At 54.1% G+C, this 141294-nt stretch overlaps 2 protein-coding genes across 15 annotated transcripts; one reads left to right on the top strand and one right to left on the bottom strand.

Annotated features, from left to right (window-relative positions):
- Nucleotides 1–16139: 16139 nt before the first annotated feature.
- Nucleotides 16140–32529, top strand: RNF34 (ring finger protein 34). Of its 6 annotated transcripts, none has more exons than XM_036013635.1 (8): nt 16177–16316; nt 16916–16953; nt 18567–18636; nt 26149–26367; nt 27139–27546; nt 29032–29127; nt 29381–29582; nt 31578–32529. In XM_036013635.1, the coding sequence occupies exons 3-8, from the start codon at nt 18628–18630 to the stop codon at nt 31766–31768; spliced, it is 1125 nt and encodes a 374-aa protein (XP_035869528.1). In that variant the 5' UTR covers nt 16177–16316; nt 16916–16953; nt 18567–18627; the 3' UTR covers nt 31769–32529. The 6 variants fall into 6 exon arrangements, with proteins under 6 accessions (XP_028383634.1, XP_028383638.1, XP_035869528.1 ...); XM_028527834.2 differs by having other exon boundaries at nt 16853–16953; XM_028527833.2 differs by lacking the exon at nt 16916–16953 and having other exon boundaries at nt 16140–16316.
- Nucleotides 32530–36998: 4469 nt separating this feature from the next.
- Nucleotides 36999–139475, bottom strand: KDM2B (lysine demethylase 2B). 9 transcript variants are annotated; one of them, XM_036014584.1, is made up of 23 exons: nt 139169–139475; nt 137977–138121; nt 135123–135201; nt 133642–133688; nt 116357–116535; nt 116051–116157; nt 105527–105620; nt 104308–104461; nt 97752–97867; nt 91978–92104; nt 89115–89593; nt 80385–80471; nt 51716–51940; nt 45652–45795; nt 44646–44732; nt 44187–44456; nt 43850–43963; nt 43157–43195; nt 42301–42980; nt 41466–41629; nt 41216–41377; nt 40189–40407; nt 36999–38315 (listed from the first exon to the last, which is right to left on the bottom strand). In XM_036014584.1, the coding sequence occupies exons 1-23, from the start codon at nt 139199–139201 to the stop codon at nt 38134–38136; spliced, it is 3933 nt and encodes a 1310-aa protein (XP_035870477.1). In that variant the 5' UTR covers nt 139202–139475; the 3' UTR covers nt 36999–38133. The 9 variants fall into 9 exon arrangements, with proteins under 9 accessions (XP_035870477.1, XP_035870478.1, XP_035870479.1 ...); XM_036014585.1 differs by having other exon boundaries at nt 44187–44447; nt 139169–139473; XM_036014586.1 differs by lacking the exon at nt 139169–139475 and adding an exon at nt 138774–138835.
- Between the last annotated feature and the right edge of the window lie 1819 nt (nt 139476–141294).

The raw sequence follows: 141294 nt of genomic DNA, 5'->3' as shown, positions 1-141294 counted from the left end.
TGTTATTAAAAGCAACCAGTCCTACTGGAAACGGCCATTAAGTCAAGTTTTGAGAATGAGTCAGGGTATCGGCAAAGTGATGAAAATGGTGACTGCAAAATGCGCTCATATACTTGGGAAAATTACATAATGCATATTATCTTTTCCTTATCGGCACTGAGAGACATGTAAAGTGGGTTCCAGCAAACAATTCGTTCATTGATTCTCCCAGCGGCAGACGGTGACACCTGCTTTGGGTGAGATAGGAGGTCCACAGACAGCAACGAGAGTTTCTCTCCCAGCGAGAGGGGTCAATTCAGTTCACGACTTTTGAGAAGCTGGAATGTTACCTCGGGTCTGGAAATACTTAGCGCTGCATGTCAGGCTGGAGATCAAGTTTCCCCGGGAGCTCAGTGAATTACCCAGCCCTCTCTGTATTGATTGAGCCCTGAGACTCTGCATGACTCTCTCAAAGTTGGGGCGCATTTTACTCCACAGGAGATGTTCTCTCCCCTCTCGGCTGGATTTTCTTGGATTATCAAAAGAAAGTCAGTCTGTGTACGCGCACACAGGAGACCTGGCTCACACATCCTATTTTCCTCGTTCAGAGCAATTAGAGCAATTATCTGTTTCCTCTAACACAATGTCCTGAAATTGCACAACAAACACAGTCAGGGGTTGTCGTTTTCAGAAGTTTTGCGTCTGATCAGCAGGTAAAGCCTTCATCCTGTGACACTGCTGGCTCTGCCATCTGTCATGGAGCTGCAGATGATCGGCCAGCACTCAGTGGCTGGTGAGCCACTGTCTAATGGACAACAAAGAAAACCAGTTCTCCTGGGGGGCGCACAGTGTTCAGAGACACATAAAATCTTGACTACAGCCGTTAAGTTACTCAGAATAACAAACACCTTTGACAATTACTCAGTTCCTTCATAATCAGGAGATTGCTAACCATGACTCCTGATCAAATAGCAAGCTGGGTTCCCGATCCTCATTAAAATCTAGAGGCCACATCCATTCATTGCTGGTAGTGACATGAAATGGAACAGCCACAGACCCTTTTTGGGGAAAAGAGTCTGCCAGTCCCTCAAAAAGTGATACACAGAGTTACCGTATGACCCAGGAATTCCACTCATAACATACGCATAGCCATCTGCCCAAGAGAACTGAACACAGTTGTCTAGCCCTGGCCGGTATGGCTCCGCTGGTTGGAGCATTGTCCTGTAACTGAAGGGTTGTGGGTTTGATTCCCCGTCAGAGCACATACCGGGGTTGCAGGTTCCATCCCCAGTCCGTGCGTGTATGGGAGGCAACCAACCGATGCTTCTCTTTCACAATGCTGTTTCACTGTCCTCCTTCCTCTCTCTAGAAAAGCAATGGAAAAATGCCCTCAGGTGAGGATTTTTTTAAAAAGATAAGAAAACATGTGTCTACCAAAAAATATGTACATGAATGTTCACAGCAGCATTATTCACAGTAGCCAAAAGGTAGAAACAACCCAAATTCCACTGAGAGATGAATGAACAAGCCAGAAGTTTGTCTGCCCACACAGTGGAATAGTATTCCGCTATGAAAAGGAATGGCGTACTGGCACAAGCCCTTGGAACACCATTCGAGAAAACTGTTGTTCAACCGAATCGTTATCTCACGACAAAAGCATTATCAACAAATCTTCAATCAGCAAATGGAATTTTAGAAGTCTTCTAAAACTAATATTGCTATCACTGGAGGAGGAATTTGCAAAATAAAAAAAAAAATAGATTTGGGGACGTTAACACCAAACTTCATTCCTTTTAGCAAATTCTTTATGCTTAAAGATGTTTGTGCCCTGGCTGGCATAGCTCAGTGGACTGAGCACGGGCTGCGAACCAAAGCATTGCAGGTTCGATTCCCAGTCAGGGCACATGCCTGGGTTGCAGGCCACGGCCCCCAGCAACCGCACATTGATGTTTCTCTCTCTTTCTCTTTCTCCCTCTCTTCCCTCTCTAAAAATAAATAAATAAAATTTTTTAAAAAAGATGTTTGTGACCAGCCTTTGCAAAATATATGGATGCCATGGGGACTATCTAGGAGGATTACACCAAAATAACAGTGGCTGGCAATCATTTTATTCACCGAATACTTCTGTTACCATACAGTGTGTGCTGGGAACTTAGCCGGACAGTGACCGGTGAAATAGTGGTGAATGAGACAAATTCAGCTCAGGCTGTCACTGATGTCACAATCTAGTTCAGACACTGATAAGCCATAAACAGGGGCAAGCACAGTGTGACTCCACACCACTAGGGTGGCATTAATCAAAAAGATAGACAGTAACAAATTTTGGCAAGGATGTGGAGAAAGCGAAACACTCAGACATTCCTGGTGGCACTGGAAATGTTTGGCAGCTCCCTAAAAAGCTAAACATAGAGCTACCGTATGGCACAGCACTTTCTCTTCCTATTCTAGATGTTCCACATCCAGACGAAAATGTTCTGGAACCAGATAATGGTGACAATTGCCCAACATTGTGAGTGTACTAAATGCCACTGAACCGTACACCTTAAAGTGGTTAAAATGGTGAATTCTGTGTTATGTAAATTTTAGCACAAGAAAAAATATGGACATCTGCACTTTCTTTTTTTTTAATATTTTATTTTTATTTATTTTTAGAGAGGGAAGGGAGGGAGGGAGGGAGGGAGAGAGAGAGAGACATCAATGTGCGGTTGCTGGGGGTCATGGCCTGCAACCCAGGCATGTACCCTGGCTGGGAATCGAACCTGGGACACTGACATCTGCACTTTCTAATAAGTGCTACTTGCTGCTGTTCTTCTCAAAATTAATTTGAGGCCTCCAAGAAGAGGAAACTGAGGCCTCATGGTCACTCAGCGATTTGGTGGCGGAATAGGGCCCAGCTTCCTTATTTCTTACCTACCTTTCCTGCTCTCAGCCATATGGGGTAAAAACGAATTTTAAACACAGCATAATATCGGATGCCTTTCAATCTACTTTAGGAAACAAGATCATCACATGAGTACAAGCGAGCGATCAGCCAATGTAGAATCCTATGCACCAATGTAGAACAGTTGAATGTCAATCACTGAGCAGGAGTCTATAAATACTGCATTTATTTGGATAGTCAGCTTCGAGGAGTCTCTCACTGCACGGGGAGCAATTCTAAGTAAGTGAGCCAGGCACACCAGGCGGTAGGAGGCACCTCCCAACCTATGAAACAGAATACCTCTGTCCTTCCAAAGTGTCTGTAGTGAGCCTACTGCTTTTTTGAAAAGGAGTTTATTTATTTATTTTTAGAGAGCAGGGAAAGGAAGGAGAAAGAGAGGGAGAGAAACATCCATCAGTTGCCTTTTGCGCACCCCCAGCTGGGGACCTGGCCCACAACACAGGCATGTACCCTGACTGGGAATCGAACTGGTGACCTTTTGCTTTGCAGGACAACGCCCAGCCCACTGAATCACGCCAGTCAGGGTGAGCCTACTACTGTTAAGGTCACGGTGAGAGGCGTGAGTCCTGTAATCAGACTGCCTGGGTATGAACCTGGCCTCACAACTTATTATCATGGGATTTGGGGCAAGTTACTTAATCCTCTGTGCCTCAATTTTCTTGTCTGTAAAATGGGAATAAAAATAGTACAAACCCCAGGGGTTATTATAAGGATTAAATAAGAAGACAGAGGTAAAATCCTTACAAAAGGAGCTAGGACTTAGTAAACCATAGAAAGTGTTAGCTGTTACTTGCATTTTTAAAAAATTGATAAGCTGAGTGATTTTTTTACCTATTCCCAGTCAGTCACTAGCTTTCTCTCTACCTCTGAAATGGCAAGCGACCACCTCCTTGATTTCTGAGGCTGAGGACCAAAATAAATCATAAAGACAAAGTGTTTTGAAAATGATGAAGCACTCTACAAACATAAACTGGTTATTGAATGCAGGGGAAATCATATTTACCTGTTCATACGATCAGATTTTCAAGAATTTCAATTTCCCTAAATTTTGTTTGGCCTATTCCAAGTTATTGCACATACTCGAATGTGCTAAAATCACATTTCTTCCAGAATTATCATAATTCAGACTTTTCACTAATCCAGAGAGATATTTTCTCAATTGTTGCAGAGTTGTGATTTTATTTTATACCAAAAAATACTGTTGTGGATTTATGCTCTTGCAGGGATTTGAACAAGAATATTTCTAACAGCTCTTCCAACCTCATGCTGATGGAATCCAGAAAGAATTTCCTCAAGTGCAGGCAGAGTTAGGTGAGTCTGATCAGGGAACATATTTTTTATAATATAAAGATTTTATTTATTTATTTTTTTAGAGAGGGAAGGGAGGGAGAGAGAGAGAGAGAGAGAGAGAGAGAGAGAGAGAGAGAGAGAGACATCACTGTGTGGTTGCTGGGGGTTCTAGCCTGCAACCCAGGCATGTGCCCTGGCTGGGAATCAAACGTGGGACACTTTGGTTCACAGCCCGCGCTCAATCCACTGAGCTACGCCAGCCAGGGCTTGATCAGGGAACATATTTCAAGTCCAGTAAAAAGCTGTAATTTAGGAAGAAGGGGGAAGTATGAGGTGCCACATACACAGGACTACAAAGACAGTTGTTGAGTGAAAAAGAAAAAGACAATCTGGAAGGAAATGGTGTTAACAGCAGTTATTTCCTGGGTTAGAAGATTCGGGAATAATATCAATCTTTTCCGTAACAAAATATCATAGACTTGTTGGCTTAAACACCAGCATTTTTTTTTTCTCCCAGTTCTGGCCACTGGCAAGTCCAAGGGCAGGTGCCAGCTGATTCAGGACCTGGTGACAGCTCTGTTCCTGGCTTGCAGATGGCTGCTTCTCGCTGTGTCCTAAGACAAGGGTAAGGGGACCTATGAGGCCACCAGTCATATAGAGCTCAGGCCTGACCCTTATGACCTCATTTAACCTTAATTATCTCCTAAAAACCTTACCCCAAATACAGTCACATTAGAGGTTAGGACTTCATTACATAAATTTGGGACACATTCAGTCCATGGCACATGTGTGTTTGCATCTTCTGCATTTTGACAAACAGCATGCATTATTTATATCATTGGTCTTTAAAAGACAGAAATGGAAGGAAATATGTTGAAGGAAGATGTTACAAAGGAGTTAGTAGTGATCAACAAGAAGGTTAAAGCCCTGGCTGGTGTGGCTCAGTGGAAGGAGTGCCAGCCTGAGAACCAAAGGGTCACCAGTTCGATTCCTGGTCAGGACACATGCCTGGGTTGCTGGCTAAGTCTCCAGTAGGGGGGCGCATGAGAAGCAACCACACATTGATGTTTCTCTGCCTCTCTTTCTCCCTCCCTTCCCCTCTGTCTAAAAATAAATAAAATCTTTTAAAAAATTAAAATAATATATAAATAAGGACCCTGGTTTAGGGAGAAAAAAATAAAAGCCAGACCAGGTAAGATCTTAATCATAATTAATTAGAAATACACTAGATCATAATTTAAAATCAAACATGATTGTTTTATGCATAGGTCATGCTCATATTTTTTAATGGTGGCTCAAGGAACAAGATGCTATATCTCAAATAATATAACATTCTTCTCTTAAATTTACCTTTCCTCCCTGTGAATTAGGATTTGTCCTACTTCACAAGAAAAGTATTTTTTCAAGCATCAATGATGAAATAATTAACTACTCCAATAAAAGAGATCCTTCTAAGTCAAAAATCACCTTGAATTACAAGAGGTAAGACTCAAATAGAACTGAGCCAGCTGAAACAAAAAGTCTTCCATGCAATGCCAGAAGAGCTCAAGATCTTCCCAACAATGCCCGAAGGAAAAGGCTATTTTATTTTAGCAAAGACAGTCAGATGTGTGTTTGGGAATATCATTTGAAATCATGACCTATACAAAATTACCACAAACATCGTGACCCTAGAAGGTTTTAAGGCTTTTAAAGTAAGGGTGGACAGAAGATTGACATGTTAGGGAATAACTATGATGCGCATACATATTTTATATGACTGTAAGTGAATGTGGTGGTAGAGAAGAGGGAAAAGTACTAAGTGTTTAATCTCGCATAGCTTGAAACTGGGATTTTTCAAGACAAGTCTCCTTATCTCAATCATGTGAATATCGCCATCTCTGAATGTTCACCTTGTTCATTTATGAGTGGGCTTGTTTGTATCCCATCGTGTCTGTACAGTTTGTCCGTAAACGGGAACCAGCGCCAGCCTGTCTGTCTTGGGTTATAACTGTTGGACGACACAAGGTTTAGCTAATTCTCTCTGTGAATCATTTAGCATGCCACAGCTCCACAGTGCAATTAGAGATTTAATAAGCGTGTTTATTGGGACCTTTGGTAGGAGCCCTAGTCGTGTTGACTGCTGTCGTGATCCTGCCAGCAGCTGTCAAGAGGCTGGGGAAGGTGGACTCGATCTACTTTTCCCAACTTGTTAGCCCGGAAGCGAAAGCTGAGTGTGATCACTGAGGCTTATCGCTGATGTCTACTGGTGAGTGTCTGGGTGGTATAGTAAAAATATATTTGGAATTTGTCCCCAGGTTCCTGGCATAGAGTCCCTCAAACTCTTGGAATTTCCCAAATGATGGGAGTGTATTTTATCGCTCATGAGGAGTCCCTTTTTTTAAAATATTTTATTTATTTATTTTTAGAGAGGGAAGAGAGGGAGAAAGAGAGAGAGAGAGAGAGAGAAATATCAATGTGCAGTTGCTGGGGGTCATGGCCTGCAACCCAGGCATGTACCCTGGCTGGGAATCGAACCTGCAACACTTTGGTTCACAACCTGCACTCAATCCACTGAGCTACGCCAGCCAGGGAGGAGTCCCTTTTAAGCCTACCTGAGTTTGTGCTAGAGGTGACATAGGATGACTTAGAAGGGGCGGGTCACCAGAAAGACAAAGTAATTAGAGGGTGGGAATTTTCAGCCCCATCCACTCATCTCTGGGAGGTGGGGGGAGCTGGAGACCAAGCTCTATGAAATTACTTGGACAAGATTGGCTGGGATTCTGCATGGGGGGGGGGGGGGCACATGCACGTGCTGGGAGGGCGGCACAGCCCCGTTCCACGGGGACGGGTGCTCCCTTGCTCAAGACTCCTCTGGACCTCACCCTGTGTACCGCTCCATGTGCATCCTTTACTGCATCCTGTATAATAAACTAGTGGACGTAAATAAATGCTTTCCTGGCCCTGGCTGGCATAGCTCAGTGGATTGAGCGCGGGTTGCAAACCAAAATGTCGCAGGTTCAATTCCCAGTCAGGGTACATGCCTGGGTTGCAGGCCATGACCCCCAGCAACCGCACATTGATGTTTCTCTCTCTCTCTCTTTCTCCCTCCCTTCCCTCTCTAAAAATAAATAAATACAATCTAAAAAAATAAATAAATGTTTTCCTGAGCTTTGTGAGCCATTCTAGCAAAGTATCAGTCAAGAAGAAGGGGTTGTGGGAACCTCAATTTACAGCCAGTCAATAACAAGCACAGCTGACAACCTGGTCTTGCAGTTGGCATCTGAGGCGGGGCCAGGCTTGTGGGACTGAGCCCTAAACCTACGGGGTCTGACACTGTCCCCGGACACAGTGTGTCGGCACTGAGTTGTATCTGCAGGACACCCAGTCCGGGGCCGCTGGGCACTGGAGAGCTGTGCCTGCTGCTGCTGAAAAACACTCCAGTCTGAAATGTCATATTTTCACATTTCTGGAGCTGTTTGATGTGATATCATTATACATACTTAGCAACTTGACTGGAAATAAATATGTTCTAAAATTTGATTCACTTTACTTATTTTTATTTTTTTTAAGATTTTATTTATTCATTGTCAGAGAGGGGAAGGGAGGAAGGGAGGGAGGGAAACATCAGTGTGTGGTTGCCTCTTGTGCGCCCCCACTGGGGGCGCCCATCCCCCATCTGGCCCAGATGGGCCCCACCTGGCCCATCCCAGGCACGTGCCCTGACTGGGAAGTGAACCGGGGACCCCTGGTTCCCAGGCCTGCACTCAGCCCACTGAGCCACACCAGCCAGGGCTAAAATTTGATTCACTTTAGCATGACATTCAAAGTTTGTGGGAAATAAAGGTTTTCTTTTTTTTTAAAATATGGATCAATTATTTCACACCTGAACCTTTGGTAGAACTCAGTTTATATATATATATAGATATAGATATAGATTTTATTTATTTATTTTTAGAGAGGGAAGGGAGGGAGATAGAGAGAGAGAGAGAAACATCAATGTGCGGTTGCAGGGGGTCATGGCCTGCAACCCAGGAATGTACCCTGGCTGGGAATCCAACCTGCGACACTTTGGTTTGCAGCCTGCGCTCAATCCACTGAGCTACACTAGCCAGGGCAAAATAATGGTTTTCAAATAATGGAGAATTACAAAGCTTTACTTTGTCCTTAACAACTGTTATTGGGGATGGGAATGCTTAATCTTCGAATTTGAATGCAGACAAGAGAAGCTTCTCACTACCAGCACAGGTAAGAACCTGGACAAGGGCCCAGGGAGAGCGAGTGCTTCTACTTGCTGCCGTGTTCATTAGTCACTGGGTACAATAACATTTAGTTTTCTTTTATTTCACCTGATCCCATAGGCTAATCACTTCTGCATGACAGTTAACAGGCATCCACAAAAGCATTTGATAATAAGTTTTTTTTTTAATCTAGGAAAGCAGAGACCCTTGATTTGGGGTCCCTGAAAATTGTAAACTGGAAGTATGGTTCTTACCAAGTGTGTAGGTTTAGCAGGAGTGAAAAGCAGGTGTTCAGATCAAGAGAACTGCTGGAGCTAACTGTGGAACAGAAGGGAAATGTTATTCCATGAAAATCTGTCAACATTGTCTCGGGAACTATTGTTATCAAAATTAGCAATGTTAACCTTCAAGACCGCCAAGTAAATTAATGTAATCACTCCAGTTTTCTTTTTTTATTTTTTAAAATATTTTATTTATTTATTTTTAGAGAGGGAAGGGAGGAAGAAAGAGAGAGAGAGAGAAACATCAATGTGCGGTTGCTGGAGGCTGTCACCTGCAACCCAGGATTGTACCCTGACTGGGAATCGAACCTGCAATGCTTTGGTTTGCAGCCTACGCTCAATCCACTGAGCTACACTAGCCAGGGCTTCACTCCAGTTTTCTATCCATTCTACCCATGTGCCGTGTGCTCATTCACGCACCCCTGTTTACTGAGTGCCTATTACGTGCTGGGTTGTGAAGTATGTAAAGAAGGTTAGACGTGGCGCTTCCAGTCTATCCAGACAAGTAAGCAATTACCCAGTGGGGCCTTTGCTGGTGGGAGGGGCTGCTGACTAGATAGAAACATCAGGGAATCTTCTGGGATGATGGAAATGTTTTATGTCTTGTTTTAGGTGGTGATTACATGGGTGTATATATAGTCACTAAACCACCCGTCTTAAGATCCATGCATTTTATTACATCCTAATTGCACCTCAGTTTTAAAGAAGCAGCAGCCAACCACCCCCAGGAAAAGCAGTTATAACACAATGTTAACAAATGCTATGACAGAGTGTAGGGTGTGGTATACATACATTGGCATACCTGGCCCAGTACTGGAGGTTCAGAGAAAGATTCCCTGAAAAACCATTCAGAGGGGGTACCTAGAAGCTGAGTGATACTAGCCAGGTAAAGGAGCCAAGGGAAGAGCTCCTTCGGCAGAGAAATTGCACGTGCAAAAGCCCAGAGGCAGGAGAGACTAGGAGCCACTTAGGGCACTGCACGCAGTTCAGTCTGATTAGAATGGAGGCTGTCAGGTGAGGCCGCTGGGAGATGGGGCGGGAAGGATGACAGGGAATAGGCAAGTCCCTGTAAAGCTATTTTAATGAGTTCGGGTGTTATCACGAAGCCACTGAGAAGCCCCAAAGGATTTTAAACAGGAAGAGCCCTCGCTGGTGTGGCTCAGTGGATTGCGTGCCAGCCTGCGACCCAGAGCCAGTCCAGTTCCCGGTCAGGGCACAGGCCTGGGTTGGGGGCCGGGTCTCCAGTGGGGGGTGTGCAAGAGGGAACCGCACACTGATGTTTCTCTCCCTCCCTCTCTTCCTTCCTCCCTTTCCCTCTCTCTAGAAATGAATAAGTAAAATCTTTAGAAACAAAAACAGGAAGAGAGACAAGGTCAGGCGTATGGTATAGAGAGGCGATTCGTCTTCAGGGTAGAGAATGGATTGGAAGCGGGCAAGGCTAAGAACTCAAGGGCAGTCAGGAGAAGACGTGGCCTGAGCATGGGTCATGGCCAAGGGGTTGAAGTCATGGAGATGAGCAGAAAGCAGAGGACAGAAATGCCTGGGTACGGGATTTTAGAGAGAAGTCAAAATCAGGGATGACTCCCAGGTCTCTGGTGTGGCGCCACATACCAAGACAGGGACCCAGGAAAAGGCGCAGAAGTGGAAGGGAAACGGGTCACGAGTGGGCAGATCTGTTCAGCCAGCAGGTGAAGGTGTGTGTGGTCTGCAGCCGAGGGGAATGATGTGCAGGTCTGGCCTGGGAATTCCTTAGATGGCTGCGGTGTCTGGAGTCACACTGCGGGTCCAAACGTCAACAGTGCCGAAGCTGAAAACCCTGCTTTAAATGTTCGCGATTTTTTCCTACACAGTACAGCACGATTCAATATTGGTATATATTGCACCCTGGCTGGCGTAGCTCAGTGGATTGAGCGCGGGCTGCGAACCAAAGTGTCGCAGGTTCGATTCCCAGCCAGGGTACATGCCTGGGTTGCAGGCCATAACCCCCAGCAACTGCACATTGATATTTCTCTCTCTCTCTCTCTCTCTCCCTCTCCCTCCTTTCCCTCTCTAAAAATAAAAATGAATAAAATCTTAAAAATATTGGTATATGTTGCAAAACTAACACCACAATAAGTCTAGTTAATGTCCATCACCAGGCATCATCACGCCAATTCTTTTTCTTGTGATGGGAACTTTTAACATTTGCTCTTAGCCTCTTTCAAATGTGCAATACAACATTACTAACTGTAGCTGCCATGCTGTACATGACACCCCACGACTTCCTAAATCTGTCACTGGGCTTGTACCTTTCACTCCCTTCACCCATTTCTCCCGCCCACCACCCCGATGACTGTGAGTACAGATCTAATGTGCAAGACATAACTTGTTTGGCAAGGTCTGTCTCTTTATTAGAAGAACAGTAATACAGGTGAGCAAAACACTGGGCTGGGGAGAGGAGACTTGGCAGCTGTTCTGACTTTCATCGCTGCCTCATAAGTCTCACAAGCCTCAGGCTAGAGGGCTCACTCCTGTGGCTCAGTTTCCCAAGCCATGAAAGGGAAATCTTGTCCCCTTTTGTCTACTAAGGAGAATCATGGGGGCAGGGAACAGCCTGTAAAGTGCTCCAGCTTATTTCAGAGAAATATAAAATGGCCCTACGTTGTTTGCTTTACTCTCTGGAGACCAGTTTCAAGTTGTGTTTCCATTTTACTTTAGGCATCAGGGTTCTTCAGCCATTCAGGAAAGTGTAAGACCAAAGCCAGTTAATAATCATTATGTCCATTTCCTTTTTTTTAAATTTATATATTTTAAAGATGTTATTTATTTATTTTTAGAGAGGGAAGGGAGGGAGAAAGAGAGGGAGAGAAACATCCATGTGTGGTTGCCTCTCACACGCACCCTACTGGGGACCTGGCCTGCAACCCAGGCCCGTGCCTTGACTGGGAACGGAACTGGTGACCCTTTGGTTTGTATGCCTGCGCTCAGTCCACTGAGCCACACCAGCCAGGGCTCATTATGTCCATTTTATAGATGGAGGAACTTAAGGCAGAAAAGAGTTATATATTCAGTCAGCAAAGTAATTAACCAGGAGAATTCCAAAAAGATTCTAGGTCCAAAACAAATGAAACTGTGGAACCATGTGGTGTGCTACCCCAGAGACGGCGCCCTAAAGTGCCATTGGGTATTGTCGAAACCGTTTTTGCTGCAGCAGAAGTCAACCAGACAGCTGGGATTCGGCAAGACCTGGCTTAAGCATTCCGGTGAAGAGATACTTTCTCATTTCATGAGTGGGTAGATGTTATGACCTGACTACAACTTTGGCATTTGCAAACTCAGGTTAAATGAGGACAGGTGGAGAATCCCTTCAGTCTTTTAAATCATGAAATTTAAGCAATGGCCACAAAGAAGATGGATTACTCTGGTAAATAGCTACATTTGTGAAGGCGACCAAGGATAAACACAACATAGCAAACCAGGTCTAATTCTCAGATGCTTTCGTTTGGCTCATAGCTAGGTAACCATCATGCACTGGTTTAATAATGCAACTTAACTCAGATGTGGGGGTGTGTGGGGAGTGGTGGAGACACACAAGTGCTGGAGAGGAGACCAGAATGATAGAAAACGCAGAATTGTTAAAATTGGGTGATGAATACGTGGGACTTCATTACACCCTTCTATTTGCTTCATACACGTTTGAAATTTTCCAAGACAAGAAGTGGCTTATTGTAGCAAGCTGCTATGATTTATTATTGTGAGTCTGCTGCTGGAATAAAATTAACTATCTTTCTACCCTCTTGCCTTATGAGTACACATGATGTTGAAAGGAAGACTATTCACTAACTTAAAAAATGTTTAGATAATGAAACTTTTGCCACTTCTTGAATTTGAGATTTTGAAATTATTTAATTGACCTAAGCACACTGTGAATTCAATAAAAGAATTTTTTGAAGTATTAAAAAAATGAGCTCAGAGAAGAGCCTCAATACATCCTAAGCAAGTAATTTAACTGCAATGATTTATCCCATCTGTCTTGGTAATACTTTTTGACTCCAAAATACAAAGCATTAGGCCGTTATGGCTATGTTAGGAAAAATACCACATTTTCCTGAATCGCAATTACACAACTGAAAAAGGGTGTTATTATATAAAGTATAAAAGAAAGAAAAAATAGATAACATAATGAACCTCTATATTGAAAAAGTGTGTGTTTAAACTAAGAAATACCTGTCTTTAGGAGGTCCCAATTTCAAGCATTAAGAGATTGTGAACTCCTGTATGCTATTTATTCCCTTATTTTTTTAAAATAATATATACCTTCTTAGAAGAGATAATTTACTCAAACACGTACTGGGAGTTTGCTTTATTCTAGGCACAGAATAAGACAAGTCTTCTGCAAGAATTACATTTTTCAAATGCAAAGTCTCCAGGACTTAGATCCCCACTCTTTGTTTTGTTTCACTCTTGCCACCCTCCAGCTGCATTCACTAGTTTTTTTGTTGTTTGTCAATATTTATTATAATCATTATTGTGGCTTTATTAAAATATACTTCACATCCCATACAATTCACTCACTGAAATTGCACAATTTAATAACTTTTTGTGCACTTAGAGTTGTGCAACCATCACCATAACTTTAGAACATTTTCGTCACCCCCGCAAAAAGAAACCCTGTGCCCACCAGCAGTCTCGCCATTTCCCCCTAACTCCCCACACCCTAGACAACTGCTACTTTACTTTCCGTCTCTATGGATTTGTCTGTTCTGGACACTTCACATATACAAAACTGTGGCAGGCAGTTAGGCATGAGCAGAGCATGGACAATGGGCCAGTTACAGAAGGTGACCAGGGCCCCGGGTGCTTAGCAATGGGCAAAATTGGGATAACAAGGACCTTGCCCCCGGGGTAACCTTTCCTCCCCTGGCATGTTGCCAGGCTCCCTTAGAGGGGGAACAAACAAGGGGGGCAAAGAATAGCCCTTAAGCATTACACCCCCAGGACAATGAGGTTCTGACTTGCATCAAATACACCTAAGCTTCTGTTGTGTTTTAGCTCTAGGCCCAGAAAAGCAGCAAATCCAGATGAGCAACATCACGGCTGACATCAGAACCAGCTGCATCAAATAATGACCCCCAACCCCCACATGGTGCCTGCCAATCATTCGAGACCAGAACCCTGAAAGGACACACCTGGAAAGCTGATGCATATCCTGTGGGACCCTCCCAAGACCTCCAGATAAATGCCCTTGGACAGGTGACCCAGCGCAGCCCCAAGGAGCACTCCAGAGCCTTTCACCACCCCTTTCCCCCAGGTGGGGTTTCCTGGCCTCTCTCTTTCCTAAGCTCCAACGGCCCTTCTTGTGCCTGGGTACCTTACTTCCTGAGCCCATTTCTTCTCAGACTCACTTCTTCTGCCTCTGTGACTTTCCAAATAAACTTTTCCTTGCGTTTGAGTCTTGGCTCTGAATTCTGTCTCAGCCAGAACTCAAGTGTTGAGGTTGCTGCACTGAGGTCCGGCCTGACTCCGCTGGTCTAACACCTGGTGCCCTCTTGCCGCCAACTGAATCACAGAACACGAGACCCTTTTATGACTGGCTTCTTTCCCTTCGCATAATGTTTTCCAGGCTCATCCACACTGTAGCATGTATCAGTACTTCAGTTTTATTTTGACTAAATAAGATTCCATTGTCTGGCTAAACCACATTTTTTGCATCCATTTATTAAGAAATGGACATTTGCATTGTTTTCACTTTGGAGCTATTATATTGCTATGAATATTCATGTACAAGGATTTTAAAAAAAGATTTATTTATTTTTAGAGAGGGAAGGGAGAGAGAGAGAAACCTCAATGTGAGGTTGCTGGGGGCCGTGGCCTGCAACCCAGGCATGTGCTGTGACTGGGAGTCGAACCTGCGATGCTTTGGTTCGCAGCCCGAGCTCAACCCACTGAGCTACGCCAGCCAGGGCGGATTTTTTTTTTCTTTGGTGGATATTCGTTTTCATTTCTCTTGAGTTATGTCTACAAATGGAACCGCGGGTCCTATGGTAACTCTGTGTTTAACACTTGCAGGAACACTCAGACCGTTTTCCAAAGCAGCAGCACCCTTTAAGTCTCATCAGCAATGTGTTAAGGTGCCAATGTCTCCATGTTCACAGCAAAACTTATTATCTCTGTTCCTGGTTTAGCTACCCTAATGGGTATGAAGTGGTATCTCACTGTGGTTTTGACTTGCAGTTCTCTGATGGCTCATAAAGTTGAGCTTCTCTCTTCATGTGCTTATTCATGAATTCTTCTTTAAAAATTTTATGGTTGGTACTATTTCGTTAACTCTTGAGATAGACCTGCCAACCTCCTTTCTCATGAGGAACAGGGCTCTGTACCACCAGCAAATTTTTACATTTCTTTGTGTACCTAGACCATTGGAAGAAGGAATACTTTCTCTTCCACAGAAGCTCAGCGACCACTCATACATGGTGAATAAAAGTCTGTCTTTGCATTTTTCCAAAACCAGAAAATCCAGGACTATCCTGGATAAGAAGTTCAATTATCCGAGCAATGCTTGAAGCAAGAAAAATAAACTAAAAAAAAAAAAAAGTATCATTCTAGCCTAAAAAAGGTGGCGTGGCTCTGTGTTTTAATCCGAGACAGCCCTTACAAGCAAATCTGTTACCCAGGAGCACAGCAGTCTCAGGTGCGAATTATGAGACGCGAATTGCCGCGTCTCTTTCTCATTGAACCACTCAAGTCCTGGCTGAGCGGGAGGGGCGAGGGCGGGGAGCAGGAAAACCAGCTGGGTGCCATCCAGGTCGGCTGCACCCACCGACCCTGCACGACCCCCGTTTTTCCGTTCAAATAAAGTCAGCTCCAGGGGGGGCTCCCCAGAATTCTGGCATTGCGCTGGAATTTGGTTGTTTTGAACGCCGCTCTCCAAGAGCAGCTGGGGCTGGAGAACCGTTCGGTGAAGTGTCTGCAAGACGAGCCTTTTCAAACCCGCGTCCTCGCGTGCGCAGCGGCCGCCGCCGCTCACAGCACCCTCGAGCGAGGCGACTCGAGTCCCCACCGAGTGTGAGAAGCCTGAAAGTCTCTGGAGACAAATCCGAGGCCCTGCTCTGACGGTTGTTCACAAAAGCCCCGCATCCGGGCGTTTTCAAATCTACGCCGCTCTTTCCCCTGCTCAGCGCCCGGGGAACGTGACCTAAAGCCAGACCTCGGCTGCACCCGCTCCTCAGGGAACGCCGATTCCCCGCTCGGCAACTCCACCGAGAAACAGCCGGCAGAGACGCTCCCGCCACGCCCAGGTCCGCCCTTAGCAGCCGGAGCCCGGATGGAGTCGTCCTCCGCCCACCCCTCAGTGCCGGAGGCCCCGCCCCATTACCGCTACCTGATTGGGTCTGGTGACCGGCCCCCCGAGTGCCAGCTCTGGATTGGTCAACTTGGCCGCCGCTCGGCGCTTCTCCGGGCGGTGCGCGGCAGGCGTGGCCACGCCCCTTACGTCCGGACGCTCTGTCGCCTCTGGAGGCCCCGCAATCGCAGCCCAGAAGGAAGGGGAACCTCGGTGCGAGGGACTGTTATGGTGTTGAGTTTGCGGCCAGAGCCGACCGAGACGCGGCTGTCGCGGCCATGAAGGTGAGGGATCGGTGGAGAAGGGCAGTCCCTCCTAGCCGCTCCCGTCCGGCCGGGGCTCCCGAATTGCCTTTTTCCCTCGGCAGCGCCTCTCCGGAGACCTCCGCGGAGGGGCTTCCCGGCCGGCGTCTGGGTCCCTGACCGGCCCAGGGCGGCTAGCCTGGGCTCCCCGATGTCTCCCAAGTCCCACACCGCCTCCGGTCGGCGAGCCGGAGGAGCGGGGAGAGGCCGGGCGCCCCCCGCGCTCACGCCTCGGGGTTCCTCTCCGCGCCGGGCCCTGTCCGCGTCCTCGGGGGGCCTGCGGCAGACCCAGCGGTGCTCGCCTCAGCCCTCGTGGCTTTGCCCACAGCGTGCTCACGCCCCCCCCCAAGTCCTTGAACCAGCCCAACTGTCGGGAACACCACGGGACTGTCGCAGGACGGACACTGCAGGATGAAGGGAAAAAGAGGGGTGCGGGGAGCCGTGAGGCCGGGGCCCGGCTAATGGGTTAGGGATGCCTCGGGGCGGGGATCCCACCCTGAAGGGCTCTCTTTTCATAGACTTAAGCCTTGGGGCCGCGACCTAGAGCGGCAGCAAACTCGGCGCGTCTCCATCGCCGCTAGGTACGCAGCAAGTAATTGGACAGCTTGAGTTCTTCCAGGTGGGTGTGAGAGCGTGGGAGCATCGCTGAGCGAGAAGTTTAAGGGAAGGGGGCGGACGCTGGCCTACTTTGGGGAGCCGAGAATTCTAAAGAGCTCCGTGCGCAACAATCATTCAGGTATTGATTCCTGTGCCTAACTCCCACCAAGTGGGAAGGAGCCGTCCGGGGAGGAGACTCCTTCAGACAGCAGCCGGTTTCTCGAGTCTCGGCGAAGAGGTGTGCTGGACGGTGCGGGCGAGGCAAGGAACAACAGTTTTGTGCCGCCGGCATAAAACTCGACCCGCACAAAGGCCCAGACAGAGGTTTGCTGGGGGAGATTGATCAGGGAGTGTCACGTGGCTCGCGAAGTCGAGCAGATGTTTTGTGGAACATTTCCTGGGTGTCGGCTCAGAAGGAGATAACTGTGCGTAGAAGTAATTCAGAAGAGGATCCCACCCTTGAGGGGTTTGCCAGTCAGAAGAGACATTCTCAAGGAGCCCCAGTGTGAGAGTGAAAAAAAATGTGAAGCTCGCGGGAGCAGAAAAGGTTATTTCAGGCCGCAGGAAGCAAGGAGGAATTTTGCAGTAGGTAGTAACTTGTGAACGTTCAAGTATGAGGCTGTCTTAGAGCTTATTTTTTAATTCCCGGTTTAGTTGTAAAATATTTCAACTTAGAATACCTAGTAAAATGCCTAAAACTGGCTTTCCTTCCTGAAAAAAAAACGAAAAAACCATCGTCTTCCAAACACAGGGATCTTTATATAATGCCTCAAAGAACGTCATTATCTTTATCAGCATTAAATTTGTGGCCCATCAAGGAACTAGATGTAGAAGGGCAGAATTAGGGACGGGTCCAGTGTTGAGTTTTTCAGCCAAGTTCTTTTAAAAACAAGTGTTTTTGAATTTAGGTGGAAGATAACAACTCCTTTCTGAGTTGAAATTTTAGAAACAAGGTTTGGTGGCAGTTGAAAATGTAGAAAAGAAAGATACTTATTTTTTGAAGCATAATGCAGACCTAAATAGATAAATCTGGGCAAGATGACAGTTATGAAGATATTGCTTTTCATTTATGTTTTTGTGAAATTGGATTCACAAAAATTAGGATTTCAGATGTTCGTTATTTGTTTTATCCCACAATTAAACCATTTCAGTATATTTTTATCTGTAGATTTCTAGGCAGGGTCAGTGATTCCTGATGTCATGGAATTCTAACATTTGAATGTTCATTTAAGCAAGTGCTTTCAGTGAGATTAAAATTTATTTAAAAGAAATCAGAAAAAGTACATCTTCACTCAAACCCAGGAGCAGCTGATTTTAGTATATGTGTGGAATAGGTATTTATGTTCTTCCCTCGTTTGTAAAGAAACTGATATTTTGAAATAGGTTTTACTTCTTCAGACTCAAGTAACTGTTTAACCTTAGAGTAGTATTTAACTCCCTAGAAGGAATTAAAATTAGAATTGATATCCTATGTTAATTTGATTTAATACTCTTTCTTGTTTTTCCATATTTATTTTGTCCTCACCCTTCCTTAATTGTACTAATCACGTTAATTCTTCCAAGCTCAAAATTAGATATCAAGGAGAAAGTATCTGTTGACTTTATAATTTTCTTTCTTTTTTTTTTCCCTGAAAGGTGGGGGAATGGTGCTAAGGATCAAGTACACTGTTTTAGAAAAAGAAAACAAAACCCAAACATGAGGAAGGTATGATCTCCAGCACACGTTGTTGTAAAACTGTATCAATTTGACCAGATATCTTGCCTAGAAATAATAACATTTTTAAGATCAGCATGTTTTTTCAACCTGCTTACCATCCAAATGGTATGAAGAAAATATTTAGGATGTAAGTAGTATATCTTCCTCTATGGTATATGGTCTGATATTGGTCATAAATAGAGCAGAGTTCTTTTCATACCGTGTTTCAGTTAAAGCAGCAGTTTCAATAAGAAATCCTTTCACATTTTAAGGGGCATATTGTTTTCTACAGTGGCTGTAAATAGGATAAAGGTTGTTGCCTATTATCTTAACTGTTTCTTCTGTTTTACCTTAAGTGCTATGGGAAAGCTTAACCTCATTGAAATTCAGGCTGCAAAATTTATTTATATTACTGGTTTTAAGATTTGAAACATTTTTTCATGTTGTTCACAGCAAGGACATTGACTTTTAGCAAACTGAAGGTTGTTTGGAGTTGAAAACAAAGGGTAGGACTGTTGATTTCTCTGAGGAAGCTTTCACTGGTGGAAGAACTGAGTCCCTGCCTGGTCTTTGTAGCTTCTTACAACATCCAGGAAAATTAATGTTCTTGAGTTTGAAACTGTGAGGTTTATCCTTAGAAATTACTGTAAAATATTATCATTTTTAACTTAGAGTTGTGGCAAGCAGGTCTTAGGAGTTGGCGTTATCATTACTACTTATCTATTGGGTTGCCCAAAAAGTCTTTGTTTTTTCTGTAAAATAGAAGACACATTTTTCATTTCACCAGTAAGTTTATTGATTTGGATATTTTGAGTATGTTGGCAATCTCCTGCTACTGGCTTCTAGTGGGTAGAGGCCAGGGGTGCTGCTAAACACCTTCCAGTGCATAAGACAGCCCCACAGCAGAGAATTATTTGGCCAAAATGTCAACAGTACCAAGAAATTTCACAAACCACTTTTGATACACTAGATCAGTCATAGCAAGTTCTCCATACACTGCACAAATCTTGTTTTGCATTTCAGTTGTGTTTTTACCTTCCTTGAAATAATAAAGCATGATATGCTGAAAATGGTGCATATCTTCTTCCATCTTCAGTATTTAAATGGCTGCACAAAAATTCACCAGTTTTCATGTTTGTTTTCTAAATGCATGCTGATATGATTGTATGTCACAATCTAACAAAATTGTTTGAAATGAAGTTCAAGACAACTAAGCACTGCTAGAGTCATAGTATGAAAAAAACTAAACAGACTTTTTGGGCAGCCCAACAGTTTAATCAGAAGCAAATGATTTAGACTATAATTGCTGGCAGCAAAATGGCACCAGGTATCAAACCGGACATTGTTTCAGCAACCTCAGTACTTGAGTTCTGGCCAAGAAATAATTCGGAGCAAGTCACAGAGGTAGAGGTGGTGAGCTATAGAAGAAATGGACTCGGGAGACAAGTTGCAAAGGCAAAAGAAGGGCCCTTGGAGCCAGAGGGAGAGGAGGAGACCATGCCTGAGTGAGTGGGGTGGGCAGAGGTGCTAGATCCCCCGTCCTGAGAGTTTTCACCCCTCTCTAGAGGCGGGGATCTTCGTGGAGGTCCCAGTAGCATAGTCATCGGCTTTCCAGGTGTGTCCTCTCACTGACTGGTAGGCACCAGGTAGGGGGTTGTGCGTCAGAGCGGCTGGTCTTGATGTTAGCGTGGCACTGCTTATCTGGTTTTGCTGTTTTTCTGGGCCTGGAGCTGAACACAGTAAGGCCGAGATGTTATCCCTGGGAGCGAATGCTTACAGGAGTGGTTGTGCAGGGGCTCGCACGGGAGTCGCACGTGGCCACTCTCGGGCCTCCTATTCCTCCTCCGAGGGGATGCACTGCGTGAAGCAACATGCCTGAGGAGGAACGGTCGGGGAGGGGCCGAGTGGCATAAACAGTGATGGGAAAGGTCAGGGATCTAATCTGCATGACCAGTGATATGAGGGCAGGGTTACCCTGGGGACGAGGTCCTTGTTTTCCCAGTTTTGCCTGCTGCTAGGCACCCAGCGCCTTCCTCCCTGGTGACCTTCTGTACCCGGCCCCTCATCTTTGCTCTGCTCACGTCTATCTGACCAGCAGATGGTCCTTTAGTTTTCTCTGGCTTTCAAACCCATCAGCTCTCTCTCTCTCTCTTTGGCTCTCATCTGATCTTCATAGAAACCGCCATAGCTTTTCTTAGTCTTCCTTCTAGTTTGCCCGGTTCCTGTGACATGTGGTAGAATCATCAAAAGGGATCCTAATGTATTTTAGAATAGGATTCAAAATTTGTAGTAAACTTTCTGTTAATTCTTTAAATTTTGGAAGTACGTTTTCCCCACAGGGATTCTAAAAGCATATTAGATCATACACACACGCACACGCACGCCCACAATCAAAGGCAGCGGAACCTCAAGGCCGCTGGAAAACCGGCACTCTGCCAGGAAGGAGAATGCGCTGCCGCTCTTGCAGGGAAACAACGCATCTCCTCCTGCTCGGTTGCCTGAAGGATGGTTCGGAATGGGCTTATGTTGTGTGAATCTGACTGAGGAACCTGAGAGTGCTTATAAAGTCCTTGGTCTGTTACTGTTGTGGAAGTAAGTGTCACAGCCCTGGAAACTGTCGGTCCCCCTCTCATGCAAATCACTAAGGTTTGTGGGTGACATTCCCTACCCCTCCCCTCCTTTATACTCCTACCCGGGGGAGGAAATCTCTAATTCACCCTCTAGGAACTAGATAGGAGGAACACTTTCAGCCTTTCTGCTACCAGAGAAAAAAACAGCAACTTTTATGTTGGTGGCTTTCAGCAAATGAGCTAAAGGTGCTTTGGCACAGTACTGTCTGGGCCCTGTCCAGTCTGTCTTCCTGTGGCCAGGGGCTGGGTGGGAGGGCAGTCTGGCCAACCGGGTGGTAAGCTGCTGGGGTCAGCTGGGGCGTCATTATCAAGGCCGGTCGGCTGTGGAGCTAACATCATGTTCTCCAATTGGTGGTGTTGGTAAACAGGCAAACATTTAAGTTTATATTTGTTTTATTTCTTAATTCCAAACTGGGTCGAGTTATTGGCCCTCAAAAATCTTGGTGCAGTGGCTCTGAAGATAACACAAAAACAGGCACTGGGGGACAGAATGACATGAAGAGATCCAGGTGTCTATGGCTTTGGAATTTAATCTCTTACTATGGCCCCTGTAAGTTTTTAATGATACCTGGTTCTTAACTGACACAAACGGCCGGGTCCCAGGGCTAATCTAGTCAGGGACAGTGTTGGCCTAAGGGGATGTGCAGGGAAGGGATTACCAAGGAAAAGCCGGCTGTCTTCAGTCGACAGGGGTGACTGGGAAATCAGCCGCACAGACCGCCTGAGCGGCAGGTTGTGTGCCAGGCAGAAGTGGGTTGTCTTTGGGCTTTCTCCACACTCATGGTCCGTGCAGGAGACGCTGCCATCTTGACAGATTACTGTTCTTTCTAACCCCTTCCGTTCATGGCGTTTGACCTGTGGAGTCTTGCTCTCAACCAGGCTCTGAGTAGGGCTTAGAATTGTTAGTCTCCTAAGGCCAGATCATAGTGTTAGTGTTCAGTGACCCACACTTTGGCTTTGTTTGTGGAAGGGGGGCAGTGGGTTGGTTTTGTTTTCTTTTTTAGTAAGCAAATAGAATCTGGGCGGCGACCCCAACATAAGGCAGAGCAACAACCCAGTGAACTTACTGCCAATTCAAAAAGCCGAAGGTCTGTGCCTTGTGTCCTGTCTGTGCATCAGTTGGGTGTGCTCGGACACATCTGGGAGGAAGGTGAAGTGGCTTGGAGAGAGCTTCAAGCTTCCTACCCAAAGATAAACGGAGCAAATTTAAAAGGGAATGCGGAGGGAAGATCTTGGGGGATAGGGAAGACAGAAATGGAACTTGAGTCTCCAGGGCTTTTAAAGGAAGGGTGCAAAGAGGGAGGCTTTTTGGTTATTGCTCTACGAGACACAGTAACCGGGCTCCAAGGAAATACGGCAGGCAGAGAGTCAAGAGCTGAGAGACTGGCATGCCCCCCGCCTCTCAAGAGCCCCACTTAGTAACTGCTGGAAAATGCTCCCATAAACAGTTCCCACTGCTTCTGGGAAGAAAGCGCAGGCGGGTCAGAAGGCACACGTGGCTGACGTGTTGGTCTCAGAACTCCGGAGGCGCAGGCTTCAGAGGGAATCATGGTCCCCTTTGGTTCAGGAACCTGCAGTGATTCTCCAGCCCAAACCACGTGGGCAAGAAGGAGAAACCGCCTGGACTGAGCAGTGAACCTTTGCACTTCAGCTGTACATGCGACTCACATGGGGGATTTTGAAACACTTCTAATGTCTGGCCACACCCCAGACCGTCCAGTCCGAATCTCTGGGGCTGGGACCCAGGCGTCGGCATGTTTTAAGGCTCCACTGGTGAGGCCGTGAGGGTGGCGTCCTGGGCTTAGGCGGTTGCTCAGCAGGAGAGGGACAGCAGCCGCTGTGGTACAGGACTGAAAGTACCTGCTCTGAAGTTGCTGGGGAGATAGAATCACTGAAGAGATGACCTTCATTTTCAGCACTGGGGGTGGGGGCCAGAAAACACAGGGCTTAAAGGGGAAACGGCACGAGTTTCTAAAGTACACTGGATGGGAGAGAAAGGTGCCACGGAGAAAACCAGTGAGGTCCAGGGTTTCAGATTCCTGACCTTTGAAGAAGGCAGGAGTGTTGCGGCTGCTGCCGTCAGAGGTAGCAGTGCCTGGGGGTAGATGTGTTCTTCAGGATGACGCTAGGGGCGTTATTGGGAGATTACTCTCTTATTGGGAGATTTTTGTCTAAATTTAAGTTCACACGTCTAATGAGGCCGAAGCCTAGACTCTTCAGTGTTTCCTCTTGCCCTCTGCTGTGGTTTTTGGTTTAGTTTGACCAAAGAATAGGTTATTTTATTTGCCTGGAACAACACTTCAGGGGTTGGCTTGGGCTATGCTTTTTAATTTTTATTTTATGATGAGTTGGCTGAAAGAAGAAAGGAGTGTTGTTTTCATTATTTTCCCTTTCGGGGAATAAAGAGGAAATTCCCTCCCTTTTATAGAGACATGAGGAATGGGGCAAAATTATTACCTGTCGATAATGGTGTCTACACAGGGATTCCACCTATTTTCCCAAAATAAGTCTTCCTCTCTCCTCACCAGAGTTGTAACTATTTCAGCCTAGAATTTTCATGATTGTGCCATCAGTTTGGTCTGACAACTCACATCCTTCCGTAGCTCGTCGGAAAACCGATTTCCGCCAGGACAAAGTGTGTGGGGGTGCTGCTGTTAAAAGGGAGTGTCACCTGAGGTTCTGAGCCTGCTAGGCCAGAATCGTTTTCTACCCTTTCTCAGTAAGACAGTTCGAACTTTCTGGGTAGCATGAAAATTTTAAGTAGTACATTGCTTTTCAAGAAGTAATGTAAAGAAACCCTGCTTATCAGTCACAGACGCAGTGGATCCAAGGAGCTCCCATGGGAGGGGGCAGACGGCATCCCCCAGGAGTCAGAAGGGGGCAAGAGCTGACACAGCCGTGTAAGAGTTCGGTAGCGAGGGCAGAGGAAGCTGACGCTCAGGTTTTCCTTCTTCAGACTCCTGGAGCGAAGAGAAGCTACCCTGCTGGCACATTCTGCAGTTCAGGTGTAACTCCCCAACAGTGTTACGTGCAAATTAAAATTTGTAAACGGCCTTTCCCTTGTTCTAAGAGCGCAGTGTATAAAGCACTGCAGGTGGGGTCCTCTGGTGCAAGACTCGCTTTAAACGAACTCGTCGTCAATCGGATTTTCATCCTCTCGTGTTGCAACAAACCACGACTCCAGAGTCTGAGGTTTATATTTAAAGATAGGAACTACTAACTATACTGTAACCCGACTTTTAAAGGCAGCACTGTTCCTTGAGAATTACAGGGTGTGGAGCTATATAATACTTCAGTCAGGGACCCTGATACTTACGACTGTTTGAACCTTGTATTGTGGCTTCATACTGCTTTACCGTCTACTTTCCCTGTATTTAATACAGCGTATTGCTTCCGGGTAGTAGCAAGAATAGCACGATCCTCTTACAGCATCCCAAATAGCCTTTTGAAGTCCTTCAAATTTTTTTCGAAGAGCTCGTTGGACAGTGAATATTTGACAGAGTCAGATAATTAGATGAACTGCAGCACTGTCGTGGGCTGCCGTCTCCATTGCCTTCCACGTTCCGGAGTCGGCAGTGTGCTTCAGAGTGAGGACGGGGCACACGTTCGTCCCAAACATCGTAGCTTTTCCACTCGAAGCACGGGCCAGTATCTTAAGCCCTTACTGAAGAACACTTGTATGTGTACACGCTTCTGAGAAGCCTGGTCACCGGGATTCTGAGTCGGCAGTGAAAAGAAGGCAGGCTGCTAGGCAGGCACGGTGAGGGCGGTGGCGGTCTGCAGAAAGGGCACAGGTCAAAGAAAAAAAAACAAACAGCCACTAGTTCCAGGCCATTGAGTGGAGTGGCAGATAGCCCGCACACTTCGGGGTCGTTGTGATTGCTGAGTCATCCAAAATTGTGTTCAATACTTGAAAAGGAAGGATACGTGCTTTTTAAAAATATTTTCCTTAATGTCAAACTAATATATTCTTTTAAAAGAATTTTGAAAATACAGAAAAACAACAAAAAATTTTCATGAGGTACATTAAAACCTTCTCTTTCTTGCGTTAAAATACCAAACTTCAGTTGGTACTTCAGAAGGTAAAAATACCTTCAGTTGGTATTTTTACCAAAACATCATTTTGATGTTTTTCCACTCATTTAAAAAAAAATCATATACCACAGTTTATTGTGCCCAGCTACAAATAACAATAGAAGTTTAATGAAATTAATTTGAATTTATATTCTTTCTGCTATGTGGTAGCTGGGAAAATCTGTCTCACCCGATGGTGTGTGGTAGTCACCATCCAAGGCTGTCAGATAGAACACGGGATGCTCAGTTAAATTTAAATTTCGAGTAAACAACAATATTTTTGTGTGCAAGCCAGCAATTTTCAACCTTTTTCATCTCATGGCATGCATACACGAATCACTTTTTTTTTTCCCAATCTGACAAAAAAAAACAAAAACCAAACCACGCAGCATTTTGACTTGCTCATACCAGATAGCTATTGTTGTGTTGTTACCAGGCTAAGGGAAGAGAGGTCAGTGCCCCTAACTAAATCGTCTATCAACAGTCAGGTATTGCCTGTTTTAAAAAATTCTTGCAGCACACCCGTTGAAAGCCACTGGTATAAGCACATCTCAGATATTGCACAGCATGTATTTCTGTCCCAATAAAGAGAGTTGTTTTTATTTAACAATGTATGAGTACCCCCAATGCCAAATATTCTTTGCAAATACCAGAGAGTTATCTCTTTCCAAATAGCTTAAAAATGTTTGACGCTGAAAAGAAAGAATCTCAGAGTTGTTTAGGGCAAACGTGCCTCTCCAGAGTGGCGTTGCCCGGGGATCTCGGAGAGGCCAGGTTCCACCTGCTTTACACCGGTGCTTCTTGCGGTCTTTTCCAGGCGGGCGCCACGTCTATGTGGGCCTCATGCTGCGGGCTGCTGAACGAAGTCATGGGAACCGGAGCCGTCAGGGGCCAGCAGGCGGGGTTTGCAGGAGGCACCGGTCCGTTCAGATTCACACCCAGCTCCGATTTTCCCACCTACCCACCAGCACCTACGGAAGGGCCTAATATAGTCTGCAAAGCTTGTGGACTTTCATTTTCAGTCTTTAGAAAGAAGGTGAGTTGTCTCCCTCTCGTTCTCCCTTCCTTCCCCCTCCCTAAAAATAAAATCTTAAAAAAAAAAAAAAAGAAAAAGAAATGTAGTGACAATGCACCAAGCAGAAGTGACCACAGTCTTTAAGCTTTGCTAGTGGATGGCTTTGCTTGTGGATTAAGGTTGTGTAGGTACAGATTACTGCATTAGTCAGGCCCTCTCTTGACTTGCACTGACCTTGAGAGGTCAGTTGCCTTTCTCTTGTTATGCTTTTCCCCCTTCTCTAATTTTTATCTTCTAGTCCCCTTATACCCCACCCCCAGCAATGTCTACACTATTGTCCCTGTCCTTGAGTCCCTCGGCCTTTTTGCTTAATCCCTCCGCCCCCAGCCCTCCCTTCCTTTTGAAATGGGGAAGCTGTTCACACCGGGAAAGAGCAGGAAGAGTTTGTGGTTGTGCTTTCCGCTCCACGTGTTTCGAGTCGGCTCTGTTCTGCTAATTACATGTTTGCACCGAGGGGTGGGAAGGTTTTAATTCACTAACACAAGAGTGTATGCTTTTCTTAAAGGGCTGTATTTGAACTTCAGTGAATCCAAACTGCCTCGGCAGTAACTGTTTTGATTTTCATGGCTTTTGAAACATAGAAAAACGCCTGTGAGAATAGTCTGGTGCCACAGAGGACTTCATAAGAACCAGAAGTGAATTTTAACAGAAGGCAGAAAGAAAGGAAACTGGTGCTTCCACAGTGGCTTTTGTATCTGGCTACCATTAAATGCTTCTTTCCTTCTTCTCCAGCATGTGTGCTGTGACTGCAAGAAGGATTTCTGCTCCGTTTGTTCGGTCTCACAAGAAAATCTCCGTCGATGTTCCACCTGTCACCTACTGCAAGAGACGGCCTTCCAGCGCCCTCAGCTCATGCGCCTGAAGGTGAAGGACCTGCGGCAGTATCTCGTCCTTAGGAACATACCGACTGACACCTGTCGGGAGAAGGAGGACCTGGTGGAGCTAGTGCTGTGCCACCACGGGCTGGGCTCTGAGGACGACCTGGACGCCAGCAGTCTGAACTCCTCGAGGTCCCAGAGTTCCAGTTTTTTCACCCATTCATTTTTTTCAAGCTATACAGCCCCCTCTGCGACTGTGTCTTCATTTCAGGGAGAGCTCATGGGTAGAGATCGGACCTTGGGATCTGGAGCGCTGGCGCAGGTACGAGGGGCTACTCACCCAGCGGGCCTGGCACGGCTGCTGTGGCCACATCCATGTGTTTCCTGTACCTACACAACCATCCGTAAAGTGGGGCCTTGGGGGGCTGCTGTCTCCTTGTGGGAGCCGGAGGTCCTGCACGCTGAGCTCTGTGCTTACAGGCTCTCCTGGTGTGATTCTCCGAACTCAGGCGCCAGGTAGCCCCCAGTCAGCTACCTGAAGGGCCTAAATAACTATAACCAGTTCGTTGAACTTGTCTCAGTTTCTCTATCTTACATAGTTACACACAATAACAACTGTGAAAAGCACTAGGATATAAACATCGGCAGGGCTGTTTGTGTCAGTGACACGGGAACAGCCGTGCAAGGTAACCTGCGGCCCAGTTGCCGTGCCGTAGAACTGTCCTGGTCAGATCACGGGAAACCACCGTCTGAACTAGGGAACGTGGTCACTGCCAAGTTCAAAGCAGCGCCAGTGCGGAGCACTCGCCCAGTGGGGTCCTGGGCGTCCTGACTGAGTAGCATCCCAGGGCTCGTAACTAATAGCAGTTTGTATATATGAACGATTCCACGGTGCTGAAGGAATTATTTTGAACAATTCTCTCCACATTTTCTTCCCTGAGTAAAGGAGTTAGAGGCAGAGGGAAGTGTGGGCTAGTTGTCTTTTAAATAGTCATGAAGTAGACGAGTTGGAACGAGGAGTTTTATCATTTCCCGAATGAGGGCTGGCGGTTACCAGCCAAACCTAAGAGGCGTCTGACCTCCGTGCCACGTTTGGGCTTACAGCATCACTCGGGACGTGGGGGTCTCGGGACACTACCTCACGGTGCTTGTGAACCAGGGGGTGGAGTATTTGTAATTGGGGACCGACCTAGACTGTTACAGAGCTACGGTCAAAATAAAGTCAAAGTGAAAAGACATGAAATGAGGTACATAAATCACATCAAAGGGATTTGTGTCCTTCCTAAAGAGAAGCACACCCCCGACTACTGAGGAACTTGTACGAACTGGACCTAGCATCAGCCTCCAGTGAGGAAGGCCAGCAGCTGTTGTGGGGGTGGAGTCTTTCACAGCAGAGACCTCTGACCTTGGGCCAATCGCAGAGCTTCAGGTCCCGTCGGTGTCTTAGCGGCTCCAGTGCAGCCGGCCACAGGCGGGTCCTCTGATGGCGACTTCAGTGCAATCGCACACGACGGCGGCCTCGGCATTCCGTGGTGGGACCTTCCTCGGGGGCTTCTGGTTAGGTTTTGTAAGCTCACATACAAGTGGGGTTTGGCTTTGTGATAATTTCATGGAGGCTGTGTGGTCTGGCTCACGTAGGGCCCCGCGCTTGGGGAGGGGCAGCCGCATCCAGGATCTAAAGGAGTCTCGGAGTACACCCGGTGCTGGGGGCGGTCTGCGGGAAGGTTTACTCCGGTGATAAAGGTGGGTTGATGGATGCTGTTAGGAAGATGAGATCCCTGACATGACTCTACCCATTGTGCGGCAGGTGCAGAGTGAAGTAGCTTCTACAAACACCGAAGATGACGACGACGATGATGAAGATGACGATGACGACGATGATGAAGAAAACTTGGAGGAACAGGTGAGATCTCCTTGTAAAATTTGGTTTCCCTGACACTGCAACCTGGCAGACAGGAAGGTGCCCGTGTGCGCTTCGCTGGAGGGGCACAGCACGCTGCTTCTGGTTTGAATGTGGCACAGCGTGTGAAACACCCTGAGGACGGACAGACCTGGGAAGGCCGCCGGGGCCGGTGACGACTGTAGGGGACTGTAGGGGACTGCAGGGTGCGGGGCCGGGCTCGCGGAACAGAGGTGACAGAGCGCTGTGGTTGCAGGCGCCCGGCCTCTCCAAGAAGAGACTGAGGGCTTCGCTGTCGGACCTGTCGAGCGCCGAAGACGTGGAGGGGATGAGCGTGCGCCAGCTGAAGGAAATCCTGGCCCGGAACTTCGTCAACTACTCTGGCTGCTGTGAGAAATGGGAGCTGGTCGAGAAAGTGAACCGGTTATACAAAGAGAATGAAGAAAACCAAAAGTCATGTGAGTTTTTCTCTTCTCGTGTGGTATCCTTCTGTATGCTTTAGAAACTGGGTTTTTTGTTACAAGTCAAATTCGTTCTGAGAAAACGTTATCCTTTCTTGAGTGGGAATTCATTATATGAACTTATTTATAGATCTGTTAAGAAGTTAGTTCATTATGTGATGTTGTCATTCTGTGATCACTGTTGCCAAGTGAGTTAGGTGATCATTTGTTCAGTCTGGTTTTTCTTGGCATAATTTGTTAGAACTAATGAAATTCCTTGTATCTATAAAATGTTTGTTTTCTCACTAATTACTCAAATAGGCCAATACTGTGGTTATCTTGATTGTACCTTTTAAATCCCATCATTAGAAAGAAACGCTCTAGATCCACGGTGTTAAGTATTACATTTTTAGCATCGAGTAGCGCTAGGCTGTTGTGTAAGCCACAGGAAGCCGAGGCTAAGAACTTCTGAATGACCTAACGATGAGGCACGGGGCAGAAACCCCCTGCTGCTCAGAAGGCCAAGCCGCAGGGCATTTATAGACAAGAAAACATAGTGCAGTGGTGTTCAGACTGACCAGTATTATCTTCGTATCCGGACTTCAACAGCCCTACCCTTATTAACTGTTATCATCTCAAGTTTTTATCTTTGAAGGCTGGTTATAATACAGCATTTGTTGATAAACAGGTTTATGCCTAGAATACGCACAAATTATTTGGGCACGCCTATTTCCATGATGCTACAATGGTAGATACAGGAATCTTAGTTCTCAGAGCCTTCCGAGGTCCCGGGCTCGTGCCTGGGAAATGGTGTGCTGGCCGTGAGGGGAGAAGCCGGTTTTAAACGCCAGCTGCAAGGGCGTGGCCAGGCCTGCCCTCAAGGAGAGACAGCCAGGACGTGCACTGGGGCCCGAGAGCCTTTCCCAGGCCGTCATGGGCCCGATATCTAAGCTCATGGAACGCACACTTTGTTTTGAGCACAGCTTGACCCTTTCCTAATCTGACTGGCTTCAGCCATTTGCACCAGGGTTTACCCTGGCAGCCTTGCCCAATAGCCTCGACAGACCCTGGACCCTAAGTTGTAAGAGTCGGGAGGAGCCTTCTGCGCCCGAGAGACCAAAGCCCAGAGACTCACTCCCGGGGGAGCCTTCCAGCGCCGTCCCCCCCAGCAGATCACCTTCCTGTGTGGGTCCGCTCTCCCCGCTCCCCAGCAGCGGCGTGGGCCGCGAACCAAATTACAAGAAGCTCTTGACATAACAGTGTTTATTTTTCTTAAATCCAGGGATTACTGGCTTCTCAAGCCTGACTTCTTGTTCTTTTCTAACCACATTCATGATCCCCATTGATCCGTTCTGTGACCTGTAGAAAGGGGAGCCACGTCCGTAGCTCTGTGGCTGGACCTCAGGGTGTCAACTTTTCACACTCATTCGGCATCTTTCTTATTCGGAGTCTGGGTTTTCTCAAAACCTAATCTGGGCCACAGGGCCAGGGTGGCCAGGAGCACAGACGGCTTTTGAGCTGCTTCCCCGGCCGAGGTGGGGTGGGGGCTGCAGGCTGCTGCCCTGTCGGTGTGGAAACGCAGCTCCTTTTCCCTGCGGGACGAGACCCTGAGACTGCGACTGTCCCAGGGCCACACGGTTGGGCTGGAGATTCCCCTCGTGTTCTGACTCCAAGGCCCGTACTCAGGACAACCCAGGGACGCTTCACGTTTACTTGCAGAAGCAGTCTGTCCTCGCAAGACCCCTGAGTTACATAGGCTGAAAGAGAGTTAAATGGCTGCCGGTCGCTGGGCACTTCGGACCTGGCCCCAAGCTAAGCCTTTCCCATTCATTCATCACGAAACTCGACCAGGCGCAGGCAGGACTATCCCCGCCCTTTCCTGTGGGGGGGGGGGGTGCAGAGCAGTCGGGATTGTTTCTCTCACGGGAGGGTCCTGCTGCGCCGGTGGTGGCCACTCGGCCTGTTGGCGGGGGGGGGCCTCGCCAGCAGCCCCGGCTCTCTGTTGCCTTCCAGATGGCGAGCGCACGCAGCTGCAGGACGAGGAGGACGACAGCCTGTGCCGCATCTGCATGGACGCCGTCATCGACTGCGTCCTGCTCGAGTGCGGGCACATGGTCACCTGCACCAAGTGCGGCAAGCGCATGAGCGAGTGCCCCATCTGCCGGCAGTACGTGGTGCGCGCCGTGCACGTGTTCAAGTCCTGAAGCGGAGCCCCGCCCCCGCCGGGACGCTCGCCCCCGAGCTCGATCCCAGACATTTCCGAGCACAGAAGGGACTAGAAACCTGCTGTTCAAAGTGAAGTTATTTTTAAAAATTATTTTCACTACTGACTGGGAATAAAGGTTCACCCTGAGTTACAGCAACACTGGTTCATACCGTGCGCCCATCAGCCCGTGGGCGGGCCCGGCCTCCCAGGCCCGCCGGGCCTCACCGCGTGTCTGTGACCACTGCTCACGGAGGCCAGACTGCTGTGGCATCAGCTCCTCCCCCTCGGGGGGATGTGCACCCTTACTCCTCCTCCCCGTTTTTCACTGAAACTACTCAGACGTTTGCAACTTCGCTCTTCGGGTGAGATCGTTGCCCACAAGTGACCGACATGGTACGCGCTGACCGGTGGCACCTCCGAATGTTCACTTTATCAGTCATGTATATTTTCAATGCTACTCTTTAATGAATGTAAGTTTCCACACTGTTGCTATTTCTGCATTTAAACCTAATTGGGAACAACCGACATCCTATAGTCAACTGCCAGGGCCTTAGACGAACTGTGTCCATTTCTGTTCAGGTACAGCTTTTTATAGCAAGGGCTGCATCTAGCTGCTTTCACTAGAGAAACGTGTGTGTTCAATTCTTTATTAACATGTAACTGGTTTACACTGTTTTGTAGAGTGAAAGTGTATTTTCAGTGCTACTGCTAGCTGATTTGAACTTTAGGAATAAAATTAGATTTTCAAAAATGCTTTTATTTATATTGTCCTAGTCAGTTCCTAACTCACACGGGTACAGCTGAGTGGGTGTCCGTGCAGATTCGAGCCCCTTCTAACGCGCTGCGGCAACCTCCCTTCGCAGCTGGCTGGCTCCGCGAGGCGACCTTCGGGCCTGCTGTTTACCGTGACCAGGAGTCGTTCTCGGGCTCTCCCCAGCGTTCTGCAGTAGGTAACACCTCCCCCGGCAGGTGAGGCCCCTGACCTCGGAGAAGTTAAAAAAAAAAACTTTGTCTAAAATTTCAGTGAAATGGCGACTGTCAGACTCTGAACTTAGCTCTGATGCCAGTTTTATATCTTCATTCTGCCAATCCTGCACATCAAACGAGAAACCTGAGATGTCAGCGTATGCAAAGCTGTCTCAGGGCACGAGTGATCTGACACCTCCTTTAGGGTGAAACTTGAATGGGGGCGGGCTGGTTGAGATGAGGCCGAATGGGGGCTCATTCCCATGGTAGTGGGCAGGTATGTTTTTAAGAAATGCTTTTTGTTCTTGTTGCAATAAAACTATGTTATAAATACTGAGTTTTTTTAAAATTGTGGGGTAATAGTGTACAAATACACACTTTAAAACATTTTTTTATTCCCATCCCCCTTCGCTTTGGCAGCCACCGGCTAGCTTGTTCTCTGTGTGTGTGTGTGTGTCTGCTTCTGTTTTCTCAGGTTGCACATGCCACTGCAGTCATACAGGATCTGTCCTTCTCCGATGCGCCTCACTTAGTGGAATATGCTCTAGGCCCATCCACGCTGGGCTCTCTACTCCATTGAACTCTATGTGTTTGCATGCCAGTATCATACTATTTTGATTATTGTAGCTTCACAGTCTAGTTTGATATCAGGGAGCATGAGACTTCCTACTTCGTTCATTCTCAAAATTTCTTTGGCTCTTTGGGGTCTTCTGTGGTTCCATGTAAATTTTAGGATTAGTTCTGGGAAGAATGCCATTGGTATTTTAATAAGGATTGGATTGCATCTGTATGTCGCATTAGGTAGTGAGCACATTTTTAATACTAATCCTTTGATTTATTTGTATCTTCCATTTCTTTCTTCAATATTCTATAGTTTCCAGAGTACAAGTCTTTAACCTCTTGGGTTAAATTTATTTTATTCCTAGATATTTTGCTTTTTGATGCAATTGTAAATGATATTGTTTTCTTAATTTTTCCTCCTAATTGTTTATTGTATAGCAACAGATTTCTGTATGTGGGTGGATTGTGTATCCTGCAACTTGACTGACTTATTTTAATATTTTCTGGTAGAGGTTTTAGGGTTTTCTCCATATAACATCACATCATCTGCAAACAACAAGTTTTACTTCCTCCTATCTGATCTCGACACCTTTAGTTTCGTTTTGTTTTCTGATCGCCAGGGCTAGGACTTCCAGTGCTACGTGGAATGGAAGTGGGTGTCCTCACCTTGTTCCAGATACTAGAGGGAAAGCCTTGTCAGCTTTCCATTGCCGAGCGTGCTAGCTGTGAGTCTGTCGTGCATGACCTTCATCACGTTGATCTGTTCCTTCTGCACTCACTTCGTTGAGTTTTTATCATAAAAGGATGCTGAATTTCATCACATGCTTTTTCTGTATCTGTTGGTGTATCTTTATTTTGTTAACGTGATACATCACATTAGCTGCTTTTGCATGTACCATCCTTACAATCTGTGGTGTAAATCCCATTTGGTTGTGGTATATAATCTTTTTAACGTGCTGCTGAACCTGGTTTGCTAATACTTTTTCAGGATTTTTGCATCCGTGTCCATCAAGGATACTAGCCTATAATTTTCTTCTTTTGTAATGTTGGTCTGGTTTTGGTTTCAGAGTAAATACTGGCTTCGTAGAATGAGTTTGGAAGAAATGTTAACTTCTCAACTGAGTCTTAGTGGGTTTTTAATCTTTTTTTTTAAGATTTTATTTATTTTTAGAGAGAGGGGAAGGGAGAGAGAAAGAGAGGGACAGAGATACCCATGTGTGGTTGCCTCTCACACACCCCTACTGGGGACCTGGCTTGCAACTCAGACCTGTGCCCTGACTGGGAATTGAACCAGTGACCCTTTGGTTCCCAGGTGCACGCTCAATCCACTCGAGCCACACCAGCCAGGGTGGTTTTGAATCTCTTGACTCTGCAGTTTGGTAACACACAGACCTGAAAATTACAGCAAAGGAGGCGGACAGTCTGCTCCGGTGCTTAGAGGAGGAAGTTTAACAAGCTGTGAAGGAAAACATGCCTTTCTACTCTTTTGAGTTTTGAGGGTCAAAGCATGGAAATCAAGGCCTTGTGGATGTTTTCAAATACCTTCTCGTATTTCCCTGCAGAGCCCAGGGTGGGTGTGGGCCACAGTGCACACTAACCTGCGTGAGCAGATCATCGCCACCCTACAGGAGCAGTAAAACTCAGCCCCTGCTGAAGCTTCGGGGGCACTTACCTTGTCCGTACTTCCCGGGAGACAGTGACCTCCAGAGACTCAGCCTCCCCCACACACTGGGAAATCTTCAAATCCAGGCCAGCACACAACGGGAAGCGCACTTAGAAGCCGAGGGAGCAGCAGGTGCTGGCTTGTCTAAAGTTAAATTAGAAAATTGAGATTGATTTGCACACAGTCTCAGCTTAAAACAGCGTATTTGATGTCTTCCTCTTGGATTTATAGAAGTTTCAAGTGCTAATTTTTAGCAAAGAATAAAAACTCCTAATAGTGGATCTCTTTAGGTAGTGTTTTGAAGAACCCTTGGTTTAATGAAGGGCAACAGATTTTTAGCCTAAGAAGCTTGACACTTGCAATAACTGGATTATAAGGTGCTCACTTGTTTGGGCAGAGGGCAAACATTTCCACCTGGAATCTGCATTTTGTAGCTGGCATGCCAGGCCTCGAAGTTAATTTTCTAAATACGTGTCATAGGGATACAATTCTGAAGGTTCAGAGAGTGGACTACAATGACATCTCCTCGGGCCTGTCTTCACAATGTAGAAGCATGTCATTGAATCCTTTAGAGGGGCCCTGCTATCTCCCTTTGTAATTCATCGGGTTCCCCAGAGGAAGGAGGGACGGGCCTCTTCTCTTTCCTTGGTGAAAGCTTCCTTAGCTAGGATCTAACACAACATAAGTATTACCTCTGGTTTATGGCACTTTCATGACACCATCAGGTACGGTGTGCGGGCTCAGAGCAGCTGTTTGCAAGCCTCTAGCATAGCCTGGCCCCATCTAAAGCTCATTTTTAAACAACAGGTCTGCAGACTGCGCTGGGGCAAAATCTTAACCGGGTTTCCAGTACACTGAGGCGGGGGTGGGGCTCACCTCCGACCGCCGCGCTACATCAACCTGCCTCAAGCCTGGACAGATGCTGTGTCTTGGCTCTGCGGCACATCCCTGTGGGGCTGCGGCTTCCCGTCCTGGCAGCCCCCCCCCCCACTTTGCCTCCTTCCCGGTGGACTTGCGCGCTCCCAGAGACATTAAATAGCACAATCAGGGGCCTCGGACACAGCACTCTTCACCTGGAAACCACTACGACCCTTAAAACAATCCCCAAGGTGAGGACATCTCTCCCGGATGTCAGGGTAACTCTCATTCGGAGGTTCAGAGAACTCCGGCTGTTCTCCGAAACCAGACTGCTGCATGGTGACCCATCAGGCTCGCAAAGGCAAGCCGTGTTTATAAACAAAGCACAGAGTGTCCAACTAATCTTACCTCTCTTGTGTGCATCTCCTGAGTTAGACTCCGGGGGGCAACAAGCTTCAGATGTCTTCAGTCTGAGCCGGAAAGGATCTTGGGATTTAAATTATCAGGAGGCGGGGACCTGGATGGGATCTAAAACCATTTTGCCGTGGCCAACCACGTAAGGGGAGGGGCAACAGGAAAACTACATTAACGGACAAGGCAAAGGCTCGTCCCCCGACACCCAAGTCTTCTGTTGCTACTGACTACTGAGGCGGCAAGCTAGGTCACCATCACCATTTCCAAATTTCGTGGGAGCAGTTGTTTCTGTGTCTGTGTACGAGACGGCAGGGCCCTGTCTGAAAACTGCCGTGGTTTAAAATTCTCACTCGTTTCTGTGTCTGCCACCCAGGGAAGTGACCGCATAACCAAGTGCCTCCAGCCTCCTGGCCCGTGGCTACTCCACTGGCCCAGGATGGGGCCTCCGACTGGCCTCCCATGGGAAGCTGAGGAACCGGACCCCCCCACACCCCCATCCTTGGGCAGTGGAAATGCCAAGAGGCAGTTGGTGTAGCACAGCTCCTTCCCATCACCGTTATTAGCCACAGACAGTGAGATCGCTTTCTGAAGACGGAAAAAAACATGTATCAAGGGGCCACTGCATTTCTCAGATGAGTAAGAAATCAGAGCTTGCTGGGCTTTAATAAACAGTGGACGTAGGCTAGTGCCGAGATCCGTGCCCCTGGGCTTCCCGATCAAACGTCCTGGCCACCCCTAGAACAGAAACCCTCCAAGTCCAAGAGCATTTTTTTTTTGTACAATTGTTTATACAAATTCAACAAAGGTAAAACCGCGTCAGGGGAGGTCTAGGAAAACAACACCTTACAACAATGGCACTTATGAATGCGGTAACTTTACAACCGGGAAATAGCCGTGTGATAAACCTGAAGCGAGAACTCAACTCACACCCCAAAGGAGAGAGAACAGGAAGAGGAAGGCTATGGTGGGTCGTTTATTCTACGTCTTGACTCACTGTGTAAATTAGGTCTATGTCGAGTACAAGAGCTCATGCTGGAGCAAACCCCTCCTGAGTGCAAAGGTTGAAGTCTGAGTTTTAAAACGTTTGAGAAAAAGGTGAATCCTATACAGAGGAAACTTGGCAAAGTGTCTCACTTTGACTATAATTTACATATATGCACAACATGCTTATGGAACTTCTTGACGTACAAAGCAGGCTCTCAGCTTCCAGGTAAACATGCTTTTAACTGGAAGGTCTCGGCCCGCTCTGCCAGACCTGGGCACATGTGTAACTGGATTATTCGTGTCGATGGAGTACAGGTTCAGTTCTCTCCTACCTTAAGGAAACCAGGAAAGTTGGCAATCAGAAAACAATAAAAACACTGGTATGCATTCAGACCTTGCATAAATAACTTTTTAAACAATTTGTACAAAAATAATTCTGCATCATGTAAGATGTCATAAAACCAAACAAAAGTGTGTCGAGACGGCAGACGTGGCGTGTGGTCCACTTCAGGCTGACACCAGAAACCCCCGAGTCGCAAGGAACGAGGTGCCCAGAACAAAACACCACCACCAAAGAAAAAAGAAGAAAAAAAAAAAAACCTCCTAAGCTCATGCTTCAGTGAGAGAATTTCTCTGAAAGTTCATCGTGCTCCCAGCAGGAATGTCTTCGTGGTCAAGGCCGCCTTCGGACCGGTCCCGGCAGCGGTGCGGGCACGAGTCAGGCCAGAGGACAGCGTCCGGCCCGCTCACCCCCCCGAACGGCTTCGCCCTCGGCAAGACTTGCAAAACCGCACCGTCCCGCGGTTGCTCCGAGTCCCGGATGGAGAAGAAAAGCCCTCGTTTCTGTAAGGTCTCTCACCCTCCCCTGCCCTCCCCTCGCCCCGCCGGCCCCGCGTATGTACACGCCAGTCCTCGGACTAACTCAGTTTCTGCAGGAGTTTTTCTTCCACTTGCCCGAACTGGACACTCACAGACATCTCCGCGATGAACTGCTCACAGCCTTCCTTGGTGACTTGCTTGCAGTACCTCAGGTCAATATGACAGATATTTCCACAGCGTTTGAAGAAGGACAGGCACTGGTCAGTAACCTTATTGCAGTCTGCGGGGAAGAGGACACGGTGTGAGGCCGGGGGAGCGTGGAGCCCGCCCCGGGGCCCTGAGACCCCCGGCGCCCCAGGCAGGACCCCTGGCTTAAAGAGCTCCCTTCGGAGGGGGCAGGGTTCCGTCTAGCGATGACAAAGGTTAGCTTCTGCTGGAAGAATGTTCTGAGTGAAACCTCTCAAAACCTTCACACAGCTGCCTCCATGCATGCACACACACACACACACACACACACACGCATTCTCACGTGAACAGGCCTCCTGTCTCTGTGTTTATACACACAGGGCCCTGGCACGTTAAACTGCACACCTTCCCCTGTTACAGTGCCGAATGCCTGTGCGCACGCCGGGGCACGCTTATCTGCGGACTGCCCTCACACACAAATCCCGGGGGAGCAAGAAGGAAGCTCTGGGCGGGAGTGTGGGTGTCTGCAAGGCCCCCTGGGACCCGTGGCCCCTGGAGGCACCAGGACTCCAGGGCGGGCACAGCGTGCCCACCAGCCCCTCCACTGAATGACTGCCTGCGGCCCGTGCACAGGGGCCAGGTGCCGGAGAGATCCTGTCAGGCACTGAGAGGAAAAGGTGAGCTGAACGGATCGTGGTAGGAGATAAGACCCCGAAGATTCAATTTACACAAACGTGCGTGTGAACTGCATGACAGGGGAGGGCGGTTCGCACTGGGATCTCTGCTCCACTGGCATAACCGAGCTGGAGTAAACAGAAAGTGCTCACGTGCTAGACCGAGCGCTTAGGACAAGGTGCCGCCCGGGCCCTTCTCGAGCACCAGTTCAGGACCACGGGCCGACCCGCGAGCCAGCCGCCCGGTGAATGGAGCTCACGGCGGTGCGGCCCTCTGTGCCCCGGCTCCACGGGGTGGGACAACCCCGCCACCCCACCCACACTCTGAGGAGGAGGAGGAGCTTCCTAGGCCGCCAGGGACGGAACGATCGGGTACCACCCAAGCCTCCCCGCCTCCGCGAGGACGTGGCACTGGGGATGGGAAGTGTTTATCCAGCATGAACATGGGGTGCAAAGAGGCAACTGAACAGCACGTGGGTCCTTTTGAAGCAAAACCTTAGAATGGACTGTGTCAAAAATGTAACTTAAATGAGGCAATTAAGTTACTGCTTGGTAATTTCTGGAGAGAGAATTGGCAGGGGGCGGGGGAAGCAGGGTTAGGGGTTCTTGCTCAGATCTCACAGACCCAATCTGACCCCCCCAAAGCTGCCCGACCGAAGCCGGGTTAGCTGGGCTCCGAACCGACCACACTGCCTGTCCTCCTCGTGGCCGCTCCGTGGCCCAAGCCCTTGGACACGGAGTCCCGCCCCACCAGCAAACGGGGGGCAGAGATGAGGGCAGACCCCACAGCATTCACGACGAGGCATGGAAGTGTAAGGGCACCAGCTGTGGAGTTTCCCTTCCTCCGGCTCAGGCCACTCGACGGCGGGCTCAGGAGGGACTCCTGGGACGGACCACAGCAACGGTGGACACCAGGCTGCTTGCTGCCATTCATGGCCGACTCCACCCGGCCCAGCCTCACCGCCCGCTGCTCCCCGCCCCCCACCCCACCAAGCTGCAGCCCGTGCCCGTGCGCACGGAGGGAAGCTTCCCAGGTGCTCACAGTGGCTCAGGAACCACTCACTGGTCTGCGTGCTCATGCGGCTACCAGCACTCCTGGGGTAGCGACTATTACAAACCCGGCCACACCTTCTTTAACGTGTTTCCCCCCTGACCTAGGCTGCGTGTGTCATGATCACGGGTATGTCCCAGCACCTGACACCATGACCCTATGACAGCAGGCCCACACAGGTGAAATCCCCAGTTCGTCCCTGAGGGGGGCCGGGCGGTCCCCGAGGGGGGTCCCCGACTGACCTGACAGGTTGATCTCGGTTAAGGAGTCTCGGGTGGTGGTGCCCACGGCGGTGAGCAGGTTGATGGACTGGTCAGTCACGTGGTTACAGTAGCTGAGGTGGAGCTTGGAGAGCAGGGGCATGTGGCGGATGATGAGCCGCAAGGAGGCGTCCGTGATGTCCAGGCCCGCCAGGCGCAGCTCCACGATGTTCCGGAGCTTGCTCCGGTTGTCCATCTGACCTGGGGGCGCAGCGGGGAGGGGCGGCCATGCGTTAGCCAGACTGACACGTGGGCTCCAGTTTGTCCTCAAGGGCCTCCCCCCAGAAAACCCATCTGTTCCGACACTTAAAAATTGGATGCCCCCACGTCAGATTTTAGACATCTAGATTCTTTCTTTTTTTTTTTTTTTTTTAGAGAGACAGAAGGGAGGGAAAAAGAGAGAGAAACATCCATGTGATGTTGCTGGGTGTCATGGCCTGCAACCCAGGCATGAACCCTAACTGGGGATCAAACCTGCGACACTTTGGTTCGCAGCCCGCGCTCAATCCACTGAGCTACACCAGCCAGGGCTGACATCTAGATTCTTGAAAAACCAGAAGATCTAGGAACTCAGCCACGTCCCGCCCAGCAGCACCGGGCCGATCGGCGCAGCACGTCCAGATCACCCGGTCTCCTCGTTCAAGCTGCCAGTGGGAGCGAGGACCCCCAGAACCCGACCTTGTAGGACGGCCCCCGCCTGTGAGCCGCTGTCCGACCAACCACACGGACCCCGATGCTTGAGGGGGCCTGCAGCCGAGGCAGGACACGGTAACAGAGAAGCAGTCAGATGTGTGCAGAGCTGACTGGGGGCCTCTGCCCTTAGCCCCTCCGTGTCCAAAGCTGAGAACATAGCATCCAGGATTCATCTCTGCAGCCTCCGGAGAAGGGTGGAGGCCCGAGGAGGCGCACGCCAGACAGGGTCCCCAGTGATAACCAGACCCGACAGCACGCCTCAGGCACACCACCTCCACGTGACCTCAACTGACAGGCCCCGGGCCTGGCCACTCACCTGGCCTGTTATCCGTGGGCGGGGACAGGAGATCCCGCATCTGGGCGTCCTTTAGCCCTTCTACCCACTGGACGTCCAGAGTCCGGAGCAACGGGCAACTGGAGCTACAGAGGGCTGAGACCGCGATCCACGAGCAGCCCGACAGCACCAAGTCTCGGAGCCCTGGCGGGGACAGAGAAGGGGCGACGGGTCAGGTGACGCACCCACTCCCCACTCCTGCACACCCGGGGTCACCGGGCCAGCAGCTCACCAGGCAACCGGTTGATGAGCCAACTCAGCTGTTTCTTGGAGATATTGGTCCAGCTGAGGTCCAGGGAGACAGGCTGCCGCCGGATGATGCCGCTCAGCATCAGCGGCGTGATGGACTTGCAGTGGTTCAGGTCTATGCGGGTCCACAACCGCTTATCGCAGCACCTGGAGGCCGGCCCGGCAGAGGGGGTGCCGTCAGCGCTGGGGGCTCACGTGTAGAGCGAGACCGTGCTTAGTGTGGCCGTGGTAACGCCCCGCCTTCCCAGCCCAGGGGGAGGAGGCTCCTTACTCCGCCCTCTGGACCCTTCTAGCCAGGTCCCGTCTGCCTTCAGGGGCAACCCGGCACCTCCGCTCTGACCGCCGCAGGGCCTCCGGGCAAGGGGCTGGCACCTGCTCTCCAGTAAGGACTTAAAGGGGGCTTCAAACACCCTCCACACGAGCCTGAGCAGCAGGCAACCCGCCTGTTCACGGAGGGAGGTAAGCAACTGGGCCAGAAAGCCAGTGCTGGGATCCGTGTCTGTAACCGGCACCCCGGCTGTGAATAACCCCCCGCTACCACTTTAAGGATGGGACTCTCCTTGGCCCTCAGTTCTCTTCCCAAGCAGCTAAATCAGGAGATGAAACAGGGGTCACCTCTTCTGACAAGTCCAGACCGACTGGGCTGCTGGAGCTGCCTGGACTTCTTTGGGGAGGAGAACCAAGCTGGACCGGGCTTAGACACGGGGGAAGTGGGGCCCCCACAGGCCACCCTCGCGGCATCCCTGGTCTAGCCTGAGCCTCGGCCCAGAGCCGGGCCCCAGCACCTCCCCGTCCCGGCTCGGCCGGTGCCCCCTCACCAGCGGTTCCAGGTCCTGCAGACCCGCATGCAGACACACAGGTCCCGGTGACTGAGGTAGCTGAAGACGGCCATCCACACCTCCCGGTGCATGACGTGAGCTGCCCCGTCGTCCAGGGGCAGCGAGTCGGGCGGGGGGCTGATGGGCGGCGGCCGGATCACGTGTCTCTCCATCTGGATGCACTTGGGCGGGGACACGGAGGGCGGGGGCCGGGAGATGATGCGGGGCGGGCTGCGCAGGCCGGGCCCCAGCTGGTGCCGCAGCTCCCGGGGCGTGCCGTTGAGCCCCTTGCTGATGCGGTGCGGGCGCTCGCAGAGGCCCAGGGGCCGCTTGGGCTCCTCGTTCTCGCTCTCGGGCTCCGACTTGATGGGCTGGTGGTTCTCGTTGGCCAGGCTGCTCTCCGTCTTCTGGATCTCCTGGTTGAGCTCCTTGCTCAGCTCCTTGCTCAGCTCCCTGTTGGGCAGCCGCCGTTTCCGGCGCATCTTGACCTTCTTCTTCTCCTCGGGGCCCTCCGCACCCTCAGTGCTGGGCCCAGCCGTCGGGGAGCTGGAGCGGGAGTGGTCGCTCTCCCTGGTCTTGGGGGGCGCCTCAGGCAGGTCGTCCTCGGGCTCCTGCTTGAAGCGCCGGAGGGGCTTGTTGGCGAGAGCGATCCGGTCCTCAGCGTTCTTCCAGGACCTCCGCTGAGGAAGGGGCGGGGGGCCAGGGCAGGTAAGGCCCCAGCCAGGGCTGTGCCCACCTAGGCCTCTCCTCCACCCTCCTCCAGGGGCCCACTGTCCCAGGCTGGAGGGGAGGGGAGGAGAGGGGAAGGGAAGGGAGGGGAGGGGAGGGGAGAGTGGAGGAGAGGTGCTGGTAGTACCTTTTTCCTGAAAAGCTTATCTTCTTTGCCTGGTTTTAGCTGTCACAGGGAAGAAAGGACAGAGAGGTTGCTCCCAGGGTTCGTGGATTCGGTCCCCTCCACACCCAACCCCAGCACCAGCCATGGTGTCTACAGTAGGGGCTGGAGGGGCATCCTTCCCACAAATCCACCACAGATGGGTGGGCCCTGCCTGCTGGTTTCAAGGGCGAGGCTGGAAGTAGGGGAGCTCGGTGGAACTGTTCCCACCCCGCTGACCTCCCACCTTTGGACAGACCCAGAGATAGGCAGGGGCCAGGCAGGTCAGACTTGGCCCTGGGAGCCAGTCCTGGAGGCAGGGCCTGCGAGATTCCCAGCAGAGCCTGAAGGGCCAGAGAAGACCACTGGGCGCCACCTGGTGGCTCCTGCTGGAAGGGCCGGTGGGCGGAGCCGGGCCGCCGGGATCCTCCGAGGTTCCCCAGATCCCCAGGGCCTCCCGGCCGCAGCTTCAGCTTCCCAGGCCCCGCGCCAGAACCGCGAGCCAGCGATCTGGGGCCTCAGATCTGGGGCTGAGGCCGGGGGAGCTGGGGTGCACAGGCGCCTGGGAGCAATGGGCTGGAGGTCCAGTGGGGCACGGCGGGGCGGGGGGGTGGGGGGGGGGCGGGGTTGCTTGCAAATCCCCAGGGCCTCAGGAGGGCGGGGGTGGGGAGCGAGCACCTGCTGCTGGAAGTAAGTGAGACTGGATCTCCACCAGGGGCTGAGGCTGCTGCCTAGAGGGGGCCTCGGCGAGAGGTGAGAGGAGGAACCGGGGGACGTCTGCAGCGTCGAGGCCTAAAGGGCAGGAAGAGGGACTGGCTGGGTTTCCCCTCCTTTCGCTTGGGCAGGGCTCTCAGCACCCAAGGGACCTGCTCAGGCAGCCGCGGCAAGGGTCTCAGGCAGCCGGAGCGAGGCCTCCGACCGCCCATGCGCGCCCCCGCCCGGGGGCCGGTCACGCCACGCTGCGCCACGCCACCCCGCGCCACGCCACCCCTCCCCCACCCCTCCCAGGCCGTACCCTCTTCCGTCCACTCGGCTCCTGGGGCTTCTCGTATTTCCTCTTCCTCCGAAGGTGCACGTCGTCCGACTTTCGGCGCAGGATGCCGTCTGGGGCCACTTTCTTGGGGTGCTCGTCCGACCTGCGCCGCGGCGCCTCCTCACACTCGCTCCTGCGCTTCGCGGGCTCCGGGCCTTCCTTGTTGTCGCGGTTCATCTTCTGCTCCTTGAGCAGGGAGCCGGGCAGGTTGGACGCGTACTTAAAACCGGGGCCACGCTTTTGCTTGTAGGCCAAGAAGAGACAAGGTACAAGCGGACTGTATATCTTTGGACCAGCCCGCCGCCCCGAGCCCACCGCGCCCGCCAGCCGGCAACGTGGGCGCGGGGCGTGTCTGGCAGGGCCAAGCTCCGGGTCCGTGTCAACGCCCCCCCACCCCGCCCCCCGCCCCGTGACCCCGGGGACAGGGAGCCCGGCACTCACTTTCCCGGTCTTGCCGGCGTGATTACACTTCGGACACTCCCAGCAGTTGGGAAGCTCATCGTTCACCACGCCCTCTGACTCCTTAATCTGCGAGGGACAGGCCAGTCAGCGCGCAGGGAGGGGGCGGGAGGGGCCGCCTCCCCCAGAAACATTAACTCGCCCCCGCCCCAAAGGCCTCGTCCAGCCCATCGTCGGCCCAAAGAAAAGAACACAAGAGTGGTTTAAGGCAGGTGACTCTGAATGCGGTCACTGTGTGCCCCGGTGCTGGGTGTGACCGAGTCGGGCGCCCCGTCCCTGCCCTGGTCCGGGAGAGAGACAGAGGAGCAAGCAGACAAGGCAGGCACGGTGCTCTGACCCCCAAAGCGTCCCCTTCAGAGTGAGGAGTGAGCAGGAAAACAAACCCCTTTCCCTGGTGTGTTCCCCCACCCAGGGACAGGGGACACTTCAGGGCCAAGGCATCCTTCGGGGCAGGCCCCCTCTGCCCTCTAAAACACACCGATGCCCACGGGCCGACTCCCGAGCGCTGACAGGGAGGTGCCGGCATGCTGACATCCTCCCGGGACAGCAGCTCTGTGCCAGCTCAGAGCGGGCCCTTCCTTTCCAGCGAAGAACCTGCTGCCCAAGCCGGGCAGGTCCAGCGCGGCAGGCCCACGGGAAGGCAGCCCTGCCCTGGACACGCCGAGGGCAGGCTCCCGCACCCAGGGACACAGCCCCCTGCTGGGATGGCGCCCTGGCCAGGGACCCAGCTGTCTCAGAAGCCTGGAGCCTGGGCCCCAGCGAGCAGCCCGAGCACCCAGTGTGTCTCCTGCGGAGTGTGTGCGCGTGTGCATGTGTGGTCTGAGCTACTCGGCTCGCCATCTGCCACACCGAGTCTCCACGCTTGGGAGGCCCTCCATAGCAGGAACCAAAGTTCCCCTGCCCCCGAGAGCTTCAGAACCCCCAGGTCCCCCCCCCCACCCCCCCATGGTGGGCCGGGCAGCGCAGCCAGGTCCCAGGGGCCGCTCACCTTAAGGCATCCGGGGTGGATGATCTCGTTGCAGATGGAGCACTCCATGAGCATGAGGTTGAACTTGCCTTCCTCCTCCTCCACCGTGTCCTCCTTCCCTGCCTCACCGCACACCAGGCACACGGCCGTGTGGGGCAGCACTGGCTGGAGAGCCGGGGAGGGCAGAGGTCAGCAGGGGCCGGCGCCCCGCAAGCACTGGAACCGAGGCGTGAGCTGCTCCCCTCCCTCCACCTGCCACTGTCACTCACTCACTCACTCACACTATTCAGGCTCCTGTGCGCCAGGTACCACTCTTAGGCACACACCTCTGCCATCCCGAGCCTGCATCTCAGCGGAGGGGGGAGGGCAAAATGGAGAAGGACACAGCATGTTGCACAGTGACGAGGGGTGTGGAGAAAAACGCAGCAAGCAGGGCTGGGGCCAGGGTGGGGGGGGGGGGGGGGCCGGCAGGCCAATGTGAAACATGGAGGTCAGGAATGGCCTCCCATTTGAGGGGGGGAGATCTGCAGGAGGTGGGGGCTGAGGCTGCACCTCCCCAGCGGGCATCACAGCCTAGGCTGCGGCCTGCGGGACCCCGGAGACCTTCACCAGGAGGCCTGGGTGGGGGGGTAGGTCAAAACTACTTTCAGGACACGACCAGGCTGCACTGGCGGTCCCCTGGGCTCCTCCTGGCCACACACCGGCTTCACGCAACAGCATCTCAGATGAAGCAGGAAAAAGGACTAATTTTGTTAAAACTCTGACCCTTGATCCTGCTAACACTCTGGGTGGCGACACAGAAAGTGTGCGCAAAGTGCGTCTGGGGGGGGGGGGCGGGGCGACGGCCGTCTGAGGCTCGCGCGCACGTGACCCAGCTGCCCCGCCGCTTCCTCCGCGGGGCGCCTCTCCGCTGGGAAGAACGACGCGGAAAACCCGAGGATATCGGCTTACTTCATCCTCAGAGATGAAACCAGCGAGCCCGCCGCTTCCAGAGAAGCGACTTAACAGCACGTGCTGGAAATTACAGCGTTCTAATTTTCCAACAAAAATCAGAACTTTAGAAAACTTAATCAGCTACCATGAACCAACCGGACAGCTGCCCAATACTCAAAAAAACTTTTCTGATCACACTGGCAGCGGTGTTAACACACGTGGTTGGGTTTGTGTAACACTGTAGAATGCTACGCACCAGCATTCAGGAAATTCTGAGTAACTCAGCGAGCCAGTACCTTCCCAATGGCTGATGCGCGGTGTCGCAACACCAAGCATGAGCCAATGAGCTATTCCAGGGGCCAGAAAGGCTGAGGCGTTTTAATGTAACAGAATGAGTAGTAGTTCATTGATACAGTTTCAGATTCCACGTTGCAACTAACCTTTAAGAAAGTGCCACCCAAACAAATGAACAAAAAGACAAAGAAAAACAAAAAACAAAAAACCCTGCCACCTGAGGGCTCTGGTGGAGTACCGGAAATGACAGCGCACAATGGCCTGAAATGACCGTTACCATACTCCTGCCTTTCCCAACTACGTATCTGAGTGAGACCAGATATTCCTCTTACAGTTCTTCCAAAGAAACTGCAGCAGAAGAAATATAGAAGCAGGCAATGAAAACCCAGGCCTTTTCTAATGAACCAGGCATGACAGAGGGTTACAAAACATACAACAATGCCGTTTTCCACTAATCATTTTTGTTGGGAAGATAATAGTTATTTCTTATAAAAATGCTATTTTTGTTTACACGCAGTGGGTTTCTTGTTATTTTTATTTTTTTAAATATTGTATTTATTTTTAGACAAAGGGGAAGGGTGGGAGAAAGAGAGGGAGAGAAACATCAATGTGTGGTTGCCTCTTGTGCGCCCCCTACTGGGGAGCTGGCCTGCAACCCAGGCACATGCCCTGACTGGGAATCGAACCAGCGACCCTTCAGTTTGTAGGCCGGCTGCTCAATCCACTGAGCCACACCAGCCAGGGCTCTTGTTATTTTTAAATGAAGTCAGTGTGAATTTTGAATACAATAATAGTAATAAATACCCCACATAAGCAAAAAGCTCTTTGGGTCCTCTTGATTTGGGAGGGGGAAGGGGGTCCTGAAAACACCGAGTTCGAGAAGTGACTTACTCGGCTGGCCCGGCTCCCAGCACCGGGTTCAGGGATCCAGACGGAACACATGGGCCATTTTTATTAAACTGAGTTAGAGGAGCTTCCAATACCGCTCCACTGCATATATCCCAGCGACAAAGTCTACACAATGGCGCAAACACTACAAGTCTAACAAATAAAACACTGAAGGTGAGAGAGCCATCATTCCTTCAAAATACTTCAACGAACACGCGCTAAAGCCGGAAGCGAGTGGCCCAGACGGGAACGGTGACGAGAGAGGACGGAGGCAGATCGCGCTGCAACCCTAGGAGAAGCCGGACGGGCCGCGTGCGCGAGCGTTTGCAGCAGCAGCGAGGCTGCTTGCTGGAGGGTGTGCGGGCCGGGGAACTCGGGCTCACAGCGGAAAGGGGGGAGCGTGGCGAGGGAGATGGGGCACTGGAGGAGGGTGGGGCAGGCGGCGGATGACTCCCACGAGAGGTAGAAACAGTAGTTCCTGGAGGGGAAGCCCAGGGGCTGGAGGTGGTGCAGCAGCGGGAAGGCATGAGCCTTCGGAGGAGCCTCAGGGAGAGGGGCAAAGGGGAGCGGGGGAGGGGGGAAGGGGGAGGCAGGTGCTCTGACGTGTCGAAAGAGAAAGGCCTGGAAAAGGAAGAGATGGGGGTAAACCTCCCAAGAAAGTGGAAAGGCAGGAAGAAGATGATGACGAAGAAACAGCGCCCCCGCCCGGGTGAGGCCGATACAGCATCTGCGATCAATCGCAGAAGCCACGTGGGAGAGGGAGAGACACACAGAGGTGAGCGTCCTCTCCTTCAGCCAGCACCGACCGACCGCGCCAGGTGCCGGGCCAGCACCAGGACCGCAGAGAGCAGGTGGCGGCAGGCACCGGTTTCCTCTAACCCGGCCTGGGACACCGGGCGGGCCGGCGGGGGTCAGGAGAGAAAACAGTCCTGGGTCACGGCCAGCAGGCTGAGTTTTAGGGGACACTGTTTTCAAAACCAACAGCCCCTACGAACAGCCTCTCAAACCCGGACAGAAGGCAGTGCGTCACACGGAACCACCCCCCTCAGAAAAATACACGCGCACACACACGCACTCAGATAAAAATCTGTATTGAATTTCAAGGGGCATCTCAAATTCCCTGAAATCCATTCAAATGACCTGGGTACAGATAACAGAAACACCAGCGGTGAAACTTAAAAATTCTGCACAGCAAAGGCAACAGTGAAAACACCACCTACGTACGGAGTGGGAGGAGTTACCCGCACACCATGTGTGTGATAAGGGGCTAACACCCGTATTATATGAAGAACTCCTATTCTAACAACAAAATGACAAACAATCCCATTTAAAAACCGGGCAAAGGCCTTCAAAGACACTTCTCTGCTGAAGCTACAGACAGCCGACACCGTACGCCCAGCCCAGGAAGAGAGGCTCCACGCCACTCGTCCTCGGGAAAATGCAAATCGAAACCATAAAGGGACACCACACCACAGACCCACTCAGATGGCCATTATTTTAAAAAAAAGAAGAAAATAAGAAATTGTGGTGACAAACAGGGTTAAATGGGGAAACTGGGACCCTCAGGGACTGCTGGTGGGTGTAAATTGCTGCAGCCATTATGGAAAAACAGTATGGAAGTTCCTCAAAAAAATTAAGCATAGAATTACATACGGCCCTGGCTGATGTGGCTCAGTGGTTGAGTGCTGGCCTGAGAATCAAAGGGTCACTGGTTCGATTCCCAGTCAGGGCACATGCTTGAGTTTCAGGCCAGGTCCCCCATAAGGGGCATGCGAGAGGCAACCACACATCGAAGTTTCTCTCCCTTTCTCCTACCCTTCCCCTCTCTAAAAAAATAAATAAATAAAATATTAAAAAAAAAAAAGGAATTACATAGGATCCAGCAATTCCACTTCTGGGAATATATCCAAAAGAATTCAAAACAAGACCTCAAAGAAGAGGTACCCACACACCCATGTTCATCACAGCATCACTCACAATAGCCAAGGGTGGAAGCAACCTAAAAGTCCATGGACAGATGAACGGATGAAGAAAATGCAGGATATACCCACAGTGGAATATTACTCGCCCTTTACAAAGAAGGGAACCCCACCACAGGCTATAGCAAGGATGAACCTCAAGACCATGCCGAGTGAAACGAGCCAGGCACAGGAGGGGAAATCCCACCTGATTCCGCTTACGTGACGTGTCCAAAGCAGTCTGAGAAACAGAAAGTAGAGGGGTGGTTGCCAGGGGCCGCAGGGTGGGGAGCGGGAAAGAGGAGCTGTGGTTTAACAGATACAGAGTTTCCACTTGGCCAGATGGAAAAGTCCCAGAGCACACAGGTGTACGATGGTTCTGTGCCCTTAAAACGCGTGAAGCGATGGGGATGCGATGTATACGGCCCGGGAGAACGTCAGTAACGCTGTAGTACTAAAACTATCTGGGGGGAGTCTTTGTAAAGCGTGTGACTAGCTAACCACTAAGCTGCACACCTGAAACGAGTACAAATGCTGAATGTAAACTGTAAAAACGAAAAATTCAGCCCTGGCTGGCGTAGCTTAGTGGATTGAGCTCGGGCTGCGAACCAATGTATCACAGGTTCAATTCCCAGCCAGGGCACATGCCTGGGTTGCAGGCCACCGCCCCCAGCAACCGCACATTGATGTTTCTCTCTCTCCTTCTCCCTCCCTTCCCTCTCTAAAAAATAAATAAAATCTTTTAAGAAATAAAATAAAAATAAATAAAAAATAAAAACGAAAAAGCCCCCCCAAAACATTTTCATAAAAAAAGAGGTAAAATATTAATTAATGAACAACAAAAAACTATCTGCCCCATCAGAAAAAATATGTCTTATCTGTGCACTGAAATGAATGTATTTATTTGGATGTGTGGACTAAGGAGTGGCTTTCTGCTTGTTCATTTAGAAAGTAAGCACAACTAACAATAAAGAAAGTGAAAATATACCGTGACGATTTACTGGAGCTTACCAACTGTTAGTATGAGCAAAATGTTTCTTATGCAAAAAAAAAAAACCTTGTATACATCTGTATCAAATATAGCACAAAAATATATTTTGCAAAAAAAAAAGGTTAAAATAAAATGATGGGTTTTATGTTATGTATCTTTTCACCACAATAAAAATAAAAGTCTCCCCCAAAACAGCGTGTGGATGGATGGAGGAGGGGAAAATGCCCCTCGGGGGCTTGCAGGGACCCAGCAGCTAGCGAGAAAAGCTCGCGGTGCCCCGGGCGGGCCTGCAGAGGCGCTCGACCCGGGCCCTGCCTCTCCGGGCTGAGCCTGCCCCTTTCCCACCAAGCAGGGAGATCGCTCCCCCGACAGGGGGCGCCCCAGGGCCCTGAGAGCAGCACCCCCCCAGGGAAATCAGGGTGTGTGGGTGTGTGCAGGGGGGACTCGGTCAGAGTGCAGGCCAGGCCAGGTTGTCAGAGTCTGTGTCCCCTGCCCTAGAGGCAAGGCGGGGGGGGGCACGGGGACGCAGGCAGTCAGCGAGGGCGGGCCAGGCTCCGCAGCGCCCAGCTCCCGAGCCCCATAAATCAGTCCTCTTTGCCCCGCGCAGCCCCTCAGAAGGGACACCGACCTGCCCCGCAGACCCCTGACTCTGAAGGGGGGACAGAAAGGAAGGGAGGGCCTACACGACCTGGATCAGACACGCCGGCAACGGGGTCGCCCCCGGGACAGGCTGCCCCGGCGTGTTTAATGGCAGACACTTCAAAGCACCCGGTCATCCAGGGGAGGAAGGAGTTGTAAGACCGTCGGACTCCGGCGAACAGGAGCCTGAGCGCACGGCAGGAAGTGCTGCCACGTGGAGTTGGAAACAGCACTTATCTGAGCCCCTGCGGGAACACTCCCTGTGAGGGACACGGGGCGGGCCAGCAAGCAGGGGAGCCAGGTGGCCTGATGCGGGGGGCGGGGTGGAGGTGAGGGGTCAGTGGGGGGGGGGGGGTGCCGGGGCCGGAAAGGGCCCACTCACCGCAATGCACTGCCGCATGATGCAGCTCTGCTTCATCCGCCCGGGGCCCCCGAACTTCTTCATGTCCTTGCAGAAATGACACTCCCCGCACTCGGTCCGCAGGCAGGCCTCGCACTTGCGGCATCGCGTCCGGCGCCGGCGCGCTCCGGCCGTGGTCCGGTTGGCGGCCAACTTCACCGCGGAGGTGGGGCCCAGCTTCACCTTGGGCCGCCCTATGGCCCGGTTCTGCGGGAGAACACACAGGGCTGTGAAACGCGAGGCTGCTGGGGTGGGCCAGACCCTGGCAGGCAGCGTTACGGGCTGCTGTGTCCGTTAAGACAGACGGACCCCAGGACCCCAGAGTGTGACCGGATTTACCAGCAGGGTTTTTTACAGGGGTGACCCAATAACAGCCAAGTCATTAGGGTGCACCATAACCCAAGAGCCCGGCACCCTGCATGACCCGGAGAAATTTGGACACAGGCGCAAAGGGATCCTGGGTGAAGACACAGGGAAGAGACGGCCACGTGACCAGAGCGCCATGCCTCGGAAAGCCAAGAAATGCTGGTTTTTGCCAGAAGCTGGAGGCAGTGCGGAAGGAGCCCCCCCTTTAAGTCCCCCAGTTTGTGGGGCTTCCTGATGGCACCCCAAGAGCCAACCCCGGAGGGCACTCCAGCTTCCCACAGCCGCATGCCTGGGCTCAACACCCTCCCGTGGCCCCATGCCGCAGGCCATGCTCTGTGACTCGTGCTTCTCCCAGAGGTCACAGGGTCAGTCCCTATTTCCTGGGCCAGAAACACCACCCCCCACCTAACCTGGCTAACCCCCACCTAACTTGCAAGCCCCAGTTCACATGCTACTTTCTCCCAGCAGCACCTCCCCCCCCCATCACCACCCTGCACCAGGCTTGGTGCCTCCTGCTGACCCCTCAGGGCACCAATCAGAACTGTCCTTGCATAGGCCCTCCCCTGGGACAAGGGGCTCGGGAGGCAGTTATCAAGGGTGTCATGTCTCCACTGTCCCCCAACAAGATGATGGGCACAGAGGACATGCTCAATAAACCACACAAACCCCAGGAGAAGAAGGCAGGAACCCTGAGGAACCCCGATTTCTGAGACCTTCTCAAAATGGACGGCAAATCCTTCCCACCCTGTGACTTAGGAGGAAAGACACAGGTGGATTAACCGCTACTCGGCGAACAAGCCAGCCACGTGTCCCTGCATCCCAGTGGTCACAGGCCCCCCCCCCCCCCCCCCCCCCCCGGCCCTCCTGAAAACAAGAACCAATGGTGGTGGAGCTTCTGCTGGCCCCTCCCCCCCACCCCACCCTGTCGCTGGCACTCAGCCCTGCCCCGGGCCACCTAGGATCTGATCAGACCAGGAAGAACCCGGAAGGTTGGGTGGGTCTTGTGGGAAGCCCCTTTCCCCAGGAGCACGAGTTTACAAGGGAACGGTTCGTCCCTCGGTCAGGGGGACCATCCCTCAACCCCAAACTATCTGATCTCAGTGGCAGGTAATGCTCACAGCCACTTCTCAGCCACCTCCATAAGCTTCAGTCTGGTCCCGGCCTTTCCGTTTTAACTGCTTGCCACACTTGGATCCCTAAACACAATCCCATCCTCCCGTTCGCCCGGGGCCCAGAGGCACGGTTGTAGTGCACCACGAGGGTGGCCAGGGTCCCCCTGAACCTCCCACAGCACACACGGCCCCCCTCCCGAGAGAGGCTGCCCAGAAACGTAGCCGCATCAGAAAGAGAGACAGTCCACCCTGCTCCGTGAATAAACCCTCACCATCACCAATTTCCTTCTGCTGTGGCCCCTGCGAGGGGGGGGGGGGGGCTGAAAATCTCACTTATCTCGACCCACATGCACCTCTGGGCGTTGATACAGGCGAAGATCCTGCTCTGTCATTTCTTTTCCCAGCAGCCTGCGGGATTCAGGAAGACAGCGCGGGGCCTCTGCGCGCTGCGGTGTCCACCCAACGGAGCGCGCTCCGGCTCCCTGTCCCGCTCGACTTGGTCTGAACTCGGCGGGTGAAAGGCAGGCGCTACACCAGGTTCCACTGGCGCGTCTCTTCCGACCTCCCCCAAGTCACGCCAGGGTCAGTCCCGCCCACCCACCTTCGGGGCAGACACTGGCCAGCCCACACACCCAGCAGCTGCCCCCGGGCAAGGGGCCGCCTCAACATCTGTCACTCTTCCGCGCAGGGTCCCGCAGGCCTCCTGGCGCAGCAGGCCTTACACAATACCCAAGGAGAGCCCGCGCCACCCCGAGTCCCTAGCAGTAACGCCGATAATGCCGATAACGCCGGTGCCACCCACACGCTGCGCGCATTAATTCACGTTTGGTTTTGGTGCCCGAGGAGCAGTTAAAAAAATAAATAAATATGTTTTCAACACCTTTGGATTTGAGAACTGTAGGCAAGGGGCGGCGGACCTGAAAACGAAGCAATGACAAGGACGGCGAACACAGAGAACGTATTCTCAGCTATTTGCTGAACGCGAGCAATTGTGCTCGTATTTCACATGTGGTATTACCTAATTTTCCCGTTTGGGTTATTACCCAATGGGCCCTGGCTGGTGTGGCTCAGTGGACTGAGGAGGATGCTAACCAAAAGGTTCCAGGTTCTATCCCAGTCGGGGCACGTGCCTGGGCTGCGCGCCAGGTCCCCAGTAGGGGGCGCAGGACACAACCACACATCGATGTTTCTCTCCCTCTCTCCCTCCCTTCCTGCCCCCTCTAAGAAGTAAATAAATAAAATCTTTTAAAAAATACCCCAAAGAGATGCTGTTTTACAGATAAACTGGAGGTGGAGGTTAAGCGACTTGCCCAGGGTCACGGAGCCAGCAGCGGACGTGCACACCTATGCCCGAAACACTAATGACCACAGCGCATGTGCAGGCAGAGCGGTTCGAGACCCCGGAGCCCACACACCCCAGGGGGCGGGGCTTACAGCTAGTGCGGGACGCCTAACTTAGTACAACGGGCGCCAACAGGGGGTACGGAGAAGCCTGGCTACTTCCAGAGAAATGGAAATCACGAAGGCTTCTCCCTCTCTTCACGGCCCGGAAGACGTGTCTCCCGTTAACAACTGCTCTTCAAATCATCACACGAGCAACCAAGTGGGATCCAGGGTCGCCGGTCGGATACAGAGAGAGCAATGCGGGGCCGCCCTCCAAGGACAAACCAGAGGCGATGGGCTCTCGCCTAAGGTCTAGCTTCTTTAGTGGAGAACTGAAAAGGGGGCGGGGGGAGAACCAGGCCTCCAAACAGGCCTCCCGCCTCCCACTCAGGAATGGCAGGTATAAACAGCCGCTGAGCTGGGCCTCTGGCCTCATTGGCCACGAAGACAGTGCCTCTCGGAAGTTTAAAAAAAAAAAAAAAAAAAAGTTGGGCCCGTCCAGCCAGTCACAAAGCTTGTACGTGCTTTCCAAAGTGCATTCCTATCAGAAGAAGCACTTTTCTAATCTGTGGAAAAAACAAGCCCGTCTGGATTTCCATGGCAATTGAGACATCCTGGAAAATGACGGCGCAAAGGACAAAAAGAAGAGGTGTAAGGAATCCCTGTTCCTGAGGTCTTTGATTCTGGCCCCCTCTAGCCAGCCGGCTGCCCATCAGGCTGGAAAAGGCGCAGCTGCCCGCAGCTTCTCATAGTTAACTGAGCCACACCTGAGTCCTGACCGGCACGGCTCAGTGGGTTAGGTGACATCCCCCAAACCTAAAAGGTCACCAGTTGGATTCCTAATCAGGGCACATGCCTGGGTTGCAAGCCAGGACCCTGCTTAGGGGTGGGCAAGAGGCAACCAATGAATGCATCCATGTTTCTCTGCCTTCCCCTAACCCTAAAAATAAATAAATAAATCAGCTTATAAGATTTGCTTATGCAGATGGGAGCAGCTTTACCATTTAAAATAATAATAATAATAACAATAATAATAATACATGAAATCTTAAAAAACAAACAACTGAGCGACACCTGAAATGCAGGATCCTGATAAAGACCGCCGAGAAAACGGGCACAGAAGCAAAGGCATCATCAGACGGTTTCTATTCAGGAGGTGAGCGGGCCTCTCTCGTTTTGGGGTGAAGCTTCAGGCCTGCTCCCCGCTGGGTGACATCGACAGGGTCACACACCGCAACTGAACTCCAGGGTCTCCGGCCCCTGCCTCTGAAGGGCCTCTGTCTGTTCCAGAACGGAACCAACCGCAGGGGGGGCGCTCTGTTAATTTCAGCACCACGAGCTCTTCTCAGCAAAAGGCAACTAACTAGCCGAGAAGAACTAGTTGCCTCCCATTAGCATGGGAGGCACCCGACTGATTTTCTCACAACCACGTTTCTCTCGCTCCCTCTCCCCACCTCCCTCCCTCCTTCTAACATCAATACACACATCCTTGGGTAAGGATTAAAATAATTAAAAATAATAATAGTAATAATGGCAACAATGGGATGTACTGACTTCCACTTCCAAACCAGCCTCCCTGACACTGAGGCCGCTCGTTGAGCTCATCAACCCAGGATCCACAGTCTCAGCTTCATCTGGTTAGAAAAATCTAAAGTCTACAGCCCCACGCCCATAAATCTTAGTATTCCAACACCTTTTTCCTACCAGCAACCTGTCCGCATTGTCCTTAAAAGGAATACCAGTAAGGCAATGCTTCCAGTCATTTACTCCACAGATATTAACGGAGTGCCTCCTCTGTCAGCTCCTGTTCTCCAGGATATCCACGGGCAGCACCTCTTCAACCCCTCCTCTATCCAAGCCGGGGGTTAAAATTACCTGGATTAACCCAAATTAACGAAAAGACATCCCATGTTCATGGAACGAGAGGCAACATGGTTAAGATGGCAACATGCCCCGAAGTGCTCTACAGATTCAACGCCATCAAAATCCCAGTGACCTTTTTTTGCAGAAATTAACAGACCCTGACATTTACGTGGAAATTCAAAGAACCTGGAACAGCCGAAACAATCTTGAAAACGAAGGACAAAAGGACAGCACCCATATTTCGTGACTTCAAGACGTACTGCAAAGCTTCAGAAACAAAAGTTGGACCTCTAGCTCACACGGTATACAAAAATTAATTCAAACATGGACCAAAGACCTACAGGGAAGAGCTAAAACTACAAAACGCTTTGAAGAAAGTCTACGGGTGAATCTGCACAGCCTTGGATGAGGCCAGGGGTTTTTGCAGGACGCAGGCAACAATCCACAGTGAAAGACACCACGGAATGAGAGAAAATATTTGCAAATCACGTATCCAGTGAGAGAAGCCAGTGCCAAGAATCTACAGAGAACTCTTAACAACTCAACTACAATAACAAATGTCCCGACTTTTAAATGGGCAAAGGACTTCGATATTTCTCCAAAACAAGTGGGTGGGCAAAAAAAAAAATATATGTGAAAAGGTGTTCAACATCACCGGTCAGCAGAGGCTGGGAGGTCATTAACCCCCACGCCCACCCACCCAAGTGTTTCTGGCCGTGAATTAAACACCAGAGTCAAGGCCACTGCCGGCACTAAAGAGGCGAGCAAGAGCTGCTCCCTACTCTCAAAGGCGCTGCAGCAACGGAGGGGGAGGCGGACTGTAACCACACGCACAATGCAACATGATGATGAGAATACCGAAAGCTAACATTTATTACGTAATTACTCTTTTCAACATTTGTATCGATTACCAATGAGGTGGGAATCATTGTTGCCATTTAGAAATGGGGAAACCGAGGCACGGCACAGTTAAAGTCGTCTCTGCCCGATGTCACGGGACCGATCAATGAGAAGCCGGGACTCGAACCCAGGCAGTGGCTCAAAAGCCCGGACCCTGGTGTGCGGACCCAGGAGAAATGCCCCTTCTCCCGGGGAAGGGGGGTTGGGAGGAGTGTCACAGACACAGGAGGTGGGGACTACAGAGAGCCTTAGGGGGCGGCCAGGGCTCTGCAGGCCAGGGGCAGGGGTGGGGTTAAGGCCCGGAGAGCCCAGGCAGAAGGAAGAGTCAGATAGAGACGTGCAACAGCTCGGCACGATCACGGAGCAGGCTGATAGGACTGCTGGGAGCCAGCCCCGAGGTCGCAGAGGCCCGACCCTGCAGGGCCCCGTGTCCCACAGCAGAGACACGGTGGCCCCTGGAGGAGCTGCGGAAGGACTTTACACGCAGGAGCAATGCGGCTGTATTCTGGCAACGACGTGGGGGTTACTTTTTGGGGGGTGGGCAAGGCGCAAGGCAGAGAGACGGGTGGGGGATGCTGCAGCCGTCCGGCTGAAGACTACGGAGGCACGAGGAAGAGCCCTGGAAGGCATGAGAGCAGGGGACGGCTCAGGAGACATTTCAGAGGCTGACCCAGTGTTAGGAGACCTGCAGGCTGCGTGTGAGCAGGAAGGGGCCTGCAAAACATGGTTGTTTCCAGCTGGGGCATCAGGAGAACCATGGGGCTCGAGAACACAGACAACAAAGGCTCCGCCGTGGAACGTGAGGAGCCCACGGGGCATCCAAGGAAGGTGGCCGGCCAGCAGGCGGGAGGGGCGGGAGCCGAGGTCCACCACCAGGAATCGGCACCACTCAGTGCGAAACTAGTGAAGTCCATGAGGCTGCCCAGGCAGAACGGGCAGAGTGAGAGGAGGGTCCTGGACAGCAGCTTCAAGGCTAGTCCCACCCGGGGGCCAGGTGACAAAGAGCCACCTGCGGAGGACTGGTCAGAAAGGAAGGAGCTAGGGCAGGAGGTGAGGCATCACAGAGCCAGGACACATTTCAAGAAGAGAGCTGGCTCAAGTTTCAACTGTCAAGGGGAGAAAGCGAGAAAATGAGTAAAACCTGGGTGGAGGTGTTCACAATTAAGACGGTTCCCCACCAAACCACCTGCCACAGCAGCGCACGGACACTTAGCCCCCCGAGGGGCGGACACAGGCCCCCTGAACAGTGGACTTCCTTTGTCATGCTGACGCTGCGTTCCACGGCGGAACAGATTCCTGTCAACCTTGTATCTGCGCCCAAATCTTCGGGCATCGTGGGCGTCCTGGGAAAAGCTGGATTGCGGCAGCACCACGGGCCCCTTAAGACACACCTGGGGACCGCAAGAAGGCTTCAGTTTGTTTACACGCTGAGGGTAAGAGCAAGAGGAAAAAAAAAAACCAAAACAAGGGGTAGGAGAACCCAGGGGACGGTTTCTGGAGAGTCTGGGGAAAGCGAAGGACCTTTCCCCCGGGAAAACGCACACACACAGGCCCAGAGTCCCCAAACTTCTGCACAGAATGTCAGGAAGATCCAAGGATCTCCGGTCTTGAAACGCCACGATTTAAGAAGCCACCGTGAGCAACGTGGCGATTAGGGCCACACGCCTTTCTGAAGTACCACCTTCTGCCCCGTTTCCTAGTTTTTGTTATTTTAAACAGGGAATCATCATTTTCAGTTAGAGAAAAAGAAAGGAATAAAACTATTTTCACTTCAGGGGGCTAAAAAAAATAAATAACCCAGGATGGAACAGGAATTCTTCTCCCCTAACGAGCCCTTCTTAAAGGGGCATCTCCTCCAACTGAGCAGCAGAGCCGGAGGGTTTCCAGACGCGTCCTGCCCTGGGGAAGCAAGCCGGGGCACCGGGAGAAGGCGCAGCCAGGGCCGAGCCCGGCACAGGGGTCTCCTCCCACCCACCAGCGCATCACCGCCCTGCTCCCGGGAGCAGGGGAGAAACCTGGGCTGCAGTGGGACGGCGTGGGACAGCCAGGCCAGCCCAGAGCGGGCCTAAGGGAGCCCGATGGCGCCCAGTACCGCACCCCAGCCTCGGGTGCGGGTGAGAGGTGCAGGCTTGTACGGTCCCCACGGGGGGTGGGTGAGGGCTAGGCGCAGCTGCAGGCAGGGACAGGGAGACGGGAACTTCCCGGCAGAGCCTCCACGGGGTCCTTGCCCGCAGCCGGATGGCAAGCACACCTGCACGCCCTTGAGCCAAGACCCCCGCACAGGCCCACCAGGGGCCTCTCCTGCAGTGCCAGCCCATTCCAGCAGGGTGGGGTGGGGGCAGAGGGGCAGACCTCCTGAGCCCTCTGTGAGGAAGATGCGTTTAAAAGACGGGAGTGAAGGGCCGGCGCACTGGAGGCTCTGGCTCGCGTCTGGAAACAGCTGCCTCCGAGGTGCTTGGAGGAGGCCGGCCACCCTTCCACTCAGGCCCGAGAAGTCCCAGGACGGAAAAAAGCTGGCGAGGGCAGGCTGGTGGCCGGGAAGCACAGCCCGGGGCACTCCTACGCTGATCACCTTCGCTGACAGCCATCCTCTCCGTGGGGCCGTGGGAAAAACCCGCTGCCCGCGGGCCGCCTCCCTCAGTGCACCTGAGCCGAAGGAGCCATCGACAAGCGAACATTGCAACCTCGGAGAACTTCTGTGGCTGAACAACTCCACACGCCCGCCCCCCCCCCCCCCGGGGGCTGGCTGGCTGAGGAGGACGAGGAGGAGGCCGAGGCGCATGAAATCTGGCTATAGGGCATATGCAGGTCCTCTCTTGATGGACACCTCTCTCGGGAGTGGCAGGACCTGAAAACATGTTTTTAAGCCCAGAGACAATACTAAGCCTTGTCTCCCGCGGTGTCAGATTATGGCTACCACAGGCCGTAAGCGTGGTCAAGTTAAAAAACCAAAAACAAAACAGGACACAGGAACCTCAATCCCGAAACACCGAAGTTGGGGTACCCCGTGTGGAAGCGTCTTATGAATGGCCAGATGCCACAGAAACAGGGAGCGGTGAGCAGGGACTAGGTAGCCACCAACGAAACTGAAACTTCAAACCAAGAGTTGAGGCGTGAACTAAGCCCAGAGACCAGGAGAGCCGCTCCAAGGCTGCGCTGCGGACTGGATCCAAGTCCCCAGCGCCGGGACCACTTGGGTCGTCTCTGGGTTAATCCATTAGGCCAGTGAGATCCAGCAACATCCCGTAAGACGCGCGTGCCTGAAAAACGTCCAGCAAAGCCGAGGACACGATACAATTTAACTTCATCTCCGCCAAATAAACCCACTTAATAGCACGTGTGATACGGTCTGAGGACAACATGCACACCACTTCCTCAATCGCGCCTAATGGAAGGGAAAACACCTAGGCCTGAACATCCCCAAACATCTTCATCCCACCCAGGGTTGTGACCAAGTATCGTACTCACCTAGCCCCGTGCCCACATGACAACCCAGCCGCCCAGCGCTTCATTCCTTGGCCAAGCCTACCTCGCCTGGGTCCCGTTTCAAATACTCTCCAGATTATACTTCGTAAAACCTCCACTTTCTTCCCCGCTTCCTAAACGCGAAACCTTCCCGTAGTAAATTCACGCCGTAAACACACCCAGGGCTTTGTTTTATACACAGATTTCTCTCCCCTGCTCCCAAGAGAGGTTGCTTTCCCTTCTAAACCCAACCGAGGCCAAACACTGCCATCTGGGGTCACGGCTTCCTCCGCCGCGGAGCGCACCCGCCGGTTCCGGATTCCCCGCGCCGATCGCGGCTCGCACCCCTTCCTGTCTCCGTCTGCCCACGGCAGGCGGCGGGCGCGCGGCGCCCAGACAAAAGCTCGGGCCGTCGGGCCCACGGCCCCGGGCCGCACACCCTTCGGGCCGCGGCGTCCTTCAGCCCAAAGGCCGACGGTCCCGGTGCAACTTTGCAAACGGAAAGGAGGGAGGCGCCTGCGCCCGCAGGTCCGGGTGCGCCCGGGGCGGCCGGCACGCGCGTGGGCCGCGGGCGAGGGCGCGAGGGGAGGGCGAGGCGCGCCCCGGCCGAACGCGCGCCGGCGCCCGCAACTTGCCCGCCGGCCCTGGCTGGCGCCCGGCAGGGCCCGCCCGACGGCGAGGCCCACATTGTCCCCGAGGCACGGCCGGCCACCCTAGCGCACAGCCGCTCGCACACGCCCCCTGCCCGGGCCGGCTGCCGGGCCCGGGGCGTCCGCCGGCCTGCCGCGCTCCGCGGTGCCCCGCTCGGGCCAGGCCCTGGCGGCACCACCATCGGCGGCTGCAAAACTTTCTCCTCATCGCGGCAGGGTGGCGTCGCGGCCGCCCTGGGCGCGTCAGTCGGTCGGTCGGGAGGTCGGGTGGCGGGTCCCTCCCTTAGCCCCACCCCGGGCCCCCGACCTGGTCCGGCTCCGATTCATAGTCGTCGTCCTCGGCGCTCACGGACATGGCCATGGCTCATGGTGGGCCCAGGCTCGCGCGCGCTGACATGGCTGGAGCGCCGCCGCCGCCGCCGCCCGCCCGGAGCAGGCTCGGCTCGCCCGGGCTCGGGCTCGGGCTCGGGCTCCGGCTGCCGCGAGGAGGGAGCCGCGCCGCGCGCCTCGCTCGCCCGCGCGGGAGGGGGCGGGGAGGGGCCGGGGAGGGGAGGGCCGGGGCGCTCATGCATATGCATAAGGCGAGCCAGGAAGGGGCTGGCCCCCCGGGCCGGCGGGCCAATGGCGCGGCCGCGGCTCTCGGGCCGCACACAAAGGGAGCCCGGCCTGCGGTGACACGGGGGCGGACCCGCAGAGGGCGGCCCCTCACGGCAGGCGCGCGGGGACTGGGGCTGCGTGGGGGCGTGCCCCGTGCCCCGCCCGGCCCGCGCGCCGCGGGATACACATGGGTGGCTGGCTGCACGCCGCCGCCAATCTAACAGGAAATGCACGCCCGACCTCGGGTGGGGTCTTTTGTGTGGTCCTGCGGGGCGTCTTGCGGGAGCCCCGGGGCGCACGGGCCACGGGGTGCACCCCTGCACAAGAAGCCAGGCACGGGTCCCTCTGCCCCCGAGGGCGGACACCCGGTCTCCCGGGTCTGCGCAAGCTCTGGGACCAGAACCTGATGTCCGCGAACCTGAGAATCCCGTGCCCAGCGCTTGCAGGCCTGTTGGCCTGGATACGGTCTGGGGGCCCATTTTTCCCAGATGAGGGCATTTGGGTTGGCCGATCGCCTGACGCTGCCCTCTCAGCCCTCAGGTTTGCCTTTCCAGGTCCGGAGGGAATTGGCGTGGAAGGTGGGGTGATGCAGATGGGAGTTTGGATTCAGCGTCAGATGTGCAGGCTGCCAGAGAGAAGCCCTGAATGCATCTGTCCCAGGCAGGGGGACCCCCAGTTCTAGGAGACTGGCAACTCCCTGGGGGGCTGGCCCGGAAGGTGTGCGTTTCTAAATTCTTAAACCGTAAAGATTCCTAGTGCTTACGCCAAAAGCAGCCCACTCCTGCAGAAAATAGTTACTGCAAATCCAGATGGAGATTGATTAAAAAAAAAGTCTATGGGGGTCACTTACTCCAGCCGCCCTTACTCTGAAGGGGGACCTGCGACCATTAGCTACAGTGGACAGTACTATTGTCAGCATCCAAACCGCAGCTCCAATGCAGCTGAGGAGCAGAGAGCCTGAGCCCAGGGGCCGCATACTCAGCACTTAGCTAGAACCGCCCAAGGTGACACTAAACGTGCACACCTCTCTACCTGCTCAGTCTTCATTTGTAAAACCAGAAGGTTTGCCCGACAGAGGAATGGGTGACCTTCTGTTAAGAGATGCGAGGCTTTCCCAAGGGGAGGCGGGGAGCCCATTAACTGTGAAATCTGGCGATCGATCGACCCTGTGATGTCATCCAACTGTTACTCGCACTCTGGCCACTGGCCCCGAAATCCACTGTGAGAACAGAAGAGACCCACAAGGCAGGTCTCCGCCTGGTCTTTCAAGGAAGGCAGAATGTGTGGCGGAGAACTTGTAAACAAAACCCAGGAGGCTTCCAGCAGGGAGTCAGCAGGAGTGAGTAAACAGGGATGTCAGTTTCGCGGAGTGGGTTTTAAAGTTTGTCTGAAATGGGCACACCCACTGACACTGGGGGGAGGGGGGCAGGGAATCCCAGCAGACTTGCTACTTTCTGAAACATGCCTGCTCCGAGTATCTTACATTTTTCACAATCAAGGTTAACAACAAAAATAAGCCAAAGAATAACCCCCCACACGCCTCATTGGACCCTCAATGATCTTTTAAAAAACTACCTTGTCTGAACCAAAGTCTGAATTTGAAACTGCCTTAGGGGACATGCTACCCAGAAGGAAAACCCTTCAAGAAAGGCAGGGGGCTGATAAAATGCTAATCATGCTTTCACATCATTGTAACTGGCAAAAAACGCAAGAGTACAGAGACTCCCAAATAACAGCCCGGACTAATGGGCTGGGTTCTCTCTAAGTACTAAGCGGCTCCGGCTAGCCACTATCCTAACACCTCTAAAAATTCCTCCTCTGACATTTACAAAGAACTTCCTACTCCTCTCTTCCCTCCATTGTCTCCTTTAGCTAAATGGTGTACACAATTATCCAACATTGGTTTTGTATGAATAGTGTCCTGGACTGTATATGAAATACATGATGTCAGCCCTTGCCCAGCAGAATTGCCACCTCAAAATTCAGGGTTTACATCGTGCCTTGGGCTCATTTCTTCTCCTGGAGCTCATCTTTCAGTGATGCTAAGAACCGAACACTCTCCTGGCTCCATGAGCCTAGGCTTGCATTCTCAGAACATGCCCTGCAATGCTGGTGCCACCCGGGCAGTTGGCAAACGCCCGGAGCCAGGAGGATCCAGAAACTCCACCAAGTGGCGAGGGAAGAAAAACATGTATGCCAAGTCCGCTTGGGCTGTGTCACCCACTCCCCCGCTTTCTCTCTGAGTGGCATTTAATTTTCTGTCTGCCTATCAGATCGTGACCCCTTTCCGCCCAGGGGTTTTGCCCTGATTTAGCCACCTCAGGGTGCTGCCGGCTGACCCAGGGTGGGGACAGGCAGGGAGCTTAAGGTCACAGGTGGCAGGGAATCCGTCCTCTCCACCTCCGTTTCCAGGAACAAGAGAGAAAAAGAGCAGGCAGGCTGGGCACTCGCTCCCTGAACTCAGAGCTCCCCCAAGGGCAAGGGCGACTCCTGCATGTGGCCCCTCCCCTTGAGCCCAGGTCACAGACAGCACGGCTACAGCTTGGCAACATGACTTACTCGAGGATCAGGGCAGGGAAAGCGAGCGGATTCTGTGTCCAGACCAGTAAGGGGCTGGCAATCTCCCAAACCAAAGGACACCATTTGTCAACATGCCCATGAGGAGGGAACAGAAATGACAGAGCAGGCATGCAAGAGGTCGCTTATTAATGCAAGTAATAATTTATGTTACTAGAGAACACTTAGTAACATAATGAGCACTAGAGAATGCATACCTCGGTTATTTTACTCTGATTTCACCATTTTTTAAAAGTGCATTGCTCAATTTATTTCACCACTGGTCTCCCTGTTCTTCAACAGGTTTTCCCCCTTCAGGGCAAGAGGAGGTCTCCTGGAGGGTGACTTTTCCAATACAACGTAAATAGGAGGACTTTCTGCATGGTGTCACACAGCAGCCTGGGACTGAAACCAGGGTTCAGAGGGTGCCTGAGGGACAACGGGCTGCAGCGATTTCTGTGACGGAAATTACGAATGTTACTTAGTTACTTTTTACTGCCCCCCTGGAGAGCCACTCCACAAGCATTTAAAAACCAAGTATATTCATCAGATATTTAACAGACAGAGCTGTCTGTCCAATGGGGCTCCTCTCCTAAGCATGTCTCTCCACATCGCCGACATCAGCCAATACTCACATTCACTGCACGACTGTGACTGTGCATAGGGTTTTTAAAGAATTAACTAGTTTAACAGGTGAATGGCATGGATCTCAGAAATGTTTTTCCACCGTCCACCCCAGCTGCAATTCATTTGCTGACCATAGAAAGGTACTTCCCTTCTCTATTTACTTCCCCACAAAAGTCCAGGCTAAGGGCTGAGGGTTCAGACAATTCGGACAAACAAATGGGTTCGTTTGACAAATCGCGCCCTACACTAGGCTCCGGAAAGTTTAAGGAGCTAAAAACGCATGAAACGCCAGTATAATTCCAGCCTACAACGAGAGCTTTTTACATTTAAAAACATTTTTCGTAACAGGGCCAAATCTCCCCCTAGTCGCCCACCCTTGGTTTCCCGGTGCCAGAGCATCTATGACGTCGACCCCAAGGTCCTCCAAAGACAAGACCTTGGAGGAATACAGGACATAAAGAAATGTTCCGTGTTTTTAAAAAAGAGCCATCCTAATGGGTGTTCCTTCGTTTTAACTCCCTTTATTTCTTGATGCTGAAGTATTGTTTAGAAAATTACAGACATCACGAACATTCCACCCCTAAATACTTACGTTTGTATCTCTGAAAAAAGAATGTTTTCTGCTTAGCCAAAATATGTTTTTAAAACCAGAAGACCGAATCCAAAGATTACGCAAAATAGGATGATACAGCAGACAGAAAAGAAGTAACATTAGGGCCCTGACCGGTGTGGCTCAGGGGGTTGGGCATCGTCCTGCAAAGCGAAAGGTCGCTGGGCTGATTCCCAGGCAGGGCACAGGCCTGGGTTGTGCGCTCGGTCCCCAGTCAGGGCGTGTACGAGAGGCAACGAACTGATGTTTGTCTCACACTGATGTTCCTCTCCCTTTCTTTCTCCCTCCCTCCCCCTCTCTCTAAAAATAAATAAATAAAGTCTTTTAAAAAAACTAAACTAAAATTATGTTCACCACTGATAGCAGTTCTGTTTGCAAAGGCCCAAAGGTGAAGACAAACCAAATTCCATCCAAAGGTGATGAGCGGGTAAACAAAACGTGGTCTCTCCATCCAACGGAATATTATTCAGCCACAAAAAAGCAACGAAGGGCTGACACACACAGCAATGTACACAGACCTTGAAAACCTCACGCCGAGTGCAAGAAGCCAGACACAAGGGCCACACGTGATATGATTCCACAGGCAGGGGCGGGCGAAAGTAGGTTTGCAGTTGTTCGTATAAAAAAAAAAAGACCTGCAGGTCATGATTATTTATATCATTTATGCATGACATTATTTGCACATTCTGTGCTTTGCATACTGACAACTGTAAACCTATTTTTGCCCACCCTGTACGTGACACGTCCAGTCCAGAACAGGCAAACCCACAGAGACAGAGAGTAGATTGGTGGTCGCCAGGGGCTGAAGGGGGGTGGGGTTTAGCCTGGGGTGGGGGTGGGGGAGATGAGGAGTGACTGCTAATGCGTACGGGGTTTCTTTTGGAGCGGTGAAATTATCTTGGACTTTAGACAGAAGTGGCAGTGGCACAACATCACAAATGAACTAAATGCCACTGAATTGTTCCCTTTGGAACGGTTACTCTTATATTATGTGATTTGTACCCGAAAGAAAAAAGCATATCTATCTATCTACCTATCTATCCACGCCATTATTTGACAGTGATCTGAGTTCCTATGTCTAAAAGGTAACCTGGTTGGGACCGTTGGGTGTAGGGCCAACGGGGCGTGTTGAAACGAATTGAGCCACGGAGAGAGCTGAACCAACTCTTCAGCGAGCTGCCGCCGACAGCCCCTGATGGGCTCAGACAAAACCTGAATGCCTCTCACTCAGGGATGCAGGCCTGACGGATGCAAATGCTCACAGGTGGGTGTGGCTGGGCGGAAAGGGGGGAAACACACACACACACACACACACACACACTCACTCACTCACACAGACCGAGCCGCCACGGGCCTCCCTTCATTTTACCGTTCTCGCTTTTCTTTTCAAATGGCTTATCCCCAGCAGGCCAATTTGCCTCTGAAATCCCCCTGGATCTATGAAAATCCATGAGTTTATCATGACACTCAGCATAGAAAAAAACCTGACAAAACTCGCCTGTCACCACTGGAGGCTACCACGAACCGGGCTCCTTTTTGAAAATTGGTCTTTTTTTTAAATCGGTCTTTAAAGGGGAAGAAGAAGCAGCAGCAGGCAGGCAGCCCTTTCAGGAGGAACGGCGTGGATGAGCGAAACCCCTGGAAAGAATGGGAGCGAGCTGGCCTGGGAGGGGCGACATGCTTTACTCCGCCTCCTGACACAATTATTGATCCAGGGAAGAAGGATCAACTGATGTTGAAACCGTCCATGAATGGTGCCAGGGAGCAAGGGGCCAATGCCTCCCCTTCCAGATCATTCTCCGGAGGAGAGACGGACAAACATAACTGAGTTTGAAGAAATCAGGCCTCAGCCACCTTAATCGCCATGATGTTTAACTTTGATCTAACCAAGCCTTTAGAGGTTTACTGTCCAGTTCACGGAAATTCCAACAGGGGGCGGGAAGAGCAAAAAGACACCTCCAGGAAGCAGAGAGACGCACGCCTCGAGCAGGACTTCCTGCACGCCCCTCCGAGCTTCTATGCAAAGCATCGTCCTGAGAAAGGTCTACATAAAAGAGAGAATTAGAGCCCTGGCTGGCATAGCTCAGTGGATTGAGCGTGGGCTGCGAACCAAAGTGTCGCAGGTTCGATTCCCAGTCAGGGTACATACCTGGGTTGCAGGCCATGACCCCCAGCAACCGCACATTGATGTTTCTCTCTCTCTCTTTCTCCCTCCCTTCCCGCTCTAAAAATAAATAAAACAAAAATCTTTAAAATAAAATTAAAAAAAGAGAGAATTATGAACAGGTTCAGTGTGTGGTCCCGGGCTGGGTCCTGGTTTGGGCAACGCAGCTACAAAGGATGATCTGGGAAATCCGAGTATGACCAGGATGACCAGGCATTAGGTAGTGTTAAGGAATTACGACATTTTCTAGGGCTAGTAACATTTTTTTGGCCATGTATAAAATCTGCTTTTTCAGAGACACAAGCGTTAAGCATTTAGGGGTAGAGTTGCCAAGTCTGTCGTTTTCTAAACAAGACTTCAGCCTAAAAAATGAAGCGAGTTAAAAAGAAATAACAGTCATTAAGATGGCTACTAAAAAAAATAAAACAGAAAATAACAAGCATTGACCAGGATGTGGAGAAACGGGAGCCTTTCCGAGCAGAGGCTGGGAATGTGGAATTGTGCTGCTGCTGGGGAAAAGGGGGATGGCAGTTCCTCAAAAACCGAGCACACCGTCACCATCTGACCCAGCAGTTCCGTTTCCGGGCTGATGCCCAAAAGAACAGAAAGTAAGGGCTCGAAAATATGTTTACACTCCTGTGTTCACAGCAGCATTATTTACAACAAAGACGGAAGCGAGCCAGCATCCACCCATCGATGAACGGAAACGCAGAATGTGGACCGTCACCCTTGCCAGGTGGCTCGACTGGTTGGAGTGTCATCCCGTACACCAAAAGGCCGTGGGTTCGATTCCCAGTCAGAGTGCATACCTAGGTTGTGGGTTCAATCCCCGGTCAGGGCGCAGACGGTAGACAACCGATTGGTGTTTTTCTCTCACATCGATATTTCTCTCTTTCTCTCCCCCTTCCTCTCTCTCTCTCTCTCTCTCTCTCTCTAAAAAGAAAAATCAATACAAACATATCCTCAGGTGAGGATTTAAAAAAACAAAACAGAACTGTGAATGTGGTCCATCCACACAATGGAGTATGATGCAGCCATAAAAAGGAAGAGAATCCTAACATCGGCCACGGCATGGAGGAGCCTCAGAGACATTATGCTGAGTGAAATAAGCTAGACACAGAAAGACAAATCCCGAGTGACTTCACTTCTTCCAGGTCCTCGGAGCAGTCAAATTCACAGAGACGGAAAACAGAGGGGGGGGCCCAGGGCCCAGGAAGAGGTGGCCGGGGACGGGGAGCTACTGTTGAATGGGGTTTCGATGGGAAGATTCTGCTGATGGATGGCGGTGATGGTGGTACAATGATGTGAATATCTTTAACGCCACTGAAAACGGCACACCTAAAAACGGTCAAAACAATCAACTCTATGTTGTGTTTATTTTTCTACCATTTAATAAAACAGTGATAAAAATAAATATAAAGAAGGAAGACTCTCCCCTAGAAGAACCAATCAAGTGGGAACAGCCACGCTAATGAACCTCCCTCGGTGAACCTCCCCACACCCGGCCGCTCCCCCCACCTTGTCCCACCAGCATTAAGAGAGAGAGCAATGAACCTAAATAGCGCCCCCAAATCATTCTTATAAGTAAAAGGACCTCTGAGCTCTTGTGGAGTGCTGCCCTTCGTCGTGTGCATCCACAGGTGGGGAAGGTCGGTGTGTTAGAGCAGGTTCCACTAAGGGTTCCACTTCCCGCTTTTTTTTTTTAATTTTTTCAGTTACAGTTTACAGTCAATATTATTTTGCATGAGTTCCAGGTGTGCCCACCTACTTTCTTTGTCCCTACAAGTACACTTGCCCTCCCCACCTGTGTAACACAAAGCAAAATGAAACAATGTCCATAATTCCCCTAATCGTGCTTTTTTTTTTTTTTGTCTCTGGAGCGCCTGGATGTGGAGGATACGACCTGACACCAGCAGACAGAACGCACATCCCTCTCTCTAACGCAGCCGGGTTCCGGAGAAGGGGGGGGGAAGAACGTGACAGCTCACTCCCAGAGTCAGTGACCAGGGGTCCTCCTTTAAAATGGGACAACTTTTAAGCCCTGGCTGGCGTAGCTCAGTGGATTGAGCGCGGGCTGCGAACCAAAGCATGGCAGGTTCGATTCCCACGCAGGGCACATGCCTGGGTTGCAGGCCACGGCCCCCAGCAACTGCACATTGAGCTTCTCTCTCTCTCTCTCTTTCTCCCCCACTTTCCTCTCTAAAAATAAATAAATAAAATCTTTAAAAAAAATGGGACAACTTTTGATGACACGTGCCACAAAGGGAAGTCCGAAGGACAGGCCCCTGTTCCAGAAATGCGACCGTGATCATGGCCCGCGGTCCCCCTAGCAGTGCCTGCCGGGCTCTCTCATTACTCCACCGGAGGCAGGAGCCCTCCACACCGCTGCCGCTTTCCAAGAATTTGTCGGCGGCATTACTAACGCAGACAGCCGAGCAGGCTACAGCCCGGGAAAGAAACCCGGGGCTGCAGACTTTAATTACAGGTTATTTCAGCCGAGCGCTGCCTTCGAGTTCCGATAAAGTGGCTGCACGACGACGGAGATGACGGCTGAAAATCTCCAGGTGCGACAGGATCTTTCTCGGTTGGCAGACGAAGGGGGCTGCCCGAGTGTGGGGGACAGAAGGGTCTGGGCCCTAGAGGTGTCCAAATGTGGCATCTCTGGGCCACGCTGGAAGAAGGGTTGTCCTGGGCCACGCATTAAACCCACAGCGACACGTAATCACACACACACACACACACACACACACACACAAAATCTCATGATGTGTTGAGTAAATTTACGATTTGGTGTCGGACCACACGTTGGGCAGCCCTGTGGCCCTTCTCAGGACTCTTCTATTTAGGGTCCTCTCTGTGGTTGGCTGGGACTGGGACACAAACCTTAAAGTCGGGAGAGATCCTTACTCTCCCGGAAGAGAGGACGCAGAGGCATCTGGAGAACAAAAGGACTAAAAATAACCCAATACAACTTCATCTTCTGGAAGCTCTGGGAAGGCCTTGCTATCAAGTCCATCCACTCAATAAGCATTTCCCGATCCCTTGCTAGCTGGGACCAATCACGTCCACCAGGATGCAAAAACCGACGAGGGAAAAATCGACAGGCGAGCTCCGGTCTCCAGAAACCAGTGGGGGCTTAGGACCAACACGCGACAACAGTCAGAGCGGAGTGTGGGCATCCAGTGGGAAGAGAAATTGGGGAGTGTATCGCCAGGATGTCGGCAGGACATGGATGGCACCCCGGCCCCCTCCCACCCGGTCACAGAGCAGAGTTTAACAGGCTCAATTACAGAGCGTTAGGTAAGGCTAGAGAAGCCAGCTTGGTGCCCTGGCTGGCGTAGCTCAGTGGATTGAGTACGGGGCTGCAAACCAGGCATCGCAGGTTCAATTCCCAGTCAGGGTACATGCCTAGGTTGCAGGCCATGGCCCCCAGCAACCGCACATTGATGTTTCTCTCTCTCTCTCTCCCCCCTCCCTAAAAATAAATAAATAAAATCTTAAAAAAAAAAAAAAAAAAAGAACGCACCCTGAGCCTAGAGACAGTGGCAAGCTGTTACCTCCCTTTGGCTGACGGGCCAGGGGAACCGTTACCAGACACACAGAGAAGAGCTGGAGCAGGCCATGGAACAGGAGCCATGGTCCTCGGTGGGAGGAAACCACCAACCGGCAAGGACGCTGGGAGAACGAATACCCGGACCCCTCTCCCCTCCCACGTCCCCATCTCCTCCTGCCGGTCCCTCCCAGGGGCTGAGCCCAACCGGAGGCCAGAGCGACCAGGATGCCCTTTGACCTCTGAGGCAGCCCACAGAGCAGGCCGGACATGGGGGTGCAGGTAAAAAAACACCCAGATCAGGAGGCTTCCCAGTGAAGAAGGGAGTCAGTTGGGCGCAGAGGTGGCGAACTTGCACGTGGGGAAGTAAGGGCATTCTCAAAAAGGGGTCCCGTATGAGCAAAGACCCAGGCCGGCAAGGAAAGGGAAAAGAGGGTGTAACAGGGCTTCCCACCCCAGGCCGAGAAGAGGGAGAAGCCACCACCAGCTCCTAAGGCGGAGCTCCGGGGGAAGACTTGGGCACTTGAGGCCAGGACGGGGACTCGGGAGGTGACTGAGAGACGACAGAGAGCCACGGAAGGTTTGGTAACAGGTTTCTGGGCTGAACTGCATTTCCCCCAAATCCACGTGGGCGAAGTCCCACGCCCAGAATGTGACCGTCTTTAGACGCGGGGTCAAGACAGAGGCGATTAAGTTAAAATGCGGTCGCTAGGGCCCTAGGCGGAGGGCTGGGGTCCTTATCAAAAGGGGAAGTTCGGAAACAGAGGCGCAGAAGGAAGACCACGTGACGGCACCGGAAGAAGCCGGCTGGAACTCGCACCCGGGGCCGGCAGGTGAAGCCTTGGCTGTCCCGCCCGGCCCCGCCCTCCCATCTGGTGTGAGGCCAAACCTCCACTTCTGGGCTTCCGTCCCCTCCGCGAAGGGGGGTGGGGGTTAGAGGGGTAGCTCGCAGGCATCCCTGTCATACGGTTCAGCCCCTGACAAATTTGGGAATCCGAGCTCACATAAGCTGGCCAGAGACCTCGGTCCCATCTTGCAAAGACACGGTGGCGCCCCTGAGCCACCGAGCATTTTCTTTGCACCGGATTCTCCTGCCATAACTCTGTTCAGATCAAGGGGACCGCCTTCTGTGGGCCAGCTTTCAGCAGAGGTACCTGACGGCGCTCAGGGGCACCTGCCACGCTCCAAGCTCCCCGAAAGCCTCCGCTGTCCTGTAGGGCACCCCGGGGAATTCCAGAGGAGGGCCTTAGGTTGGCTTTTACTCGCTTCCCCCTCTGCACCCCGCTCCGTGCTGCTGCGCATCGCCGCTGCCACCCTCGGAGGCTGCCCTGTCACCAGGCCGTTCCTGCACCCTCTCCTCCTACCAGGCCCAGAGAGGGGAGGGGTGGCCTCAGCCGCCTCCACCCCCACCCCCAGGAGCACAGTCTACTACACAACGGTCGCCAGGGGGAGGGAGGGAGAAGGAAGCACTTTCTGAAACCAGCCCCCTTGTAGGAAACGCCAGCCGTTTCGGCACGGCCCGTGACCACTTCAGGGAAATTAAGCCACTTGGGTCTTGCTGGAGATAAAGTTGTATCACCAGCCCAACAACAATAATAACGGGAAATGTCTCTAAAGTGTTCACCTCCTTCCCTGCTCCCGGCTCTTCCTCCTATGTCCTCTAGCTCTACTGAGAAGATCACCCGCCCTCGGAGAGGGCAGACTCAGAGTTGTATCATTTACTTACAAACCGTGATTACAAAAAGCTGTCATTGCCATCGTGGAGGGATAGCCGGCTACTGAGGGGTTTCATAGGCAGCACCTTGCAGGAAAGGTGTCATCGGCCCCTTTTACAGATGAGTCAACTGAGGCTCAGGCTGGCCCACGAACACCCAGCTAGAAAGTGGCACAGCCAGGATTCGACCTCCAGGTGCACCTGACCCCAGAGCTCGCCCTGGTCGTGGATGAGAATTAACTGCGAAGCATTTAGAAAGTGCAGGTTCCCAGGCCCCGTGCCAAACCTACTGACTCACAGTATCCGAGGTGGGGCCCGGGCAGCTGTATTTTTTCAGCCCACCCCCCCCCCCACCGGGCCACGCTCACTGTCTAGGAGACCACCTGGCCCTGAGCACACGCCACAGGCGGTAGTCCTCCCTCGTCGTCTTCCTCCTCCCCAGCTGTGCGCCACCAACGTGATTGCTCCGGCGGTGACAGGAACTGGAGCAAAGGACAAACAGGAAGTACATGGGGGCCCCTTCCACCCACTGAATTCTGTGCCTCCCCTGCAGGGAAAGGCTATCGGGCCCCCAGATCTAAATGACCAACCGTGGCGGAAGGGGAACAGAAACAGCAGAACTGAGGGTGACGCACACATCAGGGGTGTGTGTGTGTGTGTGTGTGTGTGTCTCCTTCCTGCCCTGGTTCCTAGGTGGCCCCATAACAGCCCCGTAAAGAAGCTGCCCCAGTAGCTGCTGCAGGGGACTGCCCCTGCGTTCCCTGTCATGCTACTTGTTCATACACACTCCAGCCACTTGGCTCCTACACTCCAAAAAATTTGCCAGTAATTGAAATTCAAGTGGCAGCCATCTTTGGCTACTAGAGAGAATGGATTAAGAACCAGGATGCTGCCCTGGCTGGTGTGGCTCAGTGGATTGAGCACCGGCCTGCGAACCAAAAGGTCACTGGTTCGATTCCCAGTCAAGGCACATGCCTGGGTTGCGGGCCAGGTCGCCAGTAGGGGGCGCACTAGAGGCAAATACACATTAATGTTTCTCTGCCTCTTTCTCCTTCCCTCCCCTCTGTCTAAAAATAAAATAAATAAAATCTTAAAAAAAAAAAGAAAGAAAGAAAAGAACCAGGCCGCTTCAACAGGCTCCCTTTCCAAAAGGCGTGCTTTCCACACGCGGCCAGGGCTCAGCCTCCCGGCTTCCTCAGTTTCCTTCCCATGAATGAACCAGCACGCCGGCCAAGTAGTGTTGCCTGGCTGGTGAGCCGGTCTACTCGCTACTGAGTTCAGAGGTCAGGCTTCAAATAAGCTCAGCTCCCTGGGCTGGGTTCCAAGGTCGCAGGCAGGCCCCCACCATCCCGCCACCTGGTCGTGAAAGGAAGCGGTCGGAGTGTAGACGGATCAAACAAATCGGGCACCACCGGTGAAAACAGCCCATCGAGTGGATGGTGACGGATGGCGGTTCGGTAGCATCTTTGATTTGAGAGACGCCACATCAGAAATGACCTCCCGGCACCTCATCAGTTCCAGGAAAGGACCTCGTTTCTCCGGGAGCCAAGGTGGGAGATCAAAGCGTTGCTAGCCGATCATCATTTATCATTAATTACTTGTGAAGTAACCTGACCCAGACCCCGGGCCGCTCCCTACCTCGCATCCTGACAGCCTCAGTGGGCACCCTTGATCTCTCAACCCAACCTGCATGAAACGGAGAGGAGGCGGGCCTGCAAACCTGGGAACCTGGAGACCCCGGGCGGCCCGGGCACTCGGTCGTTCACTCGCTCCTTCCGCCCCTGTTCACTTTTTAACCCCGCGGGCCAGGAAACGCATAAATATAGCAGCCGGCCTCCGCTGCCCCTCCCCTCCGCCACATCTCATTGAGTTCCTGAGAGCACGGAAACACATCTGGTGGCAAAAGCGCCTTACGATCCGCAGCTGCGTGGCCCCGAGCACGGCCGCGCGCCTCGGAGTGCCCTGCTGCCAGAGCGCCCTGGAGATAAGACGACCCGCCTCCTGGCCTCCTTGTGAGGATTAAATAAGATCTGGAAACGGCATCCAAAAACTGGTGCTTAACAGGGAGGGGGAACAGCCAGGGGATGAGGGCTGTATTGGCAACAGTTTATTCTAGAACTGGGTGGGGGGGTGGATGGTATTATTATTCCTATATTATTTATACCTTTTTGTGACTCTGAACTATGTTGGTAATTTACAATAAATGCCATCGGCTGACTTGTGCCCCCCACCCCCCACCAAATTCCTAGGTTGGAGTCCATGAGCCCCAGCACCTCCAAATGTGACTGTATTTGGAAACAGATCTTTACAGAGGTAACTAAGTTAAAACCGGGCCGTTTGGGCGGAGTGCTAATTCAGTGTGACTGGTGTCACTGTAAGGACACAGACACACCCAAAGGAAAGACCTTGCGGACACACACACAGGCCGTGGCCATCTGCAAGCCAAACACAGGCCCCGGAAGCAATGCACCCTGTCTGCTGACACCTGATCTCCGACCTCTGCCCTCTGGCAGCTCGAGAAATTGGATTTCCATTGTTGAGGCCACACAGTCTGCAATTACTGTCATGCTAGCCCTGGGGAGCTCAGACAATGCACAGTGAAGAAGTGAAAGAAAACACAAATGAAATGACGAAGGGAAATCTGGGCTAGCGTGGCTTTCGGCAAAAAGACAGACCATGCGTGTTGGCGAGGACGTGGAGAAGCTGGACCCCTCGTGCACAGCGGTGGGAAGGGAAAACGAAGCAGCCGCCGCCGCCGCGGCCAGCCGTCTGGCCGTCCCTCAGAAAGTTAAACATAGAGGCACCGCCTGACCAGGCTAGGCATCTACCCAAAAGAAACGAAGACACAGGCTCACATTGAAACCTGTACACGCATGTGCATAGCAGCACTAGTCACAGTCGCTACAAAGTAGAAACAGCTCAAACGTGCCCATCAACAGCCCTGGCCGGGTAGCTCCGCTGGTTAGAGTGTCGCCCCAATATGACAAGGTTGTGGGTTCGATCCCTGGTCAGGCCACATAAAAGAATCAACCAATGAGGCCTGGCTGATGTAGCTAAGTGGATTGAGCACAGGCCTGTGAACCAAACCGTCACCAGTTCGATTCCCAGTCAGGGCACATGCCTGGGTTGCAGGCCAGGTCCCGGGTAGGGGAGGGGCACATGAGAGGCAACCAGACATTGACGTTCTCTCCCTGTCTTTCTCCCTCCCTTCCCCTCTCTCTAAAAATAAATAAATAAAATCTAAAAAAAAGAGAATCAACCAGTGAATGCATAACCAAGTTAAATGACAAATTGATGTTTCTCTCTCTCTCCCCCATCCTCTAACATCCATTTTTAAAAACTGCCCATCAACAGATGAATGGATACACAGAATGTAACATGTAACCATACAACAGAATATGACTTAGCCGTAGAAAGGAATGAAATACATGTTCAACTGGGATGAAGCTTAAAAATATCACGCTAAGTGATATTTTTACTTAGATACCAACGACACAGGGCCACATACTTCGTGACTCCATTTCTACGAGTGTCCAGAACAGGCAAACGCGCAGGGACAGGAAGTACCCCCGTGACAGCTGGGAGAGACGGCAGCTTCCGGAAAAGGTGGAATGACCGCCAAGGGGGCTTCGAGAACATGAAGATGTTCTAAGATTAGATCCTGGTGACGGCTGTACAACTCCCTGGATATTTCCAAGGTACCAAAGCATCTCACCGTGCACTCTAACTGGGAGCCTGGGAGCTATGCGAAATAGATTTGTTTTATTACAAGGTGTCGTGGAAGTGAAACCGGTACCCCAGAAGTGCTGCTGAATGTCGAAGGGCCTTCCCTCTCCCTCCCAATCCCTCTTGCCCACCGGCCTAAGGGCCCCGGTCTCTCCCACCGGTGCAGACACCAGCCCGGGCGGAGCTCGGGTGCAGGCCAGTGCTTGTGGCAGATTCTCCTTGGGAATCTCACGTAAGGGCTTCTTCCCCCAGAAGCCAGCTTCCCTGCTTCCAGGCCTTTGGAGGAAAGACAGGCAGAGGTCTGGTTTAAAAAAAAAAAAAAAAAAGCCCAGCCATAACCGGTGTGAATCAGTGGGGTGGGTGTCGTCCTGCAAACCGAAAGGTCACTGGTTGGATTCCCAGTCAGGGCACGTGGGTGGGTTGTGGGCCAGGTCCCCAGTTGGGGGCATGTGAGAGGCAACCAATGGATGTTTCTCTCCCTCTCTTTCTATCTCCTATCCCCTCTCTCTAAAAAATAAATAAATAAACCCTTTTTAAAAACAAAAAATGAAATTCCCATAAGCCCCCTAGGAGTGGGCCAAGGGTCTCAGGCCTGGAAGCCAGGGCACACATGTGGTCCTGGAGTGATTTTGCCTGGGGAGGCTCACTTGGGCCTGTCCGCAAATTCTGAAAGGACAGTGGGCAGTGGTGAGCTTGTCTTTTTAAACGCCCACATTCTGCAAACCCCACCCCCGGCCCCCCGGGGAGCAGTGAGGCAAAGCCACGGTTTCCCCTGCAAGTTCGGAGCAGCTGCGGGGCGTGGCGGGGTGGCCTCAAGGTGCTGTGTCTGCGAGGCAACAGTTTGTGGTCTGACAAATGGCATTTCTGTTTAACGCCCATGTCGGGGAAAGCCAACTTGAAAACCCCGTACGATTCCGCGGACTGGGGAACTGAAGGCAGGAGACAGGGTGGCGAATCATTTTCCATTCCCACTGCCTCATAAACTACCACTCAGCTTCACAGAGTATTACAGTCCAACGCCCTCAACGCCCACAGAAATGGGTGTCCTTCTCCCCACCAGGTCCGCATTTAGGGACGTGCCCTAAGGAGATAAACAATAGGGAAAAGAACAGCCTACAACAGCACTGTCCAGTAGAAGTAGAATGTGAGCTACAAGTGGATTTGTTTTAATTTTTTTAAAGATTTTATTCATTTATTTTTAGAGAGAGGGGAAGGGAAGGAGAGAGGGAGAGAAACATTGATGTGCGAGAGATACATCCATCGGTTGCCTCTCACGTGCCCTCAACTGGGGGACCGACCTGGTGCACAACCCAGGCACATGCCCTGACTGGGAATTGAACCGGCGACCTTTTGGTTTGTAGGCCAGCACTCAATCCACTGAGCCACACCAGCCCAAGCTAGATTTTAAAAAATTTTTGTAGCCACATTTAAAAAGGTAAAAAGAGACATAACAATCTATCTGTTAAACCCATACATCAACTAGGGTTGCACAATCTATTTTTTTAGGGTTGACTGATTCAGCAAATAGTAAAAATAAAGTAACCCAATTACACCTCAGAGCAACAAATAATCTTTTTTAGCATAAGTATATCTCATGTAACATGTACCACATACCTATACCAAACACTTGTTGTTTATCTGAAATTCAAATTTAAAGAAGCATCTTTTTTTAAATCTGGCAACCCGAACTTCAACATGCAATCACATAAAAAGTTACATTAATGAAGTATTTTCCATTGTTCTTTTCTGGAGTAAGTCTTTGAAACCCTCTGTGTACCTGACACTGAACTTGGGCTCGCCCTGTCTCAAGTCTCAACAGTCACGTGGGGCTTAGTGGCTACCATTCCGGACAGCATGGGTCTCGAAGGTTCCTCTCAGTGTGTCATACAATGACAAAAAAATCAGAAATTTGCCAAATACACATCAATAAGGAGGTTGCTTCAGTCATAGCTACCATTTGGAGAGCACCAACCACAGTCAGTCCTTGTCCCAAGAACACTCAATCCTCACGACCACCATTCAGAGAAGATCCCTTTTCACAAACGAGGGAAGGAGGGAAGGTTCTGGGAGTTTATACAGCTTGCTTAAGAAAGCGGGGGAAGTGCCCTCGCTGGCATAGCTCAGTGGATTGAGCGCGGGCTGAGAACCAAAGTGTCAAAGGTTCGATTCCCAGTCAGGGCACATACCTAGGTTGCAGGCCATGGCCCCCAGCAACCTCACATTGATGTTTCTCTCTCTCTTTCTCCCTCCCTTCCCTCTCTAAATATAAATAAATAAAATCTTAAAAAAGAAAGAAAGCGGGGAAGCCCTGGCCAGTTGGCTCAGTTGGCTGGAGCGTTGTCCTATGCACCGCAGGTTTGATTCCTGGTCAGGGCACCTGCCTGGGTTGCTGGTTCGATCCCCAGTCAGCTCACATACGGGAGACAACCTATCGAAGTTGCTCTTTCGCATTGATGTTCCTCCCCCTCTCTCTCATTCTCTTTCTCTCTCTAAAGTCAATGAAAACATCCTCAGGTGTGGAGTTTCAGGGGAAAAAAAGGTGGCGAAGCTTAGTATAGACAGAGTGATAGTACACGGGTGGGCTGATGCTTATGAATCCCACCCTAGCACAGCCTTCAGAAGGAAACACACCAAAACGCCACTGGTTTTCTCTGGATGGCGGGCCACCTCTGGATGAGGTGGGTGCTGGCTGGGAGGTTTGGGTCTGCTGTCCGTTAAGCCATCCTTCACACTGGCCAAGCACCCTCACGTGGGACATCTCGGTTTAAAGCCTCAGTGTCTTCATCTGCTAAACGAGGCACAAGTGTCTGCTCCACAGGGTTGTCCGGTCTAAATAAGACACAGGATGGAGAGCACCGGGCAGCGCGACCCACTCCCAGTAAGTTCTAGAGATGTCACTAGTGTTCCTCCCAGTGCCTTTGTCCTTTCCTGTTTGATCAAGTTTTTTATGGTGAGCACCAATCTAATTTACAAAGATAAAAAACTCACGGTCAAAAGAGAAGAAAACAGCCCATGCAGCAGCTGGGAAAAAAAAAAAAGGAAGGAAAGAAAGCAGGGGCTTGGGGGAGTGGAGTGGAGAAAGAAAAAGGGAAAGAGAGGAAGAAAATTCCTTGAATCACAGGGAGAGGTGAGGCATCACTTCTCTGCAGTTTCCTGAGTGACCACCAGGGGTCACTGTCTGCAGTTCCCGCGCTAGTGCAAAGGATCCCTTTCCAACACGAAAAACTTGCAATGAACAAATCACAAATCTCAGTTGGGATGCCCTCTCCCAGGAGCTCCCCCTGGAAGGGTGCCGACATCCACCTTACAGGAGATGGGAGAGGCCAAGGAGACGACAGTCTTCCGGCTGCGGGCAACCTGCCTCTTACCTTTGGAGTCTTCTTTGGCCAAGTGACTATGGGGACCCCGGTGATAGCCAGACTGGGGTCGTCATCCGCATGCTCCTTCAGGACATTCTGTGGCCAAACAAAGGAGCCATATTAGCCCAGGGCAGGGGGAAGGTCTTTCAAGAGGGCTGGAGGCCAAGCCTAAGCCAGCGAGCAAACCCCTGACAGCCGTCCGCCCTCCCCCACTGCACCACCACCCACACTCTCAGAAGAAACCAGGCCAATGTTACCGATTTGTAGATGTTGTCTGCACTCGTCTTGGTTCACTGGTGTATCCCCATAGCCTCCCACAATGGCTAATCTCTAGTATGCTTCCAGTAAATAACTTTTTAAAAAAGCCACAAATCCCCAAAGAGGGACTTTCTACAAAACGCCTGACCAGTACGCCTCAAATCCGTGAAGGTCAATAGAAACAGGGGAAGTGTGAGAACTGTTGCCGCCAAAAGCCACCTAAAGGGACAGAAGAGTAATTGTAACTGGGTGTCCTGGGGGAGGGGGTGGTCCAGGAACAGGTAAAGGACATTAGGGAAAGACTGCGGAGATGCGAGTAAACTGAAGACTTCAGTTAATAATGATATTGTACCAACACTGGCTCGTGGACTGTAACCAATGTGCTATACTAATGTGCGATGTTCATAATAGAGGCAACTGCCCCTGACTGGGTGGAGCCAAGTCCTCCAAAGCGGAAGGAAGCCGGTTCGACTCCCAGTCGGGACACATGCCTCGGTTGCCAGCCAGGGTGCGCGAGAGGCAACCAATAGATGTTTCTCTCACACATCGACATTTCTCTCCCTCTCTGAGTTCTTCCTCCTTTGCCCTCTCTCTAAAAATAAATAAAATCTTTAAAAAAAAAAAACAGAGAAAAGTGGGTGTGTGTAGGTCTATGGAAACTTTCTGTACTACCTGCTGAATTTTTCTCTCAATGTAAAACTGTTCAAACACATGAAGCCTATTAATAGAAAACATGGTTTTAAGTGCTCAGGCTGTAGCAGTCAAGGTAAAATACGATGCACCGAGTTTTCTACCGTGCACACACCTAAAAAGAAACACAACAGAGAGGAAACGGAGAACAAGGACGAGATTCAACTCTGGAGGGCACTCCATGTGGGTGGGGCACTGAGGGAGGTGACCAGGGGTGGGGGGAGACAGTAGGAACCAGCCCAGGGGAAGACGTCATTTTTAGAATTGCCAATTCCAGCTGATAGACAAGACCCACCAACTTTTCATCAGTTTCCGCTTTTAATTATTGCTTTTAAATGCACCGCAGGCATTGTAATCCTTAGTTCGCAGGCCTGGGCGGGCCCCGGAGTCCAGGGTTCCCAAACAGCTTCCTGCAGGAAGCAATTCCCCCCCTTGTGTTGCCTCCTGTGGCCACCAGGGGGCGCGGTGGGGTTCTGCCCTCAGGAAAAGCCTGTTTTCATTTGTGGCTGTAAGGGTGGGATAACTCAATTGAAGATTTCTCTCTGGGAAATAAATTGTGCCGAAGGCAATCTTGCCATTGGCTCCCCGAGGCTCTGCCAGCATGTACACACCCCCTGGCGCTCCTGGCAGCAGAGACCAGGGGACGTGGGTCCTCACCCCCGAGCCCAGCGCCCTGCAGGCTACACGCTACAAGTCTTCACCAGGAATGCCCAGGGCTTTCAAAAGGAGACAGATCGGGGCCCCGGGGCCCCTTCTCCTGGAAACTGCCCAGTTTGTGACTGAACAAGATCACCAGGGACCATGCATGTGGCGGGTCTCTCTCCACGTTGACAATGGGTTTGGGTGGGTCCCACTGGTTCTGGGGTGGGAGCGCTGATAATGAGAATCTCCGTCTATACGGTGACTAAAAATGCCACCACTGTGATAATACAGCAGAGGCAGGCATCAGAATCACCCACTACAGGCAGTACAGGGGGAGGAACGCGGCAGGGTGGAGCTCAGGCAGCTGGTCTGGGGAAGTCGGCAGTCTCAGCGGTCCCCCTCCCCACCGGTAAGGACCCCTGCAGCCGGGTGTCAGTGCCCCTTGGGTCTCCCAGGGCACCCCCGGACGCTCCAGCCCAACCCTCGTGTGCCTGCTGGGTCACACTGTGTCTCTCACAAACGTGTCTTCAAGTCCTGACACCTGGAATGTGACATTGCTTGGGGAAGTGATGCTGTGACAAGCCAAGGACCACCAGGAACCACCAGAAGCCGGAAGGACCCTCCCCGAGAGCCTTCCGAGGAGCTCGGCCCTGCCAGCACCCCGAGGTCTCACTCCTGGCCTCTGGGACGGATAGAGAACAAATCCCTGTCGCCGTAAGCCCCCAAGCTTATGGTCACTTGTCACGGCAGTCACAGGAAACACACACACCAGCCTTGCCGTGGTGCATCGTAGTTAAACACGTATCAGCTCCATGACGCAGGTGAGTCATCACATCCCTCTGAATCTGCTTCCTTCTCCAAGAAACGGGGTAGGGACAGCCCCCACCTGTGCAGGCTGCGGTGAGGACCATAACGCGTGGAAGCTACTGGGCACGTGGGTAAACGCTCAACCAATGCCAACCAGTCCCTTCGGGCTCACACCGTTGGGATACACTGCCCCCATTCTCTGTGGAATGTATCCACTGAACGAGTTCTGAGCACGGGGAAATGAAAAAGTTTCTTTTGTTGTGACAGGGTCATTTGAAAACTGGTTTAGCTGCATAACTAGCAGGGATAATAAATTTGATGCAGGGGCCCAGAAGTTAATTTTAGACCAAAAAAAAAAAAAAAAAAGCGCCCAGTGGCAGGGGTCAACCTAATCATTCTTCAGATCCACGGTTGCCCAGATGACTGGCACCGAGCCCTTGGCTCCCCCCCCACGGCTCTCCTCCATTCTCCCGAGGGGGTACAGGAGCAGAAAGGGGGTACTGGAGCGGAAAGGGGGTACAGGAGTGGAATCGCGTACCCAGAGCTCGCTCGTTTTGTGATCACGCCGGGAGCTCCTCAGGTGAGAGGCCCGTCTCATTCCTCCTCCAATCAACTCTCTGTACCCTCTCTGCCCTCCCCTCAGCCCCCACCCCCCGCCCAAAGTGCCAAACACAGGGCTCCCTCTCAAACTCCAGCAGGAGAGCCTCCGCAACTACTGGCGGCCTGACCCCGCAGGCCGGGCCGAATCCAGCTGGGCCCCGTCTCCAAGTTCTGGGTCACCTCAGGGTGGCAGTGGGTCAGGCTGCAGACCGCCCACGGGTCCCCCGTGTCTGGCTCGGTGCTTGGCCCCGCTGCAGCGGGCAGGCATGTGATGATTCAAAAAAGCCCCCAGTGCTGCCCGTCTGGGCTGGACAGCTGCCTGTTTTGCGAACAGCAAGAATCAGGCGGGGCAGCTTCAGTGAGCAGGTGGGTTCCGAGGTCAGGAGCTGATTAACCCCAAGGTCGTGGGTTTCACACACTCAGACTGGAACATAAACGGGCCTGTTTTCATTCCATAGCGGCTGGCTAGTGTCTGGAATCATCAGAACAATATCGGCTTAGCTCCCTGGCCCCTTAAGGGCCCTGTCCCAGTGATGCCTGGCTAAATCCCATGAGTCACATACTTTTATGCTCCCCATCCTACCGACATCCCCAAGACCCCTGAGCGGATTCATCACGACATGGGGGGTTCAGCTGGACCCTAGAATCTGTGGTCTTAAGAGATAACACCGGCCCTGGCTGGTGTTGGCCCCGTGGGGCCGATTGAGAGCCCCAGCCTGCAAACCAAAAGGTTATCAGTTCGATTCCCCATCAGGGCACATGCCTGGGTTGCGGGCCAGGTCCCCAGCTGGGGGCGCACAAGGCAACCAATCGATGTTTCTCTCCCACTCCTCCCCTCTCTGCAAATAAATAAAAATCTTAAAAAAGAGAGAGATAACACCTGTTTGGATAATAGACTCTTAATTTAGGGTTATTTTCTATTATATCTGGGCTTTTTTGTGTTTAAAAAAAAAAAGATAACCTCTGAAAACAATGGCCCCTCCCTTATTGTCTCTTCCAGCCCCTTAACTCTCTGTGGGAATTCTGCTGGTCCCATAAGCCCCCGTGGTCCCGTAACACCTCCAGTAGGAAAGGCTGCGGTCTACAGTGAGCTGGCACGGCCACCCCTGGCTGGCACGCCGGCAGCCAGGGGGCGCGGCATCAGTGGAAAGAGAGCCTGCAGGTACCTGCACGGCCAGCAGCAGGATCACCTCGCCGAGGGGTACGGACAAAGGCCCTCCGCCGCCAACCCCCGGGGTCCCTCCTTTTCACAGCCTTACGGCGATTGTCAAGCCATTTACAACCGGCTGGAGGACTAGACCCACTGCGACCAGCCAGACGCCGCCCGCCCTCCTCCCCGCCCCCCCACCGGTCGGGAGCCTCTGCTCTCCCGCCGAGTTCTCGCGGGAAGTGCAGGTCCTTCGGGGGCGACAGCGGGCAGGGCCACGTCCCTCGTACAGTGACTCCCTCTGCCCACCAACAGATGCGTGCCCCTCCCAGGGGGGAGAGGGAAAAGACGACAGTGTCGGGCGGATCGGCACGCGCCCCCCCAAAATTCACATGCGTTCCAAACCTCGGAGTGGGGCCTTATTGGGAAACAGGGTCCTCACAGGTGTCATCACGTCAAGGACGAAACCCCACGGACCGGCGCAGGCCCTGGGCCAATGACTGGTGTCCCTACGAGAGGAGCAGGCACTCGGAGACACCGGGGAGACAGGTGGCCAGGTGAAGACGGAGGCAGAGGGTGCAGTGGTGAGGCTGCAAGCCAGGGAACGCCAAGGACCACGGCGGGCAGCCGTGACGAAGGGCACGAGACGAGGACAGAGCCCTCCCTAGAGACTGGCAGAGCAGGCGCCGACGGCGGACTTCCCGCCTCCAGAACGGACGGAATGAATCTCCCCGGCTTTGAGCCAGGCTGGGGCTCTTTGTTACGCAGCCCTCGGGGACCAACACACACTTCAGTCATCACCCTGAAAGAGGGTGGGGGAAGCTGCAGGAACGGGGGAACCGCTTAGGGAGGGCGGGGCGCTGGCCGAAGCCAGTCCAGTTCCCCTCTGACCGGTGCCTGTGAGCAGCCAGGCCCTCTCCCAACACCGAGTGTTCCCAGCCTCGCTGTTTCTCACAATGGTTCAGTGACACAGGTCCCTGTTATTACCCTCATCTTACAGGGAGGACTTCAGGGTGCAATCCCTTAAGCACTTCGAACGGCCAAGGATCCACGGAAAGGTGGAGTGACCTGCCCAAGGCCACACCGCGAGCAGCTAAGACAGAAAGCAAATCTGGACTCAGGGTTCTCGTGCATCCTGCCTCCTTGGTTTTCCCTTTGTGTAGAAGCCACCGAGCCGCACCTCCAGCGGAACAGGTGTCTTAACAGAAGGGAGCCACCGAAGACGCCTCAAGGCCAAGTCCCAGAGGGCTTCACCAAGACGGGCGGGAAAATGTCTTTCTTAGGCTCTTACCAGGGAGTTGAAATCTTCCTTTCCCTAAAGCCGATGGAGTAGGACGATCATTGAGGATCGGATCTAAGTCAAGTTTACACGGTCCCAGTGAGCGAACCTGCACTTGCGGCAGCCAGCACCCCTGGGGTCTCCCGTCAGCACGGCTGCAAGGGCGACCTCCGCTGTCCAAAGTTCTGCCCGCAAAAAAGAATACGCTAGACTTACAGGAACAGACGCACAAAAAGAAAGCTTTAAGGGACAAAAGCAAGTTGTAAGACAGTATGATCTAATTTTTTTAAAAAATTATGAGCCCTGGCTGGCGTAGCTCAGTGGATTGAGCTCGGGCTGCGAACCAAAGCATCGCAGGTTCAATTCCCAGTCAGGGCACATGCCTGGGTTGCAGGCCATGACCTCCAGCAACCGCACATGGATGTTTCTCTCTCTCTCTCTCTCTTTCTCCCTCGCTTCCCTCTCTAAAAAATAAATAAATAAAATCTTTACCCCCCAAAAAAGTGGGTAATTGATAAAAGCCAAAACCCAGCCATCCGGAGACTGACTGACTTTGGGGACCATCTCCAATCCCAGGGGCTCTGATGACCGTGAGGCACCACGAGCGGCAGCCTGAGGCTGCAGAGAAACGGAGAGAGGAAAAGAAGACTTCGTCTCTTTGCAACACCAGCCGGAGAGCAAAAGTGGTCGGTCACGAAGGAGAAACACCACCGGGGAGAACCGGGACGCCCGCCCCGGTGGCGGGAGCAGGGGGCATCGGCGGGGAGGTCTGCCTTGGACTCCCATCCCTGAGCCCGTCTTCATTCTCAGTGAGGGCACAAGGGAACCCCCCCACATCTGAGAAGAAAGAAGGGCAGAGGCACCTAAGAGTGCGGCCAGGAAGAGGCTGCTCATGCTCCGAAGGTCAGCTTTGGCTTCAAGCATCTCTCCTGTGTCTCCTGGGTCCACCCCACCCATGCAGGCTCCTGGCCACACAGCATTGCAAGACACTAGCAGGAGGACCGATTGTTCCGGGGCTCCAGGGCCCCTGTCCACCCAGCTTATAACCTCTTGAGCCCAAAAAGGGCCTCCTCAGCCAAGGCTCAAGAGCCTAAGTATCTCTAAAGACTGCCGAGTTCAACAAACGAGCTAAGTGGCCAGATTACATGAAAACAACCCATGCCAGCCGTGCGGAACACACGCTCAGGGAGGCAGTAGGGAGTGGTGGGGACTGCGGTGTGCGAAGTCAGCCTCGACTCACTTCCACAGCTGCAGCCAGTCAGAAACAGGGGCCAGGATAACCAGGCTATTTTATATGACTCTCCTGATTGGTTAATGTTGGCAACGAATTAATAACAATGTTTAACACCATGCAGGCCAAACACAATCGTTGGGAGGGTTGAATGAGTATGTGTATGGAAAACACCTACAATAGCACACAGTAACTGAGACGCCCTGTCACACACACATCGTCATGAACTGCACCCCACTGAACCCCATGGTTGGGGCAAAGAGCCTGGCTCCTTGACAGTTGTCTGAGCCCCTACCCCAGGCTTCCTCCACCCCATCCAGGGGCCAAACCGGCCTCAGAGGCCCGTCAGGCGACAATAAGCGAGAGACAGGAGGGGCCGAGTCCCACTCCCAGAAAAATATCTGACTAACCAGGCACCAGGAGCGCTGCACGCAAACAGATCAGAGGCGTAAGAAACATGTAAAGAAAAAACACTCTCCACGGCATAGAAGAACATTTCCTCTCGAGATGAATGTGTTTTTAACTCCTTTACAACATTCTGGCACCCTCATACTATGACTGCTTTAATTATTCATGAAAATACCTTGTTCTCACTTTTCAGGACCTCAGAAGAGAGAAAGCAGCCACCCGGCAGAATTCTCAGGCTCCCTTCGGGGAACCTCATACACAAAACCCCTCCTCACAAGGTTCCTGCTTCCTAACAGGGGGCAGAGGAACAGGCTGGAGTTCAAGACGCCCGAATGTGTCTTGGCATTCGAACTGTTTCCGTGCATAAAACCTGTTTTCATAAAAATCTCAAGAAAGGCCGGCAACCTCCCAAAAAAAGTCAAGAGTCCATGAAAAAGGCCCCATAGCAAGTAAAGATTTGCTTTACAGAAATATCTAATACAGCGTTCTTTTACTGGGCAATGTCCCCAAGTTACAAAGAGACTTAAATCCAGTTCCCAGCCCTGGCAGGCAGCTGGACTTTCTGGGGAGTCGGACGTTGGAGGAGGAAGCCCAAGGGCCTCTGAGGCCTCGCCCCAAAAAGCTTCGGCAACGCTGACAGGCGGAAGCTGGCGCAGTAGGCCCACACAGGCGCTCCGGAGGTGCTCCCGGCCCCCGCCCCGCCATCTACCTGCTCCGTCACCTCGGGCACGTCCCCGAGCCTTCCCCAGCCTGCTCCCTCGTGGGGTGAAGGCAGAGAGTCAGGATAATGACTGCTTGCCTAGCGCTGGTACCCGGCCCTGGGCAGCCAGCTTTCAGCAAATGTCATGATTGTGAGGACAAGGAAGACAAGGCTGCCCGGTGCATCTTCTGTTTCTTAAACACCTGTCCGTGAGCACTCTGCTTCCGGCAGCCTTCCCCACCTGCAGAAACCCTCCCCGGCCTCTGAAGTCCGGATCGCGCGGCCTCTGTATCCCTCCGCCCAGGCCCCGGCCCGCTCCCGCGCCCTGGGCGCACACAGCGGGCCCGGGGCGCTGAATTCCGCCTCCCAATTTCTTCACTTGCGTGCTGTCCTGCTAGACGGAGAATGACCTAAGGTCACTGACCATGACCCCTGCTTTCTGTTCCCCCGTGGACAGCACAGCTGGTGCTCCCTGAGTGAGTGTGGGCTCCGTACCTGGGCTCTGCTTGGCGACCTCTGAACCCCAGGCGGCCACGTGGCCCACCATGGCTGGTCCCCTTGAAGACCACCAGGAGGTACAGCCTGCTCACGTAAAAACAGATACACGTCGCAGCGGGAGCCAACCCAGAACACAAAGCTCCCTGACAGGATGGCAGAGCGTGTCTGCAAAACCCACAGCAGCACTCGCGGCACACCCACGGCACCGGCTGCTGGCAAATCCGCACGTTTCGACAAGGGTGAGAAAGAGCGCATCGTCAGCCGGAGCCAGCTTCCACCCAGATACCCTGCAGGTCTCGGTGGTGGCCTCCGCTTGGGACACCCCGGATGAGCTCCTCTCCGGGTGGACACGCCCCGAGGACAGTCGGCACCAAGCCGCCCTGAGCTGAGCTGAGCTGAGTTGCCCTTGCAAAGCTGTGCTCCGAACAGAACCTGCCCGGCCCTCAGCTGCCCAGCCCCTGGCGCGACTCCCTGCCCACCTTCACGCCCTCCAGGAGTGCCTGGGGGTCCTCGATGCCCTCGGGGACGCACTTCTTGTTTTCCGGGAGGGATTCGAGCTTCTCCACCAGAGCTTTCAGGCCCTTCAGCTCAAACTCGGTGAGGTGGGTCCATCTGGCAGAGCCCTCGGGGGTGGGGGAGCCCGTGGGCGTCTTGGGGTACTCTGCGGGCAGTGCCGTGGACTTCACACTGTCCTCGGACTCGTTCGACAACGTCCTTTTCAGGAACCGCAGGGCGGGGGCTTTGGGCTTCTTTCCGGGGGGCTCCTGGTCCTCCGAGGGGGTGCTGGTGGGCGAGGCAGGGCCCTCGGCAGACGGCTTGGGTGCTTTATCCGCACCCTCTTCTTCCTCCTCCTCCTCCTCCTTCTCCTCCTCCTGGGGCTGCTGCTCGCAAGACTCCTCCTCCATCTCCAGCCAGGAATCCGACGAGAAGCCGTCTACACTGGGCTTTCTTGGGGCATCTACAGGGCGGGGGGGAGGTGGAGGGGTCACAAGAAAGACTGAGACCAACACCCCAGACTCCCTGCTGGGCGTCCCTGGGACCTTCCCTGCTAGGCCTCCCCTCCACTCCGGAGATCAAGCTGCTTTTGACAGCTCTAATGGTCTGTGCCTCCCTCAGCTTCTAGAAAGTTTGGGGTCGGGCAGACATAGGTTCGAATCCCAGCTCAGCTTCCTACAGCTGTGTGTACCCAGACAAGTTGCTTCACCTCTCTGAACATGCCCGGCATTTTATTTTTCGACATATAAAAAATGAGACAGAAGGGCATGTGTTATGTACGATTCACTCACTGAAAAGGCCAGAGCAGGAAAAAAAAATCCATAGAGACAGAAAGTGGAGTAGTGGCTGCCTCATGCCGGGGAAGAGGGGATAGGTAACATAACTCAAGGGCACAGGTGTTGCCCCGGCCAGTGTCGCTCAGGTGGTTGGGAACGTCATTCCCGGGGACCGAAAAGTCATAGGTTCGATTCCTGTCCAGGGCACATGCCTAGGCCGCAGGTTCGGTCCCTGGTCCGGGAGTGTGCGAGAGGCAACCAATCAATACTTCTCTTTCCTGTCGATGTTTCTCTCCCTCCCTTCCCCACTCTCTAAAATCAAAGAGCATGTCCTCAGGATTAAAATAAGTAAATAAGAAAAGAAATAAATAAAGCAAGCAATCAATAAGCGGCACCGGTTTCTCTCTGTGTGATGAGTGTCCTCCATATTAATGGTTGTGACGGCTGCACAGCTAAAACCCTTCAGCGTGCACGCAAGAAATGGGGGGCAGAGTGTGTGGGAGCGACATCCCCATAATGCTCTTGAAGACCGACCAGGCAAAGACCACGGCCTCCGAAGGACTGTTGGGAGGAGCAAAGGAGGCACCACCGAGCGCAGTTCCTGGCTACAACCAGCCTTCGGTCCAGGAGGGGGTCCCCCTAACGCCCACCCCTCCCTTTGGCAGATGGACCGGAGAAGCGGGGGAACCAGTGGCAAGAAAATTTAAGAAAAAAGGAGGCGCTGGAGCCCCTGACGCTGGCTCAAGTTTGCCCTTCAGTATTGGGCATGTTCTTCTACAGCCGTAACTATACAAACAAGAGAAGTGACCCTCATCTCTGGGTCCTGGGCACGGCCACAAAAATCAAGCGTCCCGTCCGCTCGGGAGCGCGTTAGGGCCGCCCAAACTGTCCCAGCAGTTCGCACGCAAATCATTTCCATCTCCCGCCGGGCTGCAGGCTTCGGAACAACAGGTGGTAGGCTTTCGGTGTCTTTCACGTCTGAGTGTCGCCACATCTGACGGAAATGGGACTCAAAGCGCCACCCCCCGACCGCTCCCTGCCAGACGGAACTGGATTTCCAAGAGGCGCATGAGCACTTCCCAACAGAACCCCAGCAGAATGATTTGTGCCCCACCCTGGGCCCACCGGGAGCCGGCCCCTAAAGGCACTAAGGACGGGAGCCGCGGAAACAGAGGAAGAGGGTTTAGTGAGCGGAAGAGAAAATAAAGAGTCCAAGAATCCTGGAGATGACAGGACAAGTCGCGTGGACCGGTTGCACTATTCAATCTCGCGATGAGAAAGATGAAATATGTGAGGCCCAGCGGACTCCGCACCCAGGACAACCCCTCGGCAGTGACAGCTCAGAGACGGGGGGGAGGGACGACGCGAGGCTGCCACAGCTCTGCGCAGCTCTGGCGAGGACATCGGTGAGCCCGGACACAAGGACCGAGCGTCGAGGGGGGGGTGAGGTCCCTTTGAGTAACGGCAGCAGGGGTAGGGAGCTGCAGCTGGGACGAAAAACCACGCACCGATCTGCCCAGCTTGCGTCCCCAGCCCCCGCCATCCTGCCGGCGGGCTCAGAGCTGGCCTGGGACTTGGCGGGCTGGCTGCCTCTTGCGCATCTGCTCTTATATAGACAAAAACCCAAGCCCTGGGGCTCAGATGGGAAAAAAAAATCAGCTGGTAGCTACTGAGGATTAAAAAGAACCAGGATGGCCCTGGCTGGCGTAGCTCAGTGGATTGAGCTCGAGCTACAAACCAGGCATCGCAGGTTCGATTCCCAGTCAGGGCACATGCCTAGGTTGCACAGGCCATGGCCCCCAGCAACCGCACACTGATGTTTCTCTCTCTCTCTCACCCTCCCTCCCTTCCCTCTCTAAATAAATAATCTTAAAAAAAAAAAAAAAAAAAACCCAGGATGCTCTACTCCGTGGGGAACCTGCTTCAGGAATCACGGCCAGGACTTGCTCCCCCCACCCCCACCCCGCATTCACAAAGTCACCAGAGAGCCCTGGAAGCCAGCGGCGTTACTGTGTTGGGGTCATGATTTCACTTTTGGGTGGTGAGGGGGTGGGCCGCGCCGTGCACTCACCAATCAGCATCGACTCCCTCTGGTACTCCTGAGTGAGGAAGGACCGCTGGGTCACACAGTACGCGTATCTCTCCAACACATACCAGCACATCTCATAGTAGAAGGGGTACCGGAATTTGGGCTGCACCTGAAAGCGAAGACCCGGGGCGGAGGTCAGCTTCTGGAGGGCAAAGGGAAAAGGTGGGCGAGAATGGACGCGGGGCGGTGTTTCCTGGGGGCGGGAATTATTGTCATCATCGCAGCGCAAGCACGAATGGTGTGAGGGGGACATGGGAGGGCGGGCTGCAGGGCGAGGGGGAGGCGCTGCACGCGGGGGAGGCCGGTGGCATGCACGGATGAGGCGGAGGAGCGGAGCGAGAGGCCTCGGCGAGGGCGCTATGTCAAGGTTCCCTGAGCAGCACGCCGCGGGGAAGGTGCACAGGGGCGGCTTGGTGCCCCTGTGAGGTGCAAGAGAGACTGTGTTGTCCCCGGGCCTGCGCCGACGGAGGGTGCGGGGACCTACGAAGGCGAGCCACTGCCTGATTCTAGCTACAACAGAAACGGGCTCCTGCTCGCTCTCCAAGATTCTCGCCCAGACTCTGCTTTGCCTCTTTCCGTCTTGAAAATCCAGAATTTCCAAACCTCACCCGCCCTGCGGGCAGGCTGTGAAACATCTCCTGCACTCTGGGGCAGGGGCTGCGCCCGCTGGACCAATGAGGATGAGGGGGTGTGGCCGCTCCTCCCTCTGGGGGGCGGGGCCACACAGGGGTCCACCTCCTGCTCCTTCACCGCCACCCCCACACTAGCTGGCACCGCCCACTGCGCATTCCCAGGGCACTCCCTTACTTAGACACGAGTCCCCAGTGTAGCCCTAACACCAAGGGACACAACCCCAGGTCTGGGGCAGGAGTCCAGACAGAGATCCCCTTTGGCTGTTTCTTGGAGGGGAGGAAGTACAGGTGCTAAGAACGTCACCTATCAGAACTGTGACAAGGCCTGGGCCCCAGCGGGATTTTGTGGGGCCTTTAAGGGTGAGATGACAGCGAAAGACAGGGAGGAAGTCATACCACTGACACCCCGACACAAAGGACCCTTCCAAAAACTGCACCCTGAGTGGGCCAGGGGGGAGTGGCGGCGCTGGGAGGGCGGCCCCTCCCCCCGCCGCTGGGCCCTCCTCTCCAAGGCTACGTACAGACCCTGCACGCCCGCGGCCCACACTCACACCTGGCCTGCTCACCTGCCCACCCTCTCACCGAGGGTGCACCTGCCTCGAGGGACCTCCGCAGGGGCCAGAGACCCCTCTCCCCCTCCTCTGTGTCCCAGGGACTCAGGGAGCCGGCCGTTAAGCAAAGCACTCGCCTCACTTTCTCTGCGGACAACCAACAGGCAACCTTCCACATGTGGAACAAAGACACGTGCAAGCAGACCCAGGTCCACCGCGGGTCCTAAGGCGCTGTTCTCCTGCCTCTCTCACAGAGCCCACCCAGAAAAGGCCCCCACCTCGCCCCGCCCCCCGAGCGTCCCAGGCTCTCAGTCCCCCTCACTGACTCAGTTTCCAGCTTCGAGGCCCTTGTCCCCACGTTAGGGGCCTCACTTCTCCGCATTGGGTCCATCGGGCCTCCCTGCCTCGGGTGGATGGCACGCTTTGGGATGACACCCTGGCTGCATGCTTTTGGGCTCCTCGGGGGCAGGGGGGGGTGCATGGAGTTGGGAACATCATCGAGTGGTTTCCTTGGCTCCAGCTTCTTCCCCAAGAACTCCAGGCTGATTGCTGGGGTCGTGTATTAATAATGCTTTTTTTCTCCAGGCACCGGATTCGTGCCCTCTAGAGTTTACATGGAAGAGAGGCTGCTCAGCCTGAGGCAGGCCCTCAACTCCTGGGGAGAAGGGCTTGGGGGTCTCAGCCCCACCCCGACTTCAGAACAAAGGCCAAGCGATTTTGAAACAACCTGCCAATAGCCAGAGCAAGCCAAAGACACGCAGGTCCGCCTCTTCTTGGACCCTCGCTCACATCCCCCCTGGCTTTAGGCTGGATCGGCCAGGCTCTGAAGCGCTTTCGACTTTTCAGATTTGGGGAGATCATCTGAGCCCCTCTGCATGGGAGGGCACCATCGCGCCCAAGAATCTCTGTGGATCGAGGCGGGGAACAATTTTGCGTTTGGCCGTGTTTCAGGAGAGGAAGGTAAGTCTTTGCTGAGCCCAAAGGAAACCAGCTGGGTGAAGACAAAAATGCTGATGAAGGACTTAAAATCTCTTTCATTTCATTTTATTTTTTTTTTCCAAGAGAGCACCGCAGGAAACGAAATTGGCAAAGAATTGACTTACAAACGGGTTGTCGCCTTCCACCCTTCGCCTTCAAAAGGTTTCAGCCACATGCCTGGGGACATTAAACACACGATTGCTCAACATTACTTGTTGACGGGATCAGAGCCTCCTCGAACTGAGTCGTCGCCGAAAGGCAAGGCGGCCAGAAAGCGTGCGCTGCTCCCTGCCTGGGGCAGAGGGGGGGACCTCCCTGGATCAGCGGGGCTCCAGGGGTCAGCGTGGGTCCCCAAAGACCCCCTCGAGTGAGTGGCACCTGGCCTGAGCCCTTCCTCTTACAGCAGAGTGACCTCAGGGGATCAGAACCAGCGGTATTTCAATGCATCTACAACTCCCAGGTCTCGGGACTTGAAAAAACTGAAATATGAGATTGGGTGGAAGTGTCTTAAAAATTTGTGGTTTTTTTTTCTCCTGGAAAAAAAAAGTCAATGAGGAAAAAAAAATAATCCAATGGTAGGAGAAAGGTGAAAGGAAGGGTAAATTATTTGTAACTTCCGAATAGATTCACTGACTCAGAGGAAATGGGGCATGTGGGCGTTACCTTTCCTGAGAAGGCTGTTTTCACTAGAACCACTAGGGGGCGTGGAAAAAGGGTAAACAAAAAAAAGAGAGAGAGAGAGACACTGCAGTTTAATGATCATCTGGACCATCCCTACCCTTATCAACCTAGCTGGAGTTAAAGTATGTACTGCTCATTGCTGAGATATTATCTTGGAACAATAAACACGCAACCCACCCATTCTTTGGTGTAGCTCTCCGCCGCCCCTCCCCCACACATATCTTTAGAGTGTCATCTCCAAAAGGGGCAGGAAATGGAAACCCGTCAGTCCCAGACACCTGTCTGCGCTTGTCTTCGGGGCAGCAGGTGAAGTGTCCTATCATCCGGCCCAGAAAAACTAAAACCACGAGAGCAAGACCTGGCTTTTTTCTAAAGCTCGGAGAACCTTGGGACTCCCCTGCTCTGGATGGTGGGGGTCCCCCACCTTGGACCACGAAAAGCAAATTCTTTTTCTCAGACAAACTCGCACCTCGAGGCTTACAGACGGATGCTGCCCGCTGTCCTGCCCCCCGCATGTGGTTTCCGAGCCACGCCGTGTGTTAGGTAGGACTCTTGAAAAACTCTTTTTAAACGGCCACATCCTTCTTGAGCGGCTCGCGGGGATGTAAAGAATGAAGCTGTAGCGCGTTGACAAGGAGCCCTGGCGCTTTTCCTGGCCTCCAGTGCTCTCTCCCCGGCATCTTTTGTCTGCCTGGGCTCCCTAGACGCGAACAATTGGGCCTTGCAGACAAGCCCTCGCCAAGGACCAGAAATCAAAGCAGATTAAACAGCCTGCCTCTGGGTCCAGTCCAGCCTGCCCACTCGCCCCGCCCCCGCCCGTCCACCTGCTTGGGGGGAACCAGATGGGTGTCCACTCAGACAACAGAGACAGCGGGCCTCGGGGGAGGGGGCCCTGCCATCTCATCTGGACATGGCCGTGATATTGCACGGGAGCTGGGGGTTCCACTTCATTTACCTCCCCCCACCCCCGCCTCCTGCTGAGGAGGGAGCCGGGGGGGGGGGGGGGGGGGGGGCTCCTCACAGGATGATGGGGCCCAGAGTCGTAGGAGCCGGATTCCCAGGGGGGAGGGGCGGCTGGAGCCTTTAGAAATCCCAGCCAGGCTCTCTCTGCCTTTCAGGAATTGCCTGGAAAGTCATGGGCCTGGCTGCTCTTTCTAGATGTTTCCTTTTCTAGCCTGCACTTCCTGGTCTGCTCACAAACTGGCCCATTCCTCAGCACCGGCCAAAGAACAGTTGGCCAGAGCCCCAGACGGCACATGACCCAGACTCTGAGATGACCACTCACGCCCAAACGGAGCCTCTCCCACAGAACGGCCCACCCCCCCCGCCGCCCCGGACCAGGGGAAGGATGATGGGCGGGCGGCAGAGAGGAAAGGCACAAATGTCCACAAAACGAGACCCGATCTTGGCAGATCTGGGCCTCCCACGTAGCAAGCCTACCGGGGGGAGATGGGCACGCTCCCCTTTGGTGCCCCTGACGCTGAATGTGGCTGACGCGGTCCCTGGGAAACCCTCTGGGCGGGGTCCCTCAGCGTCAGGACCGCTAGAAAGGTCAGACACATACACACACACACACACACACACACACACACACACGGGGGCTAAGGCTTCGACTCCCCTGTGCGATCCCACAGAGACCAAGGCCAGAAAGCAAGGCCAGGAAAGGCGGGGGTCTTCAAGGCCCAGGCACAGAATGCATCTCTGGGGCAGGAAAGCCAGCTGGGTGGCAAAGCCCGAGAGGGCACCGTCTGCCCGCCCCGTGGGCCGCAACTCAGCCGAGACACGGAGTGACGCTCAGACACCCGCCACACCACGGAGGACGCCTGGAGTCACCACGCCGAGTGGGGGAAACCAGACACGCAAGGCCACGTGACATGATCCCATGTCTGAGAAACGTCCGGAACAGGCGAATCCACACAGACAGAAAGCAGATTACTGATGGGCGGGGGGAGGGGGGCAAGGAGTGACTGCCAATGGGGACGGGGTTTCTTCTGGGGGGATGGGCACCCTGGGTCTAGACAGAGGTCGCGGCCGCACGACACTGTGAATGCCGCCCAACGCCACCGAACTGTGCACTTTAAATGGTAAAATTCGTGGTATGTGAGTTCTCTCCAGAAAAAAGGAAGAGCACCATCTGAATAACTGTAAGAAAAAAAAGAAGAAAGGGGCCTTTTTGGCCCCGGTTTCCCACCCACCCTCTGGCCTGTGTCAAATGCCTGGGGACAGTTGGTCAAGCCCCAGCGCAGCAAAGAGGGCGGCAAGTTCCAAGGAGCCAGCGCTTTTCAGGGGACACTCGCGGAGCAGAGCTGGGGACACCCCTCAAGTCCTGGCTGGGGGTGAGGGTGAGGGGACCTCATGCCTGCAAAACCATTACCATCGCTATCAAGGGGAGAGCTAGGGGCACCCCCCGTGGGCACCAAGACGGAGCTCAGAGGCAGCCCCTGTGGGGTCCACAGACGCCGGCTTCCTCCGTCTGCACGTCACACCTGAGGTCCCCCGGGAACTCACGGCCAAGACCGACCTTTCTCCCAAGGCCCGGCCCCCTGCAAACCACAGCAACGACCACGACGAAATTCCCCCAGCTCCCTCCAACCCCCTCTCCGCGTGAGGAAGGGGAAGAGCCGGGTTGCCTGACCAAGTCGCGGTGCTTTCTCAAAAGACACTTCCTCTTTGGCAAGGGGGTTTTGGCTGCCACGAGCCCGGAGAGGGGCAGAAAACTCCCGGGGCTCAGGGAGGGGCTCCCTCCGGTCATCACCCCGAGCCCCGAAAAGCCAGGCCCGAGGCCCGGCCTGAGGCAGGGAGCGGGAGGAAGGGGGCACCGTGGAGGACCTCAGAGCGACTTGTCCGCACACCCGGACCTCAGCAGAGCCCAGGGGCCGGGCACGCCCACCCGGAGAGGAGGAAGCCGACTTACCCGCGTCCTGTCCTCGATCTCGTAGATCCGCAGCTGCATGGGCACGTTGAAGCTGTGCAGGATGTTTCCGCCGAACACCAGCGAGTCCACCGGAGTGTAGACCGCATGGATCCAGCCTGGGGTGGGGCGGGAGGGACCAGGTCAGCCGCCGGCCCCACCCCACCCGTGGCCGTGCAGGAGTGGGCTGGAGGCCCGGGAGAGCACGCAGGGCCAGGGCGGAGGATGCTGGGGGACACCTGACGCAGAAGCCGAGGCTCTGGCCGGCTGGACGGCGGCAGGCAGTGACGCGCACTAGCTCAGGCCGGGTGGTGGGCGGCGGCCGGCCAGCCCCCACCTGTCGAGGACCGTGATGACAAAGGCGTCCTTGTGTTGTTGCAGACCTGGCTGCGGCAGCCGACGGAGAAGGCAGGCCCTGGCCCCTCCCGTGCTGGCCAGAGAGAGCTGGAAAAGCCTCCCTCAGGCTGCTCGGATGTCCTTGAGCCTTTTCCTGGACATCCCAGGGACTGCCAGTCTCACGAGTGGTCACACAAAGGATTGCCGGAGGCCGCAACTAAGAAATGACATCTTACGCCCTGGCTGGCAAAGCTCAGTGGATTGAACACGAGCTGTGAACCAAAGTGTCGCAGGTTCGATTCCCAGTCAGGGCACATGCCTGGGTTGCAGGCCACAGCCCCCAGCAACCGCACATTGATGTTTCTCTCTCTCTTTCTGTCTTTTTCCCTCCCTTCCCTCTCTAAAAATAAATAAATAAAATCTTTAAAAAAAAAGAAGAAGTGACGTCTTGCCAGGACCACGGGACCCAGCCTCTCTTCTCTGCCCGGTTCCACCTTCTGCTGCCAAAACCCTCCAAGGCCCGTTTTCAGGCGTCTCCTTAGCCACATGGCACCTGCACCCCCACACCAGCTCTGCCCTACAGACCTGCAGCTTCGTAACAGGCTGGGGCACCCTGGGGCTGTTTCACCCCCCGGAGCACGGAGCACGCAGCCCCAAGTCTGGCCCAGTAAACGTAGTAATCAGGTGCTTCTAGGGGCCAGATACTGGCCTAAGGGCAGCCCAGGGCTTACCTCGTTTAATCTTACAAAATTCCGAAAAAGTGTATATTAGAGTCACCCCCCAATTTACAGAGGAGGAACATAAGGTGGAGAAAAATAAAGTCACGTATCAGGACTAGATGCCAGAGATCTAGGGATCCCCACTCGGTCCCTAAAAGCCAGGGGCAAAGCAGGCTGCCTCATTCATTCCCTTCAGCGACTCCGGGGCTGGCCGGGATTCAAGAGCTCACTGCACCGGCGTGCAGCTCCTGGCGACCGTAAGGGACCGCGCAGAGCGAGGCAACAGGGAGTATCATGATCCACTCGCATGCACAGACGCTGACACCGAGGCTGAGAGAAGCTAGGTCACTCGCTGAGCGAAGTCCCAGCCGGTAAGTGACAGCAGCTCCGTTTTCAGCCGCCACGCTGCACCGTGACCGCGTCACGGGCCTCGCACGGCCCGCGGGTCCCTGGAGGCAGGCCTGCAAACGCGCCGGGGGAGAACGCAGAGGGGAACGGGGCAGAAAGAACAGAGGCGGAGACGGAGGAGGAGCAGAGCGGCTGGGGGACAGTCAGGGGCAGGCCAGGATGCCGCGCCAGGCGCCACGGTCCCCTCTCCTCCCACCCACCGAGCTGTCCCAGCCTCTTCCCGCCCGGGAGCTGACACGCGCCAGCCGGAGTCACAGGCGGCCACAGGCCGTCACGGCTGCTGGGGCAACGCTGCCAGTGGGAAAGAGCTCAGAGGCCGCGAGGCCACTGCTGGCACGTGGGCCCCGGCCCTCCCCTGCTTGGGGTCGGAGGGCAGAAGGAGAGCACCGGCCAGGAGCCCAGGAATGAAGGCTTTTACGTAACTGGCCGTGCTGCGCAAGGCAGAGGAGCGGCTCCGCACGCCCTAGGGGTGCCCTTGCAGAGTCGCCAGGGCCTCCGTCCGCACCCCTTTTACCCCCCCTGTGCGGATACCTTTAGAGTCTGTTTCCTGTCTGCTTTAGCCTCTCTGCCTCAGCTGGGTAGCACCCGATTTCTCTCAACATTTTTATGTTTCTGCCAGGAGTGCTATTATTATTGCTGTTGTTACTGCCCTCTGTGGTATTTCAGTGACATTTTCTACACCGGGACCCGGGGCCGTGGGGTCTCTGTGGATGCATGTGGCAGGGCGAAGCCTGCCCAGGGACGAGGATTCCCGGCTCCCGTTCCCACGCACCTCAGGTGCCCACTCACCTCCCTACGGAAAGGCCGGGTCGGGACTCGTAAGTCCGAAACTGTCCCCAGCACCGACTCACCCTACCACCTGCGGCACCTGACCTTCCCCCTCGCGGCCACCACCTGCCAGGTACGCAACTCGGCGAATGAGAACTCATCCCACACGAGCACCTGCCGCCGCCATCCCCGTGGCCCCACCCACCGCAGGGCTTTGGAAGGCACAGTGCCTCATGAAGCGCACCGACCAGCCCCCGCCTCTTCCTTCCCTCCCGGCAGGTGGAAACGCAGACACACCTGACGTACGCCTCCACTCACCTGACGTGTGAGCATGGAGGGCAGCAGGAGAGAGGTGCTGTTGTGAGGAGGGAAACAGGAGCCTGCACCCCCAGGAACACGCCCACCAGGGGGCTCTAAAAGCTGCTCCTGGCTTTCCTCCCCGCCCCCAAGTCTGGGCTTAAAGGGTGGGCCAGGCAGCCTCCCCTGGATTAGAGCGAGTCGCTGCCAAGGCCCTCTCCCCGGCCCCCCCCCCACGTCTGCTTCATTACTTAAATGATTCCCTCCGGAAGGGCCGGCGAGGGGAAATGACATTGTTCCTAAGCCCCATCCGTACCCACCCTCCCGATGGCATCTCGCTGGCCGCCCCCCAGGGAGCAGGGGAGAGCAGGTGTCCCGAGCTGGGGACAGGGCTGGGCCGACTGGCCTCCGCCTCCCGCTCCCAGGCCAGAACCGCCGACAACACAAAGGTAATAACAACAGAGGCTATTCAGGCCAAGCGGCGAGGGACAGATCCAGTGGTGGAAGGAACACGGGCGACCCACAGAACCCACTGGCAGGCACTCTCTGGGACCAGAGAGGGCGGAGAAGGACGGCAGGGGCCTGTGGAGCCGTGCCCACAAATCCGATGCTCAGACTTCGGAATCCAGCGTCCAACCCACCGCCCCGACATTTGTCTATCTTTGCGGCGGCTGCGGGAGTGAAACCCAAGGTCACGGAATGCAGGGGAGTGGGGGGGCCTCTCCCCACGCTGTGCCAGGCCCGAGTCTGCCGTGAGGAAGCAGGGAGAGCCTCTCGCCTCTCTGGGAGCTGGGAGCTGGCAGTGGGGCCCCGGACGGTCAGGCCACAGGCTGCCTCGGGGCCCAGGGCTGTGCTGGGTTGGACCCACCACTGTGACAAAAAAAAAAAAAAGGGAAAATGCAAATTCTGAATTGCTCCCTTCCCGAGAAAAATGAGAAGGTGGGCCCGCCTGGCCCCAGCGGGCTGGAACTGAGCAGCGGCCCGGTGTCCACAGCCCCGCCGCCCTCTGCCTCACTGCCACGGTGGCCCTTCCCTGTACCCATTTTACAGCTGGAACGTCTGAGGCCAATAAGTAGTGACCGGTCACAGTGTTGTAGACTGGCCGGAGTCTGAGGAACGCCGGGAGCTGCCATGAATTTGGGGTCCCGGGTGTACAGTAAAGGTGGGTAACACCTTCAGGACAGCCCACGTCACTGACCTCAGAGGCCCCCTATGCTGAGCGCCCCACCCTCCTGGCAGCCACCTGGCTGGGCGTGAGCCCCGAACAGAAGGAATCTGTCTCGCAGCCTCCTCCCCAGCACCTTCCAGGCTGCCAAGCGGACCCTCAAGAAAGTCTGCAAAACGGACAAGCCCTTCTCCGGAAGCCGTACAACAGAGCAAAGGGACACCTCCAACCTGCCGGCTCCCAGGCGAACAGGGAGCCAGGTGGGCCCTGGAGCCGCGCACACCTGGGCTCCCGCCCTGCCCTGTCACTGATTAACTGCGCGACCTTGGGCCGGTTTGTTCACCTCTCTGGGCCTCGGGAACCTTCTTTATTACCGGGGGGAGACGGGGGTGGTTTTTCTTAACGTGCCTGCAGAGAAGACAGAAATATACAATATTTGCTGCTCGGTAACACCGGGTATTATTAGTGTTAGCTCCAGTTCACCTGGGCAGGCGCAGCCGGGCTTTGGGGGGGAGGCCAAGCCTGGGAGTGAAGACGGGGTCAAGTTTCATCAACTCGTCGCCGTCGACGTGAAAGTGCCGTCCTTCATCCCGAGGGCGCACTGCCCACGTGTTGGGTGTCACAACGGTCTTCCTCTCATGAAGCACCGGCACACGTGGATTCCGTGTTTTGTGTGTGTGTGTGTGTTTTAAATGTCCACCTTTAGCAACCTTGTATTCATCAGCTCCCAGCCTTTTTTCTTTTTCAGTTTCCTTGGTCCATGAACTCAATGCCTGGGAACCCCGTGCGCCCCCTGCCTCCGAGATGGTGACACATTCCAACGGTCCCTTTTTGACCTCCCCCAAATCCTGATAAAAAGTCCTGCGTCTCACTGAGGACCCTCACTGAGGAGCAGAAGGCTTTGCCTGCTCACGGCAGGTAAAGTCCACGTCCTGCCTTCCCGTCCCCCCGCCACCCCACGCTGTGGCTCCCTAGACCTCTTCCAACGTGCCGAAGTCACAGCACCAACCTGCTCCCACCCCCGACTTGGGGGAAGCGACGTGCCACCTCCCAGCTCCAAGTAAGGCCCTGAGAGAAGAAGGCCTGTCTCCCCAGGGACACGAAGAGGCCTGAGCTCAGGGGACAGGACTGGGAAGGACTCGGAGGGTCTCGGGGTTCAGCCCCACCCTGCCCCCATTGTAGAGATGGGATAGTTGAGGTGCGGAGAGGAAACAACAGCCCAGGGGAGAGTCAGCAAGGCCCAGAGCGTGTCAGAGTTCTTTGAATGCGCAGGGCCCATCCTCCCACGCCTGCGGCGTGGCTGCGTCACACCGGAGAAGGACACCACCTCCTTCCCGACGCTCCACGCCACGTCCCCTTGGGTTCACACCACAGACACTGCCCACCGGTCCAGCCCTTCCCGTCCTAAGCAAGGGGCCCTTTCCTCCCTGAGCCACACAGGCCCGAGGATGGGCCTGGGGCCAGGATAACAAGGTCACCTACTAAGCTCCACCTCCTCGAATCCCCAATTTCCCTAATAGGGAAGTCTCCACCTTCCGTCCAACGTTCTGGAAGAGCCCAGGTGTGCAGACCCCATCGCCATAGTGGGAACTGCTGCCACCTCCATCCCCACCTCACCCGACACCACACACTGGTGCCTGGTGTCCAGACCCAAGGCCAGCTCCCAGTCCAGGTCCCAGCAACTTAAGTGTCACCCAGCTTCTCCAGCCAACGGATCTCAGTGGCCTCCTATCATAAGGTCCAATCACCTACTCAGTGGCAAATGCCCTGCGGTCCCCTTGGCCCAATCATATATACCTTCTACTTGTATACCTCCAGAGATGGGGAGTTCACTACCTAGCAGAACTCATTCCAGTACCATTTGGTTATACCTCTCCATCCAGGAGACAATCCTTCCATTGGCTGACTGCATTACCATATATACCTTTGCTTCCCCGGGTAAAAACCGCCCAATTCCTCCTTCAGATTCATCTCATGGGATGTGGTATCCAGAATCCTCTCTCTCTAGGTCAGCTTACCCTCCAAAGTATAATCCGGAGAACACAACCTCCTAGGTCCTCCCTCATCCTGGGTAGAATGCTCCCATTAATGCAAGCCTAAGACGGCACTTGCTCCCTGGCTGCCAGGTCACCTGTCACGTCCACAGTGACCCGGCTGGTACCTGGCCAGAGGTGCTCAGCCCATCTCCAAACAGCTGTAGGACTCCACTCACGCAGTCCCATTCTACAGAGAGGCACACCAAGCCACAGACAGGCAAAGTCCCTCCCGGGAAGTCACAGCTAGTAAACAGCAGAGCCGGAGTTGGCACTGAGGCCACACGGCCTGCCTCCAGGGCCGGCCCTCTTAATCACCGCCCTCCGCTGTCACGGTGCAGTTAATTTTGGCTCTGGCGTGGGGAGTCCCAGCGCGAGAGCTGCCACCGATGCCAATTCCGTTTCCTCGTGTTCCGAGAGAAGGAGGCTGCCCCTCTGGGTCCTTCCCGGGCCACCCAGGCTTGGGGGCACCCCAGCAAACCCTCAGGCCCCCAGGGACTGCCCAGAGAGTCCGCAGGGTAAACCCGCCCCCCCCATGCCCCACAGGACCAGGCTGGCGCCCAGAGATCTCCACGCGGGGAGCGCTGGGGAGGCATCCAAACTTCCCCAGAGGGAGAGCCCCGGGCGTCCTCCCTGGAGAGAATCCCGGCCCGCGGGCTGAGAGACGCGGGTTGGACGGGCGAGGGAAGAGGGGCTGCTTCTCCCCACAGCCAGGAGCCGCCCCTCTCAGGGACTACCCGCGGCCAGGAGGCCCAGAGAAACCAGGTTGCTGGGCCTGAAGGCACAGGGACACAGGGACTCGCGAGCCGGCCGCCAGCCCCGCTGGAACCTACCGGAAGGGATGAAGAACGTGTAGCCCTGTTTCAGCTCGATTCTCTGGCAGCGCTCCACGCGGTCTCCCAGGAAGATGTCACTCTGCTTGCCCGACAGCACCCACTCCTCGTACAGCGCCAAGTTGTGCAGGGTTGGCGGGATCAGCCAGAAGATCTTGGGAGGAGAGGAAGGCAGTCAGCTGAAGACGCAGGCCGAGCCTGTGACGGCTCCAGGCTCCGCCAGGGCCAAGGAGACAGCCCCACCTGCCTGCGAGGGAGGAGGATGGGCTGGCGGGGGGGGGGGGGGGCACCCTGGGGATCCCTCCGGGGCTTCTGGGGTGGCAGGGAGGGCTGGGCCGCCCTTCGGGGATGCCCATAACACGCCTCTGGGGAACCTCTGCTCCCCGTGAGACGCCAGGCGGGGAAGACTTCCTGGACTCAGTGGAACATTCTTTCTCCAGGGCCACGGGCTTGTCGGGGAGGTGGTGGGGGCAGGAGAGGAAGGGCAACTTCCAAAGTCGTAGGATAAAACGAAGTCGAAAAATAAGCCCAGCTCAGGCTCACTCCAGAGAAGGAGGACCAACAACATCTGGAACCAAGAGGGACGACTTCCTAGCCAGAATTCCTTCCAGCAAGTTTGATTAAAACAGGCACACACGCAGGCACGGACGCGCGGGGCGGCACACAGGTATTCCCGGGGCGGGGGGGGGGGCGCCCACGTCCCTGCAGCGATGCCCACGTCCCCATGTGACATTCACAGGAGCAAACACAGCAGGAGCATCCTGAATGCCCCCCCTCCCCCCCCACGTCCTTTCTCTGAGTGACGTCGGTCCCTGATGTAACATGTTCTTGGAGGCAGGTGATGCTGGCAACTAGAGTTTTCAGTGAAATGGTCTCAGGCTGCACCGGAACGGTAGCGGAGGGAAATGAACGCTGGGGGTGCTTGGGAGCCGAATCTGGAGTTTCAACCTGGCCTCGGGTGCTCAGAGCCCCAGACTGGGTGAGTAAGTGTGCACGGGTGACCCGCTGTGACACAAAGGAGGTGACCTTGAGCTTTCCCCTCCAGAAGAAGGCAAGCGTGAAGAGGTGGCCCCGGGAAGACCCAGAGGCCCCGACAGCACTCACAGAGCAGGGGCTGGCTGGAGGAAGGGGGCGGAAGGGAGCCTAAAAGCAAGTGAGCCCCACCACACACAGGCAGCCGGAGACACACGCAGAGTTGAAGGGGCTGACCCCGACTCACCTTCCCACCCCGGAAAACATGGTACCAGACAGACGTGCCGCCGAAGTCGATGTGGAAGTCAGTGAAACAACCCTTCACGCTCATCAGACAGTACCTGCAGCACAGGAGTGGGGGGATGGGGGGAGCAGAGAAACAATTCAACGCCCGAACCGCGGGAGGGAAGAAGACGGCCCCGGAGACGGCGGACCTGCTGCCCTTTTATAAGCGCTGACACTGGGGAATTTTCCTTTCTCTTTTTTTAAACTCACCCAGAACCGGAGTTCCCCACGGGGGAAGCCCCTGTGATCAGGTGACCACCGATCTCATGCACTGGCCACCTCCCCCCCGCAGGGCCGGGGGAGGCACTTGTGTTTTCAGGTTCCCACGAGAGAGCTGGCAGCCCAAAGGTCACCCGGGTCAGCCCTCCCAGGCTTCTACCCTTGCCTCGCCCACGCTCCGACGCCAGGAAGGTCTTCCTTTCGGCCCCTGTGAGGCTCCCACACCTACAGCTCTCCCAAGCCGCCGGCCCCCGGCGCGGCAGCCGGGCCCCAGGAACCTGCCTAGTTTGCCAGTTCCCAGCCCCCATTCATCCTCCCAGTCATTCAGTAATCATAATTCTTGAGAGCCACCCAGCGCTCCAGCCCAGACCTAGGCTGGGCACTGAGGGAAACGCAACAGCCCCCCCCCCCCCCCAGCCCACAAGGATGAAACCGTCCTGGAGCACTGCACAGGAAAAGTGCAATGGCAAGACCAGTGGCCCGTGGCCGTGAAGTAAGCAAAGCGGCTAGAAGGTCAGGGGTGCCAGCCACGACAGACCACACCGCCTGCGATTCCACGGATATGAAATGTCCCACGTAGGCAAGTCGACGGAGACAGAGTAGGTGAGTGGTGGCCAGAGGCCAGGGGTGACTCCCGAGTGTACAGGGTCCCATGTAGGGTGATAAAAAAAATGTTCCCAAATTGATTGTGGTTGCCCAACTCCACAAACCTAACTAAAAACCACTGAATCGGACACTTTGAATGGATAGATGGCATGTGAATTATGTCTCCACAAAGCGGCTTTTAATCAAAGTAAAGGGATGAAGAGAAGACCCTGGGGGTGGGGGGTGGACAGGTGGGGGGAGGGAGAGGCTGGGCTTTAGAGGCTGGGGCAGGGGGAGCAGGGCATTCCGGGGAAGGGAAGAATGGTCCGCAGCCCCCTCCTGAGCCCTTCCTCACTGGAACTCATCAGGGTCCCCCCTGTTCCCTGAACGCGCTGCCCTCCTAGAGGGAGGCAGGACTGGAGGGGGAGGGAGAACGGAGCAGGCTTCCAAGTCCGAGGAGTGGCAGGGTCCCCCCTCCCACCTGTCCCTCCCCACAAGAGCTGCTGGAGGCACAGATGGGGCAGTCTCCCTGGGGCTCCTACCTCTTGGCAGCTCCAGAGCTCCCCCTCCCCCAGGCTTAGCCCACTGACCTCTTTTCCCGGGAGCACTTTTCTTTTCCACGGTTTGGGGAAGAGGGGAGGAAGGGGGCAAGGCGGGCAGGGAGGAGCCAGCAGCTGAGCGGCGGGGAGATAATAAAAGGGAGGGGCGGGGCTGGGCGGGCTAGGAGGCGGGAGGGCTGAAAGTGCCCCCTCCTTCTGGGGCTGCCTTTTGCACCTCACATTCAGGTGGACCCGGGTGCGCTTGGCAATATGCAGGCAGCGAGCGGCGTCCCTCCTCAGGATAGGCTGGAAGGAGCCTTAGGCATGTGTCTGCAGGAGGCTGACAAATCAGAAGGCCTTCCCGCACATCAGAGCCCCGCTGCCTAGCAACCCCATCGGAGGGGTGTAGTGGACAGCGCAGGACGCAGCCCTGTCACGGAGACAGGCGCGGGCTGCGGGGCTGGCGCTGGGGCTGTTCAAGTCCCGGTTCCGGACTCCGGCTCCACACCGGCTCGCTTCTGCCCAGCCCCCGGCCATGTCCCCATGCTGAAGGCGGGGGTGATCCCCTTTCCCCCTGAGAAACTGGGGTGGGAGGGCAGCTGAAGCCCTAACTGCCCCCCACCACCCCACCACCACCCCAAGGACCACACAGGCCTCTTTTCTCTAAGCACCACTTCAAAATATTAGTCCTCTTTCCCCCCCCTAAAACCACCTCTTCCTCTCCGTTTTTTTTCTTTTCTTTTTTTAATCTAACCTTGGTTTCCACCCCCTCCAAGCCTCAGCAGAGCACGGTCTAAGGAAAACAATGTGTTTGCGGAGCAAGAGACACGCTTCCTTCAGTCTGCAGCCGAGTGCCCACCCAGGTGCCCACCTAGGGCAGGAGAAGACGGGCAGTGCTTGGGCTCCAGGCCCCAGGCCTGCCTGGCCAAACTGCCCCCGGCCCCAGCCTCCCCAGCACGTGTGGAAAACGGAATCGCAGGGGGCCGCAGCTGCTGCGAGCGGGGAAAGTTCTCCAAGTTGAGCTCGCGTCTCATCTGCCCTCCCGGCCACCCTCCAGCATCTTCTGAGGGCCCTGGGAGCTTGGGGGCACCACTTCTAGAGCGGCCTGTCCTGGAGTGGCCCCTCCTCCCACGCCCCCTTATTTCCTGGCCACCAGGCCTGAACCGCCCCCTCCCTCCCCTCCCGCCCGCACTTGCATGCATCAGGGCAGCCAGGGTTGCTGCGACAGGGCGGCTTTTGTCCCTGGCGCCTGTGGCCGCCACCCCCGCCTGCCCCCACCCCCCGCAGCCCTGCCCCACGCTTATTCCGGGCCCCCCCCCCCACTCCTGCTCTCGCCCGCTCTGGCGTGACGTCTTTGCACTGACCTCTACAGCTTCCTCTTCCAAAGCACACCGCAGTCACATGGGCACCCCGGCTCGGTGCCACGGAGGCTAAGCTCTCCCTGCCGCTGGCTGGCCGGCCGGCCAGCCTGGCTTCCGCCTTGGCCGCCCCCTGCCTGGAAAGCCGCGCCCCTCGTCACCCCCCGCCCAGCCTCCTAGCTTCTGTGTCAGAGGGCACCCTGAGTTGGGGGCTAAAAATCAGGAGCCCCCAGAGCCAAGCCTCTAAAGGGTTCCCGCCTCCCAGGGCTGGCTGGGGAGGAGCTTGGCGGAGGGGACGCTGCACCTGCAAGCACCAACTTTGGGGTGCAGCCCGGGGTCTGGGCAGGCGGGGAGGCGGAGCAGCCCCACCCCGCCCATTTCCCTCCAACTTCGTGAAAGTCCCCTGGCAGCCCAGGAAGCATCCCCCTTGGGCGAAGGGCTGGCGCGGAAACCTGGAAAGCTCGCACTGGGTGACGGGGCTGGAGGCGCCGACGCGCGCACACCCCGCACTTACACTCAGAGCCTGGAGACACAAAGAGCTGCTTCGCGATGCCACGGTGCAGCCCGCGGGCGGGAGGCCACCCCCACCCCGCCCGGCGCGCCCTGAAGGAGCCGCAGGACGCTGAGGCAGCCCCTGGCCGGCCCAGGGGAGAAAAAAACGCAGCGACAACCGCCCGGCCCCGCCCGGCGCGCCCGCGGTTACCCTCGGCGGCGGCGGCGCGGCACCCGGGCGTCCCCTTCGGTGCTGGAGGCTCGACGCGCGCCCGGCCCTGGCGACCAGAGCCGAGCCCCGTCCACGGCGCTGCCAGGCACCCGGCCGAGGACCCGGGAGCTCCCGCGAGCTTCCTTCCTTCCTCGGGAAGCCGGGCGCAGGCTGCGCTCATCCCCGCGCTGAAACTGAACACCGGCGCGGCGCGGCGGCCGCCAGGGAGGCGGAGGGAGGCCGCGGCGGCGACAGGGCAGCGCGGGCCAGCGCCAGGGGACGCAGCCGCCTCCCACGGCCGTCTCCTCGGCCCCGTCCTACAGGGATCCCCGCAGCCCTGTTTTCAGGGGGCGCGCACTCCTGCCGCTGGAGGGGCCGACCCAACAAAGCCACTTTCCTTAAATGGGCCCGGGTGGGCACGGCTAGAGAAGTGACCGGTGCTAGGGGCGTCAGGTGCAGGGCAAGGCAACCCAGAGACCAGAGACGGGGCTCTGGCCCGACGACAGACAAAGCTGTACGAAGACAGACGAGCCATATGAGCTCAGACAACGTACTTCCCCTCTCCGAGCCATTTCCTCGTCCTAACGGCCGAGGGGTGACCTGAAGTTCACCTCTGCGCTCCAAGATGCTTTCTCGCCGCCCTTCCTCCTGCCGCCGCCGTGGCAGCTCTAGAACCCTACAGCACAGACGCATTCTGGGAATTCACTGAGCTCCGGACACACGTTAACACCTACCTGACACCTGCATATTTCGATTATTTCACACAATTTTCACAACAGCCCCACGAAGTCATTCTCAGGACCAGCCTCGTTTTACAGGTGGGGAAGCTGAGGCTCCGAGGCAGTGCCCGGCCCGGCCACTACCCTGGTCTGCGGTGGTGCACACCGAACAGCCCGGCTGGGAGTTCCTCGGTCCCCCCGCCCCCACGTCTACCTGGCAACTGACTTCCAACCCCCCCAGAAGCAGCTCTGCAGTTGCAGCCAGACCTCGCCGGGGACTTCCTGCTGAGGGAGCCCGTCCAGATCACCTCAGAAGTCCCACCCTCCACGGCCCGCTCCCCGGGGCCCCAGCCCTCCTCCCATCCGGTCCCCACACCCTTCCCCCCCAAAAAAAACGTTACAAGGGGACAGGAGACCTGTGGCGCATAAACCACGACAGGGGTAGAAGAAACCCAGCTTCTCCGGTCTTTGACCAAACCCCGTCCACTGGGGCTACCCACCAGTATTAATGGTCGAGTGCTAATTAAGCCACCAAGATCAAGTATCGAGTCCAACGGGCAAGCGCTAATATTAGCTATTTACATGCATGATGTCCTTTCACCTTTAAGACAGCCCTAGGACCCCCCTTTTAGGGAGGCAGACACTGAAGCCATTTCTGAGGTGGTGCGCACCTCCCGCCAGGGCACTGCTCCCTGGTGGCGGCCGAGGGGTGGCCGGCCAAGGGGTCAGGCAGAGCTCCTTGGACTGGGGGGATTTTCCATCCTATCCATCCTATCTATGTTTTGCCTTTTTGAGAGAAAAAGTAATAATTACAAGAACTATCCCCCACCCTGGGTTTGAGCAGTCATTCATGGGTGTCCTTGAGCGAGGGCCTTGCCCCCCACCCAACGGAGGTGGAGTTCAAGGAATTGTCCACACGGGAGAATTATGACCAGGCACGCCCCAGCTCCCGGATGGCAGGGGCCAGTGTCGAATTCATCTGTGTGAGTGGCGCACCCGGCAGCGGGCCTGGGGTTCATTATTCTAATCAGCGGTGTGACACTGGACTCAGCCTTTCCCGCCTCTGCCACTCGGCAAGCGTCTGGGGCCTCCAGCCGCCGGCCCTCCTGAGTCAGACCAGGCCCTGCACGTGTCTGGTTTGGGCCAGTACGGTTTGCTTCAGAAAACCAAACCAAACTTTCTGAAAGCCTGGCTCTCCACTTAATCCACAAGCCACATCAGCCCCTCCAGGATTACACTCAGTTGCTACACCCTGGACCTGCAGGAAAGCTCCATGAACTTCCGTTTTCTCATCTGTAGATTGGCAGCCGTCACACCTGCTTCCAGCCCTGCTACATGTGCGCTAAGTGTCTAACTCACAGCACCTGGGTGGTGCGTACATGGCGGCTCAGAAAAGGCCGGTTTTCTTTGTTCCTTTTAAAGGTAAAGAGGTAGAGAGGAAAAGCCAGAAATCCAGAGGCCTGGGGTCTGGGGCACAGCCCCCAGGTCCCCCCCACCCTGTCCCATGTGAGCTGAGCAGCCTCCCCAGGCCAGTCGGCCTCCCCGCCCGATCTACCACACAGGGACTTTCGTTTACAAGGCCGGCACACGTGGCTGAGAAGAGAAGCTGGGCGTGGGGTGCAGAGACAGATAAAAGCCCAGCGCAAATGTGAGCGGGGAGAGACCGAAAAGCGGAGGATGGCCCTGGCTGGGCAGCTCAGCTGGTTAGAGCATCACCCACATCTGACAGATGCGGGTTTGATCCCCGGGCAGGACACATACAAGAATCCACTGAACAACGATTAAAATAAAAAAATAATAAAACTTTTAAAAAAATCAACCAATGAATGCATCAGTAAGTGGAACAACAAATTGATGTGTTGTTCTCTCTCTCTCTCTCTCTCTCTCTCAAACCGATACAAAGAAGACAGAGCAGAGGAAGTAGGCTGGGTCCTGTGTGACCACCTGAGGCCACCGGGTCTAGCATCTTGTCGCATCCACTGTAGGCTATGACTTCCCCAAGGTCTTGGGGGCGGGGCGGGGGCAGGCATTACAGCCCCCGCACTTCACAGAAGGGAAGCCGGAGTCTCTAAGAGAAGATGCAAGACTTGCTGCGGCCCCCAGCATGACAGAGGAGCCCCGGGAGCTGGCCTGTCCCGTGCCTGTTTTTATCCTGTTTCGGTTTTGCGTCCCCACATTTCCCCAGTTCTTCCTGTCGCCCCGAGAAACTGCACGGCGGGAAAATGCTGCCAACGCTCAACGATGTGGGGGCCAACACGCTTTTGGCGAGATCCCCCTTCTGTTGGATTTCTGAGCTCTTTCCATCCACAGCCAGCAAACCTCGTGTCTGCCAGCCCTGTGTGCTGCAGGGCCGGGGAGGAAGGGACTTGCTCATTTCCTTCTGGAACGCGTTACAATACCCAACGGTCCGCAGTGGAAAATGCACGCCCGTGTCATACACCTAGGGCGGCAATTTCCAACGGGTGTGACCCAAGCGATCAATACCTGACTGTTTTAGTGGGGGGAGGGGGGGCGCTGGCCTCTGTTCCCTCAGATCGTGAAGTAGCATAATGACCACAGCCAACACCGTGATAGCCACCCAGTGTGAACGAGTCGAAATCACACCTATTTTTTCATCAGATCAGCAAAAAGTATATGTTTTGGTGCACCGCAGAATTTTAGTAGTTAGTTCACGTGTGCCTTGAGATGAAAAAGGTTGAATATCGCCGACCTGGGAGACGGTGGAGCCTTTAGAACAGGCCCACGAATTCTTTAACACCCCTCCCTCCCGGGGGCAGAGCCCGATTCCCCACCCCAGGAGTTCGGGCCAGAGGCAGTGACTCACTTTTAATTAATAGAATGTGGCTGAAGTGAACGGTATGCAACTTCCAAAATTAGGCCTCGCGAGGTACTCTGGCTCCCTTTGTGCTCTCTCGGACCCCAGGCTCTGGCGGACCAGCTGCCATGGCATGGGGACACTCAAGCGTCCCTGGGGAGAGACCCACGGGGCCGGGAGCTGAGGCCTCCTGCCCGCAGCCGTGGGGCGGGTCCTCCTGCCCCAGGCGAGCCTTCAGAGGACAGCGGCCCCAGCCTGTCTGGACAGGAGCTCCTGAGAGCTCAGAACCGGAGCCGCACTGCTGAGCCGCCTACGGAATCCTGACCTACACAGACTACGAGACAACGCTTGCTGTTGTTAAGTTGCGAAGATTTTTTTTTTAAGTTGTGAATTTTGAGGAGTAATGTGTTGTGCAGCGACAAAGAGCTAATACAGGGTTACTCCCAAATAAATGATCACTGTGGATGTGATCCTAAGGAATTTGCCTAGACGACTCTACACAGCAAAGAGTATTTTTTAAAATTCTGTAGGTAGAGCGGAAGGCAACCGCAGAAACGGACAGTACAACTGATACTCATTCAGTCCACCTGGTCGTCTTCCTTCCCTTTTATGCTTCTTCACAACATGTGTCCCCCAAATTATATTATTCACTTGTTTGCTTGCCTGTCTCTTCTCCCCGCCAGACCATAAGGACCATGAGAACAAGCAGTCCACCAACTGCTTAAAATAGTGTCTTGTACATAACACTCAATAAATGCAACAATAGACCTGGCTGGCGTAGCTCAGTGGATTGAGCGCGGGCTGCGAACCAAAGCATCGCAGGTTCGATTCCCAGCCAGGGCACATGCCAGGGTTGCAGGCCACGATCCCCAGCAACTGCACATTGATGTTTCTCTCTCTCTCTCTCTCTTTCTCCCTCCCTTCCCTCTCTAAAAATAAATAAATAAAATCTTTTCAAAAGTGCCTAACCCCTCAGGACTGAGCAGCACAGCTCTGGAGACGGCAGTGCCGGTTTGTGACGCTCCGTCTCCCCTCCCGCAAGCCCTCGATTCGGGTGGCCGGCCGGCTGTCTCCAGTCTCCAGGCACCTCCAGCATGAAAACTCTGTGGTTTCCAAAACAGTGCCGTTTTAATTAAATTCCACAGAACCATGCTGCGGTCCTGGGGGCCTTCGTCGCCGCCGGATTTTACCTGGCTTATTAACGGAAACCAGCATTCTTTCCAGCCGAACGAGCGGGCTAGCTAGTTCCACGGTGACGATGTTCCTTCTAACAAGGTTCAAATCCTCTAACAAGTTGGCACAGCCACTGGCGGAGCTTAGCAATCTGTCTGGCACACAATCCCACCGCTATGTCCAAGACAGGTGGTCCCAGAAAACGGTGAGCCCTTTTTTGGGGGTAATTAGACAGGATTCTCAAGGTATTAACAGAGCTCACTATGTGAGAGGAATCTTTCAATGAAGTGAAATTCTTCCCTAAGTATCTAAGGGAGTCAAGGTAGACATCAGTTCCCTGAAATGTATGTCACCCACTGCTGTCTATTATTTCCTCTTCCCACACGTCTGGTCTGCCCTCCGCCCTCCTCTCCCTGGCCCATCTTCACCCTCATCTGACACTGCAGTGGTTCCTCCTGCTGCCCCACCCCCCTCTCCCTCAGCTCACACAGCAGCCGGGAAACGTGCGGGATGCAACTCCGAGCCCATCCCTCTCTGCTGCTTCTGATCTCGGCAGGTTCCCACTGCTCTTAGGAGAAATACAGGCCCCTCGCTATGGTGCACCAGCCCTGTTCCCCCTGGCGCCCCACCCCCGCCCACCGTGTACCCACTGGCCCTTCCCTGATCCCCAGCCTCACTTGCCACCCTTCCACAGGTTGTCGCCCGCCCTACCCTGCCACCCGGGCTCTCTGCATAGCCAGGAAAAGTCTTCCTGGGCCTCAGCTCCTAAGGAGCCCCTTTCCCTTTAGAGCTCAGCTCAGGGATGCCTGCCCGCCTGCCCCACCCCCTCCCGGAGGATCTCCCGATACAGTCTCCCGTGGCACAGTGGGTCTCCGCCTGTGGCCCATCTCAGCTGCTAGGGTCCCTTTGTTCCTCTGGTTATTAGATGCATGTCTGTCCCCAGAGAGACTGTAAGCTCCATCAGGGCAGGGAGCTCATCCAGGTTCCTCCCGGCTGCATTCCCAGTGCCCAGCACCAACTCGATGTTCAGCACGCTGAATGAACGAATGCATCAATCAATCAATCAATCATCATCCAATCAACGAGAACCGGGGTCTGCCTCTAACTCATCCCTGAGTCCTGCAGGCCTTCCTCCAGCTCCACCCTCATGATTCCCTCCAGGCCCTTGGCACGTCCCTCCCTCCGTCCCCGCCCACCTCCCCTTCCATCTCCTTTAAAGCCCGGGTTCAATGTCTCCTCCGAGAGCATTTCCCGGTGCCACCAGCCGAAAAGGACTCCTCCCGGGAATGTTTGCCTCTGCTGGGGGGAGAGGCACACCTCAGCCCTCGTCTTCGAGAGGAGAAAAACACCTGGGAAGTCATTAAAGAGAGAGAGAGCGAGAGCTTGAAAGCAAAGCCTGGCGAAGCCCAGCACCAGCACCCGGCCTCCCTGACAAAGCCCGGCGCCGAGTCCGCATTCAGCAGGCACCCAATGAAGTGCCGCCCCAATGAGACGTTCGCAGCCTCTGTGAACTCCTGGGGGCACTCCTGGCGGCAGGGCAGAGGGGCGCTAATGGACTCAGGCCACCAGAGCCGACTCTTCTGGGAAGCCCAGGGCGGCCGTCCTGCTGGGACAGGACAGCCAGCCTCTCCTTCCCGTCCTGGAAACGGAAACACCAACGGCCCCCAAGATAGTGAAGGCCTCAGGGTGACTTCCTCCTCCTCCCAAGGGGCCGTCACACAAATTCTCGAGCCCGTGTTGAGCAACCGGACGGTCTCATGACTTGCTCGGCACGGCGTGTGTCTCGAGGTGTATGCGGTGACATCCCTGCTAGTGGGTGTGGCGCCGGCCCAGCCCAGTGCCAACCTCCTGCTTACAGCCACGTCTCAGGACGTCTGGCGGGGGGGCAGCCCCGGGCTGGACTGGGGAAAGGCTTTCCTGGAGGAGTGGCCCCTGGGCCCAGCAGCAAGAAGAAAAGAAACACCACAACCCACCCTATCCCTCCACAAAAGCAGTGTCCACAGTGGGTGGGCCTCCCTGAGTTGAGAAAGGCTGGACAAGTACGTGTGAACACACACATGTGAGTGCACACACGCATGCAAACACACACGTGTGCAGTCAGATGCGCATGCACAGAGACCATTGCCATTACTCTTCCTCCTCCTCGGGCCACACGCCCCTGGGGACAGCTGGCAGGGAGGCCAAAGGACCGTCCGGAAGGAGGCTGCAGCCCCCGATGAGAACGCAGGACCCCTGAGTTCCGGGGAAGCGAGATGCCCACCACCCACACTGAGGGCCCGTCTCTGCCCGTCTCTGCCGTGCTCTGGCCTCCGAGGGGGCTCACTTCCAGCCCCCACCCCTTCCCAGCCCCCCCGGCTGCCAGCGGGCCGTCTTACTTCTTCACTTTCGGGTACTTCATCTCCGCAATGGCGTTTGTGGCTTCCATCTGCTTCTCCTTCAAGTGCTGGGGCCACATGTTGTCCACCCAGTCCACCAGGTCTACCTGGAAGCCAGACCCCCATCAGCACCTCCTGGCCTCAGCCGCCCTGGAACTGGGCTCCCACGGCGCCTCCCCCCATCGTCCTGTTCCCGCCATCCCTTCCCCCCACCCTCCCGCCAGCCGGCCGCAGCAGGGCGGGCAGGGCGAGGCCTGGAGGTGGCGGGTATCCCAAGGGAGCCCGCGCGCACGGCCAGGGGCCTACCACAGTGGGCCGCTTGACCAAGTGCTCCAGCTTGGTGTGGCTGAACTCCAGGCTGATCACGTTGTACAGCTTCTCCCGCTGAGCCTCCGGCGTCTCGTAGTAGCGCACGAACTGGGACATGCTCATCTCCATGCCCTTCTGCGTGTTCACGTCCATCACGTCCACCAGCCGCCGGCTGCCTGGGGGCGGGACGCACACGCCAGGTAACTCCCTCCACACCCTACCTGGGAGCCCCCATAAACAAAACCTCCTCCCGCTCTCCTCCTCCTAAGGACACCCCACACACGTCGCCCTTAACGCCACGCCCACGCTATTACCGCGTCTGTCACTCTCCTTACCCAATCTCTCCGACCCACCTGCTTCCTCCACCATCCAGCCCACGCCACAATCACCGCTGCTCTCCAAGGTGACCCCCACAGCTTTGCAAGGGTCTCCACGCTCCACCTCCTCCCCACCCTCCCAGCTGCTGCTGGCGTGAGCTGTCTAGGACAGGGACCTGACCGTGGGCTCTCCTCTCTCTGCTCGAACCGTCCCTGGCTCCCCACTGCCCGTCAGAGAATCCTTTGCAAGGCACTCAAGGCCTTTCTGTTTATTGGCAGCAGGAGGAAAAGACTTATCTCTAAGACAATTAGTTGTCTAGCAGGCCCCTCCCTCGTCTGGGAGGCCAGGAAAGGTACGAGACTGCTCCGAACAGCCTCAGCTTCACCCTGCTCTTCTCTCACCGGCCGGCCGTGAGGACTAACCCCGGCGGAGAGTACAGGGGCCCTCGGCACTGCGTCTGGCACATAAACGAACGTGTCCCTCCGTAACTCCCTGGTGCGAATCGCAATCCCTAAATAGGTTTCTTTTTTATTTAAGATCTTATTTATTTATATATACATTTTAGAGAGATGGGAAGGGAGGAAGAAAGAGAGGCAGAGAAACATTGATGTGGGAGAGAAACATCAATGGATCGCCTCTCTCATGTGACCCCAAACTGGGGACCTGGCTCACAACCCAGGCATGTGCCCTGACTGGGAATCGAACGTGTGACCTTTCAGTTTGCAGGCCAGCGCTCAATCCACTGAGCCACACCAGCCAGGGCCCTAAGTACATTTCTTTGTCTTTCTTCCCTCCTCCTCTGCAGCTGTCCTGAGGGCAGGAGGCTTATGTCTTGTTCACTCCTTCACCCCATGTATCTAGGTAACTTGGCGCATAGTAGGAGCTCAGTAGATATTTATGAACCAAACAAATGATGAATGTTGGCTGTTCCGCACAGCATGTGACACACGACTTCTCAGACGCATGATTGAACCACAGAGAGCAAGTGCCCCAGCCCCCACCTCTGCGGCGAGCCCCCCAACAGAGGAGGACAGGCTCGGAACTAAGGGGCGGGGCCTTTGCCGCAAGCCCTGGAGCACCACGGACCGCAGACCCTCGAGGAAGACGTGACCCTTTCGGGGCCTCTGCTTCCCCATCTGTGAATGGGAATCACGAGGGCTCCGGAGCTCCAGCAAAGTGGGCGTGCTGTGGGCAGGCGGGGGGTGGGGGAGACGGCAGGCAGGAAGCAGACGGCCAGGTCCTCGGGGCCTCCGGGCCTCGGAGCCTCGGGGCCTGGTCCCTCCTGTCTGTCGGGCGCCTTCTGGTAAGAACCCCACTCCTCATCAGCTCAAGGACAAGGACACAGCAAGCCAGAGGAGAAAAAGAAAAGCGGGCAAGAACCAGAAGCAGGTGGGCAGCACCCCCCCTCAAAGCCAGCCAAGAATCACGCATGAACAGAGCGCCAAACGGGCCGGGCCCGCCACCCACTTCTATGTGGGCCACGCTAAGGATGGCGTTTACACTTTTACGCGGTGGAGGAGGAAGTTAAAAGCACAATAACGTTTTGCGGGGTGAAAAATCACATGATGTTCCAATCTCTGGGTCCAGATACAACGCTTCTTGGGGCACACGGCCCCGCTCCCTGGTTCCCACGTCCCTGGACGCTTCCAGGCTTCAGCTGCGGAGCTGAGTGATTGATGGAGACTGGAGGGCGGGCAGAGCCTGAGATATTTGCTCTCTGGCTCTGGGGAAAGTCTGCAGACCCTTGAACCGGACGAAACCCTCGTGGAGGTTGCACACCGATGCTCCCTGTCCGTGCACAGCGGCAAACACAGCTCTGTGCGCCCAGCCGGCCCCCTGACGGGCCCACGGTCAATATTTGCTGAATAAACACATTGTGCCTTTCACCTGGTTGGAAGTGAGTTATAACAGAACGCCTTTAACGCAGGGAGTTACTGTCGTTTGCATTCAGTGTCTGGTTTTCCCAGCCACCCCAGGAGCCAAGGAGGACCGTCCCTGTTTTACTAATGAGGAAACCAAGGTCTGGAGACAGATGTGATTCGCTCAAGACAGCCCCAGAACATTCTCTTTCTGCCAATTAGAACAGTCAATCCTTCCTGGGCGCGGCAGCCCAGGCAAGCTCTCTACACAGAATAAGTTAATTGTAGTAACAGTTCGGTGAGGTGGGACATCTCTTATACCCATTTGATGGAAAAGAAACTGAGGCTTGGACCACTCGCTTGCCCCAAAATACCCAGGTAGTGTGAGCAGCGGAGGTGGAACTTGAAGCCCATTCTATCTGATGCCAGGGCTCAAGTGCTCACCCCCACCCCCACCTCGTCCCAGGCAATGCTGAATCCCAATCATGCACTGAGGTTGAAAAATGATCCCCCCAGGATCCCCCCCACCGGGGATCCTGGGAAAGCTGGGAGAAGTGCTTGGTTGCTGCTCTGGGAGTGCAGATCCACCAGGGGGCATCCCTGAACTTTGCTGGGAATTCTGGTGCGCTCCTGGCCCTGCTGGCTCCTTACCAGGGCTCCTGGAACAGGTGGGCTCTGCTCAGCCCTTCTGGAAAGCCCACCTGGCAGGGAGCCTGCTGTCAGAGCCTGGGGCGGGGGGGGGGCAGCACAGGCCTCCAGGCCCCCAAACCCTCACCCCTCTGGCAGCCTCCAACACCTCCTCTCCTCCCCTCCCCTCCCCTCCCTACCCTCACTCAAGGTCAAGCCTGTGAGGTCTCCTGTGGGAGGGGGTTTGCTGGCAGGTAGGTGATGGGAATCACAGCCTTCAAGGTTCCTGCAAGTCAGCATGGAAGGCTGAGCACTCAGCCGCCCCTGACCAACACCATGCAGTGATTAAGCAAAGACTTCGTGGGTTCAAACCCCAGCCGGGCCTCTCGGCTCCTCTAAGAATTCTTCTTCCCCTCAGGAACGTGGCTGCAGAAATGGCAGCCAGCCTGTGGGGCTGTCCTGGGACGGGAACAAGCTCACGCAGGTGAAATGCTTCTCAGAAGAACAGCGTAGGCCCATGGGCAGGCACCGCGTGCAGCCAAGTCCGTCTCTCATTACAGGTGGACAGGTGGACAGGTGGACAAAGGGAGGCACCTCATCCTCTGCCAGCCGGTCCCGATGGACTGACCACTACAGACCCTAAAGCAGTCGAGACGTCTATGGCTAAGGGGCTTTGATGGGGGGGGGGGGGGGGCGCGTCGAAAATGTTCTCAAATTCACGGCTGGTGGTCACACACAAATCTGTGGACAGACCCCAAACCATCCCACTGTCCACTTTAAATAGGTGAAGTGCATGGAATGTAAATTATCCCAGCAAGCTGTTGTTAAAAGAAGCTCAGACACCGAATGACCCAAGTTGGTTTTACTAAAAGTATGTCTTTCCTTTCACAAGTCTCCCATCAATTAAAGAAAAACATTAAAAATGTAAATTATTCGGCCACGAGAAGACACGCAGTGCCCACCCACGCGATGACAGGGACGAGCCTCAAAAACATGATGCTCAGTGAGAAGAGACATGCAAGTGGTCACATGGCGTGACAACGCCATTGGTACGGAATGTCAGGAACAGGTGAATCCGTGGAGACGGAAAGTGGCCGAGCGGTTGTCAGGGGCTGGGGGCAGAGAAATGGGGAGTGACCGCTGCTGGGTCCAAGTCCCCTTTGGAACAGGCAGAAGTGACGGTTGCACAACACGTGAAGGTATTAGACGCCAGTGCATTGTACACTTTAAAAACGGTAAGTTTTTTTAACCTGGCTGGCATAGCTCAGTGGATTGAGCGCAGGCTGCGAACCAAAGTGTCGCAGGTTCGATTCCCAGTCAGGGCACATGCCTGGGTTGCAGGCCATGACCCCCAGCAACCGCACATTGATGTTTCTCTCTCTCTCTCTCTATCTCCCTCCCTTCCCTCTCTAAAAATAAATAAATAAAATCTTTTAAAAAATGGTAAGTTTTATATTGTGTCAGTTTCACTTCAATACATTCTTTCTTTAAAAACGTCACGCAGGACACGATTTTAAATCTCAGATGCTCTCTCCACTCTGGCGAGAACAAGCCCTCCTTTGCTTCCGACCTCGCTCTCCCTCCTTTCACCCAACGGCCTCTCTCGTCGGAGGGTCCTCCTCGGGGCTCAGGCACTCGGCACACGGAGGATCGTTCATCTCCACAGACTGGCCACAGGGCTCTTCCCTCCCCCTGCCAGGCACCTGTGTGGGCTCAGCAAGGTAACCTAGGGCTCAGGGATGCAGGGACAGGTGGGACCCTCTAGAGCAGGGGTGCCAAACTCATTTTCCCCGGGGGGCCACATCAGCCTCGAGGTCGCCTTCAAAGGGCTGAATGTGAGGTTAGGAATGTGTACATGTAACTACTCCTTAAGAGAGCTCAGCGTTGCCGCTGGGTAGAAACAAGGTGCCAGCCAGATTTGGCCCAAGGACCTTGTGTGTACCACCTGTGCTCTAGAGGAATGACAAAGGATTCAGCACTGCAGGGCGGTGGAAGTGTGGAATGGGTATTTACTCCTTTTTTTTAGATTTTATTTATTTATTTTTTAGAGAGGGAAGGGAGGAAGAGAGAGAGAGAGAGGGAAACATCAATGAGTGGTTGCTGGGGGCCGTGGCCTGCAGCCCAGGCATGTGCCCTGACTGGGAATCGAACCTGCAACACTTTGGTTCGCAGCCCGAGCTCAATCCACTGAGCTACACCAGCCAGGCGGTATTTACTCATTTTAAGGGACTGTGACAATGCTACTGTGATTAGGAGCTTCAAAATCCCTTCTCATGGAGAATCACACACTGAAAACGTGACGGGTGAAATGGTCTGACGTGTGGAAATGCTGCAAATGGTGCAGGAGAGGAGGACGGGATGAGGGGCGGGGGCGGGACCACAGAGGGTGTTTTCGGGGGTGATGGGGACACAGTAGTTCAGTATACTTGGTCTGCTCTCGGTGCTTTTTAAAATTCTCTCCAATAAAAAAAAAACATAAAATAAAAAATAAATAAGTGAAATTCTCTCCAATAAAAAGTATTTTTGTAAATCCCAAGCTCAAGCCCTGGCTGGCGTAGCTCAGTGAATTGAGCACGGGCTGCAAACTGAAGTGTCGCAGGTTCGATTCCCAGTCAGGGTACATGCCTGGATTGCAGGCCACGGCCCCCAGCAACCGCACACTGATGTCTCTCTCTCTCTCTATCTCCCTCTCTTCCCTCTCTAAAAATAAATAAATAACATCTTTAAAAATAAATAATAAATAAATAAATCCCAAGCTGGGTTACTGGCTCTGTGGCTCGGGGAACGCACTCCTCCTAGACTGCCCGTTCATGGAAGGGAACCTATCTCGGGGCCTGGCACCTGGTAAGGCCTGCCACGCACTCGGCCACTGGCCTCCGCGTCGGTCTGGGAGAGAACCGTAGGGGCTCTGGATTCCACGGAGTCCGGCAGCGCCCCCATCGGACAAAAAGGGAAAGGGTGCTCCCTCTCTCTGCCCTGTGCACCCCAATTCTAACCCTGGAGTGGCAGCCCTAGCTGGGCCCTTTTATTCTCACTGGTGAACACGCCGGACGCACAGCTGTCTGGCCCGTTCCTCATCAGGGACAGCCATCGGGGGGCCACGGAATGAGCAGCGGGAGTGCCCCCCGGCACCTGGGACGGTGCCCAGAGCCCTGGACGGAGCTCCAGGCCCAGCCACCCCGACCGGCCCTGCGCTAGGCCTCAGTGGCCTAGGATGTGAAGACAGGAAGTACTTGACCTTCATACTTTTTTTTTTTGGGTTGCCACAAAACTCTTTCTTCAAACAGGAGCTTTGACAAGAGCCGAATGCATGAATAAAAACAAGAGCTCAGGCTGAGGTGGAAGGGTGCTCAGAACTGACACCCAGATTCTTAGGAACTCCCTTTGAAAGCCACAGGCTTAGGTCATGTGTGGGTCCTCTTCCAGGGCCACCGTGCTGACTTTTAGCCTAGTTCTTAAATCCTCAGCTCAGATCCGTTAAATGTGAAGTGGGGGGAAGGGGGCAGAAGAGGCCCAGAGGGGTCACGGGGGACAGTTGGGGCCTGCCAGTCCCTTTTGGTCTGAGCTGGGGGATTAAGAGTTGACGCTCCGTCTTCTCAGGTTCCCTGTCTGATCTGCCACCAGTGGCAAAGGAGAGCTGGGTACAAGTGTCCCGTCTCTGAGCAGGAAGCCCAGCAAATGCCCACAGGGACAGAAGGGACAGATCAGTGCCAAGGCGGAATGTGGCCCTCCCAGCTCCAGGGAGCAGCCACCCAGAGCAGGTGACAGGGACAAGCCGCCCTCTGGAGCCTGCAAGGGACACACAGCGCTGCAACCCTCCGGCCCCCGAAGGCAGTGGGTTGCAGGGGAAAGGTTCCCCTCGGGCGGGTGCTGGGTGCCTGGCATTGCTAAGTAGGCCGGCAGCTCAGCCCTCTCCCTCTCTCCCCTGCCCCCGCCCCTCCCTCCCAGTCTCATTGGTTCGCTGGGCTCACAGGCTACACACACACACACACACACACACACACACCCAACGAATTCCAGCTGCATAAATTAATCCGTGGCCCCCTGGCCCTTGCTGTGAAGGCCCCATCAGTCAGCTCCCAGAGTCCCCCGCTCCAGCCGCGGCCAGGAGGGGCTGCTGAAAGTCACCTTGAACACTAATGGGAATCACACGTGGGCCCCGACCCCGAACTCCCCCGAGCCCGTCCTTCAGAAAGTGCACCCAACTGGTCTGTGTCATTCTTCTGGAACCTTCTCCGTCATCCTCCAGTTTCTGCACTGGTTTTTTTAGTTCTCTCCTAGGGAGTCTTGCCTCATCCGTCTCACAAAGGCTGACTTTATCAGCAAGAGAACTGGCCACAGGTTCAAATCCTGCTCTTCTATTTCCCAGCAGGGAGGCCTTGGGTATATCCCTGAACCTCACCGGGCCTCAGTTTCTGCATCTGGAAAGTGGGGACAACAGGACCTGCCCTAGTGTCCTGACACAATGACCAAAAGCACTTTGTAGACATAAAAGCAGGGGTCCCCCATTAAAGCCACTGTCCCACCCTGGCTGGCGTAGCTCAGTGGATTGAGCGCAGGCTGCGAACCAAAGTGTCCCAGGTTCGATTCCCAGTCAGGGCACATGCCTGGGTTGCAGGCCACAGGCCCCAGCAACCGCACATTGATGTTTCTCTCTCTCTCTCTTTCTCCCTCCCTTCCTTCTCTAAAAGTGAATAAATAAAATCTTAAAAAAAAAAAGACACTGTCCCTAACCAAACTCAGGAAAAATCCTCTCCCCAGCCCTAGGCTTGCCCAGATGCTCAGGGCTTCCCAAAGCATTAACACCTTCCGCCTCCTGACCTCTGCACCTTTTACAATGACCCCCGGGACTGGTCAGTGCCAGGCTGTCTTCTGGGGTCAAGACCCCGAGCCCCTGCATAGGCAGGTGGGCATATGATGCAAACCCAGACTAGCAAATCGGGGCAGAACCCAATCAGGCAGGGAAACCCGAAAAGACACTCAAGGCAAGCGCAGCCGCCTCCTGGAGCGGGAGCTGCGGAGAGCCGGCCGCCGCTGCACGTCGGACGGAGATGCGCGCGCATCCTTGCCCCTCCCACGCGCTCCCTATCTGGCTGTGACCAGTCACTCCGAGCCTCAGATCTGACGTGTGTAAAACGGGGGCAGCGATACATATGGTTTTACGTAGATCAGACAAAACAATACATGCAAGGTCGCTGGCTCGTAGCAATAAGGTCTCTGTGAACAGTGGCTAGTACTGCCCGTATTCCGCGGAGCCCCCGCCCCCAGGGGGTGATGTGTGTACCAGGCCAGCAGTGGGCAGAGGCGAGCACGGTTGCCCACGGCCTTGAGCACGCCCCAGACTTTGATTTTAGAGAAATAGCTTTCTAGGACAAGGGAAATAAAACCAATCCGTGAGGTGGGTGTTCACCTTATACAGGGAGCACCGGAGGACATGACTGCACCCCCCCAAAACCTTCCTCCTCCCTTGGGGGTCACGGTCCTCAGCTCTCCTGACCTCGTCCACCTTTCCCTCCTCGGATTTCTGTTTGTTTGTTTGTTTGTTTGTTTTTAGAGAGGGAAGGGAGGCAGAAAGAGAGAGAGAGAAACATCCATGTGCAGTTGCTGGGGCCTGTGGCCTGCAACCCAGGCATGTGCCCTGACTGGGAATCGAACCTGCGACACTTTGGTTCGCAGCCCACGCTCAATCCACTGAGCTACGCCAGCCAGGGCGCCCTCCTTGAATTTCTATCTGTTCTGCCAGTCGGATGCCTCCCCCGCCGGTCTGTCCAACCCTGACCTCTCTCCTGGGCTCAAATTCAGTGTGGCCGGAACTGAACTCATCTGTGCACCCGCACACCCTCCCCCACCCAACACGCACACTCGTCTCCTTTCCTCTGGGGTCCTATTATAGGCATCGCCTCCTCCCAGTCGCTGAAATTGAACCCTGCATCAGAATCTGGCGTGCCACCTACTGTCTGGGTAACTTGCGACTGACTTCTCTCCAGGCCTCAGGTCTGCCCACCTGTGAAATGGGAAAGCAGGACTAGAAGCGTTCTAAGGACCCTTTCAGTGTTTAAAACTCGCCCTGGCTGGTGTGGCTCAGTGGAATGAGCACTGGCCTGAGAACTGAAAGGTCACTGGTTCGATTCCCAGTCAGGGCACATGCCTGGGTTTGTGGGCCAGGTCCCCAGTAGGGGGCGTGTGAGAGGCAACCAATCAATGTTTCTCTTGCACATCAATGTTTCTACCCCTCTCTTTCTCCCTCCCTTCCCCTCTCTCTAAAATTATTTTTTTAAATAAGATGTTCTTTTTTTAAAGATTTTATTTATTTATTTTTAGAGAGGTGAAGGGAGGGAGAGAGAGAGAGAAACATCAGTGTGTGGTTGCCTCTCATGTGACCCGCAACCCAGGCATGTGCCCTGACTGGGAATCGAACCTGCGATGCTTTGGTTCACAGGCTGGCGCTCAATCCACTGAGCTACGCCAACCAGGGCTAATTTTCTTAATCTTAAAAAAAAAAAAAGAAGGTCTGGGGACAAGCCAGCTACCTTTAATTTAGCCATTTCCCTCAGCACAGCAGGTCAAGGGCAGAGCCCAGGTCTCGGGAGCCTGTGTAACCAGACACAACACAGACAGGCGCACGGTGCGCTTGTGAGTGAAGCATGGGGGAGGGTTCACGTTGGGGACAGGGTGAGGGTAGCAAGTAGTAAAGCGAAAGCACGGGCTGTGCAAACACCCCAGTGACCCGGGCCCTAGCCCGGCCGCCCTCTCACTGTGAGGCTCGACCCCTCCAAGCCTCAGATCCCTGGTCTGGAGAAGTCAACAGTAACGCTTCAATGTATACTATGGGTGAGGACAAAATGAGGTCACACGGCAAACAACCAGTGAGAGAGAGGTGATTATTACTATAATCGGAAGAATAAATGAATACTGAATGAGGTGATTTATCACGAAGATTTTTTTCAAGAGAAGGGGCCAAAGAAAGCATCGGTTCGCTCGAGCATCCTGCACAGAGAGAAATCCAATAAAGAGGTAATTGGTAACACCCCCCACCCCAAGCTGCAGATCCTGGGTGACACAGTATCAACAATGAATCCCTTTATGGATACGTTTTTTTCAGTGGGTTTAAATCATCTTCCGAGGCAGCAAAAATGCTCGCTGCTCCCGTCTCCTCCCCAGCCCCTCAACCCCGAATCCGAGGCTGTGAAATCACCCGTCTTCCGTGGAGAGACACAGACTAGGGCATCCAGGAGCAGACCCACACAGAGGCCGTCCGCTAATTTATGACAAAGATGACGCCTTGGTGCCTTAGATGGAGGGTGTGTTTTTTTTTAATAATGGTACTGAGTCAACTAGATATCTACATAGGAAAAGGACCTTGACCCCTCTCTCGGACCAAACACACGAAAAGTCAATCCCAGGTGAACTACAGTTGAAATGTGAGAGTTCAAAGGATGAGGTTTTTTCGATAGAACTGTATGGACATCTTCAAGACCTTGGAGTATGCCAAAATTTCTGAAACAAGAGACAAAAACAGCTAATGAACCAAGACGAGCTAAATGATCTATGTTAAAATGAAGAGCTTCCGTCTATTCCAAGACATCTTTAAGAGGATGAAAAGGCGGCCCACAAAGTCAGAGAAGATTCTAGAATGTGTACCCATATCTAGAATATACAAAAGAACCTTTATGTCAGGGGCTGACTTGTGTCCCCAGAATTCCGTATGTTCAGGTCGTAACCCCCAGTAACTTGAAATATGTAACCGAATTCGGGGGTGAGGACTTTACAGAGGTGATTACAGTAACACGAGTTCTCTCGGGTGGGCCCCCATCCGACGAGACGGGCATCCTCAAACAAGGAGCGAAGACACAGATACACAGAGGGAAGGCCGTGTGAAGACACGGAGAGAAGGCAGAGGTCTGCAGGCCGAGGGCAGGGAGCCTTGGAGAAACCGCCCCTGCCGACACGGTGATCCGCAACCTCTAGTTCCAGAACGACGAGAAAAGAGATTCCTGCCGTTCACGTCACCCAGTCTGCGGAGCTGTGACGCAGCCAGAGCAAACCCAAGAAGAGACAATCCTTGAAAATAAAACCACAGACAAGAGACCTGATCAGATATTTCACAACAGAAGGATTCCAAATAGCACATGAGCACGAAATGGGGTTCCATTCGGTTCTCCGTGAGAGAAAGGCTAACCGAAACTGCAGGGAGACGCCACTGTGGCCACCCCCCAGCATGGGAGCTCGGCCGGAATCATAGGGATAGAACACCACCCCCTGGGGAGGACGTGGAGCGGCCAGAACCAGAACCAGAACCAGAACAACCCCTCTGAACAGTTACTCGGCAGTAACTACTGAGCCCAAGAAAACATGCATTTTCTATGACCCAAGCAATTCCACTTTTAAATACAGGGTGGAGCAAATACAGGGTGTTCGTATGGAAAATACAATAATTAATAAAAGGTAATACAAGAATATGGCCCTGGCCCATAGCTCAGTTGGTTAGAGCGTCATCCTGATACACCAAGGTTGTGGGTTCGATCCCAGGTCAGGACACATGCAAGAATCAACAAATGAATGCATAAATCAGTGGAACAACAAATTGCTGTTTCTCTCTCTCTGTCTCTCCCCTGCTTCTCTCAAGTCAGTAAGTTTAAAAAATATATAAATAAAATAAATAATAACACAACAGTAAAACTGTGTTTCGTGTACTATAAAGCTACTTTTGCACCCCCTGCATATTTCTAACCGAAATGCACCCACCTGCTCACCCAGTCACGTTCTAGAATGTTCACAGTGACACTATTCGTAGAGCCTTAAACTGACAATTCCCCAAGTGGCCAGGAACAGCAGAATGAATCAAGTCAATTCATAAAGTCACATATTGCAAAACGATGTAGCAGTGAAAAATAAACCCTCGACGACTACGCACAACATGAACGAATCTCGTCAACACCAAGGTGCACGAAAGAAGCCCAAGCCCACAGAGGACACCCCGAGTGGTCCCACTGACATGCAGTGTGGGGACAGGCAAGCTAAGACAGCGCTGTCGGAGGTCAGGAGGACAGGGGCGGGTGCTGACTGCACGGAAACGTGTGGGGTGCTGGCTCTGGGGTGCCCCTCGCCCTGGGGTGCCCCAGTTATTACAATTACCAGGCTGTGTGGGTACTGTATGCGCCCTGTCCTATGTATACGTGGGGGACCCAAAGAAAGCAGAGTTTATTTATTAAAAATTCTGCCCTGGCTGGCATAGCTCAGTGGATTGAGTGCGGGCTGCAAACCAAAGTGTGGCAGGTTCAATTCCCAGTCAGGGCACATGCCTGGGTTGCAGGCCACGGCCCCCAGCAACCGCACATTGATGTTTCTCTCTCTCTTTCTCCCTCCCTTCCCTCTCTAAAAAGAAATAAATAAAATCTTTTTTTAAAAGTCATTTAAAAAAATTCTGTATTTATTCTTCCGTGTGTAAACTTCAGTCACCTTCAAAATACTCTCCTTTTGATGTATTACACCTGTGGAGACTTTTTTCCATGGCTCAAAAGAGTTTTTGAACTTGTCGGTTTTGATGCCTTTTAGTGTTTCTGCCATTTTGCTTGTTTGTTTGTTTGATCTCTTCCACACCGGCAAAATGTTTCCCTCTGAGGACTTTTTCCATCCAGGGAAACAAAAAATGTCGCTCGGGGCGAGATCGGGTGAATAGGGAGGGTGAGGCAGTGGGGTCGTGCTGTTTTTGGTCAAAAACTGCTGACACTCAGCGTGGGCAGGTGCACTTATAAATCACCCAACATGAAATGGGCAGGGGCATTGAAAGAGTCTTCAAAAAAAATATTCACTGAAGCCAAACACAGCCTCTCACAACCACACCAGCTGGCACACTGATGCAGACGGGTCCCCAGAACATTCACCTAGCAGGGAAGCCTGGCCTGTAAGAGGCCTGCCCTCCAGAAGATCATTCTGGGTTTTCTTTGGGTCCCTCTCATGTATTGCACTTGAATAAAAAGGGTTTTTTTTTAAGACTTTATTCATTTAGCCCTGGCTGGTGTGGCTCACAGGATTGAACGCTGGCCTGTGGACTGAAGGGTCACAGGTTCAAGTTCAGGTCAGGGCACACATCTGGGTCGAGGGCCAGTCCCCAGCTGCAGCGTGAGAAAGGCAACCAATAGCTGTCTCTCTCCACTTTCTCCCTCCCTTCCCCTCTCTCTAAAAAATAAATAAACTTTAAAAAAAAAGAAAAAAATGAGTTTATTTTTTAGAGAGAGGGGAAGGGAGGGAGAGAGGGAGAGAAACATTGATGTGAGAGAGAAACCTCCATTAGTTGCTTCTTGTACGCACCCCGACTAGGTACTGAACCCAGGCATGTGCCCTTACCAGGGATTGAACCGGCGACGTTTTGCTTTGCAGGACAACGCTCAACCAACTGAGCCACACTGGTCAGGGCATATAAAAAGTTTTTATATTAAGTGTACAGCGTGCTAGAAATGGAAAGCGCCCTTTCTTTCTTTCTTTTTTAAAAGGCAGGGAGCTAGTAAGAGAGGCTACATACCAATCTTCCCAGTGAGCAGAGAAACAGGGCTTTCAGAGAAAATCCCGAGTTGAGAACATAAGAAAAGAATCTGTAGCCCCAAGTCATGGCCCGAACACCTGGGTGTGCACCAGCCTCTTTCCCGAACATCCCCCTCCCAAAGCAGAGCCCAGGGAGGGGGCAGGAGGCTGGGATCCCACACTCACTGGAGGGTTGGTCCAGCCTCCCCTTCCAAAGCAAGACTGCCATTTACATCCGGGGCATGTTCCCATCACCCTGCAACCCTAGGGAGTCCCTCCTTCCCGTGCACCGTGCGCGTGGGTCTGCCGGGCTGACCGGGCCACCACCAGCTCCGGGAGGTGTGGGTGTGCTAAGCCACTCAGAGGCCCACCCAGAGACAGCTGATGCAATTACTGGGTGAGGGGGGGGGTACAGGGGGGTGCGAAGGAGGACCCTAAGCTAGTAGGGGTGAAGCCTAGAGCTGCTGGCTCCCCAACTTTGCCACCACACAGGGAGGAGCTCGCCAAAGAAGAAAGCACAAAGAAAGATGCAGCAAAAGAGGGAAACAGAAAGGGAAACAGGCAACTTCTTGAGATCTTGGAGCGCTTAGGTCTAGACATGCCCGGAAGCCACCCCTGGCTTGAACTTATTGCGGACGCCTGTGAATTCTGTTTTGCTTAGGCCAGCTTGAGTTACACTTGTCACTTAAGTCACTATTAAGAAGTGCCCTATGGCTGCTCTCTGGATGTCTGTGTGCACTGAAACGAGGTAATGATACCCCACGCTAACCATAATTACAGGCATGTCTCCTGGCGTCAGAGCTCGCTACACCTTACAAAGCACGTTAATGTTCACCAACCATCTGATCATCACAGAAACGCCAGAGGAGGCTGTGCAGGTATTACTAGTCCTGCTTGCTTGCTTTCTTGTTGAGATTTTATGTATTCATTTCTTTACAGAAAGGGAAAGGGAGGGAGAAAGAGAGGGAGAGAAATGTCAATGTGTGGTTGCCTCTCACATGCCCCCAAGGTGGGGACCTGGTCCGCAACCCAGGCATGTGCCCTGATTGGGAATTGAACCAGCGACCCTTTGGTTCGCAGGCCGGCGCTCAACCCACTGAGCTGCACCAGCCAGGGCTAGTCCTGCTGTCTTTGCCATCCTAGGCTCTCCAAGAACTGGCGAGGACACGGGCCCCGTCGATTTGCTTCCACAATGAGAAGAAGGAGGCTGAAGGGAAGAAGAGGCGGTCTGCTCTCATCATGGGACTGCAGAGGGCTTGAAAATCCCTCAAAAGGGCCAAGAGCGAGGTCCGTTAAGACTGGGATGTAGCCTGAACCCCAGATTTGAGAATCTGGCTTTAATCCTTGATCATAAAGAAGATCTCATCAGCCCAATAAATAATAATAGTGGGAACCTCTCACTGAGTGCCCATCATCCGGCATACTTCTAAGCATCCTATTCATTCTCTCACAAAGCTCTTCTTCCAGGCAGATTCTGCGATGAAGCTCCACTCTGCAGATGAGGAAACAGAGGCTCAGGGAGGTGAAGCAGCCTGCCCCACATCGTCTGCCAGCTAGCAGAGCGGGGCCTGCAACAAGGTTCCTGAACAGCAAAGGCTGGGGCTGGGTTGAGGCACCACAGCGGGTCGCCTGGGCCGCCTGGGTCTCGAGACTTGATTTATCGAGTCCACTGTCTGATCGGGAAAGTGTGCTCCACTCTGATGTTCCCTTCCTTCAACACCTCGGGAATGCCACTTAAAAAGGAAACCTACCCCTTCCCGAGCGAGCCCCAGCCAATTAACCCAGGTCCTTCCGTCATCGGTACCGTCTCCAGACAACGGCCCTCCCTTCCGAGTATCAGTTAACACACTTTTGGGTCAATTATTCACGCTGGATTATCCGACACACCCACCGGTCAGCTGTCTTCACCCCCCACACACCGCCACCAGAATCGGCTTCTGGAAAACTTCAACGAGATCACACCACTTCACACCCACTAGGGTGGCTCCCGTCAACAAGACAGACAATGACAAGTGTTGGCGCGCACGTGGAGAAACCGGAGCCCTCGGGCATGGCTAATGGGCACGTAAAATGGCGCAGCTGCTCTGGAAAGCAGGCTGGCAGTTCCTCGGGAGGTTAAATATAGTTACCGAATGACCCAGCAATTCCAGCCCTAGGAATATACACCCAAGAGAAATGAAACATATGTCCACCTAAGACTCGTGCATAACTACCTCCAGGAGCATTATTCATAAAAAGCGAAGAACTAGAAACGACCGAAATGTCCGTCCATCAGCCGCTACACGAAATGCGGTCAGTCCCTGCAGTGGAATATTACTGGGCCGTGAAAAGGAACAAAGCCCTGACACCTGCCACGACGTGGATGAACCTCGAGAACATGATGCTGAGCCAGAAGCCAGCATCGCAAAGGACCACATATTACATGATTCCATTGACACGAAAAGTCCAGAACAGACAAACCCACAGAGGCAGAAAGCGGATCAGTGGCTGACAGGGGACAGAGGCAGCGGGGAACTGGGAGGCACAGGGTTTTGAGGGTGAAAGCAGTGTTCCGGAGTAAGACTGTGCCGATGATGGTCCCACAACACTGTGCCCATACTAAACACCACTGGATGGTACAGTCAAAAAGAGCTCGGTGGTGCCATTGATGGTATGTGAATTTTATCTCCATATGTAGAAAACTGTGTAACCGCCCCCCCCGCCCTGAGAAAATAATCAAGTCACACAGTTACCTGCTCACCACACGTTAAACTCCCAACTGCATTCCCATCACACCAGCTGTCAAACCCCGACTCCCTACCAGGCCCTGCACGAACCTGGCCCTGGGAGGGGCCCCAGGGGCCCCTCCCTTCTCACGCTGCTTTTCCCCCTGCTCATTCTGCTCCCCTCCCCGGACCTCCTGACCTTTGCCCTTTGTTCATCCCACAATCTGGAACATTCTTTCCCACAGCCAGCTTCCCACCATCAGTCAGGTGCCTGTCCAGATGTCCTCACGCCACCCCCAGGCCCTTCTTCCACGGCCCCATCTAAATAAAACACCATCACGATCCATCCCATTAACCTACTTTACTCCTCGGCCCTGAGCACCCTTCAGAAGGATGTGTATTTTTAGCCCTGGCTGGGTAGCTCCGTGGGTGGGAGCGCCGTCCCAGTGCACCAAGGTTGCTGGTTCGATCGTGCAAGACTCAACCAACGAATGCATAAAGCAGCGGAACAGCCAACAGCTGCTTTTCTTTCTCTCTCAAGTCAATAAATACAATTGTTGGAGAAAGGTGTATTTGTAAAAGCTGCTGACTTTTCTCACCCATCACTCCAACCAAGAGGGCAGGAATCTTGCCTGTCATGCTCACAGCCTAATGTAGGAGCCATGTAGGAGCCACTTGAGAAACACTTCTGGAAAGAATGGATTTCTCGATCGACTCCCCATGCAATCTGAAATGCTGCCTGCTACCTGGTCAGCAGCCGTCCAGAGCCGCACGTGAGCGGCCACTCCGCAGGCCCTCCGGGCATTAACCAGCCTGGCTCTCCGCGGTCGCCCCGCCCCTGACCTGCCTAGCGCCCTGAGAAAGTGGGAACAGGGGAACAAGCCCTCCCGTGGAAAGTCAGAAAGTCACAAAGCACGCAGCGCTCACCCTGCAACTCGCAAACGCAAGGGAGAGATCTAAGACTGCGGCGCCCACACCCGAGCTGGAGGCCGGGGTACAAGGCGGCCTCGTCAAACTGCGCACTGGCGGGCACCTCTGACCCAGCTCCTTAGGACCCCGCAATCAGACCTGTTCCCCACGACGGCGACGCGGGTGCAGCTCATGCCTCCTCCTGGGTCCTCCCAGGGGCCTAGGTTGTCAGAGGCAGCTCAAACCTAAGCAGGCGGGTGGGCGGGCCCCCATCCCTCTCCCCCCTCTCCCTACCTCAGCATCGCTCGACCTACAGGATCACGGCGCGCAGCCAGCTACTCACCCACCAGCAGCTTGACGTCGCGGACAGTGAAGTCAGGGTCCGGCATCCTGAAAAACGAGCCGCAGACTTCGGTGAGAAGCCAGAAACCCGGGTGAGACCCAACTCTGGGGGCAGGGTGACCGTTTCTCCTAGAGGGTTCCCTTGCTTTCGCTGCTGAGCCCCTGCTGAGCCCCAATGTGCAAACCGAACCCGCACACTCTCCCGGACCCCTGAACTCAGCTCCCGCTACAAGAAAGAACAGGGACATCCCCTGTCCGCCCACTCTTCCAGGGAAGACCCAAGTGTGGTGTCAGGGGTAAGAGCCAGAGCCGGGCATTCAAACACCTGCTTCTTTCGGGGTGCACCCCTCTCTGTGACTCTCCCTCTGGAAAATAATCTGAGCCCTGGCTGGCGGAGCTCAGTGGATTGAGCGCAGGCTGCGAACCAAAGTGTCGCAGGTTCGATTCCCAGTCAGGGTACATGCCTGGGTTGCAGGCCATGACCCCCAGCAACCACACATCGATGTTTCTCTCTCTCTCTCTCTATCTCCCTCCCTTCCCCCTCTCTAAAAATAAATAAATAAAATCTTTTAAAAATTAATAATAATAATAATAATAATGAGCACGATGAGTTTGAAGGAAGGTGGGAGGGACCCCTGTACGTTTCGAAGGAAGAAAAGGCACAATCACCATACCGACTCCAGGGGTACGGTAACCCAGCCAGCTGTAATGATTATGGTGACATTCACTACTCATTAACAACGATGCCGCAGGTTTCATTTCTACCGCGGGGAATGAGACTCTTGCGCAAGCGTGGCAGGAGGTAGGTGCTGGAGAGGGCAGCCCGCCGGGATGACACCCTCAGCCTCCTCCCCACCCCTGCCCAAGGGGTGGAAACCTGTTCTTCCAGCCTGCCTCCCAGATGGCTCCCCACCTGGAGCTCTGACAGATCGCTAAGAGAACGTAAACCAAACAAGACCCAGTGCGGAGGCAGGTGCTAGGGCAGGGGAGGGAGGCTGAGACAGGGGAGCCGGGCCTGGCTTCCTGGGAGCCACGCCCCCCACAGGCAAGGACCAATCCCCGCACAGTGGGAGCCGGAGACACAACCAGGTGCCCTACCTCTGGGCCCGGAGGCCGGCCCATCCCTTCCCAGCCCAGCAGCTGCCTCAGTTTCCTGATTTGGAGAGGGGGGACACTCTCTTTAGGAAGTCACCGCGTGTTAACTGGGGTGAATCAGGGGAGCAAGTCGACACTGTTTAAACATCCTATATCCTCTTTGCCCAGATTCTCTGAATAAGTCCAATCTTTGGAGGGTTTTCCCCTTTGTCAGGGCTTGAACAAGGAGATCCTGTATTCCCCAGGCTATGAAGAAACACCCTTCCCAGTGCTAAGGGGTGGGGCAAAGGATATAAGGAACCCATCCCGAGCTGCAAACTGTGTTAGTTAGGGAGGCAGAGGGCGGGGCGGGGGCGGAGGAGGGAGCAATCAGTTTCGGCAACTTACTTAATTCCCAGTCCATCCTTCTCTGGAAATATCAGGGGAACCCTGAGGGCTTCTCTCTGCACATACTCGTAGTTGAAATCTGTTCGGATATCGGAATTAAAACAAGCTGGTGAAGCCACGAAGCAGCGAATGAACCCCAGTCCATGGGTGAGGGGGAGAAAAATGATGGCGGGGGGCGGGGGGGGTTACAGTAGTCGCAGGCACCGGCTCGAGGGCAAAAGCTCCGTGGAAAATGACAGGGAAATGGATTAGGCGAAGCCCAGGAGAAACCATGCCAACTCTCGGCTCCTCTGCCTACTCAGTCATTCCCGGCATGCCCCACGGGTCAGAACTTGTCAATGAACAGCCCAAGGCTGGGCGAGGGGTGGGGAGCGGAGACTCATGAAAGAACCCCACACAGAAGGAGCCCGGGCCGGCGCTGAGAACAGAGAGACAGAGACACGCATCCCTAGCTGAGCTCAGAAAGGGAAGGGACTGCAAGACGGAAGAATGCCACCTGGGAGGGTCTGAAGGCCCGGAGAGGAGGCTGGGAGGAGGGCTCTCATTGTAGCTGAGCATCGGGGAAGATCTTATTGTAATATCCTGTATAGTGAAGGGGAGGGGGGGGAGCTGGTTTCCCTGGAAACTGTGTATTTGGTGCCAAAATAACTAGGGAACTGGGCACAGCTTTGTTGTCTTAATGGTGAAATTGTGCTGCAGCCGTCACAATACTTGCTCCAACGGGGTAACCCAGAGGGGTGCTCCCCGGGCGGAGAAGACTGTGCAAAGAGGACGTGGAGAAGCCCAGAGAAAATGCACGGCACCGTTTTCCGCCTGGGGGGGGGTCTGTCTGGTGCAGACCCCCAAATCCTTACCCTAACTGTGGAGGGGAGAGAGGCTGAGACGAACCCTCGCAGCCCCAAATCCTCAGGGAACGGATCCACGAGGGCGCCAGGCCTCGCCGGCCAGTCAGGAGACGGAGGAGCTCACAGGTCACGGAAGCCCCTGCCCCAGGCGAGCAGTTCACCGGGGCAGCTCGGAGGGGGAGGAGGCCGAGGCAGCGCAGCTCCGAGAGGGAGAGAACAAAACCAGGGCTGGGGAGAGCCCTGACCTTAGCAGCTCAGATCCCCAGGGGCTCCCAGTGAATGGGGATTCCTAAGGATTTGAAGGCACAGAAGTTTAAGAAGCTTCTATCTTGAATCCAGGCTCAGGGCTCCTTCTGTGTCTCAGCTCCTCCCTCGAGTTTTGGGGCCAGATCTGAATTAACTACCAAAACCCTAGGGCCGTCCGGCTCCTTTGAAAGGAGCCCGGACAGCAGATTGAAGCAATCTCCCTTGCTGGAACCCCTGCCCCCTACACACACACACACCCCCAAAGCCCACCCCCAGGGTCAGCTTTCGGCTTCTTCCAATGAGCCTGAGAAAACTCTCTTGAGGTCCCCGGGCAGAGCATTCCTCACAAATGACCAGGAAGAGTTTGCATATTGTTTTCTCATAGGATCCGTCAACTACTCAGTTTGAGGGTGAAGAAAGGCGAGGCATTAAAATCCCATTTGTGCTAAGGAAATTTAAATGAAGCTGAGAATGGCCCCTTCAAGACCGGGCAGGCTGGAAGAAATGTCCTCTTCCCTCCCCCCACAGCCACCCCCTGCCACGGGAGCCCAGCACCCCAGAAAACAGGGGCACAAAAGGGAAACTTCAAAAACGCAAAGCCTGGACGGTCTCTGGAGAGAGCAGAGGCGAGACACTGGAGCGGAACCTGGGGGCGGGAGGGCTTCTCAGCTATCAGCGCGCGGAGGGATGGAAGGGTTTTCCAAGGGGGATGGGAGATAAACAACGCGGGCACCGAGAACTTGGATATTTGGGGGGGTGTGGGGATGAACTCACAAATCCCAGGAGGGCAAAGGGCAATGCCCAGGTAAGCAAGGACACCTCCAAACCACCAACCCCACAGGACCGCTGGAAGCCTCGGACTCAAGCCGGAGCCCCGCAGCACCCCCAAAGACCGGGCGGTGTCCCCAGACACGCTCCCAGCACCAGGGTCAGGGAGAAATGATAGCCCTAAAAGTCTCCAACTGGGTGGCATCCCCAAATCCTAGAGGCTCTAAACTGGCAGGGCCCTCAGAAGGGGGCAGAGCTCAGGCCCGGAAGAAACCCCACGTCCTAGAGGGGCGCCCCAAGTCTTCACTTGGAAAGTGCCAGGGGACAGGGGACTCAGCCTTAAGCCGGAGGGGTGATCACCCCCTCAACCGCAGTCCCCCCTTCCAGCAGTCAGAGCTGCAGGGCTAGAGGCCACCGGCTTAGGTGGGGACCCGAGCCAGCGACTCTGCTCCAATCTGGCAGAGCCCGCCAGGTGATGGGGTGCCTTAGACCCCAGGCTTGAGGAGGCCCGTCATTCGGTGACCCCTGGGCGCCCCCAGCGCCAGCTTCCAACTGGCAGGGCCCACATAGCACGAAGTTTGCGAGGATTCAGGCCTGGGTGCCTCATCCCAGTCTGACTCCAGCCGGGCAGCGAGCAAGGAGCTGGGCCGGCTCCGGGAGGGATAGAACGCGGCGCACCCGCCTTCCCTCGGTCCGCCCGTCCGTTCGTCCCCAGGTCTCTCTGTCGGCCAGACCCCCGGCTCTGCCCACCCTGGGGCTGGTGGTGGGCGCTGGCCAGGCCTAGGCCCTCGCCCGGCCCCGGTTTCAGCCTGCCCTCCTCCCTCGCCACCCCACCCCACCCTACCCCACCCCCCCAGTGCTCGGCCTCGTTTCGTCACCGGATCCCCTGGAATGGGGGACGCGGGCGCGAAATACGAACCCAGCCACCGGCAGCTCCCTCCCCACGTGCGCTCGGGCTGCGGCGCGGAGGGCGGCTGGAGGAAGGGGCACCTCACCTTTGCCCTCCATGGCGTGCACGAAGTCCCCCTGGTACAGCTGGCTGCGCAGCTTCTCCTCCAGGCTGAAGCCGCGGACGCTAACGATCTCCTCCACGTCCGACAAGTCCTCGTTCTCGTCGTATCTCTGGCGGTCAATCGGGCGCTGCGGGGACCCAAGCCAGAGAGCCCGGGACATTACTGGGGGACCTGAGGGTCGCCTCTCACCCTGGGCCCAGCTCCAACAGGTGCAGAAGCCGCGCACCCCTGCACCCTACCAGTGCGACCCGAGCAACTTTGCGCAAACGCTCAAGATGCTGGAAATCAGGATAACGAGAGGGGCCGCACCCCCAAGTGTCTGGCTGCGCCCTCCAAGGCATTCCCCTCCTGCATCTCGGGAGGCCGTGGAAGGGACATCTGGGGGGGCTCCCTTTGCTCCCCACCCCCGGAAGGTGTTGACTTTTGCTCACTCGGCCGGGAGCTTCGTTATGTAACCCGCGAAGGGGGCTCCGCGCACGGGCTGGCGGGGCATCTGTAGGCCCCGGGAGGAGCCGCGGCGGCGCCCGGCTCGGCGCTAACAGCAGCCGCGGCGGCAGAGCCGGGAAGCCGGAACCGGGGGCTGGCGGCATTTCTAAGACTGGAGCCGCCCCCGACCTACCCGGGAAGCTGGAAAGCTAAAATGGAAGGGCTGAGACCCCAGCCGCCCCCGCCGACCGCCCTCCAGTGCAAGAAGAAGAGGTGGGAGGGGGTTCTGGGCTTGGGAGGGGGAGAGGCTGACCGCCCGCCACAAAGCTCCCATCCGAGACCCCAAAACGCACCAGCAGCTGCCTCATCTCCCCACAAGCGCGCGCGCACACTCACTTCCTAAGGAGACTCCCCCGCCACTCCCCGCATCCCCTGCCTCCTCCCTCCACCGCCCAGCGCCTGGCCCCGCAGCCCCCCAGATTCCGGGCGAACCCCGAGCCCGCTCGGCCCCCTTCCACGCCTTTCCCCGCTACCACCTCTCCACTTAAGTGTCTGAGACTCTGAGCTTCACAAGAGACTGGAGGAGTAATCTGCTGGCTTCCTTTTGCATGCAATTTATTATATTTTTTTTCCGGTCCTCTTGCAAAATACAGAAAAGGAAAGAAAAGGCAGCGAGAAACAACAACAACAAAAAATAGATCTATCATATACCAGATACAGACTGGGGGGAAAAAAAAAAGCTACACACCAATCTTCTTCCAGAGTCTTTCTCTGCCTCCATTTTTTTAGGAGAGTTCACCAATTAATTGTCAACACTCCTGCCCCCTGCATTTTGGCAGAGGGGGTAAGGAGAGAAGACCAAAGAAAACAAACCAAAAAAATAAATAAATAAAGCAAGCCAGAGCCGAGATCTACAAAGTTTTGCACCAACACTTAAGCAGATCCGTTTGCAAAGTCCTAGGAAACCATTTTCAGCAGTTGTGGGGGGGGAGGCGTCGACGTCATAATCCCCGGAACGTAAACATTGTTGCCGATCGCGCTCTGAGCCCGCGGCCGGGCTAGGGTGGGGGGGGCACTCGGCCCGCGACCGGGGGGCGGGGGCGGCGGCCCCGGGAGGTGTGTGGTGGGGAGGGCGCTCGGGAGGCACCGGGCGCCGTTAGCGCCCTGGCATCGCTGTTTTGTTGTTGGGTCACGAGTGAGCTTCTGCACGCAGGCGCCGCCGCGGCCCGGGAGTTGTGTGCAGAGCTGACTTTTGGAGGGCTGAGTTGCAGGCGGAGGGCGCATCCCGGAGATGGCGGGGCAGGGAAGGAGGGGAGGAGGAGGGGGGAGGGAGGGAGGTGCAGATTTGCACGGCTGGCCTCAGCGGGAGGCACGGAAATGCAAGCGGAGCAAGCCTGCGTGAAAGCCCGTGAGGCTTGGCACCCCAAAAGACGACCCCCCCATCTCAATCCTTGCCCCCCATTGCCCACCGGCTACCCCTCTTCCTCCTCCTTCAGCCACCCACCCCGTTACCTACGGGGCCGATCCAAATTCAAAGCATTTTTAATATATACATTTTTTTCTTTCCTTCTGAAAGTCTTTTCTCTGGGCAGGGGGCGGGGGGGAGGGGGACCATCCTCCTAGACCCTATTTGCAGACCTACATAAGGAGGAGGCGTTTGGGGGCTCCGGAAGGTATTAGCACAGCCCCATTCCAGTACGAACCGCATAACTTTTAAACTCCCAGACTCAAAAGATGGGTATACACGCGCGCGCACACACACACACGCGCGCGCAGGTACAGGAAATTCAGCCAGAGCAGAGCCTTTTCAGATCCAAGCTGACCGGAAGATGCTGCCTTTCATTCATTCATTCGGCCCGCGTGCGTGGAGTCCTTTGCTGGGTGACGAGCCCTGGCACGGAAGCTGGACATTTTTTCGAGGTCCCTGCGCTCGCCAACAGGAGGGAATAGAGGCTCAGGAGTGAAATGCTGAAAGAATTGGATCTGGCGCCTCCGAACACAGCTGGCAAACCGGCGGAGGGTAAGCCCTTATTGGCCGATTATAAAGAAAAGTCTGCGGAAGGATGGAAGGAGCTCTGGGATGGGGCGCGGGGGACTCTGGGTGCCCCTTGATGAATCCTAGAGGGCTTCTTGGTAGAGGCGTGGCCACCCTCTGTACGTAGATGAAGTATCTTTAGCTGTGAGTATGCTTCCCTGTCCACATTCCTGGTTCCCTGTGACCACCCCCAAAACTGGAATCCTGAGCGTGTTGTCCTGTCGCTCTATCACGAACAGTCAGGTCGACTCTGGCTGTGAGAAAAGCCGGCCCTAAACATTCTTCTAGGCCAACTTAGGCCTGATCTTGGGGGTAAAGATCACAATGAGAGGACGAGGCAGTGGGACTTAAATCAATTAAATAAATAATAAAGGAATGTTACAAATGCTCATAGCGGGCATTGTGAAAAATTCTTGCCATTCTTTTGATATTTCTGCCGCTAACCTTGCGCGATGGAGCAGGTCATTTTGCAGAGAGGGAAACCGAGGCTCAAAGAAGTCATGAGTCTGGCTGGGGTTGCTCTGGCCCCCTGTCATCCCCGCGTCAACACGGCAGTCAGACGTGTGGAGAGGAAGTGGCTTCTCCAGCAGAGATCGGATGTGAGCCCTCAGCTCCTATTGGTCACCCTAAGAGACCGCTTCCCCCACACTCATCTCAAAGTTTCCTGCCCTGTCTTCTTGTACTCTTCCCCTTCCTCCGCCAAAGACTGCTAAGAGGTTTGTTTTCATCCAAGTCCACGAGCTGGCAAACATCAAATGCTGTTTCACTTTGGCTTAGTGGGAGCGAAAAGGGTTTTTTGCCTTTAGCCTCTGTCAAGAACTGGTGGGGGGGGGGGCATT

This window comes from Phyllostomus discolor, chromosome 13, assembly GCF_004126475.2.
Source record: "Phyllostomus discolor isolate MPI-MPIP mPhyDis1 chromosome 13, mPhyDis1.pri.v3, whole genome shotgun sequence".
NCBI classification, from domain to species: Eukaryota; Metazoa; Chordata; class Mammalia; order Chiroptera; family Phyllostomidae; genus Phyllostomus; species Phyllostomus discolor.
The sequence above is the reverse complement of the archived record's forward strand: the minus strand, read 5'-3'. Positions and strand labels throughout refer to the sequence as shown.

Coding starts and splice junctions, on each gene's coding strand:
- RNF34 (XM_028527833.2), top strand. Junction 29,128..29,380: donor AAGAAAACTTGGAGGAACAG/GTGAGATCTCCT, acceptor CTGTGGTTGCAG/GCGCCCGGCCTCTCCAAGAA. Junction 29,583..31,577: donor TGAAGAAAACCAAAAGTCAT/GTGAGTTTTTCT, acceptor GTTGCCTTCCAG/ATGGCGAGCGCACGCAGCTG.
- KDM2B (XM_036014582.1), bottom strand. CDS start 138,584: ATGCCGCCAGCCCCCGGTTCCGGCTTCCCGGCTCTGCCGCCGCGGCTG. Junction 89,594..91,977: donor GAGGGAGTCGATGCTGATTG/GTGAGTGCACGG, acceptor CCCGCCCTGTAG/ATGCCCCAAGAAAGCCCAGT. Junction 51,941..80,384: donor GGCCAAAGAAGACTCCAAAG/GTAAGAGGCAGG, acceptor GTTCTCCCGCAG/AACCGGGCCATAGGGCGGCC.